Consider the following 128,070-nt stretch of genomic DNA (forward strand, 5'->3'; position numbering starts at 1 on the left):
GTATGAATTGCAGTTTATGAGATGATGCATAAGTGTCTACTGTGTTGGTTGATATGGAACTAAAACAACAAAACCCATGAATATACAAGAGTAAAGCTGTAGAGCAGGGGTGTCAAACTCATTTTAGTTCAGGGGCCACACAGCCTAATATGATATATAGTGGCCCGGACCAGTAAAATAACAGGATATGAACGTATAAATAATATCAACTCTATAGCTTTCTCATGTTTTTGAGTGAAAAAAGTTAATTCCGTAATGAAAATGTTTGCATCTGCGAACTATACTTGAACGTAACATAAACAAATATGAACAACCTGACAATTCTTAAGAAAAATGAGAGCAATTTTAACAATATTGCACCACAGTTTATCATTTATACATGTGAATCACAACTTACAGATCACAGTGGATCTACAAATACACAAAACATTTAATAACAGGCAGAATATTGGTAAAATTCCACATACTACTCTTAAGACATTGCAGGTTGTTCTTATTAGTTCAGGTTATTCATATTTTTTGTCAAAGTAAATATAAACATTTTTGTGTAATTTTACTTTGTTTACACTAAAACAAAGAGAAAAAAAATCACTTTTTTTTTTATTATTATTATTATTATTTATAGGTTATAATAGTATTTTGCTGGTCTTACCCACTATAGATTGAATTGACCTAAAATGATTTTAACATCCTTGATTGTTAATATCTTCAGTGTAATTTTTGCATTTTACAAATTCATCCCTCGGGCTAAATTGGATCCTTTGGCGGGCCGGTTTTGGCCCCCAGGCCGCATGTTTGACACCTGTGCTGTAGAGTAACTGTCCACTGTAGTGACCACTATGCATGAAAGGGTTAATTTCCTAGTAATTCACTATTATAAAGGAGGCAGAATGGACTGGTTTTAATTATCTACTAATAAATTCCATTTTAAATGAAAGAAAGTTATGTAAAATTATAATTAATGCAAAATTCTGGGAACAGATCGTTAATTTATTAATCACTAATGTCAATTCCAGTCCATCAAATTCATCTTTTATCCAGATCTTTGGGAACCATAGACCCGTGTCATTCCTATTAACTGTTAAAGGCCACGAGGAGGAATAAACCGATTTTACGGATGCAGGTGATAATGTATATGTGTGTGTGTGTGTGTGTGTGTGTGTGTGTGTGTGTGTGTGTGTAAGAGAGAGAGAGAGAGAGAGAGAGAGAGAGAGAGAGAGAGAGCGCTAATTTGCATACAGCTGAATAGTTATGTTTCCCGTCCCGCACATTACACCCGCATGAGGGCGAGAGAGGGACACGCGTCTCAACAATAGAAGGCACGCTGCCACTAAACAGTAAAACGCATGGGTGGGCATGAAGGGGCACACGCCACCAACAAGATTAAACACACCCAAAATAACATGTTTAGAAATAACGCGCAATAGACCTGCGCGTATCCGTGCGTAAAAGGTAAAAAAAAAAAAAAACGCCCAAGACTTTATTCAATTAAAGTACAATTTTATATGAAAACGTAAAATATATTGTTTTTATTTTTGGTTACGTTATCTAGCACTGGGATATGTGTTGTGTTTGCATTGTGGATCATTTGATGTAAATGAGCGAAACTGAAAAAAAAAGTCAATTTAACCCTTTCATGCATATTGGTCACTACAGTGGACAGCTGATCAACGGTGTTTTCTTATATATTTATGGATTTGTTGTTTTGTGCATCATCCCATACACTGCAATTCATACCATTACTGTAACTTTGCTGTTCTAGATAAACCTGATCTGCAGTAACATGTTTGAGTGTAAAAAAAAATTTGCTAATTGTTACTAGACTGTAATAAACAGTTTTTGTTTTTGTTTTTTTCTAAACAAAAAGTTGTTTGTTTTTTTGTATATTATCTCCGTGCTGGTATGTTAAAATGTGAGAAAACATCAGATTAGCACCATTAAAAATCTTTTTTTTTTTCATAGTTTTCACGTAGTATATCAGTAAATACATGTTTCTTTGCTTCTAAAATTAAACGCATGGTGTCTAGCTGAGTGAATATTTTTGTTACTCCATGATTAAATAGATTCATAAAAAAATCCATTGCATTGTTTGTTTGTTTTTTTTTCATGTGTAGAGTAATAAAAACACTCTGGGAAAAAAAAAAAAACCTTGATTAAGGTTCTTATAATTCATGCATGAAAGGGTTAAGCAACAACAAAAAATAAATTAATTAATTAAAAAAAAAACGGAGATTTTTCCCGTTTGGTTGGATTCTAATTTCATTGTTGGTGATAAAAAAAAAATAAAAAAAACACGAGGGACAGAAACACAGATGACCCCACAGAGAGTAAAAACGATGAGAGAAAATAGTAGTAAGGGCTAATTAGGCGTGCAATTGAGTGGAACCAAGGGCAAAAGGGTGCGTGGACTAAGAGAGTAATTGAATTCATGTTGTTGTTTTTTTTTATTCTCTAAATTCTGGCTCTGCTTCATTGTCCTTTTTCACTATCTGTAATGAGTAAATATGCGTCCGGTGTATTGTGCGCGCTAAAAATAAGCCAACAGATGTTTGGGGCTTGTTAATAATCACCCAGTATCCACGGTGCGGTGGTCAGTGCGCGTAGTGCCAGTGGGTATTAAATCTGGATAATTGTTGTTGGGTTGGAAGGGAAGGGGGTTGAATATGTAAAGTGGGCGGTGTCAGTGGGGTGACTGACAGTTTATGTAATGAGCAGCGCGGTGCAAGTCTATATATCTGGGAGGAGACACATTACGGTTCATTCACTAGTAATAAGACGAGTGATGAACATCCGTGGCGCACTGACGCACCAAGTTCAGCACCATAAACAAGCAGTGAGACGCGTACCACACAGCCAAGTGACAATTGTGGAGTACAGTACTATACAAGGGGACGCCTGCTGACAGAAAGAAGCACGGCTTGGATATTTAGTCTTCCTTCCCTCACCTTTGGATAACTTGGAGATTGGAAACGCTTTCTCTGGACGCCTTTGACGCACACAAACAAGGAGCTAAAAGGAGAACTCCCAGGGAGTGAAGAAGGATATATACACGTTTTGAAGATTTTTTTTTTTTTTTTCCCCCACTTGTTGTTTACCTTGGTGTAAATACTTTTGGAATAGAGAGGTTTTTTGCTGTAAAATAGGTTTCATTGGCTGGTGACGCGGCTGCCCTGGAGAAGCGAGAAGGATGGCAGCCTGGTTCACCTTTACCATTGCATTCAGCACCACGTTGATAACACAGGTATGAAAAGGAGGGATAATGCTGCTCCCCCGGTGGTCCAGAGACCTCGGAGAAAACACATGGAGAGCCAATTGTTTTTTTTGTTTTGTTTTTTTTTTGGGGGGGGGGGGGGTTTCTTTATGGTAAGCTGTATATAACGGTTCTTATATCACATTTCCTTCTCTTGTAGGTATTTGGCTCCGGTGTTTTTGAGCTTGATCTGCACGAATTTAAAAATCATAAAGGTTTGCTGGCAAACGGAAACGCATGCAAACCCAACTGCAGGACTTATTTTAGAATTTGCTTGAAGAATTATCAAGCTGTGGTCTCGCCAGGTGACTGCATTTTTGGAAGTACAATGACACCGGTGGTGGGGACAAACTCTTTCAGCGCCAAGGACAGTGGCACTTTACCTAGACCGATCCAAATACCCTTCAACTTTGGATGGCCGGTAAGAGAGTGGAGCAGTGCATCCACTTTTATTTGTTTTTTTTAGCACAACCACCCCCGTTATGTTATGTTGTTCCAGTGAACTGCTATGCATTTTGGGAGCGCACCGGTTATTGGTCAGCTCATCTAATCCATATCATTAGGTAATACTCAGCCAACAATCAGATTGGACTGGGAAGACGTCGTTCATTTAGAAAATCCAAAGGGGCATGCAACAGTCTATAGATGTCTTTATGCAAATAAAAGAGTCACTTTGCACATAAGTAACCATAGAGTGCAAGAATAGTGAAAGCTATACTCTGAAAATTTCAAACTCTGAAAAAAAAAAAAAAAAAAAAAAAAAAGATAAAAAAATATGTGGAAAATAATCAACAGCCTGTGTTTTCTTTATAGGGTTCGTTTTCATTAATAATTGAAGCCTGGCATTCACCTTATGGAAGTCTACCTGTAGGTAAGTGCAGCGTTTTTTACCACAGGAGGGAGCTCTGCCTGTATTTAATGCATGAGCCTCTCCAACTAGTTTTCCATTTTGCACAATTGCATGCATCCAAAAAAACAAACACTTAAGCCATAAAATACAACACAGACAATCAAACATATTCCTCAACACCACCTCTTTTTAACTTGTTCATAATTTCATACATTTTCACGCCTATTCATGCCTTTGTTATGAACCAAAGAACACCTTTTTCATTCTTATACCCAATACAATTGAACTTCCTCTGGTTTATTTTTGGCGTGGGAAAGAGCTGTGGGCTTTGGTGAGAATATACAGTGCCTGCCAAAAACTCCTGACTACATCTTCCTGTATTTTACACCTTACTCTGTTCCGCCCTTTGGAAGAGGGGACTGGGCCTGGGAATGTTTTTGCTGACGGAAAGAAAGAGGAAATTTCAACCTGGGTTTATCTTTCATCTATGCTGTATGGGATTTGATAAGGGATGCAGCTTGCTACTGGGCAGATTATTAAAGCGAAACTGAATGACTTTTGAACTTACAGCCATTTATGATACAGTTCTGGACCAAACTAAATAAAAAGTCAAAGAGGGACGTGAACAAATTGCAATTTTCAGCTTAGATATTCTGCTTATAATACTAATTCCTTCCATCCTTTTCTTTTCTCCTCTTTCAGATACCAACAGCCCTGACTTTTTGATTAGTTTTTTTGCCATCCAAAGACAACTGGGTGTAGGGGCTGACTGGTCTCAGGACACACAGACTGGGAAACAGACAGAGCTGAAGTATTCTTACCGGTTCATCTGTAATGAAAGTTACTACGGAGAGAGCTGTTCCAAAAAATGCACGCCCAGAGATGACCGATTCGGCCACTACACCTGCAACCGAGACGGACAGTTATCCTGTCTACAAGGCTGGAAGGGCAAATACTGCGAAGAACGTAAGCAACCATTGAACTACTCACCATTCACACCTGGCTCATTCAGTGTTCGCCTCTAGGTGCATGTTGCCTTCAGTGTCTGCGTGTTAAATCTGGTGTTGTTGTTTTATTGTGTTACTCTGAGTTGTGTGAATATAAGAGGCTCATAGAGGTGGATATGACAGGATTAATTTAAGTCTTTACCTTATAGATCTTCACATGATGTCTGACTTTGCCTGTCATCATTCTGGTTTGCCTGAAAAGACCAAATAACAAGATATTTTTGAGTAATAAAGACATCAAACACTATTAAGATACATTTTATAGTTAGAGTCATTAAAGCTGTAAATGTTGAATGCCACAAGAGATGATGTAATGATATTTGGCAAAACTAATGTGCAATTTTGGTGCAGAATACATTTTTAGCGTGATTTTCCACATTATATGTAATTATACAATTTTGATGTGTGATTGGTTGCGGGTTTGTGAACAGCCACTGAATATTGGTTGAGGGACAGACGGCGTAGCATGACAACAGGCAGATTATAGCTACTTGTGCAAACCCACTTGGTCAGAATCAGAGACCAACACTTGAATGTTTTTTGGAAAGCTCTGATGAAGGCGTGTGAGGAGGCCCGCTGCCATTTGGCTCCACAATGCTAAGGGCCCTTTTCACCAAAACAAATTAATCAAAGAGTGGATTGGAAGGAGGCACCATGAGAGAGCGAGAGAGTAATAGCTACCATGTGCTGAATATGTGACCACATGGGTGACGGCGGATCTGTCATCCATGTCACTTGGTGGTGAAAGAGAAATTGGCATGTGCTATTTTAGACTGTGGCGCCAAATTCTAACCAGATGGGCTCACGTGTTGCAATTACAGACACATCAATCGTCGGCGACTACAGAAAATATACATGAGAAAGATAAATGAGGCATCTTTCAGACACTATAATTTCCAACTGGTTTTCACTCTCTGTCAAATTAAACAACACACATGGTCATCTGGGCCCCTACATTGTTAGTATGAAGCATGCTGTGAACAAGCTTTTCACATTTCATGCTAATAATTTATATTATTTTTGACATTAATAATCATAATATCAAAGGAAAGTAAGTAAATTAAAGCAAATCAGTATGGAATAAACAGTAATGGAGAATGGGTGGGAATAACAGTTCTGAACTTCCGCCTATTCCTTTATGTAAATATAGACATCACGTGACTGACAGATTGACGTCTACATCTTTTTTTTTTCTTATATTAGCACGTGTCTTAGTTTTTAGTTTGTTTTTCTGTACGCACACAATTTTAAATTTCGACTTTTAAGGATTTTTATTAATTTATTTGTTTTTCTCGTGTAAATGGGGTAGTTTGGGTTTTTTTTTTTTTTTTAATGAAAAATTCCGTTTTTAGTATCTCCAGAGAGCCTTGTGTGCAGCGCGTGCCCGGTAACATAATCCGCAGGGTGGTGCTGGTGCTAGTGGTGGAGGGGGGGTGCGCGCGGGCACCCATAGGAGCAGCCCGGACGACTGCACGCGCCAAGGTTAATCGCGGCATTATTATCCGCCACGCGCCACCGATGTTTAGTCCCTTCCATTGTTGAGCGCGCGGCAGTGGCAGCTGCAAATATGGTTGTAGCAGACCACAAACAACAATAGTGACAGCTGTCTGCTATTGAGAGCAAGCATCTGTTCTGGACTAAACCGGCCGCTTACCGTCAGTCGCCTGATATGTTGTCCTGCGAATCAGTGTCATGCAAGAACGGGACACTTAAAACGGGACAAACCCCTCAACCGACTCGAGCCGTGACAGCTGGGGGTGTGGCGGACAGGTTTAGCCCACAGGGAGGCTAATGTGGAAAGATGACCCGCACTTATCCCAACAAGGACTGCTTTTATCTGTTATTGTTTTCACGGTTAGGCTCATTTGAAAAACTTTATTTATTATTTTTGATTGTATACATTGCTATTGTTGTCTATATTTATGTGTATTTTGCTGTCTTTGTTTTAGCTATCTGTCTGGAGGGCTGCAGTGAAAGGAATGGAAACTGCTCCAAACCTGGAGAGTGTGTGTAAGTATGAATAATTAGAAAGTGTTGACAAAGGTGTTGGCTGTTGTGTAGGAAGTAACACATATGGAGACAAACTGAGTCCAATCCATGTGGAATATTTGGTTGTGGTTCATCTAAGTCTTTATACTTAGGCAAGGCAAAGTTTATTTGTAATAGCACATTTCAGCAACAAGGCAATTCAAGGTGCTTCATACAGGACATTGAAATATGATAGGGAAAAAGAAACACTTTTAAAATATTATAAAAGAAACATGTAAAAGGTGATTAAAAACAGCAAGTAAGAAAACAACACATAAAATTCAAAAATATGAAAACACATAAGAGTTGCAGTGCAGAGTTTTGAAAGAGAAGAAAAAATTTACAAAGTAAAAAACTTAGTCGAGTACGTCTATATCGTTGCATCAGTGGTATTCATTAAAAGAGGTTGAACATGTAAAAGGTGATTAAAAACAGCAAGTAAGAAAACAACATAAAATTCAACAATATAAAAAAACACATTAAAGTAAGAGTTGCAGTGTAGACTTTTGAAAGAGAAGAAAAAATTTACAAAGTAAAAAGTAAAAAACTTAGTTGAATATGTCTATGTAGTTGCATCAGTGGTATTCATTTTAAAAGAGGTTGAACATGTAAAAGGTGATTAAAAACAGCAAGTAAGAGAACAATACGTAAAATTCAAAAATATTAAAACATATGAGTAAGAGTTGCAGTGCAGAGCTTTGAAAGAGAAGAAAAAATTTACAAAGTAAAAAACTTAGTCGAATATGTCTATATAGTTGCATCAGTGGTATTCATTAAAAGATGTTGAACATGTAAAAGGTGATTAAAAACAGCAAGTAAGAAAACAACACATAAAATCCAAAAAATATAAAAACACACATATTAAAGTAAGAGTTGCAGTGCAGAGTTTCAAAAGAGAATAAAAAATTTACAAAGTAAAAAGTAAAAAACTTAGTCGAATATGTATGTATAGTTACATCAGTGGTATTCATTAAAAGAGGTTGAAGTGCGGTAAATCATCAAACCTCAGCGTGTTCTCCCACTTCCCTCTCTGCATCACTCACTGACTTCTCTGCTTCCCATGTTCCCTTCTTGTCACCAGCCTGTCTCTTTCTCCTTCACTCACTCAGTCACTCTCTCCACAGCGAGGATCATTCACACACACACTCACCCACTCGCTGTGAGAAATTCTTTCTGAATCCTATTTTGTTCCTCATTTTAGACACAAATCCATCATTCCCACTGCTAGAACTGACCCAAATTGAGGTTAAACCCTTTGTAGACATCCAACACCGTCAGGCAGCTCCCATGCGTTTGCTCACTCAGCAAAAATGTACAGACCTTAAAAGTACATCTTAAGTCCTGTAATCTTATGGTTTGACAAGGTTGCAGCATATTTCACTGAGAAACGGATATCCATGGGAATCATAAGGAAAAACGTTGCCCCGAAGCTTGGCTCGCTGCCAAAATCCTTACAGCAATATTTCATACTTTTAGACCATACATCTTATGTATACATCTCCAAAACCGGCCATGTAGGTACCTTCATTGACCTCAGTCTGACCCCTTATTTATAATGTGGACTGTACTCGTTTAATTCTCATCCCTGCTTCTTATTCTTTATGCAATATATAATAAATAAAGTTAGAGGAAAGCGATCATTTCCAGAGTATGATTTCACTCTGTGTCTATTCCAAATCATGTTCCACATCATGATGCATTACTTTTAGCCTGAACAGCACATTTAAAGAGTTACGAGATGGATTTATTTTAACATTTAATGGTTATATCCAACTTTGCACAGCTATTGATGTCTGGCTGGATGATTTTTTTATGCAATACCCAATTAATCTGCAGTTTTGTCTGGTTTTATTTAGGCTTAGCTGAGTGATTGCACGCACACATAGGAAAAGTAGCACATTCTGATTATTGCTGGTTGTTCTATGCTTTGCAACCATAACACCTAAAACACAAGGAGTCAATGATTAATCGAAGGATATGTTCTTCTGCTTTCCAGGTGCAGAGATGGCTGGCAAGGCACATTCTGTGATGAGTGTAAGACATACCCGGCCTGTAAACACGGTACCTGCCAGCTGCCATGGCAGTGTAACTGTCAGGAGGGCTGGGGAGGCCTATTATGTGACCAAGGTAAACCAAACAACTTGGACCACTGCTGCTCTTCCTTTTTTTTAAAGACATGCTCATATTACTTACACATAACACTGTTTTCAGTTGAAAGCATTAGTAAATTAGGCTTCTTGTGGCTTGTTCTATTCAAAAGCTTTATATACATTCAGAGTAGATAGCTTTTTTTCTCTCTCTCTGCGGGCTCCCTGTAAACAAACACTCTTCTGTCCTTCAGACCTGAACTTCTGCACCCATCACCATCCCTGTGTGAATGGCGCCACCTGTATGAACACAGGCCAGGGCAGCTATACGTGTACTTGCCTGCCTGGTTTCACAGGAGTTAACTGTGAGCTGGAGATGCAGGAATGTGATAGCAACCCCTGCAGGAATGGTGGGATGTGCACGGTAAGCTGCAAATACAGCTGGAAATTGATTTTTTTGTACCATCACACATATATATTTTTTAAATTCATCCTCCCACTGACCAACTTTTCCTTTCTCTTCCCAGAATTTAGAGACCGGCTATAAGTGCAAGTGTCCCAAAGGTTTCGAGGGCTCCCACTGTGAGCACAGCTCGCTGACATGCAGTGACTCCCCTTGCTTCCACAGTGGCAAATGCAAGGAGAAGGACAATGGACGCAGCTACATGTGCGAGTGTCCCCGCGGCTACACCGGCCTCAACTGTGAGAAGAGAGTGGACAAGTGCACGTCGCTTCCCTGTGCTAATGGTAGAGTGTTCCTCCTCTCTTTGCCCCCCTTTCTGAACTTCCCCTCGCTCTTTCACCCCCCTTGAATTCCTGCAACTGGAAGCACTGTGGAACAACAGGAATTGGTGGGAACTAGGTGTCTATTGTCCTCCATATAAACACTCAGCAGCTCAGAGCAGTAGCTTGTAAATGTCACCACAGCTCACTGCAGTTGTTGATAAAAAGGGACAAATATCCAACATAGCTCGATTTCTTTCTTACTGTAAACACTGAAGGCTTTGGGATTGTTCTGTGTTGCGGAACAATACACAGCGCTGCGGTCAGACTGTGGGTTTGATGGAAATGTGTGAAAAAAGGGCCTCATGAAAAGGATAACTGAGATCAGGGTGTTTCAGATTGTTGAAATGCCTGTGTAATTCTGAACGCTGACATTAGCTTTGTGTCTTCATTTGAAGTCTGGAGATATTTATATTGACTGTGTTCATTTCTTCTATAGGTGGCTTGTGTTTGATCCACGGTGGCATGCGTGTGTGTAGCTGCCGTGCAGGATTTACCGGCCAACAATGCGAAATCAACATCAATGAGTGCGCCGGCAACCCCTGCATCAACGGAGGCACCTGCCTAGATCGGATCAATGACTACACCTGCGCCTGTCTTGCAGGCTACGGCGGACGCAACTGTGACAGAATCCTGGATGAATGCTCTATTCGCCCCTGCCTCAACGGAGGTGTTTGCACCGGTGGTGGTGGACCCGGTAATCCTCCAGCTACCTGTATCTGCCCCTCAGGAGTCACCGGACCTCGCTGCGAGTTCTTCGCCGCCTTAACGTCTTCTCCTAACCAAGGTGGCTTCCAGTGGGCCGCAGTTTCTCTGGCTATAGGGTTGGTGGCCCTGCTGGTTCTGCTGTGTATGGTGGGCTTGGCGCTGAGACACATTCACAGACACGCTCAGAGGGAAAGGGGAGACACAGAGACTATGAACAACATTTCTAATGTTCAGAGGGACAACCTGATACCAGCATCACAGCTGAAAAACACCAACCAGAAAATCGGTCTGGAGGTGGACTGTGATTCAGAGAAATCGAACTTTATCCATAAAAACTATCACTTGGACTCATACAACTCGAAATCGAAGGAGTTTAAGGATGACAAGTCACAAGAAGAAAAAAGTATAATTTATGACAAGTGTTTAGAAGACAAAATGCCCTTGAGTAGAATGTACAGGTAAGAAAAAACATTCACACACTAGACTTAAGACCATGCACTTTTCACTGCTAGTGATAATGATATATTTGCATGTCAACATATTTAAGAATTCCCACTTCACACTTCTATTTATTATTTTCATTAAGTGGACAAATAGTGTATATGGAGCTCTGTTAACTGGAAATAATTGCTGTGGTCACCAGCACCTTGACTTGAACCCAAAAATGAGCCAAATGATGTTTTCTCAAAGCGGAAAACAATACATCTTTTCACAGAGTTTACACATAAATTACAATTACTTTGCTAAACACCAGCCCTATTCTCTGCTCCCTCTATGTATATATATATATATATATATATATATATATATATATATATATATATATATATATATATATATATATGTACAGCTAATGCATAGTTGTGCCATGTGCTTCTAGTTTGTGTAAACATAAAGTGTGATTTGTGTTTGCAGTGAAAAGCCAGAGTGTAGGATATCAACGATATGTTCCTCAAGAGACTCCATGTACCAGTCAGTATTTGTTATAGCAGAGGAGAGGAGGGAATGCGTCATAGCAACAGAGGTAAGCCAAAAGAATCACATCTTCATCAGCATTTCCAGTGAACCTCCCATTTCAGATGCATCATGTTGTCTCAAAAGGATTATCTCGCACAAGTGGGCTAGCATTTACAACACGGGATGATGGTATTTGTAGACGGACTATGGATTTGGAGTTAGCCCAGTGAACTACATTTTTGGTTTCAGTAAATTATAACAGCTATTCTTTATCTTGGCTACATCATGACCCAGACTAACTGAACATATACTGAGTCCTCACACATGTTTGGCTCTGCTTGGTCTCAAAGGTGCTATGTTTTACAGCTGTGGCATTCGGGGGAATTTTTTTAGATATTTAATTCCAAGCAAAATATAACAATACTGAAGCTTTAGAGGCGTAATAGTGGAGACAGTACTGCAAAGATAACTTCAACTCTTAGATTATTTTTGTTATTGTACTTTAAGTCTAATTACTTCCTCTTTGTTTCCCCACAGGTATAAACTGTGATGGGTCTGAAAGCAAAGGAACGTGAGAAAAAAAGACACAATCGAGGCAGAATATAATATTCTGGATTGTTTACAAATGCTGAGAGGAGACTGGAGATTGTTTTAGATGTCCACTGCTGCTCTGGAACACTTGAGAACTGGAGAGGGGAAGACGCTCTGCTCTGCAAACTGAGAAACTTTATGTTGACCGAGTGTTTGTATGCAAAACATGTACAGTGAAGGACCTCTCTCAGTTGTGACAATGGTTAAAAAGACTGATAAAGAGACTAAAGACACAAGGGGTGAAGACTGAGAGCATCAGCGAAATAATTAATTTATAACATCGGCCATCCTGGACAGTAAAAGGAGGTGAAGGTGGAACATTGCCCCTCATATCTGACTCGGCCTTGTGTGATAATCATGACTTTTACAGCCAACCAATCAGTAAATAAGGTGCCTAAGATTTGACCCTTCCAAATCCCCACCCCCACCCCCACCCCCCGTTCATCCATATCCACTACTGCCAGCTTCGCCTGCTATGCAAGACTCAGGGTCGAGACGAGTGAACTCACCCACCGTCACAATCCAACCTCACAAACACTGAGAGTTATGAATGTAACTAATAATCTTTGAAATAATCTTCAACTGTCAATCACGTGAAAATGACTGGTTGGACTTTTCCATGCAACGGTGAAGATTGTATGCAGCCCAAACTCACTAGAAGCCTTAAAAGAGGGGGTTTGAATGCTAAATTTGTGCCCTTGTCTGTTCTTGGATCGTTTGCACTACAGAAAACAGCGGGGGAAAATAGGTTTTAATCAGCGGAGATCTCAAAAGAAAACCACAGGAGCGCAATACTCAGAGCTGTGCCAGCAAGATCCAAGAGAGAGGAAAAGTGTGCATAGAAAGTGTTTTTTTATGCAACCCAACTGAGAAAAACAAAGACTCAAGACAAGGAGAAAAGACTGTCACACCACTGCCTGCCTATAATAAATCTCAAAAATACAGAACCAATAATGTAATTTTTTTAAAATGATTATTTCCAGAGTTTAATTTAAATATGACACACTGCTCTTTATATGTTTTATAATATTATTTTGTATATAATGCATATTTATAAGGACCAAACTTCTGAGGAATAAACTTCTTGAAAACTGTTTTTAATTTGATGTCAGTAAATGGAAAAAGGAAATTATTTTTGAGGTGTTTTTAAATAATGAAAATGAGTTCAAATGATGGTCAAATGTGTCTTGTATTCATTTTATTTTATCTACAGTATGTTTCATTTCAGGGACGAGTCTTAAAACTTGGATCTTCTCTCCAGTTTATGCCCGTATTTATAAAGTGTGAACAGATAGAAAGCCATGAGATCCAAACACTCAGATCACATCATGTCATATTTTGGACATCAGGTAGAGATATAAACCCTCCCCTGACCGTAGCATCATACTTCAAGTGATTCCTGGAAAACCCCCCTGGCTCCCATCTCACACACACACACACCCCTCTTTCTCTCTCAGGCCCTAAATTGGCTTGAAATTCAAATCCGTTTCCAGGGAGACCACCCCCTCGAGCTGGATATGGCGAAACAAAGCCAGGCGTAGGGCAAAGGGGAACGCCCCCCCGCCCTTCATAATGCTTGCACACACGCGTCTGCGCACACACAGCCAACCAAACAGATGCCGTGGGGGAGCAAAAGGAGCGAGTCGGTAGTGCCATAAAAACAGCAGCATATGCCAGGCCTCTCGCCCCGTGCACAAGACACACAGCACACCAATCCCCTCCCATAAAAACACACAGGAGCACTTAGACGCACCCCAACTGCCTGCCTCCCCTCCAGGGTTAAGAGCAATATTTCAATGCCCGGTTGTGTACCACCCACTCCTGCAAACAAAGCTCAGGAGAGGACCTGGCACTGGGGCCACCACTAGAGGGGAGGGGAAACCAGATGGGAGCCAGTGGATCTGGACCCACATACATAAAAAGATCTTTATTTTAGCAAAGTTGACCAGTCACAGCAATCTGGTCCATCTTAATGCCCTTTGACCTTACGCGGCTGTTCCAGTAGCATCAGTGGATCGGTCTTTAAATGTGTTCTGGTGGGTTTGTCCAAATTGGTCAAAATTTCATATCTCGATATTCATGCCAGATATCACGATATTGATACAATATGACTACAGGTTCGGTGAAAACCAAGAATTTTTCAGAAAATAAACAAACAAAATCCACAGCAAGCATGAAATAAGGTTTGAGTTTGGCTGGCCTTAGCGGTGCATTCAAGGGCAATCGTAAAAATGAAATTTTTGTGACTTCCAGAGCTGTACATGCAGGGTGAGCGCAGGGGAAATCTACAGGGTGGGGAAGCAAAATTGACAATATTTTGAGGCAGGGATTGAAAGACAGTGTATGACCAATTAGTTTATTGAAAGTCATGAGAATTTATTTGCCACAAGAAAATTGACATAATAGAAAATGTTTTTATTCTATGTGTCCTCCTTCTTTCTCAATAACTGCCTTCACACACTTCCTGAAACTTGCACAAGTGTTCCTCAAATATTCGGGTGACAACTTCTCCCATTCTTCTTTAATAGTATCTTCCAGACTTTCTCGTAATAGTTTTGCTCATAGTCATTCTCTTCTTTCCATTATAAACAGTCTTTATGGACACTCCAACTATTTTTGAAATCTCCTTTGGTGTGACGAGTGCATTCAGCAAATCACACACTCTTTGACGTTTGCTTTCCTGATTACTCATATGGGCAAAAGTTTCTGAAAAGGTATGGATAATAGTGTTAGGTATGATTATGACATCAGTATATGTTTGGTTTCAAAACAATGGACGTAGTGCCTGCTGAGAAAAAACAACTAAATGTTCATTGTAAATTTTGCTTCCCCACCCTGTATATACATGCATATTTTTTGAAGTGTATTACTAAATATATGTAATTATATATTTAGTAATACACTAGACAATATATGTATGTATATATGCATACATGCATTATGAAGTGTATTACTAAATATATAATGACACAAGTAAATATATTGTCATATGTTTCAATATATGGAAAGCGGCAATTCCTTATGTATTTTTCAATATATTGCAATATAATACAAAATATATTGACACAATATATTATTCTGTATATTTTAAATATAAATATATATTATACAGTAATATATTTTTCAGTCAGTAATATATTGACAGTCAAAAGTTTGGACTCACCTTCTTATTTAAATGACATGAGATGGACCACAGATGGCCAACAAGAGCTCAGCATCATTTGGAACTCCTTCCAGACTTTTGGAAAACATTTCAGGTGATTACCTCATGAAGCTCATCAAGAGAATGCCAAGAATGCACAAAGCAGTAATAAAAGCAAAATGTGGCTATTTTGAAGAATCTAAAATATAAAACATGCTTTGAGTTTTGTCACACCTTTTTAAACTACATAATTCCATATGTGTTCATTCATAGTTTTGATGCCTTCAGTGAGAATCTACAATGAAAATAGTCACAAAAATAAAGAAAAACCAGGTGAGTCCAAACTTTTGCCTGGTAGTGTATAGAGAAATATATTTTCTTTGCATAAGGGAGACTATTACAAGATACAAACAATTACCAACTGTAAAGCAAGTATTGCAGCGTTTCCACCACCATTTGAAGGAGAGCAAATCCATCCGAAATGCCAGTCATGAGACAATTGACGAGCTCTTGGTTGTGCGGCAAAATGCATCTATTCCGACAACTCTGAAGAAACATGCCATTGAAAAGCTGGAGAAAGTACATGACAACCGGCTGAAAAACAAAGATCTGTAAGTATGAGTATACGCATTGTCGGTTTAGCCCTCTAAATATAAATATTTTATTTTAATTGTTTCCTTTTTTGTTTTGGATAATACAACTTAGCAAATGGTTATTTAACCCTTTCATGCATGAATTATGAGAACCTTAGTTGAGATTTTTTTCCTGAGTTTTTATTCCTCTTTAGGCATGAAAAAACAACGCAACTGATTTTTTTTAATAAACCTGTTTTTTTTTTTTGTTTTTTTTTTTTATGAAGGTAGATTTGTTTCTTTATTGCTTTAACTAACAAAATAATTTTCAATAAAAAAAGTGTTTGAATGAAAAAAAAAAAAAATTACGATCCAAAAAATTGCATTTGAACAGTTTTTTCCTTGACTGAAGTGAATTTTTTTTTTTGATTGATTTTTTTTTTTTATGATTTTTTTTTTTTTTTTTTTGTTAAAGCAATAAAGAAACAAATTTACCTTCATAATTTTTTGTGGAGTTCCAAAATTGTCCACTCCGCTGGACACCATGTGTTTAATTTTTGAATATCAGAAAGTGATACACAAAATCAAAACATTTTTAATGCAGCTAATCTGATGTTTTTTCACATTTTATCATATTCCCAATTTTTATTAGCAGTTGATTTACACTCAAACATGTCACTGCAGATCAGGCTTATCAAGAACAGCAAAGTTAAAGTAATGGTATGAATGTCAGTGTATGGGATGGTGCATAAACATCCACTGTGTTGGCTGATATGGAAGTAAAACAACAAAACCCATGAAAATACAAGAGAATAGATGTAGAATAACTGTCCACTGGAGTGACCACTGTGCATGAAAGGGTTAATGTAGTTTGAGTCAGATTGACACTCTTAGTGAATCATCCGAGAGAAAAGAAGTTCTCTAAAATTGTGATTATTTTTTATCACAATATGACAATATCGAAAATACATTGTGAGGCTGACCTATCTTGAGCACTGCCATTCACTGAATATATCAACCTAAAACTTTACAAAATAAAATAAAGTGACATTTGGAACAATTTGGGAAGGTGCCTAGACTTCTTTCATTGAATTTATTTTTTTCTCAAATGATTGGACCACCCTACTCGATATTCATGCCAGATGTCTTGATATTGATACAATATGACTACAGGTTCGGTGAAAACCAAGAATTTTTCAGAAAAAAAAACAAACATCATAATGCATAAGATCCACACCAAGCGTGAAATAAGGTTTGACTTTGGTTGGCCTTAGCGGTGCATTCAAGGGCAATCGTAAAAATGAAGTTTTTGTGACTTTCAGAGCTGTACATGCAGGGCGAGCGCAGGGGAAATCTATGTCATTTGTATCGTTGCTTTTTTCGATATTAACCCTCCGGTATCCCGTCCAGCAAGGCCCTTACTAAGCCCCAAGTGTGCCTTTTTGGCACACCTGTGGAATAATGTCAAAAAAATTTTCATACAGTTTGTTTTTAATTCTTTTACACTTTTTTCTATTTCATCAACTTGAGCCGTAAATAAAAATACCAAATACTCACTAATTGTCAAATTTTTTAACCCTTTAAATGCCGTGTTTGTGATGTAAACAAATCATTTTTTTGGTTGCAAAAAAACACAAAAAAGTTATCTTTTTCTATATACTACATAAAAAGTGGATCACATGTTATTTGATTTTTGCAGCCTGGCATATGTCAGTGATTAACTCAAACATCGGTTTATTTGCATTATTATTTTTGGCGCTAGGTCAAATGCTAAAAAATACTAACATCTGTCACCAAGTGTGCCAAAAATGCACACCTATAAATCAAACTATTAAATATTATATATTGATTTATTTTTCTGCTCTAATTTGATTTTATTTTTGTAAATCAAGGTCAGTCCTAATCATACATATCAAATGGAAGAAACAGTGCGTTTTAGGCACACTTGGGAGACAGATGCTAGTCTTGTAATTTTCTTTTGTTTACAATGTGCAAATATTAGTTGGTGGCCAGAATTTTAAAGATCATGCAAAAATGAACAACTTTTGAATTCTAACCTTATTTAAATTGTGAAAAATAATATGAAGTTTTTTAACAAGAAGTGCAAAGTGTGCCTAAAAGGTGCACCCGGATACCAGAGGGTTAATTTGAGCAAAAAAAAATGTCTCCATTTTGAATGTCTGGGGTCGCCAGAAATTTGTGATGTTAAAATGGGATCACGAGCCAGAAAAGGTTGGGATAGGAAAGGTGCACCCGGATACCGGAGGGTTAATATATTAATATCTTGAATGTTCATATCTAGATATAGATACGATAACAATGTATCTTTCAGCCCTAGTTTGCATCATCTGCTTTATGAAACGCAGACCTCTTCTTCTGCCTCCAATTAACAGAAATCCTGTGACAGTCAGCACCCCTAATCAGCACCAATCAACACTCGGTGCAGGATCTGGATGCTTTTCCCTCACACACATCCTGTTGACCTAGGCATACTCATCTGAGGGCTTATGTGTGTGCAAAAAAAAAAAGTTTGCACCAAGCAGCACCAATTTGGAAAAAAAAAAAAAAAACTTCCAGACTGGCAGACATGGCCCCTCAGGCTCAGGTGATAGTACTTCCACTTTTTTTTCCTCCATGGTTCCACTCACATGTGTAAGCAGATGCACATTCCCATTCACACTTGATCACAGTGGCATACACATGCTAGGGCTCCGCTCTTTGGCCTCTGGGTCTCCGTTGCATTGCCAGGCATTTTCATTGTGTTATAATCACAGCATCCTGTTTGTGACCTAGTGACATCAGTTCCTGTTTCCTCCCTGATTAAAAAACGCAGCACATGCCGGCGCAGGCCAACTGGTTTTCTCACGCATCGCTTTCTTCAATCTTCACTCGCTCTTGCAGATGACTCGGGTTTTCAGGAAACAACCTCAAAACAAACGACAGCACTGACAAAAAACCTAATCAGCAGTATTTATTCTAAAGGCAGAAAAGGAAAAAATGTGGGAATAGCTGGCATAAATGAAGACACAGGAAGCACATTTGAAATACTCCATGTAACATGTGAAACTATTATCTATACTTTTTAATTTATTTTATTTTTTATTGTTTTTGATCAACATGTGATCCTCTCCAAACATTATCCCTGAAATAAACATATTTTTACCAGTAAATTGACACGAAAGTCATTTGAATGGGATTATTGTCCTGATCTGATGGTGATGGATGTAACCTTAGCCGGTCGAATGTGTAGTCGTCTCATTAATTAACACTAGGTGTCAGTAAAAAACCCATACACAGGAAATAAGTGGTCACTACCTGCCAAAATAATCCCACAGGTACATTTACATTCAAGTCAAAGGTAACATATAAAAATACTTTAACTTTTACTAATTCGGTAAAAACAAAAACACGCATTTGAGTCATAAACAAATCAGGATGTACTGTGGATGTTTTCTTCCAAGTATGGTCACATTCTTAAAGATCTGCTTTTAGGTGCCACCGACGTGTCACAGTAACCTAACTCCTGACCTACAAAGAATATTTACAACACACTAAAAACCTGCCCTACTTGCTGAAATGGATCAGTGTCTTGTTTGTTTGACTCCATATCTGATGAAAGTGACAAACCAAGCAAAAACACAAAGTAATGTAACGGTAAATGCAAACTTTACTTTAGATTTAAACATTTAACACTGTTAACATGTCTATTATATTACAATGACATACATATTTCTGTGCCATTTAAATTGTTGTTTGTTAGTTTTTTTAGTAAATGTTTTAACTTTAAGTTTCCTTTGTGGGTTAAAAAAATGTCCTCCACACATTAATTAACTCTGTTGGTTTAGTTTGAACATACACTAATTAAGCTAACCTCTGACGTTATGAAAAGCTGACTTTCTAGAAATCTGTTTCTATAAAATCTTACAGTAATTTTATGGAATATGATGCATTACAGTAGACTAGATTAAAGATTTTTATTTGCTATTTGTGAAAACCAAGGAAAAACACCTACTCTTAAATAGAAAGTACTTAAAACACTGTAAAATAATAGAAATAAAACACAAAAAAGTATAATAAATAACATATGAATGCTGCAACTGAGGTGTGAAAACTGTATGGTAAAATGTATAAGTATGAAAACTAGATGTAAATTTATATTTAACCAAGTAAAATACTATAACCCAAAAAACAAAACTGTTCCATTGATGAAAATATGCACAATGTAAACATCAGTAGTAACAGAAAATTATGGGTATTTGGGTGTTGCACTTTTCCAGAAAAATATAGGGAATAATGCATATAATATTGCACAAAGGGTGGAGTAAAGTTGTAAGGAGTTATTGCAAAAAAATGTCAAATAGTATATAAAATAAACACCACCTTGAATATCTACAGCAATAAAATATAGCATTCACAGTAAAATAAAAAAAATGTCATCTAGAAGAATCATATTTAACTACAAAAGACAGACAGAGATGTTATTATTACCATTTTTTTTTCCTTTATACTTTTATTAATATTACTAATATTAACATAGTTTTACTGGAGTCATTTTTTGAATTGAAAATGTTTTAAAAGACCGAAACATGCAGTTGTAGTGAATTATTTTCATGCTTTGGTATTAAAAAAGGATAAGAATACTCCATCCACTACTGCCAATAATAGACAGACAGGTGAGTGCTGAATGCGTCAGTAGATTAGAGGCAGTGCTGTCACTATGACAGTTTAAGTGGCCTGTAATGAGAGCGGCCCAGAGACTCTGTGACAGCAGGCTCAAGGAGTGGATGGACATGAAAGGCCACGGCAAAAATGGACGGCAGCTTGTGCATGACACGGGCTCACCCAAAGGCCTGGATTGTGTGGTGCTTTAGATTTATGAAGAGCTGATACAGTTGTTTGGCCTCTTATCACGGCCGATAATTCCAGCTATTTATAGATAATCTATTTATTGAGCACAGATGAGTCTCTGGTACTATATCAGATTCACCGGGGGGGAGTGGTGGGCATTTTTGTACGTTTGATCAGGTCTCACATTTGTCAGATCTTTCTAAGCATATGTTCACTGGGTTAAATTGTTTGGTCGTGTTCAATTAAAGTACTGTTTTTCTTTCTTACTTTCACTCAGGAATTTTAATTTCCATCCATGCAGATTGTTGAAATAAATATAGAAGACAATCTGACCTGGTATAAAACTGGTCAAAGTGGCCTGGGTTATGACACTGACCCTTGAGCTGTTGTTCACTATTACACTAGTGCAGTGGCTCCCAACCTTTTCTGGCTCGTGACCCCATTTTAACATCACAAATTTCTAGCGACCCCAGACATTCAAAACTGAGACTTTTTTTTTTGCTAAAATTAACCCTCCAGTATCCGGGTGCACTTTTAGGCACACTTTGCACTTCCTGTTAAAAAACTTCATATTATTTTTCACAATTTAAATATGGTTAGAATTCAAAAGTTGTTCATTTTTGCATGATCTTTTAAATTCTGGCCACCAACTAAAATTTGCACATTGTAAACAAAAGAAAATTACAAGACTAGCATCTGTCTCCCAAGTGTGCCTAAAACGCACTGTTTCTTCCATTTGATATGAATGATTAGGGCTGACCTTGATTTACAAAAATAAAATCAAATTAGAGCAGGAAAATAAATCAATATATGATATTTAATAGTTTGATTTATAGGTGTGCCTTTTTGGCACACTTGGTGACAGATGCTAGTATTTTTGAACATTTGACCTAGCGCCAAAAATAATAATGCAAATTAACCAATGTTGCTGTTAATCACTGACATATGCCAGGCTGCAAAAATCAAATAATATGTGATCCACTTTTTATTTAGTATATTGAAAAGAATTTATTTTTTGTGTGTTTTGCATCAAAAAAAAAATGATTTGTTTACATTACAAACACGGCATTTACAGGGTTAAAAAATGTGACAGTTATTGAGTATTTGGTATTTTTATTTACGTCTCAAGTTGATGAAATAGAAAAAAGTGTAAAAGAATTAAAAACAAACTGTATGAAAAACTGTATGAAAATTTTTTTGACATTATTCCACAGGTGTGCCAAAAAGGCACACTTGGGGCTTAGTAAGGGCCTTGCTGGACGGGATACCGGAGGGTTAATTTGTTTTTGATCACATAATAGTTTGCTATAATATGTTGCAAATAAACATTAATTTTACACGACACTTAGGTTATATAATGTAAATTTTTATCAGTAAGTTTTAATTTTTTTTTTTTTTATTATTTTTATCAATTTCTAGAAATGTTAGGCGATCCCATTTGAATTCCAGGCAACCCTACATGGGGGGTCCTGACCCTAAGGTTAAAAAACACTGCATTAACTGCTCCCAATCCCCTATTTAAGTTGTGTGGTACAGTCTGTTCTTTCTCAAACTGATAAAATCTTGCACCACAAACATCTGAAACCATTGTTCATGGTGTTAAACTGAAATGAGGAGGAAAGAGGGTCTTATTTAGAGGCTCATCTGGGGTGTATATCCACCATCAGCACCAAAGTTTGCATTGTAATAACGTTAATCCTTTTACAGTGAAACCTTGCCATTTTCATGTTAGCTACCTACGAGCCAGCATGTAGCCTTAGATCCTCGGGCAGATGTTTGTCCCTTTCAATTTTTAAATTTTTTAATTTGAATCTTATCCTGTTTGATTGTTGGTTTATATTCTCATACATGATGTTTTATCTCACGCCTCTACTTCTGCATTGATTTAACAGCATCATGTTACATTACCCCTGCCCTCTTTATTCTGATTCATTTAATCTATTTGAAGTGTCTTGTTTCTGCATTGTTGTACACATCTCTCCTATTATGTTGCTTCTATTTTAGTGTTTTTAGTGTTTTTATTTACATCTTGTATCCTGCTGTTGTGCCCTTTTATTTTATTTGTTTGTCAAAGCACTTTGTAAACTTTGTTTTAAAAGGTGCTATATAAATAAAGTTATTATTATTATTATTATTATTATTATTATTATTTTAGTAAGTTTTTTTTTTTTAATATTGTTAATCAATTACTAGAAATTTCAGGCGATCCCATTTGAATTCCAGGCGACCTGACCCCAAGGTTGAAAAACACTGAACTAGTGCATCTCAGCTGAAAAACATTTGCCTACCCACACTTTTCTCCCTTGTCCAAGCAGACTGATATGTACAGATCAAGTTAAAGGATCCCAGTGACCTCCTGCTATTGGATCTCTGAGCTGTGGGACCAGATTACAGCCTTCACATGCTGCTGTCCATGTAAACATCCATGTAGGGGACAATTATCCCACTCACATGTCAGGACTGATTTGCTCAATGAGGTCTCACTACTTCCATTTTTATTCCATAAATGACATATTAAACTTAAAAACACACATTTTTTCATCTGTTACTTGGCGGCACATCTTGTTAAATATATTACACCGTGCCTTTTTGGGATTCTCACCTTCATCCGGTCTGATGCAATGTCTTGGTTTGTTACTACGGCCCTGAAATGCTGGGTAGAGTTGCATCAGCCAAACTAGGCCGAAATTTATGCGAGAGCGACAGTACGACAAGCCAATCAGAAACGGAGTGAGTTGGATTGACGGTTCACTGACCTATCAGATAAAGCAGTAGGTTCACGCCTTAGTTTATTTTACAGCCAATGGGACAGTGAGTTTCTTTTATAGTCCCGCCTTATTTAGCGCACCAAAATGTTATTGGCTAAAATGTGATAAAGGATGTGTTTATTTTAAATATTATTGGTTAAGAGTGCTAGCCTGGATACGCCCATCCAAGTAGACAGTATAAATACGTCTTCATCGCTTCGCCATGTTATCGAGGAGAACCTTCATAGATCCGGTGGTGATCGTCAGGGAGAAAACGACCAGCTAGGTGATTTAGACAGCCGTCACTAGTTAAAACCTCGATCAGTTCACTCCATAGCTTTATAAACAGTAGCATCGGCCGGCGGGGCAGCTGGCCAAAAGCGTTTTAGATTTTTTCGTATTGATCAGAAGGCCAAAGCGGCTGCCATGGATTTTTAAGGCATAATGCGGCGCATCTAATGCAATGGCAATGCATCGTGCAAGGCAAAACCAACCGCGAGATTCCATCTTCGCAACTGCTAAGCAGTTGGGCTCAAATACCGTCCGCGGTATACCAGAGAGCCAGCCGGTACCTCTGCTGCTGGACCGGAGGAAGCTAACGTTAGCTAGCTAGTCACCTTAGCTAACGAGGCGACTGAAAACAAAGTGTTTCATCGATTCATCGTCAACACCGTCAATCAAAAATGAAGCCTCAAGACATAATCGCAGGGAAGAGCAGCCTGTGGATCTTCGGGTACGGGTCACTGGTGTGGAAGCCTGACTTCAAGTACAAGAGGAGCAAGGTCGGCTATATTGAAGGCTACAAGAGGCGTTTCTGGCACGGAGATAACTTCCACCGTGGGAATGACGAGTTGGTAAGACTGGTTTGTGTTTGGACTGAGGGACATCTACTTAGAAAATATAAACAGATGCTGTAAACTGTGAGATGTTTGCTTCACACTGTATCAGGACATGATCATGACGTGACCTATTTTTCTTCCTCTTCCTGCAGCCCGGAAGAGTGGTGACGCTGATAGAGGATGATGACGTAAGTGGAAACTCTGCTTCCTATTGGCTGTAAACACTGCAGTGGATTTTCCAGCCTTAGGAAACCTTACAGAGTGATGCATTGATTTTATGTCACGGTTTCTTCCTTCCAGGCCAGCACATGGGGCGTGGCGTTCGAGGTGACAGGTTCTCAGGTGGAGGAGTCCCTGAAGTACCTGAATGTGCGCGAGACGGTCTGCGGCGGATACGTCACCAAAATGGTCGACTTCTTCCCCGAGGGTGAAGGCCAGTCTCCGGTTCAGGCTCTGGTGTACATCGCCACCTGTGATAACCCCCTCTACCTGGGGCCGGCCAGTCCAGAGGAGATCGGTGCCCAGATCGCCATGTGCAGAGGGAAGACGGGCCACAACCTGGAGTACCTGCTCCGGCTGGCTGAGTTCATGAGGAGCAGCTGCCCGCACGTGGAGGACCTCCACCTGTTCTCCATCGAGGCAGCAGCCCTGACCATGGTGTCCTATCTGTTAGCAGCACAGTAGCTCGTACCCTTCATTAAATACACTACACAACACTGAGGCTGGTCACCATACATGCCTCCGATCACAGCTGAGGCACTTTTGTTATGAAACCTGTTCCATTCACATTACCAGAGTGTATTTTAATCTGAATGCTACTGAGGGTTGCATGTCAATGAGCTGTTTTCTTTCCTGTTAAGTACATCCTGGTCTGTGTCTGTACATCGTTAAATGGTTAGAACACTACATTGTCCTCTCCTGGAAACCTCAGTTTGGTTTTATTTTAGCGATACATTAGTTTTTATTTGTACTGTTCAGATTCCGTCCAGTCCATTCACATGGTGCTGTGGTACTCAAACATATGTGCAATTTGCTGTGATGTGTATGAAAAGAAAAATGGTTTATTTTTTTTAAGCTTTGTGGCAACTTCTCCATTCATTGTGAAAGTTATGCCAATAAAAAAAGGTCAAATGATTTTGGTTCTGTATGTTTCTTTTATAACTCTTGTGAAAGCATTAAGATATACAGGGGTTGGACAAAATAATGGAAACACCTTCACCTCAAGATGATAATGCCCCAATCCATACAGCTAGAATTGTTCAAGAATGGCATGAGGAACATTCTAATGAAGTTGAGCATCTCGTATGGCCGGCACAGTCCCCAGACCTCAACATTATTGAGCATTTATGGTCAGTTTTAGAGATTCAAGTAAGATGTCGGTTTCCACCGCCATCGTCTCTAAAAGAGTTGGAGGGTATTCTAACTGAAGAATGGTTTAAAATTCCTTTGGAAACAATTCACAAGTTGTATGAATCAATACCTCGGAGAATTGAGGCTGTAATTGCCGCAAAAGGCGGACCTACACCATATTAAATTATATTTTGTTGATTTTTTAAGGTGTTTCCATTATTTTGTCCAACCCCTGTATCTCTCAACATGAGTCAAGAACATGATGACAGAAGGAAAATTCTCACATTTCTAGAGTTTGATAAAGGCAAAACCATGTTTATTACCTCATTATGTGACGGTGTTTGTACTTACACACTTCTCTGTTTGGGGGAAAAATGGCCCAGTGGTGGTAAAATCTGCAGAGACCTACAAAAGTGCCCAAATGTACTAAATCAGTTCAGTCACCAAAGAGTCTTAAATTGCCAAGTTATTACTGAACTGGAATAAAGTTGTTTTTTTTTTTTTTTTTTCCAGAGTTGACTTCAGACTTTTAAAACTCCAGCTAACGTAGTTACAAAAAAAAAAAAAAACTTTAAAGGAAGCAGTAGTGGGGTATCACTCATTGATACGTCACAACACACTCACGCACAGGTCACTGACACCGTATCACATATAAAGGTGTCAACAGGACATGTATGTGCACACGCTGCATTACACAGCCATGCATGGTCTGGAGCTTGTTTGGAAGCGGCCTCTGGAGTACACACACATATATATATATAAACATATATTGGACACTCCCAAACATTGGCTGGAGCAGCTTGTACCTTGGATGTGTTTCAAGTCAGGAGTCTATCTAGGTGCAAATGCTTATATAACCACTGGCCGGGAACAGGCCCAGACCTGGAAGTCCTGTGTTTATAGTCTGCGCTGCGGTCATGTCAGAGAGCACCAGAAAGAACATGTCGAGGCATTCATCTAGATGAAATCTTACTGGCCATAAACCAATCTACGAAGTATACTGCCATAAATTCAGGAGCACTTGAGAATATTGACTTTGAAGCCTTTGCCGCCCACAACATTTCAGATGTACTGTAGATGATATATGGAGGTCAGGATGTCATCATCTAAATGTAAGTTAGTCCAAATCACGAAAAAATTTATTACTTGCTTTTAATGATATTAATCCATAAATAGTGTCACTTTGAGGTGGTGCAGCTCTGAGTTTGTGTTTGCATTTCTACTCAAATACAGTAAATCACAATGGAAGTGGCTTTAGTTTAATAAAAGAACTGAAAAACTGAACATTGTGTCTTTGCAAAAACAATCTCCAACTCTGCATAATACATTGTCATACACTTTGTATATCAAGGAGTTTCAGTGAAAACTACCCACAGCAGAAGGAGAATCTTCATTTTTTGTCAGTAGAGGTTAAATTTTTTAATTTATAGCGAACAAGTGTATTAATGTTAGCTGTTTTACATATTACCTGCCTCGGGACTGCAGATGAAAAGTAATTATTTTTACTAATTCTTGCATATTTACATGGGTGTATTTTTTATACAGCAATGTTCATAAATGTGCATGGTCTCTATTAAATAAACAAATAAATAAATAAACACACATAAACATCCACCACACACCGAAATTCATCTTCTGCCTTCAGTAACTAAACTAGTAACTGAGAGACAAACTTTTCCTCTTGAATCAAACTTATTTTCTCATCACTAGATCATACATGCATCTTAGGGTGGTCCAACAATCATGGTAAAAAATAAAGTTTCAGATAACCTCAATTAGAACCCTGCATTAGGTTCTGGCGTTCAAATGGTGATTTAGGAAAAAAATTTGGAAGAAAAAGGAGATGTTTTAGAGGTTGCACAAGTCACTGGAAGTTTCCTGGAAACTGACTAATTTTGCATTTTCAGCATAGCCGAGCTGACCTGCTAAGAGAAGCAGCAGTACTATCAGAACCAAGGTTTGAGTGCTTCATCTAGCAATATATGTATGAAGTAAGGCTGCAGACATCTGTGGTACTGGAGTGAACAATTGGTTGGCCTGGCATTCTGTGACTCCAGTGTGACACAAGAGCAGAAGCAGCTGATGGTTCACAACATGATGGAAAATGAAGGTTCTTTCGGTTCCACTAAAGCGTTGGGATGGCCTTAATCCATCAGATTATGAAGGGAAGCAGATCGGTGATTTTGTCCCCACCAGCACCATGTGTTTGTTTGAAACTTTGCATCTGCCACAAACATTCTTCAGAATTCCTCCAGAAGACTGGGCTGATGATGCAGACTTTCAGAAGGCTGATAAAACTGTGCATTCCAGAAAAGTTGTCAATGATGTTGCTGAAAGAGGGGTGGAGCTTATTCAAGACTTCAACTGTAGCCGAACAAAAAATGCAGATCACAAACAATACTGGCTCCAAGTTGTCAAAGAACACAGGAACATTTTTTGTAATTTCAATAAAGCAACAGTGGTTGCTGGACTTTCTAAGTAACATTTTTATGCGAGTTGCAGTTTGATTTTGAGAATAAATTTACAAATTATTCTAATACAGGGTGGGGAAGCAAAATTTACAATGAACATTTAGTTGTTTTTTCTCAGCAGGCACTATGTCAGTTGTTTTGAAACCAAACATATACTGATGTCATAATCATACCTAACACTATTATCCATACCTTTTCAGAAACTTTTGCCCATATGAGTAATCAGGAAAGCAAACGTCAAAGAGTGTGTGATTTGCTGAATGCACTTGTCACACCAAAGGAGATTTCAAAAATAGTTGGAGTGTCCATAAAGACTGTTTATAATGGAAAGAAGAGAATGACTATGAGCAAAACGATTACCAGAAAGTCTGGAAGATACTATTAAAGAAGAATGGGAGAAGTTGTCACCCGAATATTTGAGCAACACTTGCGCAAGTTTCAGGAAGCGTGTGAAGGCAGTTATTGAGAAAGAAGGAGGACACATAGAATAAAAACATTTTCTATTATGTCAATTTTCTTGTGGCAAATAAATTCTCATGACTTTCAATAAACTAATTGGTCATACACTGTCTTTCAATCCCTGCCTCAAAATATTGTAAATTTTGCTTCCCCACCCTGTATGCCTTATTCATTTGGCTAGTTATGTTAAAAGTATATAGAGCAATCTTCATGAGTCTTGTGCAACCTCTAAATATTAATTAATTTGCATAAAATTTGGACCGAAGTGATTTGGCCAAATATGGAACCAAATGCAGGGTTCTAATCCAGAGAATCTTCAAAAAAAATGTTTTTGGACCACCCTAATGCATCTCATACTGCATACTAGTAGCAGAGGGGTTGCCATATCAGGCATCCAGGGAGAAAATGGGGGGGGGGGGTTAAGTGCCTTGCTCAAGGGCACATCAGTCAACAAATTTCCACCGGTTCAGGTAATAGAACCAGCGACCCTTCTATCTATCTATCTATCTATCTATCTATCTATCTATCTATCTATCTATCTATCTATCTATCTATCTATCTATCTATCTATCTATCTATCTATCTATCAAAAATTCTGTATTTTCCTATATTTTATTTACTGATTATGTAGACGTTCATAAAAGTGTGGAATTAAGTCAATGGTTATTATATCAAAACAGAAAATTGAAGAAAAAGTGACTTTTTCAGGAAAATATGTCATTAACTGAACTTAAAAACAAGCACTACTATCATTTATCAAACTACATGGGTTTTAACCCATACAGTATAGTATATAAAAATAGCTGAAAAACTGCATTGTCCATTAATTATTTAAATGCATTTTTAGGAATAGTGGTTCAGAAGCACATTTGTCGCATTAATGGGATATATTTTGTACTTTATGAACTGTGTTCTGACATTAATGTATTTTTTTTCATAAGTAGATGTGTGACTTTAATGTAAATACTGCATGGACACCATTTTGGTATTATTAAGTCTTTAATCAGCTAGAAACAAAAAAAATCCAAGGTAAAAAGAAAATATAAGGATCTATCTATCTATCTATCTATCTATCTATCTATCTATCTATCTATCTATCTATCTATCTATCTATCTATCTATCTATCTATCTATCTATCTATCTATCAAAACACTGTCTGCATATTAGAAAACATGTATTTTTGTATTCATTCTATGTATATATTATATATCTCTAGATATATTAATTAAGACTTCATTATTTCCTCCTGAGACCCAGCGATGCATTTTTGTCCTCTGCAGGGGACAAGACTTTCACAGCTTTATTGAAAAAAACAAACAAACAAACAAACAAACAAACAAAACACTGTCAACTGCAAAGGACATTCCACAAAAATTGTAAAAATGCATCTGAAAAAACTGTTGTGTCACGCTGTTTTCAATAAAGGCAATTATTTAATGTAAAAAAAGCCAAAACTTGTATTTTCCTGGGTCTCAGGAGGATATAACATGAACAAACCAGAACTTTTGTCATTTCTTTTCAAATTCATCTCATCAAATTATCTGAAACTTAATGCATTTTATCTCACATTATTTCCAAAAAAATCTGTATTCTATTGTTATCCTGAGAAGCAGGCCCATTGTTTCTGGACAGACCTGCTGCTGTTTCTGTTTCTTCAATCATAAAAGTGATATGTGCTGAATTAGGACTGGACATGACCTATGAGAACACAGGGCTTTAGTTTCCAAACCAGTTGTATTTTTACAAAGCCAGATTCATAACTTTGGCACAAAGAAAAGTTCCCCTGCTGTTGGATGAATCTGAAAACAGACTTCTAGTGTCAAATTCTGACCGCAAGACTAAACATCCAAGTAAAAGATAAGCAAAACATTTCTCATGGAGTGTGAAAGAAAAATGATTTAGAGTCATGCTTTGGAGTCTCGGTAAAAGGATTTGGTGTGAAATTCATCAGATAATGCATCAATTATTTTGAAAATGGGAAAAGTCACAGGTCTATTGAAAGTCAGGAGTCAATGCATAAATATTTGAAATAATGAAGAAGAGAGATTTCACCAAAAAAGGATACGCAGACATCAGCAAACACCGGTGTCAAACATGCGGCCCGGGGGTCAAATCCGGCCCGTGAGATGAATTTGTGAAATGCAAAAATTACACTCAAGATATTAACAGTCAATTGTTTTACTTTAGGGCCCATACTTAAAGCCCTGCTTTAGTCTCAAGTGGGTCAGATCAGTAAAATACGACCATAAAAACCTACAAATAATGACAGTTCCAAAATTTTCCTCTGTTTTAGTGTAAAAAAAAAAAAGTGAAATTACACGAAAATGTGTAAATTTACAAACTGGCCTTTCACAAAAAATATGAAAAACTATAAATGTGTTAAGAGAAGTGTGATGGTTGGAAAACAACAAAGACTTCGTGGAGAATGGATTTGCTTCAATCAGGCAATCCGTTTATTTGTCCACAAATGAGAAAACTGACAGACGAAGCTTCGACCTCTCTCAAGAGTCAGTTCTACCTTATACAGAAAATCAGTCTAACTTATACAGGGTGAGTCAGAAAAAACGCTCTTTTCATTTAAAGAAATTGTACCACTGAAATGGAAATGCTTATTTTTCTTTTGATTATACAGTCATATTGATGTGGTTATTGAGCATGTCTGGCGATTGAATCATTGATTTATGGCATAGCATAACAGAGGGAATGTCTATTGTTTATTGTGCACCGAAATATCTGCCAACACAGTTTATGCCACCGTGAATGAAATTGAAATTGTCAACCATTACAGCATGTTTACTCACCATCAAAATGTTTTGTCTCAGCGAAGTCGTCCGGCACGACCTTCAACCTGGCTACCATTCAGATTGATGTAAATCTGTGCTCGTTGTCGCATCTCTAACACAGCTCTTCTCGCCATTCGTGTTCGTCGTAGGGCTTGGATTTCAGCCGTGATGCGATTTTGGAGTTCCTGAAGAGTTTGTGGAACAGTCTGATACACACGGTTTTTAAGATACCCCCACAAGAAAAAATCAAGGGGGGTCAAGTCCGGGGATCTAGGTGGCCACTCTCTCTCCTGACCCAAACAGACAACTCGATGAGGAAATAATACCTGCAATCGCTGTGGTCTTGCCATGATGAAAACTCCCTGGGCACTGTCATGTAGGCCTATGTCCTGAGTGTGAAAGCAAAGCCCCGACTCCTGTAATTGTTGTCAATTTCAAGTTTGTTCACTGTGGCATACATTGTGTTGGCAGGTATTTCAGTGCCCAATAAACAATGGACCTTCTCTCTCTTATGTAATGCAATAAATCTATGACTACATCACCAGACATGCTCAATAACCACATCAATATGACTGTATGGTCAAAAGGAAAATCAGTGTTTCCGTTTTAGCAGTACAATTTCTTTAAATGGAAAGAGTGTTTTTTCTGACTCACCCTGTAGAGGCTGCGCTAAGCTTACATGGGACTGGTTAATATAAAATATGACGTATGATGCTGTTGCTAAGTAAAGAAAGAATGTCAGATGGACACAGGACAGAATGTAAGACCTTGGAGTCATTCTGGGAAGTTTGGAAAGTAACTCTTTGTTGAATTCCAGAACTGAGAGAGCTCATGCTCTGCTGTGGACTAAGAGGTCAAACTGTACGTTGTGCTATCTTTAGAGATAAAGTAGCTTACAATATGCAGAATTGAGAAGCTGACTGAGAGAAACATTCATGTTTTGAAGGACACAGGTGTCTTGCAAACTAACAGTTGTGAGGAGCCAAGAAAAGAAAACTTATGGTCAGCATTAAGCATTAAAATCAGTATTAACAGAAGTAAGTGTAATTTTACTAATATTCTGCCAGTTACTTAAATATTTTGTAAATTTGCAGATCCGCTGTTATCTGTAAGTTTTAACGCATTTACAAATGATGAGCAGAGGCAGAATAGAGTTAAAATTGCACTCATTTTTCTTAATAAATTTCAATTTTTTCAGGGTTGTTCATGTTACAGTCTACTCTCGTTAAACCACCCGCCGTTATACCGCCATTTTCGCTCACCGCCGACCATAACCATTGCACAAAAATCCCCAATGCATTATTCCATTAGCTACCGCCATTTCCACCTATCGCCATCCGCCAGCCCAGTTCCATGCACAAACAACACTTATACCATTGATTTCCCGACCGTTATACCGCCAGCGTGATTGCCATCGAGTACACATAAATTTTAACAATGCACTGAAACAAATGCACCAGACGCTGATTGCGACAAGCTACGAGTAGGTCTACGGAACGGCCACCGTTCATTTATCGCAGAACACTCAGTAGGTCAGGATGTCGGGAAGAGGACGTGGGATTAAGCCAAAGCCTCAAGATGATGGGGTGTCATTTCCCGACACGGTATAATAATGCTTAAAATGTTTCCCCACTTTAAATGATCCCTTACAACATAACAGAATCAAGATTTATTTAGAAACGCAATTAGAACGGGTTAACGGAGGCAGCATAGACATCATATAGTAAAGACATGCACATTATGGACGCAACCCGTTGTAACGCCATTTTCGCTATACCGCCAATTTGGCCGTGAACGGAAGTTGGCGGTATAACGAGAGTAGACTGTACCGCCAATTTGGCCATGAACGGAAGTTGGGGGTATAACGACAGTAGACTGTATTCACATTTTTAAAAGGACAGTTTACAGATGTAAATGTTTCCATAATGTACTTTTACTTTTTTCCCTATAAAAGACATTGAAATGTTTGGAGTTGGCATTATTTATATATTATTATGTTATTAATTCCCTGGTCCAGCCCACTTCAGATCATATTAGGAGGATATGGCCCCTGAACTAAAATGAGTTTGACACCCCTGCCATAAAATGATGGTTATAAAAAGCCACAGCTGATACAAAACCTGTGTGATAGTTTCAACAAAACTAACTTTATGAGCGTCACACAGTTGATATTTACAGGAACACTATAAAAAAAAAAAAAAAAACGCAACACTTATCAAATATCAAGGAAACCACCAGGGAAGGAAATGAAGTAACAAGCACAGTTTAGAAGGTAAGTGTTTTGTAGGTGTCCAGCGGCGAAGGAGAGGGGGAGGGGTCAAAGTGTGAAAGCCCCTCCATTTTGCAACTGTGCAAGAGCAGGCTACACCAGTGTTTTCTTTTTGGCCTTTATTTGATAGATTCAGCAGAGAGAGAGAGAGACAGGAAATGAGGGGAAAGAGAGAAAAAAGGGGAATAACCACTTAGGACAACAACCTTAAAAAGTTTTTGTTTATCTACTTTTGATGTTAAGATATGGAACAATCTAAGTGAGGAACTCAAGCAAAGTCCAAATATTAGCCAGTTTAAGAAAATGTAGAAAAATATTTTGGTTAACAGTTATAATTGATAATTATCATTACTGACTGTTGTTCTTTAGTCATTGATATGGCAAAGGGATTAGAGCACAGGTGTCAAACATGTGGTCCGGGGGCCAAATCTGGCCCGCCAAAGGTTTCATTCCAGCCCTGCAGGATGAAAGTGCAAAAATGAACCTGAACAGTCAAGGTTGTCACAATCATTTTGGTTCAGGTTCCACATACAGACCAACGTGATCTCCAGTAAAAATAACAACACAATAACCCATAAATAATGACAATGACAAATTTTCTTTCTGAAAAATTATGTGGAAAAAATTTAAGTGAAAAAAATAACATTACACTGTGAAAATATTTACGTTTACAAAACTATTCTTTCACAACAAAATGCAAATAAATACATAAATAAAAACAAAGATGAACAACCTGAAATGTGCAATTTTAACAATATTCTGCCTGTTACTAAATGTTTTATGCATTTATGGATCCACTATGATCTGTAGTTGTGTTAATAATAAGAGATGGAATATTGTAGAAATTGTTCAAATTTTAGTTCCAAACTCGAAAATTTTAACAATATTCTGCCTGTAACCAAATGTTTATGTAACATTGTGTGTAATGTACATGTATAAATAATAAGTTGAGGCATAATATTGTAAAAATTGCACAAATTTTTCAAATTAAATTTTTGTTTTTTCAGGTTATTCACATCTTTTTTGTAAAATGTGAATATTTTCATAATTTAATTGGGATTTTTTTGTATTAAAACAAAAAGAAAAACTTGGATTTGTCATTAATTATAGGTTATTAAGTCATTATTTTACTTGTTTGGCCCACTTGAGATCAAATTGGGCTAAATATGGCCCCTGAACCAAAATGAGTTTGACACCCCTGGATTAGAGGCAAAGAAATTAAAAACATGCACACTTGCGCCACAAAATTAAAAAACAAACAAACAAAAAAAAAACACTAGTTATCATACACCAGTGGAGCTGTGATAGATCATCTTCTGCACTCCACAGATCCATGTTTATTTAAGCCAGAAAATATTAAAGAATGAACACAATAAAAAAACAGAAAGAATAGAAAAAGACTGTTTCAGTTCTTTTAAATGACTATAAAAATACGCCTGTGCTTTGTTTCTGATTCTATCGTTTCATTTTAGCTCCTTTATCGTCACATTTTATTCACATTTCTATTCTTCTAAGCATCCTCCGTCTGAGCCAAGTTTCCACTTCCATAACTCTGATAGACAAAGCACATTTAGGTGAACAACAGCGCTGTAGCGTAATAAAAATAAAAAAATAAAGCACAATAATGAGGCGGAACAGGAAGGCGAGGCTGATTTAGCACTCTTTTATTTTCAGTTGGCTCTTCCTGTTAGTAAAATGGCAGATGCATTTATTCGTATGTACACATGACCTATAAAAATAGACAGGCGAGTGTGGGAAAAGCCAGAGGAAATATCGCCCTCATCATTATGTACATCAATATAGAACATCGTATTTTAATCACACTATTAACAAAACAAACAAACCTAGAACAGATGTAGTGCTCGACGCAAAAATGCCTTTTTCTTTTTCTAAAACATCAATGACATCAAAGAGAACCACAGACTCCTCATCACAAGAACACTTTTCTTCGGAAAAATAACAATAGCTTCGGTACAATTTACACTGTTATACAGGCGAATATTCACAATGATCATAAACGGCCCATTTTCAATACAATGGAAATAAATTAAGCGTTAGAAAACCAAACAACTCTAAATCTGATTTTGATAAATTTGTTAGCAGCATTTTCCAGTCAAGCAGTACCCATCGTTTTGGAAGAGAATTTTGCACAATATCCATACGTTTTTCCTGCTGGACAAAAAAAAATATATATTCACTTCTCATTTTCCATTTGTACTGCGATACATTTTATGGACAAAACATTTTCAAAATATTAAGACCTGCTATGTTGGTACGGGTTCTCACATCTTGTAATATAAAAATAAGAGCTTTAGTACAAAAGCTGACGTTTTGTTTGGTAAAGTTTGTGTTGGGAAGTTATGGGTTCACATTAAGCGTTGACATTTAGAATTATCCACCGGTTTTGCACTGAGCGTCTCTACGGAACAATTAAATAACCTATCGTACGTGAACGAGAGATAGTAACGACGAGGAAAAGGAAGACGTGGCTCAGTGCATTTGACAGAAACTCCTTTGCATCGCTACGCGAGAAATTCGGAGAGCCCTTTACGCTAGCTACGTGTGTCGGATCGCGCCTCGGTTGTGGCGTCGCGGCCGGATAGCGAATCGAAAGAGCTTCCCGTCTGTCGTTAAATAGGAAAAGTACAGTTCGTCTTCTCAAATAGCACTTGGAAATACTTGTCACTATGCGAACAAAAATAGTCAAGGCAGATTTTGTCCACTGACCTGGACACGTTTAAATAAAAGTCAAAGAAATGTGGCGGCCGGAAAAGGGACAGCGGTGGGTTGTTTGTACCTTCATGTGACTCTGTGTGTGTGTGTTGGTGTGAAGAGCAGCCAGAGCACGGTCCTCCAGGTAGTGAGCCTCAGTTACTCAGTTACTATAAATACTGTTTTCTCCATGTTTCAGTTCAAGCGTAGGGTGTTTGTAAGGATCACAGTGAGAATAGGTCAGTTATTTACACTGGAAAAAATGTAAATCTTACCAAGTGTATTTTTTCTCATTTCTAGTCAAAAAATCTCATCACACTTAAAATAAGACAGAATCACCTAAAGAGTAACTTTTCAGTGAGATATAAGAACTTATTTTTAGACAATAGATCTTGAAAATCTTACTTCAAGAAATCTTACTAAGATAATTTTCACTTGTTCCATCGGCAGAATTGAATTAAGCAAAAAAAAAAAAAAAAAAATCTGTCAATGGAACAAGTGAAAATTTTCTTTGTAAGATTTCTTGAAGTAAGATTTTCAAGATCTAGTGTGTAAAAATATGTTCTTATATCTCACTGAAAAGTTACTCTTTAGGTAATTATGTCTTATTTTAACCCATTAAGACCCAGAGCTACTTTTGCGTCAGTTCCTAAATTAATTTTTCTCTGTTAGACCTATATTAAATAATTTATCACCATTTATTGTAATATTATCCTCCGTATATTGCATTTTTTCAGTCGAAATCAGGTATTTTCCATTATTTAATTTGTTGTTCATGAAAATGTTCATAAAAGCTTAGATTAAACTTGAGGTTTCTTACATCAAAAACAAGAAAAACTGAAGAAAAAGTGACTTTTTCAGTCAAATCTATCATTAACTGAACATAAACCGTGTGTCCGTCCACTGTCATTGATCCAATTCCATCGGTTTTACTGGTGAATCAATATGTTGTAGAAGATGACAGTGTTTCTACGTTCACTACGGAGCCTCTGAACGTCCAAATGGATCATACCTGATGACCATAAAAAGACGAACTGCATTTTACATCAATTATTTACATGGATTGATAGGATTAGTGGATCAACGGGTATTAAACAGTTTAGATCAGTAGATGGTTTTGGTCGACGGTGGCTGTTCGGGTCTTTATGGGTTAAGTGTGATGAGATATTTTGACTAGAAATGAGAAAAACACACTTGGTAAGATTTACATTTTTTCCAGTCTATGTGTGTGTTTTAAAGTGAGGCAATTGTGTGTCCGTGAGTGCACATTCATGCTTCAACAGTGTGTGTGTGTGTGTGTGTGTGTGTGTGTGTGTATACGCATTATCGAGTCCCAGGAGCGCCCGGGCCCTTGCCCTTCCTGACCGCGCCGTGGCTGCCGGTGTGATGGTGGCTGTGGGCCAGCTGCTTGTGGGGACTCGGGGTGGAAGTGGCTCCTTTGGCCTGGGGAGACGAGCTTCTGCTGGGGTTGAAGGCGGGGCTGGTACCGGACCGGCCCAGAGACGGCTGGAGCGGACTGGATGCAGAGAGACCTGAGGGACGGGCAGATGGAAACAGGATCATGTGAGTGTGTGAGTCCATTGTTGTGGTTTTCATAGATGTAGACGACCAAGACAGTCGTTAGTAGGGATGTAACGATATGAAAATTTCGTATCGTGGTTATTGTGACCAAAATGATCGCGGTTATCATTATTACACTGGTCAACAACAAATTTATTAAGTTTTTTGAGGTGATTTAGGATAATTTTGGTGTGCTGAATCCAAAAATCACATTAATTTTGCTCAATCAGGTCAACTTTCTGAACTATGCTACATATTGGCTTTTTAACATTTTTGCTTACATTTATGGGCATTTTCACATCATATGATACAAAATTCTTTCATATTTCTTGCAATAAACGAGTTCTGAAGATTTTACTTTTGCCAATTTATGATTAATGTTTTTACAGGTGAATGAAATGGCTTTGACTAGAAGATCTTGCAAAAATAAGCCTGATGTATTCTGCTACATCTGCGGTGAATACACCATTGTACCTAACAGGAATCAAGTGATCAAATGATTTTTTTTTTTTTCTCTTAAAACCTATTTTGGGTGAGAACTATATACAAAATCAACTGATAAAGTCACAAAAATGTCATCAATTTTGTGAGAAGATCAAATTTTTCAAAATGAAATTAGCAAAAAACACCTGACCTGATTGAAAAAAACAGATGTCATTTTTGGATTTAGCGGTGCAAAATGGTCCTAATTCAGTTGAAAAAACCTAGACAACTTGCAAAAAATATTTTTTGTAACCCAGTGTTATCGCAGTATTGTTGAAATTGTGCTCAAAATGTTCAAAAAGTACTTACACACACACTGAAATAATTTAACCAAGTTGTATTTTGGAAAAAAAGAAAACCAAACAAAAAAACAAAATAAAATAATCGGCACAATGCACTTTCTGTTGGCAGAAACACTCAAGTATTAACCCTTAGTGGTCTGAGCCTATTTTGTCCATTTTTCAGTCCTTTTGATTTTGCCTTTAAATACTATATAAACAAATGTTTACTATACCCATGTTTGGAATCTTTCTTTTCAGTACAACTTCATTTATATCAACTGCCTATTTTTTTTTTTTTCACTTTAACCTATTATAAAAACATAAAAGGACAAAAAACACAAAAAATATAAAATTCGATTTGAAAAATGTATATAATTTATTGCATAAATAACACAAAGATGCTTAATGAACCTTTTCAAAGACTTTAAAAGAGAATATTGGTTCCAAATATTAGGTAAATAAAACCAAAATTGTAATAAATTAAAACTATACTCAAATATTTGACATAAAAGCAGATCTTTACATAGGCGTTTTCTCCTGAAAAATGCAGTAATCAAACACAGTTATCATGATAATTAGAATTTAAACGGTAATACTAACCATTGGCAATTTTACCGTGGTTTATCATTATACCGGTAATCGTTACATCCCTAGTCATTAGCTTAGAAATAAAGTTAAAGCTAATGTCAGGAAACAATCCCAGTACAAAACACACTCCAACGTTAAAGGTGGGGTGGGAGATCCTGGGAAAACAATTTGAGAAAGCTAAATTTTGAAAATACAGATTTCAAAAGTCCAAACCCCTTTCTTCAGACTCCCCCCCCCCCCCCCCCCCCCCCCCCCCCCCAAAGCCACGCCTCCAGAGTACTGAAACGTGCAATACAAGCGCTCCAAGCCTCTGAACGCACAATTCATGCACAAAGAGGGATACGTGCAGAAGGGGGAGGGACAAATGACAGTTGAGTTTGATAGACATATCGCCGTTCAATTATTTCGATGGGTCGGTTAAAATGATTGGATGGTGTTTTTTCAGTCCTGTCTGTTCCACAGGTGATTAAACTTTTTTAATTTTTGTGTTAGAGCATTTATTTAATCAGTTGCAATTGGGGTGTGAGGGGGATTTTAAGCAATACAGTAAAAAATGCTCCAGGAAAACATCTACCCAACCTTGAACTCCATGGAAGCACAGAATCGCACGCAGATCATCCATATTGAACCTTTAAATCAGGGGTGTTAAACATACGACATGTGGGCCAAAGCCAGTTAACCAAAGCTTCCAATCAGTCCCATGGGATGAATATGGAAGTGCAAAAATGACACTGAATGTATTAACAGTCAAAGGTTTAACGCTCATTTTAACCCAATTTGATCTCAAGTGGGTGAGACCAGCAAGATAATAGCAGAATAACCTACAAATATATATAAATGAGCACTCCAAATTCCAAACTCAAAACATTTTAACAGTATTATGCTTGTTATTAAATGTGTTGTGCCTTTATAGACCCACTGTGATCTGTAATGTACATGTATAAATGATAAACTAAGGCATAATATTGTTAAAATTGCTCTATTTTTCTTAAGAAATTTCAGGTTGTTCAGGCTAATCACATTTTTTGTGAAAGGATAGTTTGTAAATTTGTATAATTTCTATAAAGAATTTTCCTTTTTTTGCACTAAAACAAAGAGGAGATTTTGTTCTCATTATTTATAGGCTATTATTTTACTGTTCTGGGCCATTTGAGATCAAAATGGGATGAATGTGGCCCCTGAACTAAAATGAGTTTTACTCCTGTTTTAAATGATGCAAAAGTATCAACATGACTGTGTTTTACTACCAATGTGATATATGGGCATTTCACATCACAATTAATGAAAATTATGGTTTGAAAATCTCTCTTTAAGCCAGAACTAAATGTGATTAGTCATAAAACCACAGTCTCAGTTACATAATGCACTACCTTGGCTCTTACTGTTCAACCAAAATTTAACTCACAAAAAGTTATGAGAAGTGTGCAAAATGGCACAAATATGGATTAATACTCATATTTGTCCTCATTTGCAAAAGAAGCTATTCAGTTCACAAAAAGGTATCAAATAATCCTTTCTCTTTTAAGCGTCTATGAGCTAGTTTACCTTGTTTTTGAATACAACTCACCACAAAAACAACAAAAAAAAAACAGTTTTTGTCATTTCCTGATAAAACTCTCACTTTCCAACCATAACTTTCTGGTTCAGACATTCACATCTATGTGTCAGATGTGACGTTCCAACACATACATCATTTAAACACGTCTCTCAGGCTCTCGGTCCTGCCTTAAGGTGGTATGGGGTCATCCCACATTACAGCGCTCAAACTACTTGGCCTTAAATCTTCCACTGGGAGCCTTTACTCACCCTTAGAAACGCTGTAGCCGTAGGCGGCGTATGCTGCTGCTGAGGCAGCGGCTGCACCGGCCATCGCCCCCGCCATAGCTGCCGCGCTCCCCGCTGTTGACTTACGCCCTCGACCTTTTCCTCCAGACTTTGCCCCGCCTCCTGATCCTTTCGGTCGTCCCCGACTGCGGCCGGACCTGCCTCTGCCGGGGCTGATAGTGTCGGCACCAGAAACACCTGAAGGAAAAACATACACTCCTTCACTTGAAACGCCTTTGTATATTCACCATTAATAGAACAGTCGCGGAAAAAATTATTAGACCACCCTTGTTTTCTTCCGTTTCTTATTCATTTTAATGCTTGGTACAACTAAAGGCACATCTGTTCGGACAAATATAATGATAACAAGAAAAATGGCTTATAGGAGTTTAATTTCAGAGCTGGTATCTAGACATTTTCCATGTTTTCTTGATAATAACCAAAATCACTTCAGTTCTTACATCAATAGCTATGGCATTGTACTGACAAAAACAGTGCTTTTAGGCATTCCATGTTTTCTTTTCTGTCTTTTTTACTCACATGATACACACAGGAGTTAGTACTTGATTGCATAACCATTGTTTTTGAGGACTTTTGATTGTCTAATAATTTTTTCCGCAACTGTGTGTAGTACTTAAATATACACTCACAGTCAATGAAAACTTTGATACCATATTTTTCTAAATAATTTTTATTTTGAATCCCTAAACTGGAATTTTTTCATATGAATCATTTGTTTAGGATATTGACATACAGAAACAAAAATCTAAAGTTTCAAGAATAATTTCAAAACAAAAAACTTAACAAAAGAAAATGGCACCTGACAAACACAAAGTCACAACAGTAGCGGTCCTGGTCGGGAGTTGTCACTCTCTCTCACCCTGGACGCGGTCTATCGTCAACAGAGCCTGTGGTGTTGTGGCGTTCAACCAGGTTTCTGATTGTGGGTTGGAAACAGCCCGTACATAGGCCTGGCTATATCACTGTAGCTCAAACCGGCCTCCACCATACCCAGTGCCCGGAGACGTTGTTCACATGATAGCCGTGGCATGATGCCGTTCACTGGACTAACAATGGTGGCCTTTTTTGGGCCTTTATATAGGCCTTCAATTGTGCAGATACCCACTGAGTACACTCAATGTGTATTTGGTCCACTTTTGCAAAGAGACCAACCCATGTGAAATGAACCGTGACAACATGACAACTCATCATTATCTCAACTACCGAGCACTAAGTCATCAATAAATCCACAATGAATAATTACAACTCCCCCTGCAAGTAGAAATATGCAGACATTTGTACCTCAAAGTTTCTATTGACTGTCAGTATATGTATGTGATTTAAGCACATTAAGGCCAGACAAGAAAAAACAGAGTTGAGAAATGATCTGTCTGCTTTGGCACAAACCCAGTCCTTTTAGGATGCTGGTGTGGTGTTTTACTGAAATTATTACTCATCAATCATCACTCATCTTTACCCTTAGTAGTGTATAGAATGAAGAAAAAAACAAAAAAACAAAACACAAATGACCTCACTTTTCATACTCTGCAGAATTTGAACCAGTGGTAAGTAATTTGCCTAATCCCCCAGTTCCTCCTTCCCCCTCCGTCTTGTGTTTTCTTTGCATGTTTCCATCCAAAAGCAGTGCTACACAGCCCTGCTCGGGGGTAACATCAGCCTGTCCCATCACTGACACCCAGGCACACATGAAACCCCTTACCCAAACCCTCCCTCTGCCCCCCGAGCCTTAATCTCACTCTTCCTCCCTTTTCAAGTTCCCCACTTGCCCTCTCGTCTGAACCTTCATTCCGCCTTCCAAACCTTTCATTTTAGTGTCATCTATATCCTTAAAAGCACCAACTTTCCCCTGACTCATTGGGTCTGGTTAGCAGGCACCATCAATAATCTGCCTGGCAGGAGCCTCTTAGCACAGCAGCGATAACCAGCATGTATTTAGGAGGGATTAGTGTGTTGCAACACATCCAAAAGTAGAGATAGAAGCGATACAAACTATAGGTTCAGTGTCTATCTGGATCCAAGGGGCCATGATGTACTGAAACACTGAAGCTTGGGTAAAACCCCTCGTAAATCTAGAAGATGAGCAGCTTAAAACAGTACATCATGAGGTAAAGGATGACTTGTCTTTATGGAGACGAGCCTATGAAAACACAAGTCCTGATAGCAAGGGGAACATAACAAGCCAGACTCCTGTTTGTAGTCGTGACCTACATGCAAGTTACACCGAGCTCCTTTTCCAAAACACAATAACACTATCTCATTATGACACAAAGGTTAAGTTTTATTTGGCAGGTGTTGTTTTTAAAAAAACCAAGGCCAGCTGCACAGATACAAGGAAACAAGATTATATTCAACTGGAAAATCATCAGTAATATGAACATTCACATCATACGGAGCAGACCGAGGGAAGTTGACCCTGACCTCTGACTGTGAAGACAAGCCCGCAAATGTTTTTAGAATAACCACGCAGGTTTTACATAAATTTACTGCACACTGGGCACTTATAAACCTTTAACTGCTATTCAAAACTTGGTATTTTTTGGATTTAACCTGTTGATTCGACCGTTGTAACTCACTTTAAAAAAACAATCCTCCCAACTTGCTGAGTCTATTAATGTCTGCTTGAGAAAATGTCTTTATTATCATTTATTTTGGAGACTTTCAACTCTTTAAATGACAGTTGGTATAAGGGTCTATAATCGTGCCGGTATACTATGATCAGACCATGTAATGTTTTCAAAGCCGGGTAACACGCGCACATAAAACAGGTCATTCAGTCCGCTGCTGCTCAACTCAAACATGTACATTTGAAACACACTCTCCCAGTATTTGTTTGACGTTGATAGATCATGTAAAACTGGAGATACGATAGTTTTCATTTCATGGTACAAAACTATTCAATTCTACTTCTATATATTCATATTTATAACCTATATTTACTGATTTCAAGTTCCAAAATGGTTCATTGAGCATGTTTGTGGTCTTTAATGTGATCAATTGTAGATTCTTTCAATTTGGATTTCATAACTTTTTGTATTTTTGGGCCCAATATGTTAATAAAGTATGTTAAATTGTAACTGAAGTTGTACTATCAGGAACAATACCAAATATGGGTGTGGTAAACATTTTTTTTAATGTAGTAAATAAAGGCAAAATTTGAAGTATTCAAAGATGGCCCAAATAGACTGAGTAATGAACTGCTGTGAACTGTTTTGCTGTAATTCCGGCCTGGTTGGTCCACTTTTGTTTTGTCTTTTCTTTTAGCACTTTATGCTATAAAAAAACAAGCTATATTTACTTACAGAACCAAACATGGAGAATCAGCGTTCCGTTTCTATGCTCCGTATATCTGGAACAAACTACCAGAAAATATCAGGTCTGCTGAGAGTCTGAGTTCTTTTAAGTCAAGGTTAAAGACTCACCTGTTCACAGCTGCCTTTGACTAAAAGGCTCTTTACTTTTTAAATTTTATATTCTCCTTCGAAACTCTGCACTGCAACTCTTACTTTAATATGTGTGTGTTTTTATATTTTTGGATTTTATGTGTTGTTTTCTTACTTGTTGTTTTTAATTACCTTTTACATGTTTCTTTTATGATGTTTTAAATGTGTTTCTTTTTCCCTGTCGTATTTCAATGTCCTGTGTGAAGCACCTTGAATTGCCTTGTTGCTGAAATGTGCTATACAAATAAACTTGCCTTGCCTTGCCTTACATCATATCAACATATATTTCTCATTTTAATTCCATACATTGCTTTATAGGACAAGTAAAAAGGAATAATTTTGAAGCTGGTGTCTTGGATTTGAAAGAGCGATATAACCGAATACTAGACTTTTTTCAAATAATGGCTGCATGATTAAAAACAGCAGTTTTGATTGGTGTCAATTGGATTTTTTTTTTACTGTAAGGAACCAAATGTACATTTCACACAGTTTACAACAGACTTACTATAGGAAGTAAAGTAAAAATGAATAAGTCTCAATCAAAGAACTGAGCACTGACTGAATCAAAATGATAAAGAAGCCGATGATTAATAGGACACAAGTGTCTCTACTGAGGCATAAAAAATATTATGGTCTCTGTATTTAAGAGCAAAAGTTCAATGGCAGATAAACATATTTAATCTCTCACCGTTCATGTTGTCTGAGACAGATCCAGACACCGAGGCGGGGGAGTTGGTGGCACGAGACTGAGGTGCGGAAGAAACCGGGTCATCCACGATGACCAGCATGTCGCTGCTGCTCTCGTCGGCATCGGCGTCCGGCGGCAACGAGCCGGCCTGGAGTTCACTGCTCAGAGAGATCTGCCCACGCACAGGGACACACACAGACACACACACAGGATGGGGGTCAGCACCACAGGGAGCAAGGAAACTGGGCTGGTACCGCAAAGGAAGACAGAGGAGGGACGGAGGGAGGAAGGAATGAAGGAGTGAGAGGAGAAGGAAAGGGAGATGGAGTTGATGGGATACAGAAAGTTAGAAAAGTAAGGAATTGAGAGGCAGAGGAAGGGAAAGCAGGAGTGAAACAGAAAGAATCAACAAAAAATGAGTAGAGGATGAGAAAAATGAAATTAAAGAATTTAAAGGCAAAAGATGAAGAACGAGACATTCAGTGTGTGGATGCTGGATGATGTGATCCGATGCAGGGTTTCCACACATCTCTTTAAAACACCTGTATGAATGCCTTTAAGGCTTACAGAGCGCTAAGTTGTAGTTGCATTTAACCACTTTAAATTCAAGTAATAACAGACAAAATGTATCACATCTAGAAGCTGCTATTTTTAATGACACAAGAAATTCTGTCTGAGCTGCACAGTTGGTATTAGTGGTTATTGGTTTAATGTGTTTCATTTTGTAGTTTTGTCTTAATACAGATTTGAAGTTACTTCCACTAACGTTATATCCTTCATAACCCAATCCATTCTTTTTTTTTCTCCTCACCTCGCTGAAGGGACTGGGCATAGCCGAGTCCATATCAACGCTGATGAAGGAGTCGTCTCCATCTGCTGACAGGTTGGAGTTGTCAGCTGAGGGCGCGTGGGAGATGACCAGGTTCACCTCTTTCTTCCTCTTGTTCTCCGTCTCCTCATTCTTCTTCTGCAGGTGAGAAAAAGAACACTTGGCGGTTGGTCGGTTATCTGGCCTGTCCGTCTGTCCAACGCTCAAAGCCTGAGCAAGACGACTGACAGGGATCGTACACATTATTCAAAGTCAAATTCATGCACTTATAAGCAGGGTGCTTGCTCTTTATCCAAATAAAAATTCCAGACTTTTTCAAAACTGCTACTTTTTTCCCCTCAAACCTTGACTTTATGTACTTTTATACTTGCAAGCCTACTTTTCTGGTTGACACTGTACCTGTTGTGTGTAGTACATGAAAATCACAAAAGGGCCTGGATGTCATACAATCAAACTTCACTAGAATCGTTCCAGTACCAACCAGTTAGTGAAATCATATTGGTATAGTTTTTTATATGCTTTCCTCTTGTATTTCTGGTCTTAGAAGATTATGTGCCTTTGTGCATGCTCTAAAATTCGACTATAAGAGAAACTTTTTTCCCTGTTTATTAAGACTTTCACACAAAATTCCAGACTTTTCAAGGTCTGTAAAACAGTATTTCAAAATTCCAGACTTTCTAAGACTGTCAAGACCTGCGTAAGCACCCTGTTTTAGAGTAATTTTCAAATGTTTCCAGCACAGCACCTTGCATATCTAATACATACCTACAGGAGGACATATACTCATGATATTTTTTTTTTTTTTCACTTTTTATCACAGTGATGTACATTGTATTATGCTATAAAATTCTAAAAGTATGTTTCATAATAGCAAAAAGTTTAGAAATTAAAGGAGAACAAAAAGTTTATCCAAAAAAAGGGAAGCCACTTGGTGTTCTTCAAACACACTTGTGCCAAGATTAAGATAAAAATTAACCTGGAGTCAACCTGAGAACACCCGCTAATTGTCTTTTTTGACATAAAGTTTTATTTTTCAGAATGTATACCTCTCTGTAAGTAGCTTTGGCTATAATTGCAAGCACTTTAAAATTCAAGCATTTTTCAGACCTTGAAAACACAACATTGTAATTGAAATTCGAACATTTTCAAGGATTTCAAGCACCCGTACGAACCCTGGACCGAAGACACAGAGGCCAGACTGCCGTGAAACCCAGTATGGATTCGATCCCTGGAGGACGACCTCTAATGATTTCAGTGAACCCCTGACCTTTTGTCTAACTCAACTTCAATCCATGACAAGGTATCTCAAACAAACGTTTTCCCTGGTGAACAAATCTTAATATAATTTGTGACCTTAAGACCTTAAAACTCTTGCATTAACATCAGGTTGAAATCTCCACTTTTAATGACAGAAACATCTCAGAAAGCAGACTGCAGTGATTTCTGCTGAAAAAACATTTCCATTTTGCTCACTCCCTGTGGTCTTTCCTTTCGTGTAACCTTTGGAGTGAAGTATTTCATAATGTTATGGGTTTGCTATGGAAATTGCTGAGCACGTTTTGACTCCGAAGCAGATGACTTAACTTTTGACTTACTGAACTGGCAGGTTTTTTGTTGCTGCAATTTGCCCTGAACAGAATTTACATTTTCACTCACACAAGTAGCAAAGTTCTAAAACAGGAGTGTCAAACTCATTTAAGTTCAGGGGCCACATTCAGCCCAATATGACCTCAAACGGGCCGGACCACTAAAATAATAACGGTGAAAGAAGTAGAATGACACTATGAAAATGTTTACATCTACAAAGTTTCCTTAAATATATGAATAACACGAAGAACCTGAAATGTCTTAAGAAAAATAATTGCAATTTTGACTATAAAAAGCCCAGTTTATCATTGACATATGCATTACAAGTTACAGACACAATGGATCTACAAATATACAAAACATTTAGCAACAGGCAGAATATTGGTAAAATTGCACTTAGTTCTCTAAAGACTTTTCAGGTTGTTCATATTTGTTCAGGTTATCCATACTTTTGGTGAAAGGATAGTCTCTAAACATAAGCATTTTCATGTAGTTTTACTTTTTTTTTTACACTAAAACAAAGAGAAAAATTTGGAGTTGTCATTACCTATAGGTAATTATGATAGTATTTTGCTGGTTTTACACACTTTACATCATATTTGTCTGTATGAGGCCCCTAAACTAAAATATTAACACCCCTGACTGTTAATGTCTTCAGTGTAATCTTTTCCTTTCTACAAATTCATCCCATGGGCCGGATTGAACCCTTTGGAGGGCCAGTTTTGGCCCATGGGCCCTATGTTGGACACCTGTGCTCTAAAACATTCCATATTTTACTGCAGCCTCTGTGCTTCTTCACTTCCCTTTTCCATTCCACATTTGTTCCTGATGTTTAAATGTTGACGTTGCACTGTACCTTCTCTGCGTATTTCTCCCTCTTCCTCTTGCGCTCTTTCACTTTGCTGCTTTCCTCCTGCAGCCTCTTCTCCTCCTGTCTCTGACGCACTACAGGAGACGAGACATTTAGGTCAGATTTCTCTAATTGTCACAGTGTGAAAGTGCAATTAAATCAAAACACTCACGTTTCTTCTCCAATTCATCGTCATCCAAAAGGAGGCTGACCACCTCCTTGGGTTTGAGGGTGTCGGGTTTGAAGTTGCCTCCAGAGATCACCACCCTTTGGATCTTTCAACACAGAAACAAAAAGGCATTAATCAAGAGTGAAGGAATGTTATTTAGATCATGCATACAGTTTTTTTGTTGTTGTTGTTTTAAAGCTTCTAGTTCAACACACAACCATAACAGATGTAAGCTTCAGTATGCAGTGTCTGGGAGTGAATAGTCACAAGTAACAGCATTGTGTACATAAATGACTAAATGAACAGAAGAGCAAGTTACAAAAGGGATTAAATCCAAATATACTGTTTTCTGTAAAAAGCTGATATGCACAATCTAGCATCCATTCTGTTGTCTGCTCTTTTCATCAGTTTCACCATCTGTCATTTGCCAATCTGCCTAAGCCACCAAAATCTGCATATAACCTCAGAATTTTCAGTAAATAACAAAAAGGAAGCATTCAGGAACCAGTGTCAAAACCAGTAAACGTGGAGTTGACTTGAATGTGGCCTTGGTTTGAGGTTAGGACTACATTTTTCTTTAGTACTGGTCGGAAATTGTTGTTGTTGATCTACATACTTGTGATTGTTTGGTGGTTGTGCTTTAAAAATCAGAACACTCTCATTTCTAATTGAAGGACTTGGAAAAACCACAACAGTAATCACTTTGTAATTAGTGTATGTCAGTCAAAGCTGTTAGAAGAGTCATCAAATTTAATAAGTTGGATGAAGTCATTAAAGTAGTCACATTTCTTCTTACATTTTAAACATGATAACCTTTTCAATTTCAGCTGTGACCTTTCCAACACTACAACTGTGTTCCTACCTTCCATTGTAGCTAATTTGATCATTTACAGGGTTCCAACAGGTTGGTTTCCACAAGTTAAATTTTAGACTTTTTAAGACCTTTTTATGACTACTTAGAATTCAATGCCCATTTGACAGCCTATTTCATGACCATACAAAGTAGAGCTGCACAATATATTGTTTGAGCATCCTCATTGCAATGTATGTGTACTCAATAGTCTCATCGCAGGTCCTGCAATGTAGGAGGCAAATGAACTCAACGTGTTCTCATCTAATTTCAACCTGGGTACCTGACACACCCTGTGCACAGCGATCCACCAATCACAATCGTTCTTAATTAGTTTGCTGAAGCAGACCACACCCCTGCACATGGGGTGAGTCGCTGGTAACAACATTGAAAAATGAGCAACAAACAAGAGAAAATCACCGAAAACGAAGACTTGGTGCCAAACAGAAAAGCAATGTCAATTATCTGGAATTATTTTGGCTACAAGAAGGATGACATTGAAACACATGTTCTGTGTCGATAGTGTCTTGCACCTGTTGCCACAATGAGAGGAAATACAACTAGCTTGTTTGACCATTTATGTCCACACTACACAGCTATTATATCCTCCTGAGTATTTTTTTTAAATCACAATATATATTGCAGGGTAAAAAAAAATAAATCGCAATGTCATTTTTTTCCAATATCGTGCAGCCCTGATACGAAGTCTGCTTTCTTGGGCGATGTGTGTATGTGACTAATGGATGGACATGTTGCGTTGAATGTTCTGTGATCATCTCTGCAAAGTTAGTGATAATTGGTTCCTAATTTCAATATATATTGTCGGGTTGGAACAGGTGGAACTGAGTAGACTAATGTTACTTACTTTGCAGTTTGGACATTTCCCAGACACATTTAAACACAACACAGCAAACAAGTTTATGGGAACATAATTTAAGACCTACCATATTGAATTTAATAATTTTTAAAGACTTTTTTAGGTATTAAATGCAGATTTGTAAATTCAAGACTTGACTTTTTAAGACCCCGTGGAAACCCTGTATTTAACTTGCTGTGAATCTGTATTTCATACCTCACTCTTCTCCTTGGCGCGCTGCAGTATCCTCTCCTCGATGGTCCCCTGGCAGATGAGACGATAGACTGTGACCTGCTTGGTCTGACCCAGCCTGTGAGCTCTGTCCATGGCCTGCTGGTCCACCGTCGGGTTCCAGTCACTGTCATAGAAAATAACCTGAGGGCAAACATGAAGAGGCATTACAGTACTGCTAATGTTTACCACAAAGTACAACCTAACATACGCATGAAGCGTGAAGCATACAGTCGTCTCTGAGACTTCGGGTGCTAATTATAGTGATGCGTTATCCCTGGTGATCTGCCCTTTAACATGACAGATGTCCTGTGTTAACACTCACTTCAGAGTCATTGTCATGAAAGCTAATCTCCCTTGAACAGGGCTATAGGGACACAAAGGGAGATTATACTGTGGGATGTTCATAATCACAAAGATCATATATATATATATATATAAGCAGGTCAACCCCTTTTTCAGCATAAACATGACCATTTTATAGTCTACCATGTCAACATATTACTAATGCCGGAGCAGATTTCAGCCCAGCTTTGAAGGATGTTTCAGTTTTAATAATGAATCGATGAGGTACTTTTCCCTCAGTGTGTCCGTGACTCACAGTATCAGCAGCAGTCAGGTTAATGCCAAGCCCTCCGGCTCTTGTACTCAGCAGGAAAACAAAGATATCCGTCCTACAGAGGGTGGGGGTGGGTGTGGAGGGCAGGGGGTGGGGAGGGGAGAGGGGAGAGGGGAGAGGGGAGAGGGGAGGACAGAGAAAGAGAAACTCAAAAATCAAAAAGGTATCATTTACAACTGCAGTAATAGTACAAACATCCATACATGCTGGACCAGGGATTAAGTTACAACATAGATTTTTAAATCATTATTAAAAATAGTAACACAAACTGAAACCAAGCAAGTCCAACAGAAAAAAATAGGCCTGATCTAAATTTACACCTTCGACTTGAGGGAAATGAAAAATGCACTTGATACCAAATGTTCTGCACAATAAAGCTTTTTCAATAAACCTCAAACTTTCACCTACACACTCTTAAACAAGAACCAGAGTAACACTGGCGCCTCAGAGCTGTGCACTAATGTAAACCAGAGCATGTTGACTCACATGGAAGGTCATCTGCAAATGTAGAAAATCAAACTGTTCACTTACACACACATTAAATACAGAGGTAGATTTCCAATACTTAACAGTGTTGGATTTCTGAAATCCAAATACAAAGTCCATTATGTCTGCCTTTTCTTACCTGCTCTGAAAATCTGCCACCATGTCTCTGCGTTCAGAAATCTTAGAAGATCCATCGAGGCGCATGTAGGTATGCTTTCGATACACCATGTACTCCTGAACAAGAAAAAAAACAACAATGAGAAAAACACACAATATTAGATTTGAGGTTTTGATTAGCTCCACAAATATTTGGATGTTCTCAAGAGCCAGGCCCAGTTTTGAATATTTAATAATCTGTTGTCAAATTTCATCAAATGACGAATATGTAAACAAAGAGGCAGGTTCTATTTTTCAAGCTGCTTGACTGAGAACTGGATTCATCTCTGCATGGAATTAATAATTATGCATTTTACATTCATGGCTTTGTGTTGAACCTTCCTGGATCACGCTCTCCACTGATTTTGAAACCAACAAACCAAGGAAGTCTGAGGAGACTAGAAGTGATTTTAATAAGTTACTTTTAATATGTTTTTCTCCCCATAGTCCTGTTTGGGGAATACTCACTAGCAACTATACGGTAAATTTAATAACTTCTCAAATATGCAATGCTATTTAGGGTTTTCTCTAAGGAACAAAAAAGCCCTGTAGGTTTATGTGCTGTGTTCCAAGATTCAAAGATTCAATCCCTAAACGTGAATTCCTCCTGGCCTGCCACTTTCTGTCCAACATATCAATATCTTACATTTCTTATGCACATTTGCTGAGTTTGGAACCTCAATCTGAGTCCTGAGAGACATTGAGAAATGCAGAAACTGATATTCTACCCCCTCCGAAGTGTGCTAATCTGTCCCGTGTTTGTGTGCGCTCCTAAAGAAGTGATGAGGTGACATGATGATCTCTCTTTAAACGCTGGCTGTAACCTCCGACCCCCTCCCTGAAACATGTCAGCGCCCCTGAACTGACTCGAGCAGCTCCAATTATCACCGCAAATCACGACTCGCCTCACCCGATCATTACCGACGACATCAACGATCTGACACTATGTTTTCTGTGACCCCCCAAACCCTCGTCATGACACCCCTGAGGTCTGGGTCCCAGCAGAGCCTGCCGTCCTCTCCGGGTCTGGCTCTCTTCCCAGCAGCCCCATCTGCTCTGAGTGAACACTACATTAGAGGCCATTAGTGTGCAGGGCTCGCCAAAATGCTTGTTGAATTGGGGTTGGATGTCTTGCCGGCAGGATGTTGCAGGTATTTCTGCGCCACAGAGAGTCTTACTCAGCTTTCTAAATGCAGCATAAAAGTTTCAGGGAAAAACAAATATCTGAGATCTGTGGATATCATTTGTTAGAACCTCTGCAACCACTTACTGATGCATTTTAAAGCTCGTTGATCCCTGACCGCTCCGTATGGATTTTCTCTAAAGGTGCTGCCCTTCTGAAATCTGTACTTCAACAGCTTGCACTTCTCTCATGTACTGTATTATGTCATAGCTGGTGTTAATCATAAGTGACACTGCTACATTTCTGCACTTTTTCATTGATTATCTACCGGGCTCAGTTGCAAGTGTTATAAATCAAGGCATAACTTCAGATAACTGGATACAGTGTTGATCTTTTCCGCCGCCAGTGGCCTATTATGGCCGTGATATATGATCGGCACGCTAAAGTTATGTATGGGAGAATTGAAGCAAGGAAGAACCAACATTTGTGTGATGAAATTTCCTGTTTCCTGTCTAATATTTCACTCTCTTCCCAATGAGCAATTCCACCTCTACTTTCAATGTTTAGTGTTGCCACTTAAATGTGCATGAAAAAAACAGGCCTTTGTGGCAGCCCATTTGTTTCTAACTTCCCAAACAATAATGTGACCCTCGAGGCTCCGAGGGGCTGGTCACAGTGTGTACTAATTACATTTCCTAGTTTGAAAACAGTGTGTAGTTACAATTCCCAACAACATAACTGGCATTAATACAACTATGAAGAAAACATGAAATATTTACAGAATAAATAAACACAAAACAGTGTAGATTGTCAGAGTTACAAGTTAGTGGAGTCACTAGAATCACACACATAACTGACAGCTGAGACATAATATATCATATACACCATATGAATTAATATAAAAAACAACAATCAAAAACAAGACAATGGAATAATTAATGCACTGAAAGTGAGAGCTCTTGTGTAGGAATAGCAACATTTAAAAACGTGTTAAATAAATTCAACCCCAAGAATAAGACTACAAAGAACCCGACATGGATCTTAATCAACTTTAAAAGAAAAGTTTCACATTTCCCACTAACTGTAATTACACTCTACAACAAAATGCAGAGTGCAACCCTTGTCTAAATTCATTTACAAACTCTACCAAGGCTGCTGAGCTGAATTTTACAAAGCTACAGCCAACATCCATCCCTTTCAGGCTGGTTAGAAATGAAAAAGAAAAACTGACAGGCAAATTTAGTCTATGATGTGTAATTCTTGATACAATCATTTCTTGATTTTCTGGCTGTGGTACCAATGGCTCAGAGGAGGCATTCCCACCAACCCAGTAATGTAAGCCGCAGACGTGCACTCAAGTAAAGTGCCGTCTAAGCAGACACAGAGACCTCCAGTAGGAGTGTAGCGACTCCACTAGTGGCTGCTGCCAAAGAAAGCCAGCAGTGTTATTTTTCTTCAGGCCACCCGGATCTCGACGATCCATCACCCAACAACGTGATGTCACCAGAAGAGCCGGCAGCCGACCGGCGACGAAAACAATGACGCTAATGACAGAGATTAGCATCAGCCTCGCCTTCACTCCTTCTTTTAGTCAAATACCCATGTTTGGGAAATTAATTCCATCTGCAAGAGTTTCATCCTCCATCAATGGCAAAGATACTGCAGTCAAAGACAACTGAAGCCAGGTTGGCTAAATGTATGATTTCATTTCACCCATTAGTAGAGGAGATGCTGTCAGAGACGCCCATTCTGCATGAGGTCACCTATGAACGAGCCCTTTTTTCATCTCGGCTGTTTTACTATAGCTTTACACACACAAGGCATTCCCACTGCTTCCAGACACACAGGAAGTCAGTTCTTAACCACCTGGGCTGGGTCCATCTGCCATCAAAAGATCTGGCTGTGGAAACAACACTGCACCGTGTGAATGGGAAGGAATTCCCAATGACATCATGCCAGAGGCTTTTGGCTCCATAGTGATGTTTGCAACAAATATGGAGGCAACAATAGAGTATTTAACCAAGGCTGTCGACACATAATAACAGCTTGTTTTCCTGCTGTATGAAGATGGTGGTGTCAAACTTTCTTGCTACACTCTGAAACTAAATTGAGTTTCTCATCATGTCTTTTCTTTGTCTTTGATTATCTGCACAATTTCTTTCCCCCTCTATCCCCAAGTCCCTTGCCACTCCCATCTCCCCCATGTCCCTCCACCTCTCCTCTTTCCTCACTTCTTCTAGTCATCCCTCCCATCTGGCTGCCTCCTCTGCAGATGAGACCTTGCTAATTAGACCTGACCTGTTAATTAGCTGTCTAATGAGTGCACTAACCAGGGAGAGGCAGGGTGATTAGACATACTGGAGCTCAATACCATCTCCACTGAAGGCAGACCAGTTAAACAACTTGCATGGAACCACAGAGACATATGCAAATGACAGATTAAGGTGCATTTTTTCAGGAACGTAATTAGACAGTTTTTGTAATACGTTTCGGTAGTTGGTATTTTCATGTCTGTTACATAGCTGATAATGAGTCTGAATACACAGCAGGGTGCATTTCAATGGTAGCCAGTTTTAAACCGTTCTCAGTGGCTGGTGCACATGGGTCTGTTGATATTGTAATGCTACGGTCAGACTGCTGGCAAAAAACAACGTTCCCGCCAATCAGATGTTTTTTTTTTTTTAACAATAATAATGCGAACAGCACAAATCATGTTGAATTTGTTCTGTTGAGTTCCAATTTGATCCACATCCATGTGGTCCTAAATGAGATACAGGTTGGATTTGTTGCGATGTGACCTAAGTCTGAACTATCCTATAATAATTCATGTGACATCACTCTGAATTGACATTCAGATTGTGCACTGGCCAGACTCACATGGTGAACACAAATATGGGCAACAGCTGTGTTATTATGTGTTCACAAATTTGCTGGCCTCTACTGCACATCATCTTGTAAACGATTAAATCTTCAGCGCCTTTCATGTTTACTTCCACATGATGGTAACGTGCTGCACATGGCAGCATTGTCTTTGCTGTTTGGTGCATGTAACTCAGTTCAGGATGTCAAAAGTTCACTCTGACTTTAACCACATTAATAAAAAAAATGTACATTTATATTTGTTCATCATTTTCAAGAGTTAATACAGTCATTTGGTGTGAGTATGAATAGTGAGAGTGTGATAGTATGGTCACCATCTGTCATTCTGTGGGGAATATTTGAGCTATGGTAAGAGTTTAGAGACAACAAAAAGGCCATTTTGTGTGTGTGTGTGTGTGTGTGTGTGTGTGTGTGTGTTTGTGTGTTTATACCTCCAGTAGGTCTATCATGCGGGTCATTTGGGAGTAGATGAGGACTCTGTGTCCCTGGGCCTTTAGTCGACTCAGCAGGATATCCAAGGTATGGAGCTTTCCACTTTCGGTGATAAGGCTCTCTTTATCTAGAAGGAAAAAGTAGCAGAAAAGTGAACACCTGAAGCTGAAGAGACTTATGCTTCTATCGCATTCATTTTATTCATTCACTCATTGTGCAAAATAATAATGAACCGCCCTCATTATTACGTCTTACTTAATTAGCCCTGAAAAGCAGCCCTCTCATTTCAGGGGTTATGAACTTGCCCCCTAATCAATATAAGTCTTCGATGATGATGATGATGACAATCTGGAAAGGATAAAGATCCTGTCACCAGAGAGGATCAGCTCAGGGATCACTTGTCCTAAACCTGCCCTTAATCTGGTGACTGTTTACCCACAGCATACACACCCTTATTGACTAAACAATAAAGAAAAACAAGAGTGAGCGAGAGTTAGAATACAAGGCAGAGAAACTGGGAGAAAAAGCAAATTATGCTTGTCTCGCATAATGGCACAAAAGACGAACAAATAAGCCAGGCAGTTGGTCTGGGTCACGTTGCTGCCAGTATCACATCAAGTGTTGTTCAGGATTAAAATGATTGACCAAAGAGAGCAGCAAATGGGCAGCAATCTGACGAGGGACTCTGCGGTTGAAGTGGTTCCCTCCTTGTCCAGCTGATGAGGAATTAACGTCATCTGGCACAATGGCAGAATGAGAAAAAGGCAGGGTGCAGCCATCGACCAAATGACAGGCACACTATGGTGTTTGACCAAAGGGTCGTGACCCCCGAGTGGGGGAACCTAAGGCCGGGTCCAGGGTCAGGTGACAGGGTCAGGCCAGGGTTACAAGAGAGTCCCTAAGGGAGAGTCAGGCTTGGCCGTCCCACACTCGAGTTGGACACTTGTTCCCAAGCTCTTTTGTACAGTGAAAACCTAGGCATATAAATATTTCCAATTCTTATTTCCTTTCTTTGTCAATGCAAGCAACTGTATTAAAACTGTGTTCTGTGAATCTAAAACACAAAGTCTGAAAAATAAAATACACATACAGCAGCATCCTGCAACACATTTGCAAGACAAGGGCATAAAATAATGCCTTTAAGAAACTCATAGATGCTAAAGAACACTCAATGATCCGAAAAGATCTGCTAAATCCTTATTGAATTTGAACCGGCAACATTCAATGCTAATGTGTACTCAGGCTGAACCCTGGCCTGTGACCCTTTGGTTTAGCCCCCCAAAAGGTCAGGCCCTGTAGAGGTGTTAAAGAGGAACTAATAGAACAGATGACCAGAGGAAACACTCTGGGGAAGTATTGTAAAGCTTAGTATGGAGTGGTGTCAACCCAGAACATTCAGTCCCTGGGAAGTGCTGACAGGATAAGTTCAGGATTTGAATGCATACTAATGTGTTTATTTTTACCCTGGACAGCTGCTGTATTAAGAGAAAAGCATCTATTCCTTTGTGGTTGTTCTAAAGATAAAGAAAAATAATGAACAACTTCACTAAAATGCAGAAATTCAGAAGTTAGAGTAATGGAGAAAATCTAAAAGTGGACTTGGGAAGTAGGAAAGGGAGGACAAAGAAACACAGGAGGGCGATGATGTTTTCATAGACATATTGCACAACTATTCACAATATAATCATAATCCACTTTTCATACAAATGTAAAGAATATATTCCAAAAGGTTATTTCAGCTTTGGATAAGAGTCTCATTTGGAGATTTTACAGCAGTTTTACAGCCTTTGGCCTGTTTCTACTCAGCTCTGCTTGGTGCACACAAAGCAAGTAGACGACGAGATGAAAGTCCAAAAGAAAAGTCTAGGTCACCGGTCAGAAGTACAGACACACCTATTCTTAAACATTAAAAGATGTGGATATATCAACAGGTTCTTGGATATGCAGCAAAAATTAAACAAATGAAAGAGCGAGACTTTGTTCACAAAAGGGAAAAAATACTTTAGTTTGATGCAAAGGAGCAAGATAGTACATTACAGCCCCAGCCACTTTTTCGTATTTAATGATGATAATGATAAACACCATATTATTCCAAGTATGTGGAGTTGCATAGAAGTAGGAATATTCCTTTTCATTAGCCACGTAAACAACTTAATTTTCAAAATGAGGGTGAAACCTGTATATTTTGTGAATGAAACATAGTCGGTAATAAAACAATAGTAGAGACAAGAGACAATAAACTAAACCTGAAGTGCAGCCACCTTAAGTCTGGCTTTTTTTCTAAAGTATGCAGTAGTTATACATAACTGTCATTCAAACTTGCCAAGAAACCGACACACCACAAGCCCTTAGCTTTGCAAACACTGTATTCAGCCATCAAAGGCCTATAATTGGCCTTGGCGTCAAGAAAGTGGACGGATTGAAAAGGGAAAGGAAGAGCCAGTGAGACATGCAGAGGATTAGACATGGGCAGAGAAGAAAACGGTTCAGACAGAGGGGGACAGAGGGGAAAGAGAGGGGCTCTGTGGTGGCTCCGGCTTCAGTAAAGCAGTATTAGCGTGGTGGCGGCGGCGGTGATGTTGTGGTTTAGATCAGACGGGGCCTCCTCACCACAGGTGCCAGTCTAACCAGGGCCGTTGTTCAGTCAAGGGCACCAACTAGCACCGCGGGCCAAACTGCCAGCTTCCCAGATGCAAACCAGCACTTGGCAAATTTGCAAATGCACATATAAGGCAATATTGCTCAACCCCTGCTACCAATCTGTTTCTGTTTAGCAGATTACAGTTAAGCCTCTAGACTCCAATGTCATGTTTGAAGATGGGTTCAAGCCCCTATCTGAAGACTTATGTTCCATGTTTTTTAAACTCCAGCAATTGTTGATTGGTATAGAGTTAAAATCACAAAATCCCAGAGTGAAGTAGTAGGATCATGTTATGTTTTGAATCAAAGACATCTCAGTCAAGACAGTTTTTTTCTTCATGCAAAAGTTTAGGTAATGTTCTGATTACTCACATGGATAATGCACTTACAGGGACATGATTAGTCCAAAGAGCAGTAATAAATACACAATCACAGAATACTGTAAAAAAAAAAAAAAAAAAAAAAAAAAAAAAGGGGTGCCTAAAAACAAGATAAAAACACTCAATCTGAGGAAAATGGTACTCAAAACAAGTGAAATATCTGTCCATGCAGCAAGATAATTTCACTTGACAAGATTTCTTGAATTAAGATTGTTAAATCTAGAAATAGCTTGTCTATAGATGTGTGAACGCTTAAAATAGGAAAATAACTCTTAAAACAAGATCAATTATCCAGCACTTCTAAATCTAAGCTTTTCTTATCTTGGTAAGAACCAAATAATTTGCAGTGAACAGAAATAACAAGATTGTCTTCAATAAATTCCACCTTTACCACTATCTAAACTCTATAAACCCTAGTGATGTGGCTTACACAGTGAGGTGGCTGAGTTCAAACCGTTTAGGGCTGCATACAGAAAATCCCTGATTCTAAATACCGCTGCCATACCCTATAAAGCGAAGCCAAGAAAATGAATAATTGCGATTTGGGAGAGCTTTGGAGGTCCGTCTCAATCCAACATAACACTTATGGCTTACATTATAAGCTGTGTGTGGCTGCAGTGAAATGCACAAATGTGAAGAAAATGAATGTAGTAACATGAATTACGGAAGGCTTAAAGGGATTTAAATCCATGTCTATATACATCTCACTAGTGTGGCATTTAAATGAATTGGCCTTCAAGAGCCTGTTGTATTTTAGTCACATTTAGTACACTGTAAAAGCAATGTTGGATAGTTAACGGCAATCCAAAAGAAGCCTCACATCACAAATGCAATAATCGCATTGCAATGAAAGACACACAGTGGCGTGCAATCAAATGTGGCAAATTAACTCAACCGCAACCTAAAAATGAGCGAGAACACAAAAGAAAACACACTGAAAAGGAGCAGAGCTAGATGCAAAATAGAACAGCGATGTCAGCTGGAATCATAAATATGGATTATTCCGGGTGCAGAAAGGATGATGCTGACGAAAACTGATATTCTGTCAACAGGGCCCCCAACCAGTTTCCCGTAGAATCACCTTAGATGAGTCATCACAGCGCTCATCTGCTTTTGTGTTGAAACCAATGGTACATTTAACTTTAACACAGTGACGTGCAAGTAAACCCTCAGAGTAAAAAGTCATTTTTCTGATTTTATGCTTCTGAGATGCACATCCCTACGCAATCACTGTAGAATGATTACTTCAAACCAAATAGAGATATTAAAGTCATCTGGGGAAAATTCCTGTTTTGTTTTATATTGCAGTGTATTGTTGGGTACTTTCCCACTGGTACTGAAGGTAGACAGACATGAAGGGGATCCTAAGGAGAAACAGTTGCGTGTTCTTTGTGATCTGGGTTTTGTTGGTGATGAATTTTATATAAACATGCATTTTGTACAGTGATTAGTGGAAAACATCCAGTGGAAGAGAAACAATTTGTCTTGGTTGTCTGCAGCTGATGGCTTTTTTTCTTTGAGTTGGCTTTTTCATGTGGAGACTTACATTTTGGCAAGATTTATAGAGGAAGCCTGGCAGGCAGCTGAGACAGAGGACACTGTAGCCAAAATAATGAAACAATTCAGTTGCGTAGATTCAATGATATGAAATGTATTTGAAATTTGTGGAACTGTACATTATGAGTTGGTAGGGGTTGGGCATGAGATGTGCAATGTTCTTCCAATAACAGAAGCTGTATTTCACATACAAGCAAACATAATTAGCAGTTTTGGGTAAAATGTGATTCAGAAAATGTGCAAAATGTAAAAAAGAAAGTTTCTCATCATGCTCTGTCAAGGATATGGACTGCAATAACACCCCACCCCAAAAACACAAGCAAATCCCATGTGGTGTCACACCACTCTGCCGTTGCTATGGATACACATATCAAGCTTCACCACCTGCCCTGCCCCCGTTTCATAGCACCCCCCCCGCCCTCGCCGCCTAAATCCAATCCTGTCTAACAGTGGTACTCAACCAGCCAGCCCTCCCCGTCTCCTCCTGTCCTTACCTCCTGCTGGCAGATTAAGCTACACTCCCCTGTCTCTCCTCTCTCTCCTCTCTCTCCCCCTCTCCACCACATCGACTGTACCCTCCAGCTCCCTCTGCATCTTTCCCTCCTCCACTACTACAAACTCGTCCTCCCCGATTCCATTTCCCCCCTACACCCACCCTTTCGCCCTCCCCCTACTGTCTGTCCCCTGACAGTGTAATCCAATCCCTGTAGGGCCAGAGCCAGGGGCCTGACACGGTCCTGACCCAATTAGAGGCCTGCTGCCAGCTAATTAACCCCGGCCCAGCCCTGGTGCCTGGCGCCTGATACTCCCAAACCAAGTACAGCACTAATTTCATTAATACGCCACTGCAATCTTCTGTCCTGTCCTGTCCTGTACCCCTTCGCCTCAGACGCTGCTGCTAAATCCAAAAGTGGTGCCACCCTCGACGGAGAGGGAAGTGGGCCAGATGCGATCCAACAACAGAGGAGATGGCAAGAAATGAGATGGCAGACTCAAAAGGAAAAAAAAAAAAAAAAACAACAAAAAACCGAGGAGCTGATGAAAGAAGATGGATGGACGGTTATGTGAGAAAGAGAGACAGATGGGGGGCCAGAGAACAGGTCGAATCTGCGATCGAACTGAGAGTCGGCCCCTCACTGTATAATGATACATTACACTGTGCAATCAATAAGTCAATGAGCAACACTTGTTCATCGCTACTGATGATGGAAATATTAGCCTGACACTACTTTACTGCTTCTGCATGTATTGACAAAATCAGACTTAAACTTAATTTCCTCACAGCTATAGGACCAGGAAAGCTAAGAGCCAGATGCCAGCGGGGGGTTTTAGGTGAAACTGAGAGTGAAGCGTTTTACAGTAACATTTTATCTGCTTGTTTGGGGTTGCTGAGGTTTTACAGATGAGACAAATGGGAAAGATATTTCGCTAAAAACCTCTGCGCGACAGTCTTTGAAAGATGGGGTCAGTAAATATTCTCTGCTTCCCCTTAAGTATTACACAAAGACGAGTATTTGTGTTGGTCCTCCAGGAATCGTTAGACATTGGAAGAGACAGATAGTCTGACGAGTGCTGCGAGGTTCGTGGGACAACCTCACCACACCACAGCAGTGAACTCTGTCATTAAGATAGATGATGGACGCTCACCCTTGGCCAGTAGTGACTTGACACACACCACAGATGAAAGCTAGTTGGCGAAGGAATAGAGTGAGCTACATATTACTTGGCTTCCATGGTCAAAGATCTAAGTATAAAAGGTATACTGTGGCTTATGTCTCCCCCTTCAGTCTACTTTGAGATTTTGAGGATCTTAGTATTAGTGAGCACATTAATATCCACAAATATGACAAGGAAGCCAAAACATCTATGCCTTTACACACTTGGCTGGATGGTTTGTTTTTTCTTCGAAGCTGCCCCCCCTTCAAAAAAAGTGCTGAATTGTGCAGACGGCGGTTGGTGCCGGTTTAATGCAGAGTGTGGAGGGGTAGAGGCAGACGGTGATGTGGTGAGGCTGGACGTCTATGTTGTTTTGTGCCCGTCTATCAGGGGCCCGGGGGAAGCTTCCTGCCATTTTGCTGGAGAGCAGAGTTTCTTTGAAGGGACAGGAAGGCAGAACTGCATTTCCCACAGACCGATGTGGTCTGCTGGGCTGGATCTGACTGGGCTCACATAGTCTGATTGATAAACACACATGCATTCAAGTACGGTGATTAAAAAAGAAGCTATGCTTCCACATAAATGCATAGACCTTTGTCCGTGGTCTTATTGTTTCCGTCTTACACGTTCTTTTGTGGGCAATGATGATTCTCACAATAAAGCTAGAAAAAGAGTCCGCTCTATAGTGAGAAGGCCGTCATTTTGTGGACCTTCCTTCTAATTAGAGTAAGTAGCACAGGGGCCACACAGACTGCAATGACGGTTATTTCTGTGCCACTCTGGAATGTTCTGCAAATAATCCTACAGTGAACAGAAAAATGTTTCCTTTCAAAGTGATTTTTTAAAATGACGCAAATTGTCTTTCAGCATGAAATTGAAAATTTGGTGGCCTAACCATAGAAAGGTTCCGGAAAGCGAAGGAGAGGTGACCACAGAACTGTGTGGCAATTTAGCAAACAACATGACTGAAATTTCACTGTAATTATAGTCAAAACCTCTGCTGCTGTCGCGTCTTGGTTGTTCAGGCTGGATAACTACATGGGTGCAATTTCAGGCTGATATTTCCCTGCATGCTGCTTCCTTTCTATGCGATCACCACCAACACTAACAGGTAACAGTAAGGCGCTGCCGTAAACAGATCACAGTGAAACTGTGGACAATTTAAGAGCTGACCATTCACAACAAACACTTGGCGACAAATGATTAAAATGCATCCTCTAGTGTGCCTGAAAGTCCTGTAAAATGTATTGAATTCTTTTAGACAGCACCTTTAAGACAAGAAATGTAAAAAGGAAAGCATTAAGGTATAGGTAAAACAAGAAAATGCACAGAGGAAGACAGGAGTAGACAATAACATAACAATACAAGACACAAAATGAGCACAAAAGGAATATGAAACCAAGTCAAACAAGAATAAAAGCAATATGCAAAAGAGATTAGGAAGTTGTAAAACAAAATAAAGGGAAAAGGGCATAAAAAGAAAGAAACGCTGACATGATAGTAAAGCTTTAAAGGAGTTACTGATTCTGTGAACTACATCTCCTCACAAAGTTTCTAAAGTTGAGAGGCTTTATTGACAAGATATAACGTTTTATGTGCTCATCACTTTAATGCACTAATAAAAATATAATTGCAGTTGCAACAGAAAAAGGAAAGAGGATAAACTATAACTGTAGAATTGGAGACGTTACAGTTAGAGTTAAGGCATCCTTTAGGATGTGTATGCTAGTGCGTGTTAGCTGGTGGTGTGGGATGGGGGGGTGCTTCCACTGGACCATCCCACTGGCTAAAAAATAACAAATCAACTACTGACAACAAGAACATCAAAAACAAAAATAAAGAACACGGAGATATTTGTGCCTCAGTTGTTTTTTCCTCCTCTACAGCCTGATTCCTAATAAGTCCTCTGATTAGATTCCTCCATCGATACCAGTGGGTAGCCGTACTCACGCCATGGCGCTCAAAACAAACAGTTATTCAGCTCTGCCATTTGTTCTAAAGGTGTGGGGCTGGGAGAGCAGAGGAGAGGGAGGGTGGGAAACTTCAGCTGGGCTACTGTACATATCTGGGCCTTGATGTGGCAACAATGTGTTCAGCAGAGGACGGGTGCCGGAGTGTTGGGTCACTTCCTTCCTACTGAGGCTGAGAAAGAAGTGGGAGACCAGACGGACTGAGAGGCTGAAGCTGGACACTGATTTCAGATCAGCGTGTGGTCCTGTTTTTCGGTGGGAGAGACGGGGGAGAAGCTTGTCCTTATTCTGTGTGTGAGCAGAGGTAAAACCGCAGAGCGTGGGAGAGTGTGTAGGGAGAGGTGAGAGACACCTCGGGCCCGTGTGAGAGCTGCACACGTCCCTGAATGGACTCGATGCACCACACACACACATACACACAAATGTACACACAGACCAGCCATCTATTAGTGTTACCTAACTAAGAGCTTGAACAATGACCAGCAGCTAAACTTCCTCGCTTTGTCTGCTCCCGTATAACTTCACAAGAGCTTTCAGACTGTTCTCACACAGACACACAAATACTTGTTTTGTTTCTCACTTTTACACACAAACACACTCATAAGCACATGCATACACAGATGGGTAGAAAGGAAAGAAATGAAGTATTTCAATATTGCACTGTAGCAAAAATGGTATGGGATTGGAAGGATATTGTGATACGTTTGGGGGTGTCATTATTCTTGTAAGAACTCAGGGTTACTAAAGAGTAAAGAAATAGCATCAGTAAATGGAAATAAAATAAAGATTCTCCCATTTTCAGGTCTATCATTGAAAACTTCCATTGTAATACTTTGAAAAACAAATCTACCACTAAAACGTGACAAAAGCTAGTGACAATTTCTCTAAACAACATAAAACTACTTTTTCAAGTGCAAAGCTACACTCAAATCACAACCCAAACTGAACTGCAAAATGAAAATCAAACCTCATGAGAATTTAAAAACTATAAATCTGCTTCATCTGCATAATAATGTATTGGGAGACTTAAGCAAAGTAAGAGAATGAAATAAATATATATCCACTGAGAAACCTGTGTTACTGCATTAAACCAAAACAGAAAAGTCATCATAATCTACAGCTGAGACAGTTAATCAGAAGCGCTGAGGCTGAGGAGGTCATTGACAAGGGAAGTGATGTCTGTAAAACCAATGACCTCTCTCACCCTGGACATCCATCAGTCATCGAAACCCTGGCAGTGAATCAGCTCCAGCGCTGCTCCCGCTGACCCTCAACTGATAAAGTGCGCATGTACGCCCACCTACGCACACAATGTACTCACACCTGAATGGAAATTGTGTGTGTGTGTTTACGTGACTTGAATGACTGCAGCAGCGCGGTCAGATTGTGAGGTCAGCTGTTTAGCAGACAAACAGACCGAAAAAGAGAGGAAGGTGATGTGCCAGGCTGTGCCCTCCTGCCCCTTCGCCGGATTCTCCCATGGGTTTTTTAATTCAACTTTCCCTTCGATTTGTAATTAATTATCCCAGTGACAAGACTGAAACATAAATGGCAAGCAAACCACCAAATGGAATCAAGAAAGTTATGGTTCATTCATTTTTAAGTGTACTTAAACAGTTATTGTTAAAATCACTTGTATTCCTACGTGGACTAGGGGCGTGTGATCTATAGAATTCAACCGTAGCATCTTGCTCTATATCACAAACATGAGGTACATACACACAAAGACAATACTTGTGAAAAGACACTATTATAGATAGACATTATTAATATACCATCAATGATCCAAAGCTAGAGAGTGCTTTCGTGTCTGTTTCTAGGGAGTCTGTCTGATTTAAACATGTTTGGTTGGATTTAAATGTTTTGCTGATACATTTAAAGTCATGATGTCTGACAAGTGTCTCCCAGTGTATATTTATGTGAATATGTCAAGTACCTTGCATGGCTTTGGTTTATAATGATACAATATATTGTATGTATTGCAATTAAGTCAAACATTAAAGAGATTTTTGCTTGTCTTTGTCTCCCAGCACAATTTGGACCACATTTCATTAGATAAATAAGTAATAGTAGCATCAATATTAGCACAACAGCATGATATATGCCCCTTTTTCGTAACAAGACTACTTGATGGCCAACAGGATGTTGGTAAAACACATGCAGTCCTTACCGGGTATCCGAATGAAGGACCATCCATGGCGAGGGTACAGGCCCATTATACCCCCAGGGCATTGTGGGTGGAAGGAATTGGCTCTCGTAGACCAATCAGAGGCAAGTTCAGGAGAGCCGTAGAGGAAGCATTGCTTGAAGACTGTTCCACCTCCGCTTCGTGTCACCCGCCACTCGTACTCGGCACTGCGATCGTCACAATATCGCTCCATGGGAACTGCTGTCACCTAGGAAACCAAAAAAGATGCAGAGGGTTTTCTACTTTTGAAACATGATACTGTGTGATTTTGTGTCACAACTGTGGACTATTAGTACCCTTAAAGATTTCTGTGATGTTCAATGTGAAGGTTTTTGACTGCAAATCGAAAACTATTATATTTCACTGTCTCCACAAAGAGACCTATGTATACTTTCTGTTGAGGGAAACCTCTGAAAAAACGCTTGTTTCACTGAATCAGCAGCTTCTGTATGTTTGTGTATGTATAGGAGGAGGGCAACTGGTGGACAACCACAGCAAGAAGCCCTTTTTTAGAAGCTCTGTTTGTTTTAAATGCAGCTGGAAGCCACTGTGGTCACCCCCACTTCCCAGCCACACACACACAGACAAACGCACATTTCATAGATAAGACCTGGTCATTGTTGCAGGTCTACAAAAGCTGTGTGCACTGAGTTTCCCTCTTCCCTTTCCATGACCACCCAGAGACTTGTCTGTCTCACAAGGGCTATCAAGCACACACACGCACACACACACAGTTCAACTGTCCATACAAAAGAGTGCAATACACCAGTCCTTTCTAGGGCCATTTACTGCTCACAAAAACACACACACACATACCCTGGGCGTGGCGGTGAGAAGGAACTTGGGTGGCAGTGTGGGCTGGCAGGACCGCAGTGTGGAAGTGGCAGAGTTTCGGTTGTGGATCGTCACGTCTGTGTGTCCCATCATGCCCGGTCTGACAGCTGTGAAAACTAGCTCCTGTAATGCATGTAAACACATAAATTATTATACTACTTGGAATTATAGGTGAAATCAACTGAAATTGTTTAGTTCTTGCACTGATTTGTGACAAAGACTGACACTACTATGTTTACTCACTTGAAAACAAACAGCAATTACAAAAAGAAAGAAACAATGCAGAAGTACATAGATGCCCACAGAGGTTATTGAGTGCAGCTGTCATGGTTTCAAAACTGTTCCAGTGGTGCGTTTTATTGGCTTCATGCCTGAAATGTTATGTAAGTAAACACTGGCCAAATACTTAAAATATTATATAAAACGAGCTATTATTACAGCTTATATGATTTGAACAGTGTATATCATAGGATAAACTGTGATCATATAATCTTTTCAGCACAGAATTTTCAGCCAAGACATTCTGTGGATTAAATGTGTACATTTTTAGCAAAGGTTATTGGAAAATATAACCTTTTATGGAGATAACATGAATATTTTAAACATAATACAGTGGTAGGTGTTAAAGAATACTGTATGTGAGGGCTATGTGAATGTTGATGAGTGACAGGGTATAAGTGGTAGATACACAGTGCCATCTAATGGCAGAATTTAAAAAAAAGAAACATAAAATATCACAAAAGCTCAGTGGCCAAATAAGCAATTTGTCAACGACCATGAAACTGATAGGCTATAACATATTGCATGAGTGCAGATACTTGTTATTACACCCAATGTGTGTTCAAAGGTGCTACTAACATTTTTACAAAATAAGATTATGACTGGAATATTAGTGCTCTCGAGTGAAAATGTATTGCCCAAATTGATGATTTGTGGCTCAAGTGGAAGAGATTATTATTCTGTCAATGGAGACTTTGAAAAAGTAGAATTAAAGCAATGTAAAACAGTACTGACAAACTCAGAATTATCAACTTAGTCACATATCACAACCCATATGACATGTTTCATAATGGCATAAGCCACAGGGAGAGCACACTGCCATAGGTTAATCTGAGGAACTGTTGAGGTATTTAGAGTTCCCTCAACAGGAGCAGAAGGAAGGCTGAAAACAACACTGACCACACTGTCAAGTCCACAGCCAGAATGAGCCTTGCAGAGAGTACGAGCACAGTGTGCCAGCTACACGCAGCTTCAAAAGAAAAATGAGGAGTTGAAAGTACTTGGCTACAACAGTGGGAGTGAGTAATTTCTAGAAGCTCAAGTGGGAGTCTGGGGTTCACATGATCATGCAGTACACACATTAACTCTCCAGGTGTCTTTAGGTTTCACTTCAAGTTCTTTTCCCGTTAATATTTCAACTTTTTCTTAAAATTCTGTACTTTTTCATTCCGTAAGCCGCTCTGGGGGGGAACCCAACACGCTGGGCAGCTGCCTGGCTGTGATGAGGCCGGGGGAGGAAGGGGAGGATGGAATTACCCCGACAGCATTTTTCCACCCAACAAGTTAAGTTCGAATTGGGGGAAATGCGATATGCATCTGCCATTGAGTGGATGAACAATCTGACGTGGTTTTATCTTTTTCAGCTATGCATACAGATTATAATCACTTAGTAAGGACTGAGACGAGAAGCAGGGTTTTCAAGATGATTGTAATATTTAATCTGGCAGCTATGATTTTAACTTATTCTCACAAATGATTAGATTTCCAATTTGCCAAATATTACAAAAAAATGAACTAAATATGTGCTGTCTCATTATATCGCTAAATCTAAAGGTTGAGTACATATGGAAGCATTTGAGTTAAGTATGAAAAAACTGAGATTACCCTAATCCTCCTAAAGATGTAATTTACAGATGGATAAGCTACTAAACTGAACCATAAACTGCAAAAGGATCTCCACAATGATGTGATAAGGGTCGCCATGGAGGTCAATTCCTGTTTTTGTAAGGAAATGGTATTTTACTTTTATACCCCTGAAGCTTTCCAAAGCTTTCTTATACATGAGTGACGGCAGAGATGGAGATAAATGTTGGACTGCACAGTCCCTGGAGAGAGATCGAGGGAGGAAAGACAAGGGACGAAAGTGTTGCTGGGTCATAAGGCGATAAAGGGATTAGGTTCCACACTGTATCCCAGAGGAGACAGAGGAAGCCCGGGGCAGAGAGCATTCTGTGTGGCCAAACACTGACTGATGCTCAAGGGAAAATTTCCAAAGAGTCAGCAGCACATGCCTCATCGCTGCTGTTTGACCTATCTTTCACAGCCACATGTGCTGCAGATGGTGATGCAGAGGAATCTTTTACATAGATTTATGTCTGTGTTTCTCACCTGGAAAACTGGGCTGGTGCGTGCGTTTGGGAAGGCGGTAGGTCTGTTTAGCCACAGAATCAAGTCCCTGTGTGATAGACACGTAGTCCTGCTCCCCCCTCCATCTTGGACTTCCCCCTGCTCTGCTGCTTCAAGGCCAAACAGGCGTTGATAGTTGAGCCGATATGCAGCTTTCAGGGACAGAAAAAGTGCTAACCACCTGTGAAGAACAGGGAGAAGAAAAAAGCAATCATAAAAATACAGTGAAATCACTTCTACAAAAAAAAAAAAAAAAAAAAAGAGGACAAAGTTCAGAGATTGATCCAGAGATGTGGCCGCTGGGCATTAAAGTGTTCATCTCAAAGTGTGACTTCACTACACATCGCCCAACTTTATCTCCTAACTTTCAGACACCCACAGATCTAAAGATGAAACCTGAAGCCCACCTGGTTAAGGTGCCTTGCAGCATGAGATTGGACATCTCAGCAGGTGACACATCAATAAAGCGCAGGAAGGAGAAACAGCTTCCTTTATCATCACCTAGAGAAGCAAAAACAGAATGAAAAATGTGAGAACAGCAGGAATAAATACAAGGTAGCAAAAAAAAACAAAAAAAAAAAACAGAAGAAAAAAAACAGATAGGAAACCGAGGCGAATTTGAAGTTTTAAAATCTGATATCTTAGTTCTGTGGTGAACTTTGTGTATATAGGGGATTAAAAAACTGATATGTGCTCACCTTTTCTGTGAAAAAGAGACTGCTGGATGTGATTTGGAGAAAAAGGAGACAGTAGCACTTGAAGTAATCTGAGGAGGATGCAGAGAGAGACACCACAGAATGTGAAGGCAAGAAAGAAAAAGTTTTGAAAATGTGGATGGAAATCTCAAAGCACAGTCCAACCCACACACTACATGTGAACAGCTTAGTCCCAAATGAGTAGACGTCCAGAAACACTACCCTTTAATACAGTCATTAAGAGTGTAGTCTAATCAAAATAAGCAGAATTTTTTTTATTGGAAATGGGGAGAATCTATCCACATCAAGAAGAAGGTGCCCGTTAAGAGGGTATCTCTATGATACAACTTACTTGTTTTTGGCCTGGTTGTCTGAATGTAGGAGGCCGTGACGGTACATGAACTTGGACATGACATAGGGCTTGAGGGACATGTGGAAAGGAGAACGTGTCTCCTGGCGCTCAAACAAGTCAGGGTGGTTACACACCTACAAATACACAGAAAGTCGAGTTAGTGGAATATGCAAAGGAACAATCTTTAGAGAAACTCTGAAATACATACTTCCCTATTTTTAACAATGAAACATTCAAATCAAGTATTAATAATGGAAATGCTGATAACTACAGTCAAAATACGCCAAAAAAAAAACAAAAAAAACATTCCTACCTTCCTGAACTGCATGACCAGGTTCATGAGTGAGGAGGTGGTACTGTGAGCCTGCTGGGCTGTTCCCATCGATGACTGCAGCAGATCCTCAATAGAGATCTTATTCCTCAGAGCTTTATAGAGCAGCCTCTGCCGGGATGTTAGCTGGCAGTAGGTCAGGATCTCAATCTGCAGGCAGACAGCAAACCGAGTGTTTATAAAAAGCCAAATCAGACTTAAAACCCTGGTCTGTACGAGTCAAATAGAGCAAGCGACTGAAATTGTTGACACTAAAAGTTGACATATAACCCTGTATGTACTGTTAGAATACAGATATCCTACTACAATCCCTCATCTGCAAATGATTCAGCAGTGAAAAAGTGTGTTTTCGCTGGCCAATGAGTCAGCATTTTACATTTGTGATGTAATATGTGACTAAAATTGAATTAAAAACACTGATAAACTGCTTCACTTCTGATTCAGCATGACTCTCACGTTTGTCTTAGCGGCGCTCAGAGTTTTCACATGGATTCAACCAAAATAAGCATGAATCAATCATTGCTTCGTGACCCACATCAAAATCACTGGTTTTATCAACTGTCATGTTTTTGACTCCAGTGAGACTCGACAACAACAAACCATAAAAACCGACATGAACCGTGACTGAACTTCAGCTACAATTGGCTTCGGTATGCTGACAAAACAAGAGAAACCAACAACAGTGAAGAAGAAAAGGAAGTGGGCTGGCAGGCCTGTATGTGGGTGCAAAAAGGAAAGTGAAAAAGACAGATGTGGGGGAGTGGTGAACTCTGCCATTCCTCTAACTTTGTGTATCGAGACTCCCACAGCGTATGAATGAGTATGTGTGCGGCGTGTGTGACAGCGAGAGACTCCGAGTCCAACATCTGTCAAGTGGATCTGCCAGCACAAGCATCACTCACAGGCCTGTTACGACACCTTCTGTGTCAGTTGGGCTGTACGGGAAGACAGATGGAGGGAGGGTGCAGGTTTAAGCAGCGGAGGATGGATTTATGGGTACATGGAATTGATGTAAGCAAGTATGCCTACTGGATTTTTTTTTTATATCGAGTGAAACATTTGGAATTCGAAACATTTTATCTGGAAACTGAAGGTGAAATGTGTAGAATAAATATGGTAAATCCATCTACCTTGTCAGAGAGCTCGTTTTCCACATCCTTTTTAATCCTGCGCAGCATGAAGGGCTTTAGGATCATGTGCAGTCTGGAAAGTTGGTCTAAAACACAAACATATGAACTAATTTAAATTTATAAATTTATTTAGCTACAGAACATATGACATGCAGCTGAGATTAGACATAAAAGATCAGAGATACAGAGGTTTTTCTAAAGCAGTGTTTTACCCTGTTATTAAAAATTCTGACCACATTACATTTGTTTTAGAAAATATCTTCATAAACATGAGAAATAAAAACAACTAAAGAGACAAACCACTATTTATGGTGGACATAAGAATGGGTAATATTGAGCATAGCAGACCCAGAGACTGTTATGAACTTACAAAGTTAATTCAAAAGAGTTTATTTCTGTTTTTTAAGTGTATTTTTAGATTGTATTCTTTAGTATTTATTGTTCTTACACTTTTTTTTTTTTTACCTTGTGCTTTAAAATTTCATTGTATTTATCTGCAGTGACAATAAAAGGAATCTATCTAATCTATCTGTATTATTACAATATCAGTACACACATTCATGCTGACCATGATCTACAGCAAAGAAAACACTTCAAAAAGCTCCAAATTATCACTTTATAATTACAAGGGGTGAACAAATGTAAAAAGAATTTATATATCCTTTTCATCTGCCAGTGTTGTTGTTTCAGGTGCATACTCATTACACAAAGCAACAATGGACATGTGCAAATTGGAGTGTGATGTCATTGTTTCCTAAATTTTGCTTTCCCTGTGCATACAAAGCCTCATAAACAAACGAGTAAAACATTTTAGCAATCTAAAATGCTATTTACATGTGAATAAAGGGTCAAAAAGAGAAAAATGTTCATTTTGCTAAAATATTTGTATTAGTCTGAGCAGGATCATAGAATCTGCCAACATCACACAGCTGGAGAAGTAGAAATAACAACTTCTGCTCAGGTTTAAGTGTTCAACTGGCATTCGAGAGCAACCTTTGTTACTCACTCTCATCGATGGCGGACTTATTTTCAGCGTGGCTCTCAATGTCCTTGGAGAACCACTCGTTAAACTCTTCATGGGAATCAAACAACGTAGGCATGATGAAGTGGAGCAGGGCCCACAGCTGAGAGGCAGGAATAACATACTGTTGTCAACAGTTCTGGCTTACACAAAATAACACACGAGTCGTACCACACAAATACAAACACTGGTGCACACACACACACACAGCTCACCTCAGCCATTGTGTTCTGAATGGGAGTCCCAGTGAGTAACAGCCTGTTTCGACACTGGAACTGCAGGAGGATTTTCCATCGAACGCTGAAAACACACACGAAGAAGAGGTGTGGTGTGTACATAGGGTACCAACTACATGACTTTAACATGTATACTGTATATAATAACTTATCCTAATTACACTACTTAATCAAACTGTCAGTACAGTGTGTATTCGTGTTTATGTTTCTCATTTCAAGACTGAAGCACATTTTCAGACCGTGGAAAGATTTGGAGCATATGTTTCATCTGACTTTTACACAACCTGTATTTGGACATATGACAGGAGAAGGCAGGTGTAAATAATTAAATTAATGATTTCATTTTTTAAAGGCTTCGGTTTCAGTTACAGGGAAAGAAAAAGGCAATTATCAATTTAGAGGGTGATGAAAACTTTGCAAAACTGTCAGTTTGGTAGATTCCATTAAGAGTGAATGGGTTTGAAATATGCAATAACATTCTCATGGCACTGCAAAATCCATCAACAGTGCAGTTTGTCATTGACATGTTTTCAGATGCTTTTCACAGAAACTCTGCCATATATACATTGGAAGTGCACGTTTAAAGGTCAGCGACGTTAATGTTGTACCTGGTGCTGCTTTTCAGTGCCTGGGCTTCATCCAGAACCATATATTGCCACTTCACCCTCTGGAAGTACTTGACGTCCTGGACCACCAGCTGGTAACTGGTGATCACCACGTGGAATGGTGCATTTTGTGTGTAAAGGGTTTTCTAAACACGAATAAAGAAAAAGAGAAAATTAGTTACAGCAGAAGAACACAAAATAATCTCAACATGCAATGAATTGTTTTAACAGATCTTATCATCATTTCGTCTCTTACTTACCTGACTCCAGAACTTCCGAATCACCTTGCGATCATGAGGATTACCCCAGTATGGCAGGACCTGATGGACAGGACAATAAAAGGCTGTGAGCCAAAATAATCACGTCCGTGGTTCAAACTAAACTGTTCACAAACACTGATATTCGCAATAAACAAGTTAACAAAAAGAGTGATGCTGGAATGGAAATACTTAGGCATAACATCATGTTTGAAACGTTACTCACTTCTTGAATTGTTGATGTAGAATGTGAAAAGATTTACACATCATTACATCACTCACCACACACTGATATTCCATTGTTTTCAGTCAGTCTTGTTTTAAGTGTTCAGGAAGCTTATCTTCAAATTGTGTAATAGGGTCTTTTCACACCTCATTAGCAAAATATACTGGAAATGATTTATTTCAAAACTAGCTGAGAAAATGGCCATAGTTGAGTGTTGAGAACCACAGAGATCTTCATATTGATGTGTATGTGTACACAAGTGTAGCCCACACACTGATGTACTTGATAGATCGCTGTTAGCTTACAAGACGGCTGGTTAAGACTCATTTTTAAGTGCAGCTGGTCAACAGAACACTGCAGTCGTGAGTTAACAGGTACATGCTACAATACTGCCCTCTAATGAACAGCTGTAGATACTGTATGTTTGCGTCTCTGAGTACTGTATCATAGACATCAGTAGTATTTCTCACAGAAGCAACACAGCTTTGCAAGCAGCCTAAAGAGAAGAAAAATGTAAGAGGATGCCAAATTTTCTGCAGACATATTCCCACAGATGTTTCCGTTGGCATGCTCTCTCAGTGGCGTCACAGATTCTCACCTTGAATTTGGGGACAAAGCGGGTGAACTCCTGATGCCAGTTGTTGAGTGTGGAAGCGGGAGAGATGATTAGGAATGGACCCCAGATGTTGTCTCTCTGCAGGAACAGAAAAGAGAATACACTGTCAGTCGCCACAACAGGTGTTCTTTCTACAGACAGATGTGTGACCACCCGATAACAGGAAGCCTGATGTGCACATTCCTGCCGATGACAAGCCAAAACTGTTTCACTGAATTCCATCTTGTCTCCCTTGGAAGTTGTGACACCAAAACATCTACCTCATCAGGTGTTCATGGCCATAAAAGTTGTAAACTCATTCAATCAAATATTCCAACAGCTGCAAATACCACAGCCAGAACCTAGGGACTCTTTAAAGCATGCAGGTGCACAAATATATGGATTTTTACATGTGTTTACGAGTCACTAACAATAGAGACAATTGAATGTTCCACAAAGCTCTTGCAAGTGTGAGAAAAATTAACTGTTGCTTTATCTCACTTCTGCTAAATGGGCCAGCAGGGCGATACTCTGAACCGTCTTCCCCAGTCCCATCTCATCAGCCAGGATTCCATTGATTCCCTGTGGAAAACAGCACAGAGCTCATTATTATAATAATATGTAATCAAGTAAACATGACATACAAAACAACCAACGTAGCTGTGAAATCTTAGAAACTTCAGAATGTGTCCATGTTCTAAGGCCCAGTTTGTAACTACTTATCGACCCAAAAAAACTCATTACAGTTTATTGGATTTTTGAGTGCAAAGCTCAACACTATCCACGTAAAATGCTACAGTATCCTGGCAAATCTACAAACTGGTTTGCCTAAGCTGACAAGTGGTAAAAAATAATCAAACATGCATTTTTTTTCTGGGGATGGTAATAGAACTAGATGGGGAGTAAACTATATTGCTTCTTTTTCATTCCTGTTACAAGATGCGTGTACAGAATGAATGTAAATTTACTTGTCTAGAACAACAAAGTGCAATGGGCTTCAAATCTTTTATTTTCAACAAGCTCCCTTGTTATGCAATGGTCTCAAGCCAGATCATGTCACTCTAGTACTGACCATGTGAGATGTACAAAGCACTAAGAGAAACTATTTTAGCTTTGTGACTGCACAATCAATGTAATTTTCCCCCAAAACACATTAAAACCAAGACTTGACGATAATGCAACAGTAACACTAACTTCATAATTCAATCAACTTTAACACCAATCAAAGGAGAATTTAATATATTTTAAGATTTTTGTATTTTAACCTTTTTTGGGGTATGTAAAGGACCCACAGAAACCCTAATTAAACTCTTCAAGCAACTACAGTTCTGGCCACAGTGCGACACAAACGTACCTGTTCATAGAGGTTGGCCAGCCAGTTCATGCCCTTCAGTTGGTAACCCTTCAGTTTGCCGCTGAAGATCGTGGGCTGAGGAATGTCTTCACCTGCCTGGATGGATGGGTTGGACAGGCTATAGCTCTCTCCGAACCCAGAGGTGGGAACTAAGGAAAGCCCACCAGCTGCATGCAATGATGCACTACGACTGTCCTTTGCCTCTTCATCAAACATTCGCGTCTAAAGTGAGAGGGTTTGTGGTTAGCACAGAAGCCGTTTACAATGAAAAAACACTGTGTGTGCATACATCAACTTACCCTATCTTGGTGAATCTGGTAAGCCTCTTTAGCATTCCTGAGGGCTTGGGACTTGTAGTATTCACTATCTGAAATTGCATACAGTCAGTCAGTGCACAAAAACACTAAACTTGGAAAACTTTTCCCATATACAAAACCAATACAATAGCATTTTTCCTAATTATCAGCACACAATGAAATGTGAGGTGTCATAATTAACAACCACTCAACTGATAGAAGCAGTGGGTCATTGATCACCTTCATATTTTAAGTAGTAATAATAATAATAATAATAATAATAATAATAATAATAATAATAATAATGCGGTGAAGAAAACAGAGATCAAGAGGCAGTGAACTGTGACACTTAGAGTACAGTTTGCTAACAGACATAAAGACATACAAATTTAATGTAAAAACAGACAAATATCACCAATGAATCTTAAACTTGAGTGAGCTGTTCATACCATAATCCTCTTGTCCCATATTGACCATGACACCTCCTCCAATATCAATTTGTCTCTGGGCACCAGTGTCCTCAAGCTTTCTAAGAATTTCCTCCTGCGCTGCATCTCCACCTGGGCCCCCCACGCTGGCTTTACCACTCATGAAATGAGCATATAGCTCTGTCTGGGTGATGAGGAAATTCAGTTTACGCTGCTGACGCTTAGCCTGTGAGAGACAGTGGAATATTACATCATCACTCAAGCTGATCAAAATGTAATATATATCCCATATTACTGGAAGGTATCATTTGTGATGTATTCTCAACAGTTATGAAAATGTAAATTGAAAAAGTCTGATCAAGTCAACTGAAGTACTACCTCTCTCATTTCCTCATCAAGTTTACGTTGCTCCAGGGCCTCCTTCTCTGCTCTCTTCCTGTGCTCTTTTTCCACTTTGTCATATTTTTTCCAATAAAGCATCATCTCCTTTGTGAGTCGTCGTGCCCGGGGTAGTGTCTCCTTACAGTTCTTCTGGGCCTGAATAGCAGCACGCCGAACCTCTCGCATGCACTGATGAGCCAGCTGAGCAAAGGACAAAAAAAAAACAACAGGATAAATTAAATCATGGAATGTACAGAAATGTAGCTGTGCTAATTACTATTTGACAGTGTTTCAGGATACAGCTTTTAAAAGCTTAAATGATGACAAAAGATGGTAAACATATGTGACTTACCTTTTTAGCATTTGTCAACACCAGATTTTTAGCAGAGGTTTTCTGCTTAAAAGTCTGCAAAACAGAAACAAAAAGCATTCAATCTGAGCATTCCATAAAAATGTGTGACCATTAATCTTAAACCATTCATTATCATCATACAAACCTTAGGAATCTCTTTTTTAGCAATAGTAAGCCAGACTTTGCGTCGTCGTGCATTCAACTGTTCAATAGTCAAATGTTTTTTCTTCACCACAGGCAGTGGAGCATCATGGGAGAACTTAGCAAAGATCTTGGTGACATAAGGTCTTCCCTCATCCAGAAACTCTCCCTCTCCCCGCTTCTTCTTTTTCTTCACCTTCTTCAGTTTGGCTAAAAAGAGAAAAGTAAATCCATTAAAATGATTAATTTAAAACATACTCATCTTCTTCCAGTTATGGTCATATTCATTTGCTTTCTGGTGTTTACCCTTGAATTTCTTCTCATCTTTGATTTTCTTCTTCTTTGGGCCCAGTAGGTGGCGCTGTTGCTCATAGAACGGGTCATGAGTGGATAGGAGTCCAGTGCTGTAGTACTGATACTGATGAAGCTACAAAGAAGAGGTAAGAAGGGAAGAATGAAGGACATCACAAGAGTGAATCCCAATGTAAATTTATGTACAGTTATTACTATAAAATGTGTTTTTGTGTGTGTGCATTTGTACCTCATTATCAGAGTGGAACTTGCTCTGATGCTGTCTGGTGTAACGGTGTAACCTCAGCATGTCATGCAACTCCTCCCGAGACAAGATGAAGTCAGAATCATCTGAGTCTGTGTCAGAGTCTGTGGTGTCATCACTTAATAGGATACTCTACAGGAGACGAACGAGGAATAGAACTAAAACAAACTGACAGCAGAGATAAATCCAAGGAACAAGGTAGATGGAACAGTGGAACACTGGAGTGTGTCTGGAAAATACCTTCAGCCATTTCCTATTTTTCTTCAACTTGGTGAAATTGTAGAGGCTCGTTTTATCTGCCTTTTGGTCTGTAAAGATAAAATGAAAAGAAAGAATGATATAGACCAATTAAAAAAGTATTTGTGTATGAGCTAGTGCTGAACAATAAACTGCATTTTCATCATCACTGAAATATGAAAATGCATGATAAACACAATACAAAAGATGACCTGGGATGCAATAAATAACAAAATTATTTTTCATTCTTTCTTCTTTTACTTTTAAACATACTCGGCACTGTATTTAGTCAGATAAAGCCTAAAGCAACTGTAGGATAGAAATCTTGTCATCACCACTGTAAAGGAAAATTTATATTACTCCAAGTGTTAGTACTTCATCTTAGTGTTATAGAACTACTACGCCTATGTTGAAGTACTCACATATGGAGTAATATAAATTTTCCATTACACCACTAAACTACAACTTGTGATAGGTAGAAAACACATCTTGTCTTTGAAGTCTACCTCTTTTTTGTCCAAGTTATTCACAGCCATTTATACTCTGCATTTATTTATTTATTGAGTGTTGATGTGGTATGGCTGTGCTTGTGGAGCGGTGACCGCATTTTGTATTCTGAATTTCCCCTAGGGGATTAATAAAGTAAATCTATCCATCTATCTACAAACTAAACATGTCATTGTCACAATAATGAACACATTACAGAGTTCATGCAGACCTAGTGTTAACTATATTTTCCATGACACGGTTACTGACAGCATTTAGAAGATGACTAAATGTAATATGTATGGAATAAAAAAGTATTTCTGGAGGACATGTCAAATATGTCAGCATTAAGGCCTACCTATATCAGTGGGATGAAGCATAATGGACCAATGGATGTATCTCACCTTTACTTTGTAGCAGGACTCCGTTGAGGGGCTTACCCTCTGCCAACACATCCCCCTGCTCACACGACTCACTTTTTACTGTCAATGCTGTATGTTGATTGGAGGAATCCAGGGACAGCCCTGTCCCCAGTGCACAATCACTGTCATCACTATCATCACTGGAATATGAAAAAATAAAACACAGCTCTGACACCATCCCATATATGCATTCTTTTAAGCTGACAATGGATACATATCCTATACCTGAATGAGGAACATATTTAAGTTGTACCTGGTTATGTCTTTATTGAAGATGTTAGCTGTTTGTCGCAAGAAGCTGTCTAGCTTCAGGGACCTTTCTAGGCGCTGCAGGTAGAGAGGTTTGGCCAGGCCAGAGCTCCCTGATGACCCAACCTCCAGCCGGCCACCCTGCCCTGACGCCATATGGCACAGACACCTCTACCCCGCAGGTTAGCAACTTACTGATTGGTAAAAGTAGAAAGGTGAGAAGGTTAGGCTTAGTTAAAATTGGGCCACGTAGATGTTCAAACAGCCTAGAAGTTTAAATTGTTGATGAGATACCCCAAGTATCTGGCTGCTGTGTGTATTAGGAGGAACACTACAATTCATTGTGCACAGTAGAACAGTGGACGTACCTTCTCAGAATGGGATGTCATTATCCTTGGCCCAAGACTACCACTGACACAAAGGTGAATTACTCTAGAAAAGAAGATGCCCACAGTGACAAACTGATATACAAACAATGACCTAGTATTTTTTTTTTTTTTTTGGTGTCATGAGTTTTTCCACGTCATGGTCCATTTATTGATGGTTTCATCTTTATTATTGACTTAAATGTACGTGATCTGGTTTATGTTGGTACTTATTTTATTAATACACTATTTCAAATTTACTAAATAGCTCTGTCTCGAGTGTATTTTTTCTCAGTTCCCTCTCTATATGTGAAAACATAGCGTTATGGCATCATACTTCTAAACATATGTATGCATGTAATTGTAAGTGTTTATATAAGCGGCGACCTGAATATATGTAGATGGTGGGATTTAAGCACTATTGCTAAATATGTAATCTGATTAAGTATAAATACAATAGCCGAACCATTTTATTTAGTGGCTCGTATGTGATTATTTTGATAGTGTCAAGACAGTAGCTAAACTTCTATCAGTTGTCCTTGGTAATTAATAATAACCAACTGATTTATTTTGGTTAGCGATTCCACACATGGGAGAGGGTAACAAGGAGCAAGAGTTTACGTCTTGGAAAATTAAAAAAAAAAAATCGTTTTTATGGGATCATAATCACGTTTCACTTCCATCGTATGGTGAAGATTGGCTAGCTAGCATATCGAAGCTAGCAGCAGCCGCTAACGCTAACCTTGATTCAAACGTTTAGCTGTAGCATGGGAAGCTAACGACCGTTAGCCGCTGTACTGTGTACATTGCTAGCACTGTCTCAGATCAAGGATAGAAAAGGGTCAAGGTGCGGGTATGCACACAATGACAGCTTACTGATTTATGTACGAAAAGATAACATTTCAACTACCGATATAAGTTGTTTTCCTACACAACAAGCCTGTGTTTTGGAAGTACTATCCGCTGGCTATCTTGCCTAATGTAGCTTTTCATCAATAACGTTAGCTTATCAATTACTGAGGCGTTTTGACACAGACGTCCTCTCGCACCATTAATATGAAGTATTCAAATCGGCTCTGTCTCTTTAAGGCCACCACCTCCCAGCCTAAACAATGTATTAAGATATGATTTTGGATAAATAGCAGTGCTTTAGCTGGTTAGTCGCGACAGCAAGGCCCTCCGCCCGCGCCTCTCGTATTCACGCCGCAGATACGAGCGGGGACTCGGTTGCCTGGTGAACGAATGATCCCCATGTTTTAATTCTTTCTCCCTCCCGGCCATCTTCCCCCATTGCTCCTTCGCCATAACAACCACTACGGAGTCTCTCACCTCGACCCCGTGTCCCCCTTTTCGTCTCTCTCGTCGCTGCTGCCGACTCTCGGTTCTCTGACTCCAAAATGGCGGTTTGGGGCGCCGAGCGAGTCTGTGAGCTTTGAGTCGGCAGCAACAGCAGAGAGGCGGCCACTTTCTGTTACTGAGAGAGCAGAGACACGACGCCATGGCGAGGTTACAGCAAGGAGCAGGCCGGTTAATCAATCCCAGATACACACACACTCGTCCGTGTTGTCTCTGGTGAGCAAACTCGGGTAAAATTCCAACATATTGATCTCATTAGTGCGATAAGCAATATTTTTGTAACATATACCCAAGAGAGACACGTATGGAGAATGATTATAAATCTATCGATATATTTCCGATCTCGATTATTAGTGTCTGCTCACTGCGAAGATTACCGAGCTACGTCTGACGTCATCCGAAGGGAACTCCGTTTAGGGTAGTGAGGCAGGACAGGAGAAAATGTGACTATAATAAAGAATATTTTCATTTAAAGAGATGGGTGTCAATCACAAAACTAAAATACAAATAATACTTTGGAGATTTTTTTTGGTATTATATTTTTAGCAGTAATAATGATGTGACTCTGCAGTGCAAGAAGACCTTACAAGGAATGTCAAAACTTTTCTATGACCTTTCAAGGACTGATGATACAAGTTTTATGACTATTCACAACTTTTATCCATATGAAGATGCGTGCACTTTAGCCAATTTATTATATAAGAGTTGTTTTCATTATCACTTCAAATGGTAAGAAAAAATAGTTGTAAGGATTACAATACTATAGATTCAAAATTAGATAGATAGATAGATAGATAGATAGATAGATAGATAGATAGATAGATAGATAGATAGATAGATAGATAGATAGATAGATAGATAGATAGATAGATAGATAGATAGATAGATAGATAGATAGATAGATAGGGAAAAAATAGTCACAATTGCTAATTATATACTTTAAGTGCTATGTGTTTATGTGTTTGAAATGCTTAAAATACAAAACTTAAAAAAGCAGTTTTATTCTCAGAGGAAAAATGTAGGGAAAAAAGAATGCAATAAAGAAATTTTAAATTAAATTTCACTTTATCTGATTTCATAATACTTACAAACACAAAAACAGATAGATAGATAGATAGATAGATAGATAGATAGATAGATAGATAGATAGATAGATAGATAGATAGATAGATAGATAGATAGATAGATAGATAGATAGATAGATAGATAGATAGATAGATAGATACTTTATTGATCCCAAGGGGAAATTCAAGTATTCAGCAGCTTACAGCTCAAGAAGACAAAAAACAAACAGACCAGCGCACAACACAAAAGTGGGTTAGTACCAGGTTGACAAAAAGGTTAGTAGCCTATATATACTCTATAAGACACTTGCTAAAGAAACTACTCTATAAGGGCTTCCTGTACAGTACTGTAAATAAAGACTTCTGGTTGTATTTTCACATTTCAGGGCATTGATATAAAGTGAAACAGTGATTTAAGTGTAAATTATGATAGAGAATCTAAAGAAAAGCCTGAAGTGCATTCCATTTGTTAAATTACACTTCAGTGTTATAGGCGTGTTCCCCTGTTTCGTGAGTTTCTTTACAAACTGAAAAACTTTTATCACTTTTGGATGATGCAAAACTTATAATATAAAATATTAATAGATCAGTTTTAAAATCGCACAATATATTTTGGCATCAAGAGAGGGAAAAGCCATTCATAGACTTAAGGTATGCTGCTCCAAAAGTAATGTCGTTTATTTCACTGGTATTTTCCAGTTTTTCTGAATACATGTGGTCTGAATTTCATAGCACTTTAAGATGTTATAAAACCTTTGGTGTGTTTTTATTTTGACCCACACCTTTAACTTTAAAATTTGGTAATTATTTCTGGATTATGTTGTGTTTTAAATATGATTATTGAAATTTTGCTTTAAAGTGTCAGGTATTGAGGCAGGTGGTTACACAGGAGTTGCCTGTAAATGAGACAGCCACCAGAAAAGCAGTTATCCAGTTCAGTATCATTTGTAACATACTTTATTAAAATATAATAATCACCATAAGCAACAATTAGAACAATTAGAACTGAAAAGCTTTAATGTGCTACAGCTCAATACAAAATAGTGAAAATCTCAAATAAAAGTGCTGATTTTCACAGTTTATCAGATATCACAGAGCTGCAAAGCAAAGATGCTTAACTGAACAAGGAGACACAGATGATGTGTTAGTGCAGGTTATGTTTTCATGGACCAAACAAGTGCAAAACCTAATACAGCCAACTGATTAGTGATGAAGTCTGCAAATCATTTCTTGTCATTATAATCGGAGGTTCAGGCACATGTACAACACTATGGCATTATTTTACATCACTACATCCTCTTGAATCACTGCTCACAATGCCAATTCATGTCCAGGTGATTTCACCAGGTGCTTACGCAATACAACCTAAATGTATTCCAATAAGCTTTACAAACAGTGACCTCTGAAGAGAAGAGCTGAAGCTGGTACAATGGTTCAGCAGTAGGCACAACCATCAGGCAATCAGGTGAACATCTGTCCTCGCTTAACAGGTCAGTCCTATGTGAGATGCGGTTTTATAAACATACAGTATATATGGTGGCCAGTATTAGTGTATTAAGATAGATGTGATGTCGTTCATAGCCAGCTGGATTTCTCCTCCTCAAATTTCTGTGGATCAATGAAAGGCTTGTCAATGGACTTGATTATTAGTTCTCCACAGTACACACATTCAGATGCAATGATATCATCGATGTCTGATTTTATTTGCTCTCGGCTTGTGCCCTTTCCCAGACTGGAAGAGTCTCCATCGTCCTTTGGAGCCAGGCGGTGCCGGGACTTCGAGGACTGTGTTGCTGCAGCCAGCTTTTTCTGCAGCTCCTCCAGACGAGTCTGTTTGTACACTGAGAGGTGAGGGGTCACTTCCTACAAGGCAGACGAAAAAGAATGTTACTATGACATTAAATGTATCAGCTGTCTTTATGAGACTGAATCAAAGAAAAGCAAAGACAGCTACTGTCTGCACCTGAAACAAGCAGTCGTAATGGAACATGTGTCCACACAGGAACAGGTAGAAGGGCCTGTTGAGTAGGGGGAAGTCACAAGCAGCACACTTTTCCTGAGAATCCACCACCCCATACTTGTTCCTCATTTCCTGGATGTCTTCTCTGATGCGTTTGGCGCTCTCTGTGGCCTCCTCCATTTCCTGCTTCAGCTCCTCAATGTGCTGGTTGTATTCTTCCAGGGAGCTGCAGATGGCCTCCTGAAAATCCATAATGACCAGGAGGATGAAGTAAACTGATGTGAAATATTATTTTTTATGAACATTCCTATGCTTTGTCCTCTTGAAACATTGTTGCTGCGATAACTTTTCTTAAATATTCTGTAATCCCTGAATTTTGTGACTGCAAAACAAATTTAACCTTTTGTGTTATCAAAGAAACCTTGAAAATTGACTATGATTGAGTATGAGACTGCTTATCAACTATACTTCCATTGCATGGATAACATCTCTTCCACTGATCAGCACTTTGTTATTGATTCATTATTGTTATGTGATCTATACATACATACATACATACATTTTTATCTTTAACATCTATTCAGTTCAATGTACTTTTCCAGACTAGTCAGTATTAAGTATAAAAAAAACTAGTAAAGGAAATTAGACAGACCTTAAAGTGATCAATGGTGACAAAGTCTGGGAAGAAGGGCAGGATGTCTTCAATCTTGAGGAGGTTACAGCTGGACAGACAGTTCATGGCTTTCTTCACATCTTTTTCTTCCTGCACCACATGTCGGGCAATCTTCAGCCAAAGTTTTTTCCTAAGCTCCTCATCATCCTCAGGCAGATCTGCACATGACTTGGCCAAGTCTACATCAACCTAAAGATGATTAAAAACAATGCTAACATTTACCAAAATGTGTTGAAAATCTGTCTAAACATAATGTCAGTACATGAGTATGGATGCCATATTCATTCAATATTTTGTGATTTCATACTGTTAATTTATATTGCTGACCCAAAACACAGTGACTTACTTGTAAAGCAAGATCCACTGCTTCTTCATACAGCTCCATAATCTTATAAACCAGTACACAGGCCTGGCGGTAGCCATGTTCAGCACACAGCCTGAGGGCGTACTTCAGATCATAATGGATCTCTGAGGCATGTGTGCCTGCCTGCTCTAGATACCTGAGCAGAGAGTCCGGCTTATATTTTGCATAAAGCGAGAGCAGATAGTTGTGGATGGCCTCCTCTGTCACATTCAGCTCATACACACAGAACTCCATGTACCGGATGGTTTCGCTGATCTGCTGGGTGCTGCCCATCTGGCTGTAGTTCATCAGAGCCGGGATGAGCTTCTTTGGGTCCAGCCGCTTGCCCATCTGAATCCAGGCATCTACCACTTTTTTGGGAATATGCTGCATGAGTACAGGAGAAAATTTGTAGAAAAGCTTCTCATCACAGTGCTTTGAGAGCACATCCAGAGCAGCACTATAGTCGTCATGTTGGCAGTAGTGGGATATCACCCTCTCATAGTCCTGCATGACGACGGAGAAGTAAACCATGTCATCCACGTTGCCGTGGCTGGCCAGCAGGTCGTAGATGGTGCTGCGATTGTTGAACAGGCAGTCCTTGTGCTTGGAGCTGTTAAGGAACTGACGGAACTCATCGCGGGTCTCTTGGAAGATGATGGTGTTACCATCGCTCTCCAGCTGGCCAAGGCGGTTTAAGTAGAGCTCTGTTAGCCAGGTAACCAGCAAGGTGATCTGTGTTCTTTCATTTGGTTTCAAATTATTTAATTTCTTCAACAAGAACTCCTTCAGGGCTTCCTCTTGTTTAGCCTCAATGAATTTGAGAGCTATCTCTTCAAAGTAGTTCTGTGTTAATGCATAGCACTTGGCGCTCTCCAGGTATCGCTTATTCTGGAAGCAGTGCTCAGCCTCCTTGGCCAGCACCATGTCCATGCACTCAGGTCGGTCACGGCAGTATTCTTTGGCCAGATCGAATTTACTCATGCTCATGTACATCTGCCATACATCTCTGGCCTCTCGCTGGATGTGATACCGGAAGACAGCACGCTCAGTATAGATCCAGACCAACCCGCCAACTGGGTCTTTGATCATTCTCTTGAGCAAGCCAAATTTATCCGGGAACACATCCTCGTAGACCACCTGTCCATTCAGAGTGCAGATGGCCTTAACTCGGTCATGGAGCAACAGCAGGAAGTGGAACTGTGTCAGCACAATGGAGATGGGCTTATTGACACTGAGGTCAATGTCTGTGGTGTACTCCCATACCTGTTTAGTGCAACAAGACAAATAATTATTAGACATAACTTTTAGCTGTGTAAGTCAACAACTAATATATCTCTCTCTCCCCATTATCAGTTGGATCACGTGTAATATGGGGGATTTAAGATTTGCTTTGATATATTACGCATTTATGTATTTGCCATATGTGAACAGACTAATGTACCCTCTTAGGTAACTACATCCTTAAAAACAGCTGACAGGTTAATTTCCATGAAAAATTCTGTTCAAATTTTGAACGGACACCCTCATGCTCACTCCCGAGTTCTTCAATACCTCTCAGTTCCTTTGCAGTAGCAATCCTAGCAACTGTGCATTTAGAAATGTTCACTAAAAGTCCAACTAAACATATACCCTTTTCCCATCAACAGCAACCTGGTGCTTGTGCTGGTGCCTAGTTGGCTCTTCTTGCAGACATTCTAAGAATGTATTAGCTTTTCCACTGGCTGGGAGCTCCATGCAACCACTCCAACACATTTGGTCTTCTTAATCTACTTTGTCATGTAATGTCACAAATATGTTTTGTGTTGCATTCTATGTACATTGTATGTACTTGATGCCTGAATGGAGGAATGTGATGAATGAAGTGTTTTCTATCAATGAGCGTTTTTAAAAACATTTAAGTACCTGCACATCGCTCAGCAGAGAATCAGGCCTGACATAATCCAGCTGACCATAGAGGACTCCGTTACCCATCATCCAAGCAAAAGCCTTGGGGGAGGTACGAAGCTTTGAGGTGTAAAAAGTGATCTCACTGTAGCCCATGTTGACTGGGAACTCCTGGAAACTTGGAAGGAGATCCTGGTTCTGGGTAAAGATGGAGCTGAAGCCTTGCTGCTCTGATCCCTCGGCCACCTTACCCACAAACTGGAAAAGACGCTTGCGGGTGGTGGCGATGATGAAGTATTTGTTCTCCAGTCCCCGCTCTATTTCCAGGCAGCAGACTGGTGTAGGCTTTCCATCCTCCTCTAAGTAGTGGATCTACCTCAGAGAAAAAGAGATCGACATTGATAAACTTCATGCAAAAGGGAAAACCAGCATATGCTGGTCTCAGCTGCATGGACTAATCTGTACATACAAAGATGTACCAGATGAAATACGAAAATCTGATCCTTTTGTTGAGTAATACATATTTATTACAAAGTTCTGTCACATCCTAGTACAAGGAGAGCTGGCACAATCTTCGAATTTTAGTTGATGATTAATTTATATTCAATAACTATATTAATGATTTAATTGTCTTTTACTGCTACTTTGTTCACCTAGTTTATAACAAAGTCATCATTTATTAACACATATATAGGACAACTAAATGAAGAGGAAGACTAGTTTTATGATAGTGTACACTGGAACACACAAATAAACACGGCATGTCTCTTAGCCTTTCAGGCTTGTAAACACAAAGATCAGAACTGGGACATTAGCATAAATAACTGAAATACACAAACAAATGACTGATACCAGCAGAAGCTAAGCACCTTGAGATAACGATTTACCCTAAGATGACACTACTACATGTGGCGCAGACAAATCTCATACTGTAGAACATGACAATGAAATAGTCATTCAGGTGTTTATAAAGGTGAGTGGAGGTCATTATCACAATTATACAAAACAATTGGGTTTTGTTAAAATACTTACATTAAGAAGATCATCTACACACTGAAATAATTACTCCTGTGATTACAATCCTGTCTTTTATTGAAAAAGAAAATACACTCTTCATGGAGCACGTAATTTATACTGATAACACCCCAAAGACCAAAAGGAGATACAAAGGTTTCTATAGCTTAAAAGACATTTTTCTCTGACCTGTCTGAAGTATTGGTCTGGATTCGTGTTGAACAGGCTGCCTTCGCTTGTTGAGATTTCAGCCTCAAAGATGATGCCCTGACTGGTACCGACAAGGATGGGCCCTGTGTTTGTTTCATTGCCCAACAGCTTGTTCCAGCCCACACTCTCGATGAGGTGGCCTCTCCAGCGGGACAAACTGCGGACCTTCTGGGTATTCCTGTTAAGGTACATACACTCACTCGTGGTCAGGCTGATCAGAAGATGGGAGCCTGCAATGGGAAAACACACAGATAGAGAATATAGCTCCTTTTGTTAATAACTCATAACAATGACATTACCACAGCAATCTTGTACATTATGCAATAGAATCAGGCTTACAGTTTGTGAGCTTGGGGTGCCAGTTACTCCTGTCTGTAACATTTGTATTTTACCACATATACAAGGTGGGGAAGCAAAATTTACAATGAACATTTAGTTGTTTTTTCTCAGCAGGCACTACGTCAATTGTTTTGAAACCAAACATATATTGATGTCATAATCATACCTAACACTATTATCCATACCTTTTCACAAACTTTTGCCCATATGAGTAATCAGGAAAGCAAACGTCAAAGAGTGTGTGATTTGCTGAATGCACTCGTCACACCAAAGGAGATTTCAAAAATAGTTGGAGTGTCCATAAAGACTATTTATAATGTAAAGAAGAGAATGACTATGAGCAAAACTATTACGAGAAAGTCTGGAAGATACCATTAAAGAAGAATGGGAGAAGTTGTCACCCCAATATTTGAGGAACACTTGCGCAAGTTTCAGGAAGCGTGTGAAGGCAGTTATTGAGAAAGGAGGACACATAGAATAAAAACATTTTCTATTATGTCAATTTTCTTGTGGCAAATAAATTCTCATGACATTCAACAAACTAATTGGTCATAAACTGTCTTTCAATCCCTGCCTCAAAATATTGTAAATTTTGCTTCCCCACCCTGTAAAAATCTAAATCAGACATGTCTACATTACCTGTTGGATCCAGGAAGAGTTTGTGCACTTTACTGTCATCTTTCCTTCCTAATTCAATCTGATTAGGTTGATCTGGTTTGGCCAGGTCAATTCTACAAAGAGAAAATAGGTAACAACCTTTGCATCAGTTTCCATAACTCCTTGTGTGCATTCAATAATCATCAATGAACAGCAGATGAGTACTAATCACAGTGAGTAAAAGCCATTAACTAAGAATAATCCAATCAAAACCACACAATCACTAGTGATTAACACAGAGTTTTAAGTTCTTATGATAAGTGTTATTTGCCTCAGCAGGGTGTCCTTTCCCAAACTCATGCAAAGCTGATTGCTGCAAACTGCAAGATGGTTTATCTTCTCGGGTGGGGTAAAATCAATCCGCTGTTTGTTGAATATCGGTTTCTCTTCCTCCAGTCGCACGTTCACAAAACCTAAGGAAACAAATACACGTCAGTGAACGCACCACGTCACCAAAATGGCTATATTATGTACACGATAACTTTACTGCATTTTTAAACCACATCCTTGCACGCAGTTAATAATAATAAAGACCATTTTCAAAGAATAGCCTCCCAGTTAAATAAAGTACGGCGTGAAGGCTGGAACGTAAACGCCTCAAATTAGTCTCTCAATACACATCAGTCACTTTGTCTTCCTAACGAAGTGGGTGATCGCTCCAGTGTTTATCCAGCCTGGCTTTAAAGGTATTGCGTGTCTTTTCCATCAGCACATCTTCAGGTAACTTGTCTTACCTGAATGTGTAATCCCGATGTTGGTAGACGACAGGCGGCTGTGCTGCTGCGCACTTTGCCTGGTGTTTTGCGAGTCCTCGTACTCGTCGAGAATTGAAGCCATAGCTGAATTTACCTTATGTCAGAAACTAAAAGCTGAAATAAATGAACAAGTTCCCCACTTAGGTAAAGTCTGGTGCACGGTAACACCTAAAACAACATGGCTAAACAGTTAGCTAGCTAGCTTTCACAACGATTACTTGCAAAAGACTCGCCGCCGTGTGTCACACCGAGTGTATCTCAAAACAGAACAAATCCTCATTATATACCGAGTGTCATTTTTACTATTATAGCACAGAAACGCGAATATATTAAATATCACTCATTCATAATATTACAGCTGGCTTACACATGCTAGCTTCCGACTTCACAGCACAGGGTGGGCACGGTCAGGTGACATGGGGTCATGTGATCACAACGGATGTAGTATGGGTTCTTTGGCACGAGGGGGCACAATAGGTCTAAAGCAGGGGCGTCAAACTCATTTTAGCTCTGGGGCCACATTCAGCCTAATATGATCTAAAGTGGGCCAAACCAGTAAAATGATATAAATAATAGCTTAAGAACTTATAAATAATGTCAACACCAAAGTTTTCTCTATGTTTTTGAGTGAAAAAAGTAAAATTTCGTCATGAAAATGCTTACATCTATGAACTGTACTTGAACATAGCATGAACAAATATGAACAAACTGAAAATTCTTAAGAAAAATAAGTGCAATTTTAACAATATTACACGTTAGTTTATCATTTATACATATGCATCACAACTTACAGATCACAGTGGATTTACAAATACACAAAATATTTAGTAACAGGCAGAATACTGGTAAAATCCTACATACGTCTCTTAAGAAATTTCATATTGTTCATATTTGTTCAGGTTTTTCACATTTTTTGTACAAGGATAGTCTGTAAATATAAACATTTTTGTGTAATTTTACTTTTTTTACACATAAAAAAGACAAAAATGTATGTTTTTCATTATTTATAGGTTGTTGTTATTGTATTTTACTGGTGTGACCCACTTCAGATTGAATTGACCTAAAATTATCTCACATCCTTGATTGTTAATATCTTCATTATAATTTTTGCTTTTCTCAGATTCATCCTAAAGGCTAGACTGGACCCATTGGCGGGCCGGATTTGGCCCCCGGCCTGCATGTTTGACACCTGTGGTCTAAAGTTAGAAAACACAGTATTTATTTATTTATTTATTTATTTATTTATTTTCAAAATTCTTCACAAGATATATCCTGTCAACTCTTTCATTTCAAAATTCAAGGATGTAGATAACTCCAGTGTTTTTTTGTGGACATGCTTATGAAACTTTACACCATTTGGTTTTTTTTTTCATGTAATGTCACAAAACAATTTTGGTCTGACTTGTGTTCTTATATCTTCACCCGGGTTAACATATCATACTGTTTTTCCCTGAAAGATGTTATATGTTATTATGAAAATAAGAACAAATATCTGCAATATTTAGTTCATCTTTTTTTATATTCTTGGGTAAATATTTCATTCAAAAACAAAAATTTTCAGCTTCTAAACCAACCTTTCCTCATTTTTTAAATTGAATTCAACTCACTTTATAACTCATTAGCCCTTGTTAATAATAAAAAGAATAGAACATTTCTAGATAGCTATGACAAGTTATTTAATAAATCTTCTGACATTTGATGAAATTTTAGACAAGAGATTATTTATGTCTATTTATGTCTATATATTTATTTATTTATATGGTTTGTTTTTGTATATGTATTGATGAAAATGTATTCTGTGCATGTACTGATTTTATGATTGTATTCTATTTTTATATCTGTATTACTGTGTGTTGTGTGTATTGTGTTATATGTTAAATGTTTGACAGTATTGTAAATTGATATTTAAATAAAGTTTATTTAAAAAAAAAAAAATGTATTTATTTATTTATTTATATGGTTTGTTTTTGTATATGTATTGATGAAAATGTATTCTGTGCATGTACTGATTTTATGATTGTATTCTATTTTTTTATCTGTATTACAATGTGCTGTGTGTATTGTGTTATGTGTTAAATGTTTGACAGTATTGTAAATTGATATATAAATAAAGTTGTTTATTTATTTATTTATTTATTTATTGTGTTTCAGATGTCACTATTCAGCCTTTTAATTTCAATTATTTTATTATTTTGTTGTCATTTTTTGTATAATATATTCTGTCATTCTTCCTTTTTTTTTTTTTTTCTCTCTGAAGCAGTTTTTTTTCCTTCTCTCAGTGGGAGTGTCTATGCAAATCCCAACCTGTCTGAGCACCAGGACTCTGTAAATACCCAACCCACACATGTTGTCTGTCACTCAGAACAGGAAAATGTGAGAGCCCGTCCTCCACCCAGACAGAGTGATCGCTCAGCTGACTCACGACACGACACACAGAGCAATACACAGAGGACAGAAGGAGAGTCTGTGGGCTGATCAGAAGTTGAATGTTTGGCCCGACATGCCACCTCACATGGATTACTTCTACCACGAGTCCCGAGCCCCCTCTGCGTGTGGGCTGACCCGGGAGGATGAGCTGGACCCCGGTGTGATCAGCTGTATGTTGGTCGGAGACGGAGCAGTAGGAAAGACCAGTATGATCATCAGCTACACATCCAATGGATACCCCACTGAGTACAAACAGACAGGCTTTGACGTCTTCTCTGGTGAGTGATCAAAACTTCTATTCACTACTTTCATTAATATTCTTCTAATAGTTACAGCCTCATTTTCAATCTTCTGTTGACAGTAGAAATATTAAAGGAAGTTTCAGTAAAAGTTTGTGTATTTGCTTTGGTTTTGTGCCAGTGTGTTCTGTCAGTACATTAATGTTTGTGATGATAATCCCTGATTAAATTTTTACCTTATTTCCAACAGGTCAGGTCCAAGTAGAAGGATCTCCAGTCAAAGTTCAGCTTCTGGACACGGCCGGACAGGTAAGAGTGGTTTCTTAGACACAGTTTTTACAGTTTATTCATTAAATTCATGGCTTTTCTAAAAAACAAAAAAACAAAAAAAACATTTTGTCATATGTACACAACTACAACAAATATCACTATTTACACTGCAAAAAATTCCCTGCCAAAAATAAGCCTAATATTCCTAAATCTGGTCAAATTGGCTTATATTGAGTAAAAAATTCTGCCAATGGGGTACAAAAAAAAAAAATAGCTAGAATTCTTAAAACAAGCACAAAGAAGTCTATGAACTGACCTTAAAACGACACAAAAATGCTAGAATTTTAGCTAACAGTGCTTACCAGAAATGAAAACACATTGATATTAGCTGGAAAATCTTATTATGAAAAAATTATGTACATATTTTTTTAAATAAGAATATTTTTCTTATGTAAACATTTCTTGGCAAGATTTTTTCCCAATTTAGATGAAAAATAAGACAAAGGTTCTAGAAATCAAGCTTTTTTTCACTTTCTCAGAAATCATTTTTTGCAGTGTACACAACATGTGCTCATGGGTGTTTGATTTCTATGTATGTTTAAAAGGATTACCTATAAAGGTGATCTTTGTTATCACATTGCTTCATCCAGTGTGTGATTAAGTAACAGAATTTCATCCTTCCACCCTGTCATGTTAATGGATGATGTTATTCTGACGCTGCTGTGACTCAGGTTCTTTCACTCAGTCCTGGATCAAGTCTGTACAAAGCTGTGACTGACACTATGCTTTCTCTCATGATTTTCCATTCAGGAAGAGTTTGATGAAATTCGGGCCCTGTCCTACGCTCACACAGATGTCTTCCTCCTGTGCTTCAGCATGGTCAACCCCAACTCATTTCACAACATCACCAAGAAGTGGGTTCCAGAGATCCGGTCTTATAACCCGTCCTCTCCGATTGTCCTTGTTGGGACTCAGTCGGACCTCCTATTGGACGTGAACGTCCTCATCAACCTGGATCGCTCTAAAGTCACACCGGTGCCAAGCTCCCGGGCCAGGAGCATGGCGGACAAGATCAGGGCTACAGACTACATTGAGTGTTCATCACTTACGCAAAAGAACTTAAAGGAAGCGTTTGATGCAGCCATTTTTGCTGCCATCAAGAACAAAGCCCGCAAGAGCAAGAAGAGGAGGTTCTCTGACAGACGCACCAAAGCTTTCTCAAGATGCAGCTGGAAGAAGTTCTTCTGCTTCATCTGAACTCAGACTGTTGACCCTGTGGGTTGTGGACAGAATCTTATTTATGGCAAAATTATTACTTTTGCAAATTGTCGGAGCTCTAACCTGTGGCAGTTTAGCTCCATTCCCTGTTACATATTTGGCTCAGTTTAGTCTGGGATGCCAAATGGTGCAAGGAAACCAGTACATGAATACAAGGAGCGCTGGGTATTCACACCTGTGAGAGCTGAACAGGTGATCCTGGGTTATTTTCAGACAGAGTTGAGTTTCACACACTCAGGACAGCGGTGTTGTTTACATTATATTCAAATGTTTGATTTTGTATGGTCAACAGAAAAACACGGCCTTCTTTTTAGATTAATGCGTACACTTATACATGTGAATCATGGAAATGTGTAGGCATGAGTTTAGACAATGACAATGGATCAAGATTTTGAGGAGAAGAGCAAACAAAACAAGCTGCCAAAGAGAGAAAAGACAGACCAGGATGTAAATGCTGACAATTTGCATGGTGTTCTTTGCAACCAATTGCAGGCTTTAATATAATCATGAGGGAAACAGAAAGTGTCAGGGCTGTTTGAGCAGATGGGCGTTAGCCACTTCTCTGTTGTATTCTTGCAGTCCGGCTATACCACCTTTTTATCTACAGCTGCTGCAAGTTCAGGTTGCAGTTTGAGGTGCAACATTTTTACCTGTGTGTGTGTGTGTGTGTGTGTGTGTGTGAAAGCTCCCCTGGCTGCTTTTTGTGTCTTTGAGTTAATCACCTGACATCTTTGTTATGCCTTAGTCTCATTTGTTATTGAAATTTGATCAATTTATTTAAGATTTATGAGGCAGGATGATGTGTTTTGTGACAAATCAAAAACAAATGTTTCCTCTGTTTTAATCTCCCCACCGCCACAGGAACTTGATTGAAAATCCTGTTGTTTGAGGTGAAAGGTTGCAGGAGAGCGGTAGCCTTTGCCTTTGTGTTTCGTCTCTCATCAATCTGCATTTGTGAAAGGAAACACTGCAGGAGTCCTGACTTCCACTGTGACTCTCCCCGTATCACAATCAGCCTGACTCGAGGCTTTTTACATTCACCTCTTTTTGTTTACGCGTTCAATGCACCCTTTATCTCCTCTGTAGTCAGGTGTGTATGGATTTACAAGACACTAAACAGCCGCTGCTTAAATGTTGGTGTGATTAAAAAAAGATGTTTCTTAATAGCCTTGTGCCGCTGAGATACTGTCTATACAACACAGTGATAAACAGTTGCATAAAAAAGTACTAGACCAGCATTTGTTTTCTTCCATTTCTTGTTCATTTTAATTCCTGGTACATCTAAAGGTACATTTGTTTGGACAAATATAATGATAACAACAAAAATAGCTCATAAGAGTTTAATTTCAGAGCTGATATCAAGTCATTTTCAATGTTTTCTTGATAATAACCAAAATCACTTAAGTTCTTACATTAATGTCTATGGCACTGTACTGCCAAAAATAGTGCTTTTAGGCATTCCATGTTTTCTTTTCTGTCTGTTTTAGTCACATGATACACACAAGAGTTACTACTTGATTATATAACCATTGTTTCTGATGACTTTTGATGGTCTAATAATTTTTTCCGCGGCTGTATATGAATATGTGGATGTATAGACAGAAAGTGACGAGAATCAGGGTTAGGCTTCATATGCTTCTTGTGGAAGTCAGTCTAATGTGTATCCTATTCTGTTTGTAAAAACAGCAAATTAGTGATATATATATATATATATATATATATGTATATGAATTGTTGAATTGCATTGTGTTATTTTACTCCAGAATCTGTTTTTGCTACACTTTGTATCAGTGTCACTAATCTCAGCTCTAACTTGTGTGTCTTTTTTACATGTTGGAGTTAAATAATGCAAATAAATGAAGTGCAAATGACAGCTCCTGTGTTATGTATATTTTTAGAACAGCTTACTAGCGATGTGCAATTCACAAAAAAAGAATCGCTTATCTTGTCTGATAGTAGGTCCTTCTTTGCATTCAGGGAAGAGTTCTGAAAGAGCAGAGGCGCTGTTCTCCACAGGAAGTCAGAGTAGTCGACGTGGCCACTCCAGGTACTTTTCCTGCAGCCTGTCTTTGTCCATGGATATGATAAATAAGCTCTGGTTTCCTGCTGTGTGTTGGGTTGACCAATTCTAATGCAATCCACATGACTGGGGATTGGGTTTGGCAGTGCCATGCTGTGACTGAAAGCAGTTTGATTGTGACTTTTTGAAAGATCTGCAGACATGGGAAGATAGGTGGCATTCATAGTCTGATTAAGTCAAATTCATTAATAAAGAATAAACAGCAGTTGAGTTGTGATTTATTACAACTACGTAGAACACATATTGTTTATAAAGCTCAACTAAATAACTCACCCTGGGTTGATAGGTCTGATTAGAAAAACTTATTCACTTTAAATTTTATAGAAATAAACACACATGTAAGATTAGTTGTAAAGCAAAACAAAGGAGAGATTTATAAGAGGAAGGTTGTAAAGCACGTTCAGACCTGGCGGATCTGAAGTGTGTTTGCTCAGAGCAGACTGGATGAGCGAAAGGATGAAAAAACACACACTTGCCCCAGTATATCAGCAATCTGTTTGCCATTAGTCAGTGTGCAGCCCATCACACAGTTTATCTGTCAGGGTCTGTTTGAACGGCTGTTATCGATGGCGTAAAGCAGGACATCCCACATCTCAGGCCAATGACCTCGGATGGAGAGGTCACAGGGGAAAAGTAGTGTTTCGTCATCGGACACTCAGACATGAGTGGACTCTGAACTTGCTGAACTTTGATGTGTGGTAGAAGGATTGTGTGAGGAGTAAAAATAATTATTGAGAAGTAATATCATCCTTCAGCTTGTTTTTGATTTTAATTCAATTCAATTTTATTTGTAGAGCCCTATATCAAAATAAGGTTGCCTCACAGGGCTTTACAGAATTAGTCGGACATAAAAATAAACAATAGTCAAATAAACAGCAGACGAAGGAAATTGATTAATTTCATCCTCCATCCTTAGACCCTCCTTCTTGGCAGGAAAAACTCCAAAAACCCAGTGGGAAAAGAGAAAACCACAGTGAAGGAGAGATCCACTCCCACCTTGATCCACCTTGTCTATATCCTTTATTACCTGTATACATCCATCATATGTATGTATATATTTCTTCTATATGTAGTATAGTTATTTTTTTTATATTTTTGTATTTATTTGAAGTTTTGTCTGTTTTCAATATTTTTCAGTATATATTTTCATTATATTTTTGTGTGATATTTTTATACAGTCTTTCTTTTGTCACGTTAAGTGTTTCCTGCTAAACAGAAACAGAACTGCTCAACTGATTTTCATTGTTCCTGTAACAGTGATAAGAGGTGCCAGGCACAACAAACCCCACCCCTCGCACTTACATCACATTATAAGGAAATGGGAAGATTTTAACAAATAATAACAACTTGGAACTTTGACCTACTTTTCCCAAAAAGTAATGATATAATCTATTCTGGGTCACTGGCAATCTATATAAACTTAATCTGATATGGACTGAACCAATTGTTTTGCCACTAAAGTGTTAACAATCACCAAAAACAATACCCCTTGCTTCACCTTCAGGGGACAGGGTAATAAACCTGTTCTATTCTATTCTATTCTATTCTATTCTATTCTATTCTATTCTATTCTATTCTATTCTATTCTATTCTATTCTATTCTATTCTATTCTTATTATCTATTTTTATGGCAATTCCCAAATGAACTTTTCTCTATTTCTACCTTTCTCAACTGATTTATCACCAGTTTTTTTTTTTTTTTTTTTTTCTTAAATTACATTATCCTCTGTATTTTGCATTTTTGGGCATAAATCATGTCTTTTCCTATATTTAATTCACAGATCATGTAGATGTTCATGACAGCTTAGAGTCAATTCAAAGTTAATTATATCAAAACAGAGAAAAATGTAGAAAAAGTTACTTTTTCAGGACAGATATTGCTAACTGAATGGAAAAATAAGTGTGTCCATTAACTGTCATTGATCCAAGGCCATGACGGGTTTTACTGGTGAATCAGTGTTGTAGAAGATGACGGTGTTTCCACGTTCACATCCAAATGGGTCATGTCTGATGACAGTAAAAAGATGACAAACTGTATTTTACATTAATTATTTACATGTATTGATAGAATTAATGGATCAACGGGTAATAAACTGTTTATTCTATTCTATTCTATTCTATTCTATTCTATTCTATTCTATTCTATTCTATTCTATTCTATTCTACTCTATTCTATTCAGTGATTTAATATAATATGTCATGTTTTTCAATTTATTTCACTGCTGCATTCATGTGTATGTTACATTTTCCCAGTCTACATGCTGATTTGACATACTTTACATATTGTCTGTACTTCAATCTACTGCGATGTGTCATATTCTATAAGATCAACATCTGTTTTAAGCATCTCTCTGAAGGGTCAACTTTTCATGAGTTCAGAAAAACAGGCCTGTTTTCATCTTCATGGTGATGTATCACCCAACTAATCCAAGAGGGGTTTTTTCAGGATCAGAATCTCTTTACTGCCAACGAAACTCAGGTAGAGCTCTCCAGTTTAGTGTAAGAATTACAAGGCACAACAAATAACAGTAAGAAGGCACACTTATTTACATTAGAAAAAATAAAAAATATATAAAAGTATTGCAACTAGGAATGTTTGTAAAAAAAAAAAAAAAAATAGAATTAAGTGGTGCAAATAGCATGAGAGTAATGCAAATGGCATTAGAAATAGTGCAAATGACACATCAAAAGAAATATTGTGGGATAAATAGTGTGAAAAGATAAAATAATACGGAAGACTGTAAACTTTTGACAGATATTGCACATGTTATAGGATATGATGAGATTATTGAAGTGAACATCAGTGTTATTGCAGGTGTCCTATTCATGTTGTGTTGGGTTATTCATTATGGTGATAACTTTAGGAAAGAAGGTATCCCTCAGTCTGTTTTTTTTTTTTTTACTGAGTTTAATCAAGAAGACTAAAAGAAGTAGAATTTTCTCAACCCATAAAGCAGGGGTGTCAAACATGTGGCCCGGGGGCCAAAACCGGCCCGCCAAAGGGTCCAATCCGGCCCACAGGATGAATTAGTGAAATACAAAAATTACACTGAAGATATTACGATCAAGGATGTCAAAATAAATTTGGTTCAGTTCCATCTAAAGTGGGTAAGACCGGTAAAATACTATCATTATAAAGTATAAATAATGAAAACCACATATTTTTCTCTTTGTTTTAGTGTAAACAAAGTAAAATTACACAAAAATGTTAACATTTACAGACTAGCCTTTTACAAAAACTGTGAAAAACCTAAACAAATATGAACAACCTGAAATGTCTTAAGAGATTTAAGAGTAATTTTACCAGTATTCTGTCTGTTATTAAATGTTTTGTGCATTTGTAGATCCACTGTGATCTGTACGTTGTAATGAACATGTGAAAATGAGAAGCTGAGGCCAAATAATGGCATAAATTGTTAAAATTGCACTTTTTTTTCCTTAATAAATTTAATTTTGGTCATGGCTGTTCATGTTTTTCCATATTTTTTTAAAAGATAGTTTGTAGATGTAGAAATTTTGATAATATAATCTTACTTTTTTTCACTCTAAAACAAAGAAATTAGACATACAAATTTTGGAATTGATATTATGTATGTATTATTATGTTATTATTTTGATGATCCGGCCCACTGCAGGTTATATTGGGCTGTATGTGGCCCCTGAACTAACATGAGTTTGACACCCCTGCCATAAAGGAACACTTAACCCTTTCATGCATGAATTATGAGAACCTTAATGGGTCAAAACACAGTAATTTCCCGTCAGAGAGCAAATTTTAATTGATTGCCATTCCAACATTTATTTCAATATAAAGTATCTCCAAGTTTTGGATAATCCCTTATGGTCCAACTAAAGCAAAAAAGAATTTAAAAGTAAAAATGTGGGTCAAATTGTCTCTAAAATGTCCCGTCAGAGAGATTTTGAATACTGTTTTTTGACTCTAATCAAGATATTTTTTCTGAGTGTTTTTATTCCTCTTTAGGCATGAAAAAAACAACGCGACTGAAATTTTTTTATGAATCTATTTTTCATGGAGCTGCAAAAGTATTCACTCAGCTGGACATCATGTATTTAATTTTTGAAGCAAGGAAACATGTATTTACTGATACATTGTGTGAAAACTATGAGATAAAAGTTTTTAATGCTGCTAATCTGATGTTTTGTCACATATTAACATACTCTAATATTAGTTATTACTCACTTTATAGAGATAATATGCAAAAAAAAAAAAAAAAAGTTGGTTAATTAAAAAAAGTTAGTTAAAAAAAAATGGTTAATTACAGTCTATTAACAATAACAAGCAATTGATTTACACTCAAACATGTTTGTGCAGATCAGATTTATCAAGAACAGCAAAGTTCCAGTAATGGTATGAATTGCAATGTATGGGATGATGCATAGGCGTCCACTGTGTTGGCTGATATGGAACTAAAACAATAAAATCCATAAATATATAAGAGAACAGCTGTAGAATAGCTTTCTACTATAGTGACCACTATGCATGAAAGGGTTAATCTTTTAGTTTTCAATTAGCATTTAATTTCAATACTTTTAGAGGTGTATGTGGTGTATAATGCACATGGTTTTCAGTAGACAGGGGGGGACATGAAATCCACAAAGTATACTGTTACCCATAAAATGAGAATAGTATGGTTTTCAGACACATTCCTCTTTTTTTCGTCTTTATACACATCAGTAATCACCTTCGACAAAACGTAATGGTAATAAACAGTGTACCTAAACAGTCCCAAAAATACAGTGAAGTAAAAAGTACTGTATTTGCCTCGGAAATGTAATAGAGTATAAGCGTAATGTTTCAGAGAATGGTAAAATAAAGTTTAAGCACCTCAAATTCCTTCTTAAGTGTATTCCTTGGAGGATCTCCCTGCAACTTAACCCATATGTTCTTTTCCTGTCCTAAGTTACTGAAATTTTGGGGTGATTACTTTATGATCATGACTAATATTCTTAGGAAAAATATCAATATTCACCCTTTTATAGCGATATTTGGGCTCCCTGTTGACTCCTGTTTTAACCAAATAGAGTCTGATATAATAGCTTTTACATCCCTCCTTGCAAGACGACATATCTTATTTTTGTGGAAGTCTCCTAAACCCCCCGTCTATTTCATTTTGGCTTAGAGATGTTATGTTTTTTCTTAAATTAGAAAAGATTAGACTCTCACTACAAGGCTCCTCAACTTAATTCTTTATTAAATGGCAATCTTTTTTAGATTACTTTCAGTCTTTACAAACGCTGCCTTCAGATTGATCTCTCACACCTCCACCCTACTGTTTTATTATTGTTTAGGTATTGTTGTTTTTTGTTGTAATTTGTTCTGTCTACCAATTATTGTCACATTTGATACATCTAGGTAATGTCTAATATTTAAAAGTAAACACAGGTATCTACAAGCTATGATTTTTTTTTTTTTTTTATTTCCATTAGCTCAATTAATATTCTTGTACACCACAGATTTGATACTGCTTGTACTTATTTGATTTTCTACTGCTCAGAGACTGTTGTGATGTTCTTGTTTATGCTGTTGCCCCTTCTCGGAGGGCCTTGGGGTTGGATTGGGAATGGGGAAAAATGATATAAAAAGGCAATGTATAATGAATGCATTGTATTTATGCTCCTTTGTATGCTCTGTTACATTGCTCATAAAAAGATAAAAAAAAAAAAAAAGTGTATTCCTTGGATGGAAAAAGAGCAGTTGACAGATTATGTATTAGTTTAAAGGTATTGTGGCTTATTTAGTCGCGTTATTGTACAGAACAAGACAACAATAAGGTTCAAGGTTCACTTTATTGTCATTACATGTAGTGTATACATGAAACAAAATCAGTCCTCAGGTCCAGCAATGTACATGGTAAAATCCTGTAAAATGAATCCTATATTAAAGATAATAATAATAACATCTGATAATAACAGTAAAAATGTAAAAAAAATAACAATGAATAAATAAGAATAAATAGAAATAAATAGATAAGTCAAAAAACAAACAGTAACATGATGAAAATCGTTGTAAACAAACTTCCAAACTTACATAACGTGTCTGAAAGGGAAACCAACGGTGAACAATAAAGTCATGCCTCAAACTGTCAACATCAAGTGTAATTTACAGTTTGTCTTCCCAGTTCTCATGTCATATGACTTACCAGAGCTGTTTAGGGAGTTCTACCAGTGTTTTCTGAGGTCACACTATTTTAATCTCACTTCCAAATTAACCCTAAACAGACCTAAGCAGCTCCCAATGACCAGATCTGAACCGTTTAATAACTTTTGCACCACTAATCTTATTAATGCATTGAAATAATTCCAGTAGAATGCAGTTTCTCAGCTTTTCATCAGTATCAGATATAATTCAACTGGATGTTCAGAGTCTCTTTAGTGAACATGGAAACACCGTCATGTCATGCAACACTGACTCACCAATAAAACTCACGCTGTTTGGCAAATGAGACACTGGATTTTATCTTCAGTTAATGATATATTTTGAATTTTTTCTTCAGTTTTCTCATGTTTTTACTTTATATTTTAAGAACATCAACATGGTCAGTGAATTAAATGTGGAAAAATACGTGATTTTTGCTGGAAAATGCCAAAATCTGAAAAAAAAAAAAAGTTTGGAAGTCACCAAAAATAGTTCGCTATGGGTTAAATGGTCTAGATCAGGGGTGTCAAACTCATTTTAGTTCAGGGGCCCCATTAAGCCAAATTTGATCTGAAGTGGGTGGGACCAGTGAAATAATAACATAATAATATATAAATAATGTCAACTCTAAACTTTCCTTACATGATGAAAAAGTTTACATCGATAAACTGTTCTTTAAAACAATGTGAATAACGTGAACACCCTAAAATTTGTTAAGTAAACAAGTGCATTTTTAACAATATTCTGCCTCAGTTTATCACTGACGTCATGTTCATTACAACTTACAGATCACAGTGGATCTACAAATACACTAAATATTCAATAACAGGCAGAAAATTATCAAAATTACACTTACGCCTCTTCATACATTTCAGGTTTTTCGTATTTGTTCAGGATATTTACGTTTTCTGTGAAATTTATAGTTTATAGTTTAGTGTAAATACAGGAAAATTACATGAAAATATTTACATTTACAAAAAGAAAAAATTGGAGTTGTAAGAATTTATAGGTTATTACAAAAATATTTTTCCCGGTCTGTATGTGGAACCTGAACCAAATTTTCTGTGATCATCTTAAGTGTAATTTTTGCTTTTCACAAATTCATCCCGCGGGCCGGATTGGACCCTTTGGCGGGCTGGATTTGGCCCCCGGGCCTCATGTTTGACACCTGTGGTCTAGATTATCTTTGTCCCCAATCTGTCAAATAATCTGGCTGCTTGTGTTCCTGGCTTCATGTGGTTTTGTTAACAAATAAAAAAACATCCTCAAAATGTCGACAAACACGTTGAAGCCTGATGTTATCTAGAGGAAGTGTTCACTTCTGAGGTGGAAAGATGGCTTAGATTTATACTACTTCCTCATATGACCCTATGTTTTATAACTGCATGAATACATATAAACAACATCTTAATCACTTTGAGCTTTTTTTCTGCATTTATTTATAAGGACTGTGACTTTTTTAATGAAAAATACATATTACAATACAGTCGCAACATTTTGTAAAGATGCATATTCTCAGTTTTGGTAAAGCTGCTAAATAATGTAATTTAATCAGTTTGTACTTTTTAATTCTCTATAAATAAAACAGATCATGTGAGTGACTTAAACTAAAAGTTTCATATAATATCATGAGATAAATGAGACTCTTTCTGAGATTTTTGTTACACAGTAAGATTCATTATAAACTTTTGTTTGGATTTTCCATCTACAACATATATCTGACAGTTATATTTACATTCTTACACTTTAGTGGGAGAAAAACATGCTTTTAACCTCAAAACACAGTTCTTAACATTTATACATGATTGTAATGACGTGCACTTCAGTGGAACTTGGAAATCTATATTGTGTGCTCAGGAAGTTGAAATTGTGCAAATGATATACTGCTTTAGTTTGCAAAATGAATCAATTATATTTATATTACGTTATGTGCCTATTAGAGTTTTTATTTACCTATAAAGTCTTCTTTGATGTAATGTTTCTGTTAAGTCAAGAGGAAGAAACATAGATGTTTTCCACAGAATGAACCCATGTTCATCTTTGTGTGAGGGCAGGTGAAGGTCAGCGGTGTTATGGTTGTTAACATGTTAAAAGGTAACAGTCATGGGTCAAAGCGAACAGTGGGAATGACCCACTCTTCTGTGTTATTTATGACTTTTTTCCACAGATACTTAAGGACAAAACACAGATGTTCTACACAGCCCTTTGAACAGATAATAGAATACACTGTCTTATTAGTATTACTAATATAATAATGGGAAAAAACACACTATTACTCAGTCAGCTACCTGACACATGATACAAACACAGACACTTGTACGGTTTGTGCAGTTGTTGCACACTCATGCAAAGCTAACATATGCATGTGTGTATTTTTACATTTTTTAATTTATAGCGAACAAGTGATGTATTAATGTTGGCTGTTTTATGTGTTGTTTCTGTCACCTGCATAGGAACTGCAGATGAAAAGTACTTATTTTTACTAATTTTGGCATATTTTAACAGATAATAGAGTACTCTGTCTTATGAGTAATACTAATATAATAATGGAAAAAAAAGACTGTTACTCAGTCAGCTACCTGACACATGATACAAACACAGATACTTGTACGGTTTGTGCAGTTGTTGCACACTCATGCAAAGCTAACATATACAAACAACTGAGTAAATAAAGAACCAGTGCACCTGCTTATTTATGCTACAATGTGAGAAATTAGAAAAGTTTGTCTGTTTGTTTGTTTGTTTTGATGATGTCTATGTCATCATTATGTGTATTTTTTAGATTTTTAAAATGTATAGCACAGGTGTCAAACATACGGCCCAGGGGCCAAAACCGGCCCGCCAAAGGGTCCAATCCAGCCCGTAGGATGAATTTGTGAAATGCAAAAATTACACTCAAGATATTAACAATCAATCCTTTTTACTTTAGGGCCCATATAAAGCCCTACTTTATGTTTATGTTTATGTTTACGCATTTGGCAGATGCTTTTTTCCAAAGCGACTTACAGGGGAAAACCAATTAAATCACTCAATCAATCAAATTTTATTTATATAGCGCCAGATCACAAAAAAGTTATCTCTTGACATTTTATATATAGAGTTGGTCAAAACCAGACTCTAAGTCAATTCTACAGAAACCCAACAGAATCCTCCTGGAGCAAACACTTGTGACTGGTGACAGTGGCGAGGAAAAACTTCCCTTTAACAGCAGAAACCTCGAGCAGACCCAGACTCCTGGAGGATGGCCGTCTGCCTTGACCAGTTGGGGTTAAAGAGAGAGAGTAGAGAAGGGGAAAAAGAGAGAGCAATAGAGATAGGGACTGGGGGAGAGGGGGAGAAGGGGGGAGTAGGGGGAGACACATGGAGGCGGTTGAGGATAAGTGAGTGGTGATGATGAGGGCAGGGAAGAGGCCGGACCACCGCAGCAGGTCCAGAGATAATCGTGAAAGAATCTGTGGTTGTCCTGGGAAAAACCTTATTAGAATATTTAAAATGGAATGTTTGAAAGTGCTAGGACAGGAGGTGCTCTTGGAAGAGCTGGGTCTTCAGGAGCTTCTTGAAGATAGGCAGGGATGACTCTGTTCTTGTAGCACTTGGTAGAGCGTTCCACCAACGTGGAACGACCCATGAAAAGAGCCTGGATTGTCTTGTACAAGGTCTGGGGACCACCAGACTACGTTCCCCAGACGAGCGGAGTGGTCGTGGGGCAACATAAGCTTTTATTAGTGCACCTAAGTAGACAGGAGCAGACCCACGGAGAATTTTGTAGGCTAGGATTAAAGATTTGAATTTGATGCGGGCAGCTATGGGTAGCCAGTGTAACTCAATAAGTAACGGGGTGACATGTGCGCTGCTGCATTCTGGACCATCTGTAGTGGTTTGACAACACAAGCTGGGAGGCCCGTCAGAAGAGCATTGCAGTAGTCAAGACGGGAGATAACCATAGTCTGCACCAGGAGCTGGGTGGCCTGTTCGGTTAGGTATGGCCTGATCTTTCTTAGGTTGAACAGAGTGAAACGGCATGATCGGGTGACAGAGGCAACGTGATCCGTGAAGGTCAACTGATTATCAATCATGACTCCCAAGTTACGTACTACACTGGTAGGAGCCAGAGGTATGGAGTCAATAGTGATGGAGATGTCCAGCTGTATGGTTGGCTTAGCTGGGAAGACCAGCAGTTCAGTTTTGGACAGGTTCAGCTGAAGGTGATGGGCTTTCATCCATGCAGATATGTCAGAGAGACAATCTGAGATCCGCACTGAGACTGTGGAGTCATCAGGTGGGAATGACAGATAGAGCTGGGTATCATCAGCATAGCAATGATATGAGAAGCCGTGTGAGTGGATGATCTGACCGAGTGAGGTGGTGTATATGGCAAAAAGGAGGGGGCCCAACACAGAGCCTTGGGGGACCCCCGTGGTGAGGCGGTGAACTGCTGACACTTTAGTGTCAGGTGGGTCAGATCAGTAAAATACTACCATAAAAACCTACAAATAATGACAATTCCAAATTTTTCCTCTGTTTTAATGTAAAAAAGTGAAATTACATGAAAATGTGCAAATTTACAAACTAGCCTTTTACAGAAAATATGAAAAACCAGAAATGTCCTAAGAGAAAAAAGTGCAATTTTACTAATATTCTGCCAGTTACTAAAATATTTTGTGTTTTTGCAGATCCATTGTGATCTGTAAGTTGCAGAGGACCTTTACAAATGATAAGCAGAGGCAAAATATAGTTAAAACTGCACTTATTTTTCTTAATAAATTTCAGTTTTTTCACGGTTGTTCATGTTATTCACATTTATAAAAGGAGAGTTTATAGATATAAATGTTTCCATAATGTAATTTTTACTTTTTTCACTATAAAACACATTGAAATGTTTGGAGTAGGCATTATTTATATATTATTATGTTATTAATTTACTGGTCCGGCCCGCTTTAGATCATACTGGGAAGATATAGCCCCTGAACTAAAATGAGTTTGACACCCCTGATTTATAATGAACGAGTGATGTATTAATATTGGCTGTTTGATGTGTTGTTTCTGTCACCTGCATAAGAACTGCAGATGAAAAGTAGTTATTTTTTTACTAATTTTGGCATGTTTAAATGGGTAATAGAGTACTCTGTCTTTTTAGTAATACTAGTAATAGTAAGTAATTTGTGCAGTTGTTGCACACTCATGCAGAACTAACATATACAAACAACTGAGTAAATAAAGACCCAGTGCACCTGCTTATTTATGTTACAATGTGAGAAATTAGAAAAGTTTGTCTGTTTGTTTTGATGATGTCAATGTCATCATTATGTGTATTTTTACATTTTTTAATTTATAGCGAACATGTGATGTATTAATGTTGGCTGTCTTATGTGTTGTTTCTGTCACCTGTATAGGAACTGCAGATGAAAAGTAGTTATTTTCACTAATTTTGGCATATTTAAATGGATAACACAGTACTCTGTCTTATTAGTAATACTAATATAATAATAGAAAAAAGCTATTACTCAGTCAGCTACCTGAACATGATACAAACACAGATACTTGTACGGTTTGTGCAGTTGTTGCACACTCATGCAAAGCTAACACATACAAACAACTGAGTAAATAAAGAACCAGTGCACCTGCTTATTTATGTTACAATGTGAGAAATTAGAAAAGTTTGTCTGTTTGTTTTGATGATGTCAATGTCATCATTATGTGTATTTTTACATTTTTAAATTATAGCAAACAAGTGATGTGTTAATATTGGCTGTTTTATGTGTTGTTTCTGTCACCTGTATAGGAACTGTAGATGAAAAGTAGTTATTTTCACTAATTTTGGCATATTTAAACAGATAATAGAGTACTCTGTCTTATGAGTAATACTAATATAATAATGGAAAAAAATCTATTACTCAGTCAGCTACCTGACACATAATACAAACAAAGATACTTGTACGGTTTGTGCAGTTGTTGCACACTCATTGAGCAATCTTGAAGTCCATGTTGGACTGGTTTTAGGTTCCCAGGAGTCAGTGAAGTGAGTTACTCCTCCTCCTCCTCCTCCTCCTTCTTCTCTTCTCAGGGTTAGTCATCTATTTGTCTTATCTCCAGGCACAGGTTTGATCCTCCTACTCCCAGGATCCCCTCACTTTTTTTTTTTTTTTTTTTTTTTTTTGTGATTGTGTCAGGAGTAGTCATCCAGCTCTTCCTTCTGGCCCTGAGCCAGTTTCACTCTCTCTGGGTTTCACTGTAGTCGAAGGTTGGCAAAGAGGCCTGGGAATCAGCAGGTGCACAGACAGGTCTGCCTGGCTCGAGACGAAGCCGATTGGCTCACGGCTGGTGCTCTTCGGTCATTCAAAGTGGCGGTTTGAACAGTTATGCTTTGGAGAAGACTTGGCAGGACTCACTGTGTCTATTTCACACAGGCATAAGAAACACTCTTTGTTGTTATTGTTGTATGTTTCCCATAAATTAAGTGATTGTGTGTTTCTCAGAATCTATCAGGTGTGACTGAGGCTGGACTGAACTTCATAAACACATCAAGGTTCTAATAGTTTGGGATTTTTCATCATAGTTTAGTTTTATTTAGTTTTGACTTTTTTTTCTCTAATTCAGTAAGTTTTAATTCGTTTTTAGAGCAGGTTTGCTAGTTTTTATTAGTTTTTGTTATTTTCTAAATGCTTAGTTTTAGTTTATTTTTTATTTTTTATTCTTTTTTATATCTTTTATCTTTTTAGCCGTCGAATTCAAATAAATCCCAGACAGGACTCTGCTGCTTTCTCCCAACTTTAGTCTCCATGTTTCCAGGTAGAGTGGGGACCAGAAGACGACTGTAAGCCACAAGTGTCGAGACGTGACGGACCGTGAAGCATCATATGGTGTCACCAGCTAAAATTGCTTGAGGGAAATAAATCGATTTCATATCAATCCAACATTGACAAAGACGAAAACTAAAGGAATTTTATCCATAATTTTTATCCGTTTTAGTTAGTTTTGTAAGCACACAAATCAGTTTCAGTTAGTTATCGTTTTTTTTTTTTCTTTTAATTATAATTTTTATTTATTTCAGTTAACGAAAATGTTTTTACAATTCTAGTTTTCCTCATTTCGTTAGTTTTCGTTAATGATAATAACATTGAAACACATACAGTGTATATATATATATATATATATATATATATATATATATTGGTAACACTTTACTTGAAGATCTAGTTTATAATGCATTAAGCGCACATTCATAAGACATTATAATGTATTTATATTGCATTATCAAAGTCATTACAACAGTTTATGATCATGTACAACAACTTATACCAAGGCTAATAAAGTATTATAAGTGTAGGCATAATGTATTATAAATTCAGCTTTCATTATGTTTTATACATCCATATCAAAGTGACAAGTGTTTGTAGGAAGAATCTCAAGTCCTGGGATATATAACGCATTCTAACCATCATAACTCTAGCCAGTTATAAAGACACAGAGAACTGCTCTGACATGTAGTTTCTGAAACTGAATAATGCCTTAGTAACATGAATAATAAGTTACAGGAGGACTTTAAGAGCTTTTAGTAAAGTGACAACACTGTCTAAGGTTATTAGCAATTGTATGATATTATAACACAAGTATGATGACGTATGAGCAGGATCTACTAGTTCTGAGTAAAGTGTAAATCAAAAATAATACATCCAAGTGTTCTTAATAACTCTATTTTGCAAAAACAAAACATTAAAAGAACAGAGACAGTAAATAGAAGTGTTACATGTGGCTTTATACATAAATAAAAAATAATGCTGCAGCTCTAAATCTTTGTTAATTCAAACACATACTTTTTTTTTTTTTTAGTAAATATGAAATCCCTAAAATAGATGGGTATAGGGACCAGTGACAAAACCTAACAAAAGTTCCCCACCTAAAAAAATAAATTCCTTCACACTGCTTTGGTATGGATGAATAAAACATGATGAAAGCTGAATTTATAATACATTATGCCTACACTTATAATACTTTATTAACCTTGGTATAAGTTGTTGTACATGATTATAAACTGTTGTAATGGCTTTTCTAATGCATTTTTAACTAGACCTTCAAGTAAAGCGTTACCTATATTTTTTATAAGTTCATAAGTTGGGTGAAAATTTTATTATCTGCTAAGCACCAAATACATGTGTTACTTCTACTAAATATCCAAACTACACAAGAAAAATAGAGAGCGTCATAAAAAAAAAAGAAAAAAAAAAAATCAGATTGAAAACCCCCTCAAAAAAACTGATTGTGTCAAAACATAAACTGTCAGTTTCGGTGTAGAGCAAAGCCAATGAGAGTCGTCCCAGTTCCTGGCTGTGAGTGCGCCTCAGGGCAACAACAATTATTCCTGTCCCACAGTTAACAGCTTTATTTAGCCAGCACAAATCTGCTGGGATAGTCACTCACGTACTCGACTAAAAGACACAAGGTTCATATGCAAACAAGCTCACACGGCTGCAAACAATGTCAGCAGCAATGAATAATCACAAGGCTTGGCTCAGTTTTCATTTGAATATGATGTGTTAATGCCAGCCATTCACACAAGAATCGTTTTTTTTTTTTTTTTTTTTGGCCTTTATCTCGTCAGTTTCGATTTTTATCTATGCATTCATTACAGGGGGACTTTCGGTGATCGTAGCCGTTCAAAGCTGGGGTGCACGCAGCTTTTGTGATGACACTGCTAAAGAGCGTGTTTAGAATGAAGAGGCGATTAGCGCTTCAAACAGAACACCTCAGGTCTCATTATTGACGACCCATATACTTCCAGGCTTTATCAACTGGGGACGCAATTGAATACTAACGCTGTGAGAAAGCGATGAAATGAACTGTTGTGTTTGTGGTGTAAAAGGAGAAGGCCGGGGTGTAATGCACGCTGTACTGTAGCGCTCATATTGATTCACTTAATTATAAGCCAATTCGATAGGCGGCGTAGACATAAAAAAGAAAGCCTACGATAAAAGACAACTGACCTTGAATAGGAGAAAGATGAGAAGACAGAAGTAAACAACACAAGTAATCAAAGTAGGACAAAATCCTGCTGGTTAAGAGTATCATAGATTTTATATGCAAAGTTAACTGAGTGAATAAAGAACCAATGTGAGAAATTAGAAATGTCCGTTTGGTTTTTTTAATGATGCCTATGTCATCTTTATGTGTATTTCTTTTTTAAATTCTTTAACCCTTTCATGCATAGTGGTCACTACAGTGTACAGCTATTCTACAGCTGTTCTCTTGTATATTCAAAGATTTTATTATTTTAGTTCCATATCAGCCAACACAGTGAATGAATGAATGAATGAATGTTTATTTCAGTTAAATACAAAACACATAGATAGATAGATAGATAGATAGATAGATAGATAGATAGATAGATAGATAGATAGATAGATAGATAGATAGATAGATAGATAGATAGATAGATAGATAGATAGATAGATAGATAGATAGATAGATAGATAGATAAGCTTTATTACAGACTCATGGTCCACATTAAAAAGCAAAGAGAGAAATACAGATACAATTAAAAAATAAATAAATAAATAAATAAATAAATTAATTAATTAATTAATTTAAAAAAACCTCTATACTTTCAAGAGGCAGTCATACCAGTGTTTCCAGAACAGAGATGTGTAATGTACAGCACTATATGCAAGATTTGTCAGCAATAAAATTACAGTATTTTCCGAGTGATTCAGGGGACACATAAATTTAAACATCAGATTTCTCAGCACAGCACGCAACGAATTTACATGATTAGACACAAACAATTCACTAGCACTAGTCCATCTGGGCTTTTTCAATAAAAGTCTTAGAGCATCATTGTATGCCACTGTCAGTCTGTGGAAGCTGGCCTTTTTATAGTTCACCCACAGATGTGCTGTGTACAGAGGGGTGCAGTACGCTCTAAACAGAGTCAGTTTCACCTGGACAGAACACGACGAGAATTTCCTCGACAGTATGTTTGCTTGTGCATATAACATTCGGCACTGACGATACATGTCCTCGTCATCTGACAGCTGATCTGTAATGATGTGACCCAGGTACTTGACAGCATTGCATACATTTAAGATATTCCCCGTTAACTTAAAGTCAGGAAACTTCAAAGATCTGTCCTCCTTGGTCCGACAGATCATAATTACACTTTTAGCCGAGTTATACTTCACATCATGTTGTTCCCCATAAACGGAACACACATTTAAGAGCTGCTGGAGACCGGCTGAGCTGGGACTAAACACCACCAGGTCATCTGCATACATTAAGTGGTTGATTATGGAACCTCCAACCATACACCCAGTTCTGCACATATTCAACTGCTTAGACAAGTCATTCATATAAAAATTAAAAAGAGCAGGGGATAATAAACTGCCCTGTCTCACACCATTACCAATCTGAAAAGGAGCAGATACACAGTTGTCCCATTTAACCTGCATAGTCTGGTGGGATATACATATAAAAAACGAACAAACAAACATAAAATTAACACAATTTATAACTGACGAAGGAAGAAGCTGAAGCCAGAGGTTTATTTCTGCTTCTCCTATCCACACCTGAAGTTGCAGCAGATTAGTACTTAAACACAAATTATACTACATTTGGTGTTATAAGTCACTTTGAAATCACATTACTTTCATAGCCCTTAACAATTTGACAAATTAAAGCCTTTTTGAAACTCGACAGTGAGCTACACAATTTCACTTCATCCTTCAATTTGTTCCATAATTTGACACCAATAACAGAAACACAGTGATATTTAACGTTTGTTCTCACTTTACATTTTTCAAACACAAACATCCCTCTAAATTATAATTTCCTTCTCTTAACTTAAAAATTTTCTGAATACAAACAGGAAGATTTTTACTTTTAACACGAAACATAAATTCCATTGTTTTTAAATATACAATATCAAAAAATTTTAGTACACCAGATTCTACAAAAAGTGGATTTCTTGATTGGAGATAACCAGCTTTGTTTATGACTCTAATAGCTTTTTTTTTGGAGTTTAATTATCGGGTCTAAATTAGTTTTATACACATTGCCCCATATTTCCACACAATATGACATATATGGCATTACAAGTGAACAATACAATATATGCAAACATTTTTTGTTTAACAAGTCTCGAGTTTTATAAAGAATCGCAACAGCCTTGGACATTTTACGTTTGATATATTCTATTTGTGGTCACAGTGGACACTTTAGCATCATCTCATACACTGCAATTCATACCATTACTTTAACTTTGCTGTTCTTGGTAAACCTGATCTGCACTAACATGTTTGAGCGTAAATGAAGCGGTTGTTATTGTTGTTAGACTGTAATTAACATTAATTTTTTTTTTTTTTTGCATATAATCTCCATAAAGTGAGTAATAACTAGTTTTACAGTTAGTTAACCCTTTCATGCATACTGGTCACTCCAGTGGACAGTTATTCTACGGCTGTTCTATTGTTTATTCATGGGTTTTGTTGTTTTAGTTCCATATCAGGACTCGTATGCATCATCCAAAACACTGCAATTAATACAATTACTGTAACTTTGCTGTTCTTGATAAACCTGATCTGCAGTAACATGTTTTAGTGTAAATTAATTGCTAACTGGTATTAAACTGTAATTAACAAACAATTTTTTTTTTTTTTCTTTTTTGCATATCCTCCTGAGACCCAGCAATGCATTTTGTCCTCTGCAGGGGACAAAAGTTTGACAGTTTCACTTTAAAAATGCTGTCCATTACAAAGGACATTCCATTAAAAAAAACAAAACAAAACAAAACAATCAATCAATAAAAATAGTTTTAAAAATGTATCTGAAAAAAACTGTTGCATTATGCAGTTTCCAATCAAGACAATTTTTTTAATGTAAAAAAGCTAAAATTGTCCATTTCCTGGGTCTCGGGAGGATTTTATCTCCATGAAATGAGTAATAACTAATATTAGAGTATGATAAAATGTGAGAAAACATTAGCAATTTAGCAATTAGCGGCATTAAAAATGTTTTTATTTCATAGTTTTCACACAGTATATCACTTTCTGATGATGATTTTTATATAAATGTTTCTTTGCTTCAAAACTTAAATGCATGGTGTCCAGCTGAGTGGACATTTTTGTAACTCCATGAAAAATAGGTTCATAAAAAATAAATAAATAAATAGTTTTTTTTTTTTCATGCCTGAAGAGGAACAAAAACACTCAAGAAAAAAATATTGACTAAGGTTCTCATAATTCATGCATGAAAGGGTTAAAATGTGACAAAACATCAGATTAATAACATTCAAAAAATTATTTCAGAGTTTTCACACAGTGTATCAGTAAATACATGTTTCTTTGTTTCACATGGTGTCCAGCTGAGTAGTCATTTTTGCAGCTTCATGAAAAATAGGTTAATGAGAAACATTTTCAATTGCATTTTTTTTTCATGCCTAAAGAGGAATAAAAACACTCTGGGAAAAAAAAAAAAAATCTCAGTTAAATTTCTCATAATTCGTGCGTGATAGGGTTAATTTATAGTGAATGAGTGATGTATTAATGTTGGCTGTTTTTTGTGTTGTTTCTGTCACTTGCCTACGGACTGCAGATGAAAAGTAGTGAGTTTTACTAATTCTGGCATATTTACATAGGTGTATTTTTTATACAGCAATGTTCATAAATGTATAGTCCCTATTAAATAAACCAATAAATAAATAAATAAATAAATAAAGTATACATTGTTGGCCATAAAGTTAGATTAATTTTATTTTCAGACACATTCCTTTTTTATTCCTCTTTATACATGTCAGTAATCACCTTTGACCTGGCACAGTCCCAGTTATACTTTATCTGTCAAGTTCGAAATCAAATTGTCATAATCACTTCACAAGAGGAGGAAAAAATATTTAACTCATAAGGACCTGAACAACTGCAGATGACCAAAACCATCTACTGATCTAAAATGTTTAATACCTGTTGATCCATTAATCCTATAAATACATGTAAAGAATTGGTGTAAAATGCAGTTTGTCATCTTTTCATGCTCATCAGATATGACCCATTTGGACGTTCAGAGGCTCCGTAGTGAACGTGGAAATGCTGTCATCTTCTACAACAGGGGTCTCAAACTTATTTTCCTTCAGGGGCCACATTCAGCCCGATTTGATCTCCAGTGGGCCGGACCAATAAAATAATAGCATAATAACCTATAAATAATGACAACTCTAAATTTTTGTCTTTGTTTTAGTGTAAAGAAAAAAAACCATTAAATTATGAAACTACTTACTTTTATAAACTATCCAAACAAAAAAGATGTGAATAACCTGAAAAAATGAAAAATTTCTTAAGAAAAATATGTGCAAATTTAACAATAATGCCTCATCTTATCATTTCTACATATGCATTATGGGTCAGATCTACAAAGGCACAAACCATTTAGTAACAGGCAGAAAATGGTTAAAACTGTGCTTGATTTTCTTTAGACATTTCAGGTTGTTGATATTTGTTCAGATTATTCACATTTTATTGTTACAGCATAGTTTGTAAATATGAATATTTTCATAATTTAATGTTATTTTTTGCACTAAAACATAGACAAAAATTTGAAGTTGTTAATTCAAGATTTTTTTTGTTTAATTCAAAAAAAAATTTTTTTGTCTTGATTCAAGATTTATTTATTTTTTTACTTCATTTAAGATTTTTTTTCCCCGCTTAATTCAAGATTTTTTTTTTTGGCTTAATTCAAGATTTTTTTTTTTTTTTACTTAATTGAAGATTTTTTTTGCTTAATTCAATTTTTTTTCCTTAATTCAAGCAACAAAAAAAAATATATATTTTTTTGCTTAATTCAGTTCATGACTGTGGAATTTTTGACTTTGTAAAAACATCCCACTGGCCAGATTGGAACCTTTGGCGGCCCGTATTTGGTCCCCTGAGACCCCTGTTCTACAACATTGATTCACCAGCAAAACCCGCAGAGTTGGATCAATGACAGCGGATGGAGACACTGGATTTATGTTCAGTTAATGATATATCTTGCTAAAATGATAACTTTTTCTTCAGTTTTCTCAGTTTTTTGTATAATAACCCTCAATTTTAATTTGAGCTTTTTATTATCATCTACATAATCTGTAAATTAAATACAGTAAAATACCTGATTTTCATTGAAGAACAGCAAAAATACACAGGATATTATTAGAATAAATGGTAATAAATCGCTAAAGAAAGGTTAAAAAAGGGAGAAAAATACATTTGGGAACAGCCACAAAAGCAGCACTGGGTCTTTATGGGTTAATTCCAACTTTATGAACAACAGTGTATAAGATCCATTTTAATCATAAAAATGATTTATCTACTACATGTTTTGTTATATCTTAGTATTTTTATCCTTGGGTTTTAAATGTTGTTTTTCATATGCATTTGCTCTTTCTTTATTTGTGTTTTTCTCTTATAAATCACTTTGAGACTCGGCACCATATAAAATAAAGCTTTACTTATTTATTTAACTTACTACGTCATATTTTACATTTTAAAAACAGATAGCTTTTTGTTAATGTAATTATTGGAGGTGCACAATTAATAAAATCGTAATCAGTGTCAGTCTGTGTTATTGTATAACTGCAAAAGGTTGCAAGGTCCAGTGTGTATCAGCTGATTTTTTAGATTCAGTGGCATTAAGCAGAAAGAGGCACTGTGTAAAATTTACATTTTTTTATTTTTATTTTTAATGTTTTACAGTGTTTTACAGTGCAGTGTTTTACAGCGTAAAACAAACAAACAAAAAAAATTAAAGCAGCTTCTTCAATAATAAAAATAAAATAAAACAAATTTTTATTTATGTATATGTCTAATAGTTAAGGTTAGCATATCTGACACATTTCTAAATAAATATATTTCTGTGTATTTTACTTGATAACCAAACGAAAGCAAATAGCCTCAAATTATAATATAGCCCTAAAATATTGGACTTTTTCACCACATTAAGCTCTAAGTACATGTGTGGACGCCTGATATGGATGTTTTTCATGTTCTCATGGAACTGGGTTGGTTTTATAATGCATACATGTATTTATGTATTTGTTTTACTGTCTGTTCCTGTTCATTGTAACATCCTCAAATACCGGAATAATGATAACATAACTCAAATTAAGGTCATTTTGTTATTTTGGATATACATAGATATTTATTTACTTCTGGAATTTGTTTCATACTGTATGTTCCTACTATGTATATGTTTGTTGTTTGGTCGATTTAAATGTTACCTGCTAGAAGTAAACAATCTAAACTATACTAAACAATCCCATTTTGATTTTTTATCACTTATACAGACTAAATTATTCCATCACAGTCCGGTCCAGACACCACCAAAGACACAGGCTGACATAATCTGTCTAAGGTGTGAGTGATGGTTAACTCACTGAAGGTATCATGACTGTTTTCCACACACTCCCCTCTTTGCAGGAATCATCTGTCACTTCAGTCTCTAGAAAATTACCAATAAACAACTGGGTCATCTTTCCACTGTAGACAGTACTGATGAGCTTTGTCAGATCTGTAGACCTTCCTCTGATTTCTGCTTTTTGTTGTGGGCTTTTGATGGACAAGGGAAGGTGAGTGTGTGGTTGGAGGCTGTGGAAGTGATGTCAGTATCATGTGCGACATACACATGAGTTGTGGGTTAACCCCTTACTACCTTATTTTATTTCCAGTTATAGAAAAAAAAAAAAAAAAAAAAAAAAAAAAAAAAAATATATATATATATATATATATATATATATATATATATATATTTGTGTCTTTACTGTGACACAGATCCTACATTAAGTGGAGATTGTTAATGTGATTATGACATAAAATAACTATGATGAAAATCAGTGGCATTAGGTACAAGTGTCATAACTGTCATAATAGTAATTAACCCTGATGGTGCATAAGTGTCAAATGTGTTGGCTGATATGCAACTAAAACAACAAAACCCATGAATATACAAGAGAACAGCTGTGGAATAGCTGTCCACTGCACTGACCACTATGCATGAAAGGGTTAATTTCAGAGTATTTCTATGAGTGTCCCACAAAGGGTTAATCAAATTTTCCAATCTCAAGTTTGTAGATTATTTTATTGATGCTATCGATTAGTTATTCCAGTCAATAATCCAAACAAAAAAAAAAACAATCCAAAAATAAGTAGAATGTCATGAAATTAATGACACCGTCACAGAAACAGGCTGTTGAAAATTACCCATGAACATTCAGAAAGTTCAACACTGAACCAAGGTTATTATCATTAACAAAAACTGACGAAATGACAAAAACTAGAATTGTAAAAACATTTTCATTAACTGAAATAAATAAAAACTATAATTAAAAGAAAAAAAACGATAACTAACTGAAACTGTAAAGTGTGCTTACAAAACTAACTAAAATGTATAAAAATTCGGGATAAATTTCCCTTCCTTTTCGTCTTTGTCAATGTCGGATTGATATGAAATCGATTTATTTCCCTCAAGCAATTTTAGCTGGTGACACCATATTATTTTTAACAGTCTGTCGCTTCTCGTCACTAGTTTAGAGTTGTCTTCTCGTTCCCAGTGTTACCTGGGAACATGGAGACTAAAGTTGGGAGAAAGCAGCAGAGTCCTGTCCAGGATTTATTTGAATATGACGGCGAAGAAGACAAAAGATATGAAAAAACTAAAACTAAACTAAAACTAATCATTTAGAAAATAACGAAAACTAATAAAAACTAGCAAACCTGCTCTAAAAACTAATTAAAACTAACTGAATTAGAGAAAAAAAGTCAAAACTAAATAACACTAAACTAGAATGAAAAATCTAAAACTATTATAACCTTGCACTGAACAGCACCTCATTGCAAACCCAGTGCAATATTGAGGTGAATTTGCAACAATAGTCAACAAGGGGTTAAAACAGAACAGAAATTTGATGTAGAACTATTAAAAAATGTGCAAAAAAAATTGAAGAAAAAAAATAAACTAATCATTTAATTGTTGAATCTAAAAAAAAAAAATGTTTGTAATTTTGCCTGAAAATGAAATTCAAGTGTATGTAAAGTCAGTCAGGTTGAGTTAAACATGTGTTCAAGCAGGTTACTTTTGTCTAGCACCTGAAACAAGACTGCATTGTATTCTTTAAGCTTTTAGTATATCATGAAAAAGAGATGATGGTGCCCTGAGCAGGAACACTGAGTTTCGTGAATTGCTGTTTTATCAAAGCTGCATCTTAATCTGGAGCCCGACTGAAGCACAGATGAACAGATTAAATAAAAATATTACAGTTTCAGTGTTTTTCATCTAAGTGACAGTTAACCACATTTAGGAGGGAACAGTGACTTTCATTTGTTTTTAGGGATCGTGTCATTTGATTGGATATAGGTTTGGGTGTGTCCGTGTCTGGGAATCAAGGGGGTGAGGTGTTCTCACAGAGGCGTTGAAGTGGAGGGGGTGGGGGGGTGGACGGGATGTTGTGACATCCACGGAGCGCACATGGTGGCAGTGAAGCAAGTGAGGGCATGATGCGGCCCTTTTATCGCCCCATTTACCCACACATGGAGATGTACACACACAAACAAACAAACAAACAAACAGATTTAAGAATGCATCCAGGAGCTTTTCAGGTAAGAGGGTCTCTCCTACAAACTCCTATATCACGTGAGGAGTCTTTGCCAACACTCATGTATGGTGTAATGAGGTAATGACAATAGATATTATGTGTTTCTGTCAACTTTCGGCTGACTGATAAGGTGTGTCTGGACTTGTTGTGTTGAGAGTGACTGGTTGCTGTTACTCATAGCACGGTAAATCAGCTTACTCAGGCTGTTTGTGTCACTGTCAGAGCAGTTTGTCTCTGCACTAATGGGGGATGGGGGTGGACTTATCCAAAAAAAGAGAAAAGACAATACAACCTGGTCAAAAAAAAAAAAAAAGGTAACACTTTACTTGAAGGTCTAGTTTATAATGCATTAAGCGCACATTCATAAGACATTATAATGCATTTATAATGCATTATCAAAGTCATTACAACAGTTTATGATCATCTAAAACAACTTATACCAAGGTTAATAAAGTATTATAAGTGTAGGCATAATGTATTATAAATTCAGCTTTCATAATGCTTTATACAGGGGTTGGACAAAATAATGGAAACACCTTCACCTCAAGATGATAATGCCCCAATCCATACAGCTAGAATTGTTAAAGAATGGCATGAGGAACATTCTAATGAAGTTGAGCATCTCGTATGGCCGGCACAGTCCCCAGACCTCAACATTATTGAGCATTTATGGTCAGTTTTAGAGATTCAAGTAAGACGTCGATTTCCACCGCCATCGTCTCTAAAAGAGTTGGAGGGTATTCTAACTGAAGAATGGCTTAAAATTCCTTTGGAAACAATTCACAAGTTGTATGAATCAATACCTCGGAGAATTGAGGCTGTAATTGCCGCAAAAGGCGGACCTACACCATATTAAATTATATTTTGTCGATTTTTTAAGGTGTTTCCATTATTTTGTCCAACCCCTGTACATCCATACCAAAGTGACAACAGTGTTTGTAGGAAGAATCTCAAGTCCTGGGATATATAACACATTCTAACCATCGTAACTCTAGCCAGTTATAAAGACACAGAGAACTGCTCTGACATGTAGCTTCTGAAACTGAATAATGCCTTAGAAACATCAATAATAAGTTACAGGATGACTGATGATATTATAACACAAGTATGATGACGTATGAGCAGTATCTGCTGGTTCTAAGTAAAGTGTAAGTCAAAAATTATACATCCAAGTGTTCTGAATAACTCTTTATTTTGCAAAAACAAAACATTAAAAGAACAGAGACAGTAAATAGAAGTGTTACATGTTGCTTTATACATAAATAAAAAATAACATGGCAACTCTAAATCTCTGATAATTCAAACACATTCTTTTTTTTTTTTTTTTAATAAATATGAAATCCCTAAAATAGATGGGTATAGGGACCAGTGACAAAACCTAACAAAAGTTCCCCACCTAAAAAAAATAAATTCCTTCACACTGCTTTGGTATGGATGTATAAAACATAATGAAAGCTGAATTTATAATACATTAGGCCTACACGTATAATACTTTATTAACCTTGGTATAAGTTGTTGTACATGATCATAAACTGTTGTAATGACTTTTATAATGCATTATAAATGCATTGTAACGTCTTATGAATGTGCACTTAAAGCATTATAAACTAGACCTTCAAGTAAAGTGTTACCAAAAAAAATTATAATATTCCACTGGATCACCTTTAGCTTTGACTACAGGAAGCGGTCCACAATAACGTCACAATATTTATTTCCACACAGAGTTGGATTATTTTTTAGATCTTAACCCTTTATAGCAGGGGTGTCAAACTCATTTTAGTTCAGGGGCCCCATTCACCCCAATTTGATCTCAAGTGGGCCGAACCAGTAAAATAGTAACAGTGAAAAAAAGTAAAATTATATTATGATCAGGTTTACATCTACAAAGTTTCCTTAAAAATCTGAATAACATGAACAACTTGAACTGTCTTAAGAAAAACAAGTGCAATTTTAACAATATTATGCCTCGGTTTATCAGTTTATCATTTACTCATGTGCATTACGATCACACAAAACATTGAATAACAGGCAGAATACACTGGTCTACAAGGAAAATACTTCCAGAATAAAAGTAATGAAATTTTACCACATGAGAGTCACTGATAAAGAAAAATCAAGTCAAAAATGCTGGTTGGCTGAACTTTCCAAGATACAGCCTTGGGTCAAAATGTGAAATTCAAGAATTAACGAGAGAATGGGTTTGACTCAAAAGGAATATTTGTCTCAGAGCTACAAAATCTACTTCAAAACACTGTCTGCACATTAGAATACATTCACTTTACAGGTTCTATTTAGTGGAAGATTTATAAAACTATTATATAAATGTACATAAACCAATATATATGTGTAATAACACTTAGTCATATACCTTGAAAACATGAGCAAACCGGCACTTTTGTCATTTATTTTCCAATTAATCTTATTAAAATACGTAACATTTAGCACATTTAATCTCTGAAGCAAATCATTTCTAAAAAATTGTAGACCAGTGATATTGGTAAAATTGCATTTACTTTTCTTAAGACATTTCTGTTTGTTCATTTTTGTTCAGGTTATTCACGTTTTATTGTAAAAGTATAGTTTGGCAATGTAAACATTTTCATGTAATTTTACTTTTTTTACACCTAAAAAAACAAAGAAAATTTGGGGTTGTCATAATTAATAGGTTATTATGATAATATTTTACTGGTCTGACTCATTTGAAATCTAATTGGACTGTATGTGTCTGTGGAACCTGAATTAAAATGATTTTAACACCACTGATTGTTAATCTCTTCAGTGTAATTTTTTGCATTTAACAACTTCATCCCATGGGCCGGGGCGACACGGTGGTGCAGTGGTTAGCACTCGTGCCTCACAGCAAGAAGGTCCTGGGTTTGATTCCAACACCAGTCAACGGGGGGTGGGACCTTTCTGTGTGGAGTTTGCATGTTCTCCCCGTGTCTGCGTGGGTTCTCTCCGGGTACTCCGGCTTCCTCCCACAATCTAAAAACATGCACTAATAGGTTAATTGGTTAATCTAAATTGCCCATAGGTGTGAATGTGAGAGTGATTGTTTGTCTCTATATGTTCAGCCCTGCGATGAACTGGCAACTTGTCCAGGGTGTACCCCGCCTTCGCCCCAATGTAGCTGGGATAGGCTCCAAGCGACCCCCGTGACCCTAGTGAGGATAAAGCGGGTTCAGAAAATGAATGAATGAATCCCATGGGCCGGATTTGGCCCCCGGGCCGCATGTTTGACACCTGTGCTTTATAGGGCACTCATAGAAATACTCTGAAATTCAACATTTCAATCTCAGTGTGTTATTGGAGGATATAACAAGACATTATTACTTTTGTGAATTTTATCTTTTTTTTTTATTGTTATTTTGAAAATCAAGGTTACTGAAGTTACCATATTTGGTTCCTCACCATAAGTGGCAAAAAAAAAAAAAAAAAAAAAAAAATCCAAAGAGTAAATATAAACTAGAAAAGCACCTCCACCAAGGCAGATAAGCCCCTCCCCTCCCCATCACACCAAAACTTAATCATTTGTTCCTTGTGCCAGTATCAACATTTCCTGAAAATTTCATCAAAATACATCCATAACTTTTTGAGTTTTCTTGCTAACAGACAAACAGACAGACAAACCCCGATAAAAAACATAACCTCTGACATTCCTTGGTGGAGGTAATAATACAAGAAAAACACATGTAACGTGAATAGAACATGTATTTTAGAACATTAGACCAACATAAGTGCGGATCCAGATACCTGTCCACATCCACATTCTCCCTTTGAACATCATTCCTCACCGAGGTTATAATAGTTTTGGATTTTTCAGTATAGTTTAGTTTTATTTAGTTTTGACTTTTTTTTCCTCTAATTCAGTTAGTTTTAATTCGTTTTTAGAGCAGGTTTGCTAGTTTCTATTAGTTTTCGTTATTTTCTAAATGCTGAGTTTTAGTTCAGTTTTAGTGTCTTTATACCTTTTATCTTCTTCGCTGTCGTATTCACATAAATCCCAGACAGGACTCTGCTACTTTCACCCAACTTTAGTCTCCATGTTTCCAGGTAGAGTGGGGACCAGAAGACGACTGGAAATGACAAGTGATGAGAAGTGACCGTTAAATATCATATGGTGCCATCAGCTAAAATTGCTTGAGGGAAATAAATCGATTTTATATCAATCTGACGTTGACAAAGACGAAAACGAAAGGAATTGTATTATAATTTTTATCCGTTTTAGTTAGTTTTGTAAACACAGAATACAGTTTCAGTTAGTTATCATTTTTTTCTTTTAATTATAGTTTTTATTTATTTCAGTTAACGAAAATGTTTTTACAATTCTAGTTTTTGTCATTTCGTTAGTTTTTGTTAACGATAATGTTCCTTACATTAGTACCATTACTTCATGGTACCTAACAAAGCAGGTACACTCACGGTTCATGCAGAGGTGGACCTTACAGACCCTGTAGACCACATTGGACCTGAGATTGCTGACTCACTGTCCTCACTGGAACTGTTGCTGTCACTGTTTTGTAATACAGGGTGACCCAAAAAAACGGGAATTTTTGAAGTGCGTATTGGCAGACATGAGCAAGTGGCAGCACTGCGAGACAGTGACCTTGAGCAAGTAAACACACCCCCATTTTATACTGAACAAAAATATAAAAGCACCACTTTTGTTTTTGCTCCCATTTTTCATGAGCTGAACTCAAAGATCTAAAACTTTTTCTGTGTACACACAAGGTTTATTTCTCTCAAATATTGTTCACAAATCTGTCTAAATTTGTGTTAGTGAACACTTCTTCTTTGCTGAGATAATCCATCCACCTCACAGGTGTGGCATATCAAGATGCTGATTAGACAGCAGGATTTTTGCACAGGTGTGCCTTAGGCTGGCCACAATAAAAGGCCACTCCAAAATGTGCAGTTTTATCACACAGCACAATACCACAGATGTCACAAGTTTTGAGGGAATATGCAATGGTCATGCTGACTTCAGGAATCTCCATCAGAGCTTTTGCCTGTGAATTGAATGTTCATTTCTCTACCATAAACCATCTCCAAAGCTGTTTCAGAGAATTCATGAAGAAGACTGTGTGAGGAAAATGGTGGTCACACCAAATACTGACTGGTTTTCTGACCCCCCTGGACCACCCAATACAGTAAAAGTGCACATTTTAGAGTGGCCTTTTATTGTGGCCAGCCTAAGTCACACCTGTGCAATAATCCTGCTGTCTAATCAGCATCTTGATCTGCCACACCTGTGAGGTGGATGGATTATCTCAGCAAAGGACAAAGGAGAAGTGCTCACTAACACAGATTTAGACAAATTTATGAACAATATTTGAGAGAAATAAACCTTGTGTGTACACAGAAAAAGTTTTAGATCTTTCAGTTCAGCTCATGAAAAATGGGAGCAAAAACAAAAGTCGTGCATTTATATTTTTGTTCAGTGTAGTAACCATGGATCAGTGGAACGGGCAACAGCGTGCGTTAGCCATAAAAATGTTGTATAAAAACGGTGATAGTTTGATAGCTGCGCAGAGGGAGTTCCGACGTTTTTACAACTTAGGACGTCATAGTGCTGTTCCATCAAAACACGCGATAAAATGTTGGATTAATAACTTTGAAGAGACTGGATCTGCCCTAAAGAAGAAACCAACAGGACGACCAAGATGTACTCGTACTCCACAGAACATTGATGTTATACGCGAGTCTGTTTTGTAACAGTTACAGTTAACATAACTGTTAAACTGTTAAAACATAGTCTGTTTTTTACGGAGCCCACGGTGTTCAATTCGTGAGCAAGCAGCTGCGGTTGAAATGTCCTTGAAATGTTTCTTAACCCTTTCATGAATAGTGGTCACTACAGTGGACAGTTATTCTCCAGCTGTTCTCTTGTATATTCATGGGTTTTGTTGTTTTATTTGCATATCAGACAACTTTGCTGTTCTTGATAAACCTGATCTGCAGTAACATGTTTGAGAGTAAATCAATTGCTAGTTGTTATTAGACTGTAATTAACAATTTTCTGAAAAAAAAAAAGTTTTTTTTTCACATTATCTCCATGAAGTGAGTAATAACTAGTTTTAAAGTATGCTAAAATGTGAGAAAACTTCAGATTAGCAGCATTAAAATAATATTTCATCGTTTTCACACAGTATATCACTTTCTGATATTGCATTTTAAAAACATGTTTCTTTTCTTTAAAAAATAAACACATGGTGTCCAACTGAATGGACATTTTTGTAATTCCATAAAAAACAGGTTCATAAAAAAATTCCATCACATTGTTTTTTTCATGCCTAAAGAGGAATAAAAACACTTCTGAAAAAAATCTTGATTAAGGTTCTCATAATTCATGCATGAAAGGGTTAAATGGCACGTTTTAAGGTTTCAATTACTATGAATAAAATATTTTTCTTCCATCACTCCTGGTTTTGTCGGATTGTTAAAAAGTTCCCATTTTTTTGTGTCACCCTGTATATGCAGAAATTACCCAAAAATAGTCACTTGGCCGATAAAGGGTTAAGATCTTGTATTGATATCAGAGTCAGACTGCTGTGTAAAATCTTTTCCATCACATCCAAAAGTTTCTCAATGAGGTTCAGGTGTGGATTCATGCTCTCTGAACCACTGTTTCCCAATCTGATCCTGATGAATCCGGGTTTTGTCATCTTGGAACATGTCTGTGTCATCAGGGAAGGAAAAAAAAAATCCACTGATATTCTTTCTGGTCGTTCAGTATATTCAGGTTCAGCTGACCATATTTTACACACACACACACACACATAACATGACTGTATCTAGACCTGAAGGACTGAACAAACCCCAGATCAGAACACTGCCCCCACAGGTTTGTACTGTAGGCACTCGGCATGATGGGTAACCACTTCATCTACCACTCTTCTTATCACTCTAGAACAGGATTAGTCTGGACTCATCAAACCACATGACCTTTCTCTATTATAACACAGAATAAGGTTCAGAATAAGGCAGCACGATGTTTACTTCA

At 37.7% G+C, this 128,070-nt stretch overlaps 5 protein-coding genes across 7 annotated transcripts; 3 read left to right on the forward strand and 2 right to left on the reverse strand.

The window, feature by feature from the left end:
• Nucleotides 1-2,744: 2,744 nt before the first annotated feature.
• On the forward strand, nucleotides 2,745-13,362 carry dll4 (delta-like 4 (Drosophila)). Its single transcript, XM_030128258.1, has 11 exons — nucleotides 2,745-3,241; nucleotides 3,411-3,671; nucleotides 4,064-4,121; nucleotides 4,803-5,066; nucleotides 7,057-7,117; nucleotides 9,132-9,262; nucleotides 9,477-9,646; nucleotides 9,750-9,969; nucleotides 10,445-11,171; nucleotides 11,629-11,737; nucleotides 12,208-13,362. Exons 1-11 carry the CDS (start codon nucleotides 3,188-3,190, stop codon nucleotides 12,211-12,213), a joined length of 2,061 nt encoding a protein of 686 aa, XP_029984118.1. The 5' UTR covers nucleotides 2,745-3,187; the 3' UTR covers nucleotides 12,214-13,362.
• Nucleotides 13,363-23,782: 10,420 nt separating this feature from the next.
• chac1 (ChaC, cation transport regulator homolog 1 (E. coli)) lies at nucleotides 23,783-25,543 on the forward strand. The gene is made up of 3 exons (XM_030128259.1): nucleotides 23,783-24,424; nucleotides 24,562-24,597; nucleotides 24,710-25,543. The coding sequence occupies exons 1-3, from the start codon at nucleotides 24,254-24,256 to the stop codon at nucleotides 25,091-25,093; spliced, it is 591 nt and encodes a 196-aa protein (XP_029984119.1). The 5' UTR covers nucleotides 23,783-24,253; the 3' UTR covers nucleotides 25,094-25,543.
• Nucleotides 25,544-35,389: 9,846 nt separating this feature from the next.
• ino80 (INO80 complex ATPase subunit) lies at nucleotides 35,390-82,267 on the reverse strand. Of its 3 annotated transcripts, none has more exons than XM_030128720.1 (38): nucleotides 82,083-82,267; nucleotides 80,757-80,820; nucleotides 80,393-80,582; nucleotides 80,122-80,279; nucleotides 79,235-79,302; nucleotides 78,980-79,126; nucleotides 78,745-78,865; nucleotides 78,443-78,648; nucleotides 78,298-78,351; nucleotides 77,943-78,146; nucleotides 77,586-77,790; nucleotides 77,140-77,207; nucleotides 76,841-77,062; nucleotides 75,988-76,068; nucleotides 75,490-75,585; nucleotides 74,669-74,728; nucleotides 74,412-74,554; nucleotides 73,783-73,867; nucleotides 73,553-73,670; nucleotides 72,547-72,632; nucleotides 71,399-71,566; nucleotides 71,086-71,219; nucleotides 70,737-70,804; nucleotides 70,446-70,539; nucleotides 70,021-70,219; nucleotides 67,615-67,755; nucleotides 66,781-67,006; nucleotides 56,407-56,534; nucleotides 51,956-52,050; nucleotides 51,313-51,385; nucleotides 50,697-50,855; nucleotides 48,778-48,880; nucleotides 48,612-48,700; nucleotides 46,151-46,306; nucleotides 45,340-45,511; nucleotides 41,173-41,388; nucleotides 37,678-37,986; nucleotides 35,390-36,705 (listed from the first exon to the last, which is right to left on the reverse strand). In XM_030128720.1, exons 3-37 carry the CDS (start codon nucleotides 80,542-80,544, stop codon nucleotides 37,778-37,780), a joined length of 4,704 nt encoding a protein of 1,567 aa, XP_029984580.1. In that variant the 5' UTR covers nucleotides 80,545-80,582; nucleotides 80,757-80,820; nucleotides 82,083-82,267; the 3' UTR covers nucleotides 35,390-36,705; nucleotides 37,678-37,777. The 3 variants fall into 3 exon arrangements, with proteins under 3 accessions (XP_029984580.1, XP_029984578.1, XP_029984579.1); XM_030128718.1 differs by having other exon boundaries at nucleotides 45,340-45,586; XM_030128719.1 differs by lacking the exon at nucleotides 35,390-36,705 and having other exon boundaries at nucleotides 37,676-37,986; nucleotides 45,340-45,586.
• A 1,847-nt stretch (nucleotides 82,268-84,114) lies between these two features.
• Nucleotides 84,115-91,093, reverse strand: vps18 (VPS18 core subunit of CORVET and HOPS complexes). Its single transcript, XM_030128721.1, has 9 exons — nucleotides 90,991-91,093; nucleotides 90,528-90,669; nucleotides 90,239-90,330; nucleotides 89,240-89,490; nucleotides 88,055-88,408; nucleotides 86,153-87,415; nucleotides 85,786-85,995; nucleotides 85,137-85,373; nucleotides 84,115-85,036 (listed from the first exon to the last, which is right to left on the reverse strand). Exons 1-9 carry the CDS (start codon nucleotides 91,091-91,093, stop codon nucleotides 84,749-84,751), a joined length of 2,940 nt encoding a protein of 979 aa, XP_029984581.1. The 3' UTR covers nucleotides 84,115-84,748.
• A 2,282-nt stretch (nucleotides 91,094-93,375) lies between these two features.
• On the forward strand, nucleotides 93,376-96,370 carry rhov (ras homolog family member V). The gene is made up of 3 exons (XM_030129320.1): nucleotides 93,376-93,716; nucleotides 93,928-93,986; nucleotides 94,758-96,370. Exons 1-3 carry the CDS (start codon nucleotides 93,512-93,514, stop codon nucleotides 95,202-95,204), a joined length of 711 nt encoding a protein of 236 aa, XP_029985180.1. The 5' UTR covers nucleotides 93,376-93,511; the 3' UTR covers nucleotides 95,205-96,370.
• The last annotated feature ends 31,700 nt before the right edge of the window (nucleotides 96,371-128,070 follow it).

Source organism: Sphaeramia orbicularis, chromosome 24 (genome assembly GCF_902148855.1).
Source record: "Sphaeramia orbicularis chromosome 24, fSphaOr1.1, whole genome shotgun sequence".
Classification (NCBI taxonomy): Eukaryota; Metazoa; Chordata; class Actinopteri; order Kurtiformes; family Apogonidae; genus Sphaeramia; species Sphaeramia orbicularis.

Excerpts from the sequence above, each read along its gene's own strand:
- dll4 (XM_030128258.1), top strand. The coding sequence starts at position 3,188 with ATGGCAGCCTGGTTCACCTTTACCATTGCATTCAGCACCACGTTGATA. Across the intron at positions 4,122-4,802 it reads TTATGGAAGTCTACCTGTAG|ATACCAACAGCCCTGACTTT; the intron begins GTAAGTGCAGCG and ends CTCCTCTTTCAG. Across the intron at positions 5,067-7,056 it reads GGGCAAATACTGCGAAGAAC|CTATCTGTCTGGAGGGCTGC; the intron begins GTAAGCAACCAT and ends TCTTTGTTTTAG.
- chac1 (XM_030128259.1), top strand. The coding sequence starts at position 24,254 with ATGAAGCCTCAAGACATAATCGCAGGGAAGAGCAGCCTGTGGATCTTC. Across the intron at positions 24,425-24,561 it reads ACCGTGGGAATGACGAGTTG|CCCGGAAGAGTGGTGACGCT; the intron begins GTAAGACTGGTT and ends CTCTTCCTGCAG. Across the intron at positions 24,598-24,709 it reads CGCTGATAGAGGATGATGAC|GCCAGCACATGGGGCGTGGC; the intron begins GTAAGTGGAAAC and ends TCTTCCTTCCAG.
- ino80 (XM_030128718.1), bottom strand. The coding sequence starts at position 80,544 with ATGGCGTCAGGGCAGGGTGGCCGGCTGGAGGTTGGGTCATCAGGGAGC. Across the intron at positions 74,729-75,489 it reads GCTTTGTCCCCAAATTCAAG|GTCCTGCCATACTGGGGTAA; the intron begins GTGAGAATCTGT and ends CCTGTCCATCAG. Across the intron at positions 45,587-46,150 it reads TGCCCAGTCCCTTCAGCGAG|CCCAGTTTCCTTGCTCCCTG; the intron begins GTGAGGAGAAAA and ends TTGCGGTACCAG.
- vps18 (XM_030128721.1), bottom strand. The coding sequence starts at position 91,093 with ATGGCTTCAATTCTCGACGAGTACGAGGACTCGCAAAACACCAGGCAA. Across the intron at positions 90,331-90,527 it reads GGAAAGGACACCCTGCTGAG|AATTGACCTGGCCAAACCAG; the intron begins GCAAATAACACT and ends TTCTCTTTGTAG. Across the intron at positions 87,416-88,054 it reads CTCTGCTGAGCGATGTGCAG|GTATGGGAGTACACCACAGA; the intron begins GTACTTAAATGT and ends TGCACTAAACAG.
- rhov (XM_030129320.1), top strand. The coding sequence starts at position 93,512 with ATGCCACCTCACATGGATTACTTCTACCACGAGTCCCGAGCCCCCTCT. Across the intron at positions 93,717-93,927 it reads AGGCTTTGACGTCTTCTCTG|GTCAGGTCCAAGTAGAAGGA; the intron begins GTGAGTGATCAA and ends TATTTCCAACAG. Across the intron at positions 93,987-94,757 it reads TTCTGGACACGGCCGGACAG|GAAGAGTTTGATGAAATTCG; the intron begins GTAAGAGTGGTT and ends TTTTCCATTCAG.